Source organism: Ictalurus punctatus, chromosome 26 (assembly GCF_001660625.3).
Source record: "Ictalurus punctatus breed USDA103 chromosome 26, Coco_2.0, whole genome shotgun sequence".
NCBI classification, from domain to species: Eukaryota; Metazoa; Chordata; class Actinopteri; order Siluriformes; family Ictaluridae; genus Ictalurus; species Ictalurus punctatus.
In genome coordinates, this window is record NC_030441.2 from 2,498,190 (window position 1) to 2,642,368 (window position 144,179).

Sequence of the window (144,179 nt, forward strand, 5' to 3'; positions counted from 1 at the left end):
AACAACCCTCTCTCCCCAGTCAGAGTCAACTGAGTGTTGGGATCAGATTGTATCTCATACAAACAAACAAACAAAACACAATAAAGAAATAATGCCATAGTATTTCCCAATTTTTATTAAAAAAGAAAAAAAACAAAAACAACAAGCAAACAAACAAGAAAGGCAGAGCCAGCTGAGTTCTGAGTTTGAAATCATACCAAGTGCAAACAAACAAGCAAACAAACAAACAAACAAACATACATATAATGTTATAGTATGTCCTAATCCTAAAATCATGTCACATAAAAACAAACAAACAAACAAACCGAGAAATAATGCCTAAACTTGGGAGAATATCATCATCAACAACAAGAACAACAACAACAACAACACCCAGCAGAGCCAGGTGATAGTATAATATATAATCAGAGCTCTAAAATTGGAATTGTAACAAACAAACAAACAAACAAACAAACAAACAAACAAACAAACAAACTGATAATGTACTGGCATCTTCTATTTTATATAGAATTTTAAAATGGTATCAGACAATATTCAGAGCTCTAAAGTCACAACTGTATTGTATGTAAAAAACAAACAAACAAGCAAACAAATATACAAACAAACAAAGAAATAAACAATGCCATGTTTTTTCTTAATATATGTTTAAAAAAAACAATCAACCAAACAAGCAGCAGAGTGTGTGGTAGAGCTGGTATCAGAGATCTAACATCAGAACTGTATCACAAACAAACAAACAAACAAACAAACAAACAGTGTTGGGATGTCCTAATTGATCTATTATTTAAAATGGGTATGGGTTACAAATGAGTATCAGATGACAGTCAGAGCTCTAAAATTAGAAACATGTCACATGGAAACAAACAAATCAAAGCCATATTTACTAAAAACAAAACACAACAAAAAAACTAAGCAAAGAATCCAACATCAAAATATCCCAAAACAAAACCCACCACCACCAACAAATATATAAAAACATGAATTAATGAAAGTATGTAGTTTGGGCGTGGTTTATGCTCGTACCGCGGTTTGAACCCGCCCCTTGTGTCCAATCCCGGTAGTGTGTGGGCGGGGTTAAAGCGGTGCTGAGTTCAGTGGAGAGCGATGATGGTGATGATGATGATGGTGGTGGTGGTGATGGTGGTGATGATGATGGTGATGATGATGATGTGATGGTCCGCGCGCGCAGCTCCGCACTCTGGAGAAGAAACGGCGCGGTGTTTTCGGTTGGTCTCTGTGTGTGTGAGGTTTTTTTTTGTTGTTGTTTATTTGTTTGTTTGTCTAAACAGCGAGTTTAGACAGAAGTGAAGAAGCAAAAACAAACAGAAAAGAACGGAGGAAAGAGAAGGAGGGAGAGGCGGAGTGGGAGCGGACTCAACCCGGGATTAGAGGGACCATGTAAGCGGACGGAGAGGATGGATGTCCAGATGGAGCTCGCGCTCTTGCCGCGCTGCTTCCTGCTCCTCGCGCTCTTCTCCCTCCGCGCGAGCGCCGCGCACACAGGTAACACAGGCACACGCGCGCGCCTTTAAGCGCTGTTTTATTTGCACATTTATGAAGTTTGCATGGACTTCCGATTACCGTGAAAGATTCATAGCTGTCTGACAATCCAAATGCAAATCAAACGACTCCATTGAATTAATTATTGATATTTATTTGATTGGTTTGTTATTTGTGACACGAGGCTCGTGCTTTTCACCGCGCGCTCTGCGCTTTTATCAGGCGTCAAAACAGTACGTCAGTGTCTCGTGCTGGTGCGGCACTGTGTTGTAGTAGCGTGTTTAGGACAGTACAGTATCGACTCGGTCCTCTCGGTGTCGGATCGGTACATCCCTGATTACTTCAGGACGCCTCGCGCTGTTTCATTTCCTGCAGAAGTTTTTAACATGTCGCGTGAGCAAAGTGTGCAGGTGTAAAACATTATTTATTTATTTATTTATTTATTTATCTATCTATTTATTTAAATTATTTATGTGATGCAATTCGAGTTTTAGAGCTCTGAATGTCGCTAACATTTTTAAATTAGTTTTTATTTTATTTATTTATTTATTAATTATTTTTTTAAGGAAATAACACAGCTTGTTTGCTGTATTTGTTTGTTTGTTGGTTTGTTTTTGTTTATTTGTTTTCAATATCCAAAACTCAGTAGACTCTATGTCAGTATTTCTTCTTCTTCTTCTTCTTCTTCTTCTTCTTCTTCTTCTTCTTCTTCTTCTTCCTCTTCTTATTTGTTTAAAGAAATACCACAGTTTGTGGTATTTATTTATTTGTTTGTTTGTTTAATTATATAATCATTTATTCATTTATTTCTTGAATGGAATTTCGATCGATGAGCTTTGAGTATTGTGCAATACCTCATACTTGCTCCCTGCCAATATTTATTTATGAATTTATTTATTTAACTTTACAAAGTACATTTTCTTCTGTTTGTTTGTTTGTTTGTTTGTTTGTTCTGATTGTAAAACTCAGAATATCCTCCAGTTTCTGACACTGACAGTTTATTTATTTATTTATTGAATTACCATGCTTTTATTAATTAACTACATAATTAACACATACACTAGCTCTCTGGGGGTGAGCATTGCATGGCTTTTTTTTATAGAGTTGTTTATTTATTTATTTACATTTACATTTATTCACTTAGCAGACGCTTTTATCCAATGCGACTTACAAATGAGAAAGATACAAGCAAAGCGATATCAAGCAGAGAACAATACAAGAAGTGCTACCATACGAGATCTATTAAATGAATTCCAGAAGAAGCAAAGTGCAGAGTAGAGGTGTAAGTGCATTTTTAAATTTTTTTTATTTTTTATTATGAGTTGGTTAGGTGTTCATGGAAGAGGTGGGTCTTTAGCTGTTTTTTGAAGATGGTGAGAGATTCTGCGGTCCGGATTGAGATTGGAAGTGCATTCCACCACTGAGGAACAGTTAGTGTGAAGGTTCTGGAAAGGGATCTTGCGCCACGCTGAGTTGGAACTGCTAAACGTTGGTCGCTAATCGATCACAGATTGCGAGAGGGAACGTAGGCCTTCAGGAGAGAGTTGAGGTAGGGGGCGCTGTTCCTGACAAGGTCTTGTAGGTGAGCATCAAGGCCTTGAACTTGATGCGTGCAGCTACAGGAAGCCAGTGGAGGGAGATGAAGAGGGGTGTGACATGGTTTCTCTTGGACTGGTTGAAGACGAGGCGCGCTGCAGCATTCTGAGTAATCTCAAGGGGTTTGATGGAGCTGGCTGGGAGGCCTGAAAGCAGTGAGTTGCAGTAGTCCAGTTTAGAGATAACAAGAGCCTGGACTAGTATCTGTATAGCCTGTTTGGTGATGTAGGGTCGGATTTTCTTGATGTTGTAAAGGATGAACCTACAGGACCTTGCAGTTGCTGAGATATGGTCTGCAAAAGTCAAGCCATCATCAAGAATCCCAAGGTTCCTGGCCGTCCTGGTTGGCATGAGTGTGAGTGAGCCAAGCTGTACCGTGAGGTTGTGGTTGATTGAGGGACAGGCTGGGATCACGAGAAGCTCAGATTTTGCCAGGTTAAGCTTAAGATGGTTTTCCTTCATCCAGACCGAGATGTCCGAAAGGCAAGCAGAGATGCGTGCAGAGACGGATGGAGAGAGTTGACAGGAGGATCTGATGGATCACAGTGTCGAAAGCAGCAGAGAGATCAAGTAGGATGAGGACAGATGATCTAGAGGTTGCTCTTGCTAGTTGTAAGGCTTCAGTGACAGAAATCAGAGTCTCCTTGGAGTGGTTACTCATGAAGCCAGACTGCTTGGTGTCCAGGAGGTTGTTCTGCGTGAGAAAATTTGAGAGTTGATTAAAAACGGCTCTTTCAAGTGTTTTCGAAAGAAAAGGGAGTAGGGAAACCGGTCTGTAGTTGTCAACTATAGCAAAGTTGAGTGATGTTTTTTTAAGCAGTGGGGTAACCCGGGCTTGCTTAAATGAGGTAGGGTATGTGCCAGTAGAGAGCGATGTGTTAAAGATGTGTGTGAGTGCAGGTAATAGTGTGGGAGAGATGGACTGAAGAAGGTGAGAAGGGATAGGGTCAAGAGGACAGGTTGTGGGATGGCTAGAGAGGGGGAGTTTAGAGACATCAGTCTCTGAGAGGAGAGAGAAGGAAGTCAGTTGGGAGTTACCCGGAGGAGGAGTCAGTCTATGCATGTCTGGGGCTGAGAACAGGTTCCTGATTGATGTAACCTTGTTGGTAAAGAAAGTGGCAAAGTCATCTGCAGTGAGAGAAGTAGGGGAAGGGGGAGGAGGCGGACAGAGTAGAGAGGAAAAGGTTTTGAAAAGAATGCGGGTGTTGGGAGAACTAAGAATCTTCTCTTGGTAGAATGTGTCTTTAGCAATGGAGATGCTATTGGAAAAAGAAGAGAGAAGTGTCTGGTAATTGGTTAGGTCAATTGGGTTGTTTGATTTGTGCCATTTCCTTTCAGATGCTTTTAGTTTGGCCCGGTTGCTACGCAGAGTTTCTGAGAGCCAAAGACTAGAGGGTGATGTGCGAGCAGGTCTGGAGGTTAGGGGGCATATGCTGTCAAGAGAAGATGTTAGAGCGGAACATAGCATGTCGGTTGCGGTGTTTAAGTCAAGTGAGGAAAGGTGGCTTTCGGAGGGAAGTAAGGTAGTGACAACGGTGGAGAAATGTGAGGGGGAAAGGGAGCGAAGATTGCGACGAAAAGAGATAGAGCGAGGAGACAGTGATGGTGGTGAGGGGAGAGAAATAGAGAACTGGATAAAGAAATGGTCAGAGGTGTGGAGAGGAGTAATGAGAAGATTATGTGTGGTGCAATTACGTGTGAGGATGAGGTCGAGCTGTTTACCGGCTTTGTGGGTTGCTGGTGTGATGAACTGCTTGAGGTCGAATGTGGGAAGGGGAGCAAGAAAGTCAGCTGCATGTGGCTTGTCTAGATGAATGTTGAAATCACCAAGGACCAGAAGAGGAGTTCCATCATCTGGGATGGTGGACAGTAGCGTGTCAAATTCATCGATGAACCTCCCCAGTTGACCTGGAGGATGGTAAACAACAAGAAAGTGCATTTTGGCAGGGTCGGTGACTGTAACAGCATGAAATTCAAACAATGTGTATGAGCAAGAGGTAGAAAGGCAAGTAAATTTCCATGTTTTGGAGAGAAGCAAACCTGTACCACCCCCTCGTCTGTTGGGGCGTGAGGTATGGGAGAAGTTGAAGGCCAGGGCAGCGGGTGTGGCAGTTTTCTCAGCATGGATCCAGGTCTCAGTCAGAGCCAGCACGCTGAGATTGGAGTGGGTTGCAAATGCAGAAATGAAATCTGCCTTGTTGACAGCAGATTGGCAGTTCCAAAGTCCGACTAAGAATGAGATAGAACCTGCAGAGGCCGCATTCAGAGAGCGTAGGCTGTCCAAGTTGTGTACGTTTCTGGGAGAATGCCACGGTCTGCGCCTGTGGCAAATAACAGGGATGAACTGATGACACATTTTAGTTTGTGAAAACAGGTAACAGTAAGAGGAATAAAGGGAGAAAAGTATACTTAGCAGCACGTGTGGTGTCTTGTCGGTATCCTTGCTCGGTGGATTCGCACAGGTAGACTCGCAGGTCTTTACACGAGCTCGGTCTTCACACGACAAGGGCTGACGCTTCTGCCTCAGCGTTTCTTAATTAATAAATACCGGTGTGTTTCAGCTGAGCACGCCTCTTTAATTAGCAAAACAAAGAGTAGTCGCGTGAACGAGCGATTACCGACCGAAACCGAAACTGAATACCGGAATTTGTTTTAATCTAGCAACAAGAGTACAGCTCGTAGCAACAAGGAAGCACAGTTACAGCTTCTATCTGACAATGGGTGCTAAAACTAGTTTCAACTAAAAAATCCAGAAAGAAACACTTACCAGTTACTGTTCGCCTGGGTCAATAATCGCTTCTGCTCTGATACGCAGCTTGTCAATTTTATGAAGAAACCGCAAAGTGTGAACTCGCCCATCAGGTATCAGGGAGTATGGGAATCAACTATCAGAGAATCAGGTCAGGGAGTCAGGTATCAGGGAGTCTGGGAATGAGCTATCAGAGAATTAGGTATCAGGGAGTCAGGTATCAGTGAGTCAGGTATCAGAGAATCAGGTATCAGTGAGTCAGGTATCAGAGAATCAGGTATCAGTGAGTCAGGTAGCAGTGAGTCAGGTATCAGAGAGTCAGGTATCAGAGAATCAGGTATCAAGGAGGCAGGTATCAGAGAATCAGGTATCGGAGAGTCAGGTATCAGAGAATCAGGTATCAGTGAGTCAAGTATCAGAGAATCAGGTATCAGAGAATCAGAGAGTTATGAATCAGGGAGTCAGGTATCAGGAAATCAGGCATCAGGGAATGAGGGAGTCAGGTATCAAAGAATTAAGAATTTAAAGAATTTACTCTTTTTATGACCAACTCCTTGCACCTTAGATGAGAACTAAATGCAGATGGCATCTTGATGACTTGACAAGAACTCGCCCGTCGAGAAAATGTCGGAAAACTGAAAGTTTCCATCTTTACTGACACTGGAGACTCCTTCCATAAAATAAGAATGAGCCCATGCGACTTCTATCAGAGCTGCTGTCATAAAAACACCTTCCGACCAATCCAACAGCGCTGCTCAATGGATTGTGTTTCAACATCCCAGTAGACTATTACTAAAACGAGGTATGCGTGTGTTGTATCTCCTCTCTGGTCTCTTCCAGAACATATTCACAGAAGTGCTGGTTTTCTTCTTAGCTTTTGTTGTTGTTGTTGTTGCTCTGGATAGGAATCTCTGATCCCTCCAACCTGTCTTGTGTAAATTGCTGTGAGATTCGCTCTCTTTCATTACACCCGAATGCCAGCTGCCGTAGTCGAGCCGACCCGACCTTCCGAGCGTGTGACCCTCGTGCTGCAGTTCCTCAAGAGTACGAGGAATAAACTCTGCGAAACAGGGATGTCTCCGTGCGCAGACATTTTCACAATACCTACACTATAAAGTTTTGTTTTGTTTTACTATGAGATTGCAGAGATAAATAATAATAATAATTTAAAAAACCAGTTATCTATTTAAAGTCTAAATTAACGTGTTGTATTTATTATGGCTTTCTCAAGTGGTTTCCGTGTAATAACTTATAGTATTCTTCACATTTTTAAATTTATTTTTAATTATTATTTTTTTACTGTTTCTACACACCTGTATTTCAAATGCTGATTTGTTTAATTCCGACCATTGTTTAATTGGGGAAATGACTCCAAAGTTTTGGGGTTTGGCTTTTAGTTTTCAATGCTGGAGTCAGGGACTCTGGTATCAAGGAGTCAGGGAATCAGGGAATCAGTGTATCAGGTAAAAGGGAGTCAGTTATCAGGGAATCAGGTATCAGGGAGTCAGGGAATCATGTGTCAGGGAATCAGGTATCAGAGAATCAGGTATCAGAGAATCGGTATCAGGGAGTCAGGGGATCATGTGTCAGGGAATCAGGGAGTTAGGGAAGCAAATGTCAGAGAATCAGGTATCAGTGACTCAGGTATCAGGGAGTCAGGGAATCAGGTGTCAGTGAATCAGGTATAAGGGAATCAGGTGTCAGAGAATCTGGTGTCAGAGAATCAGGTATCAGGGAGTCAGGGAATCAGCTATCAGAGAATCAGGTATCAGTGAGTCAGAGAATCAGGTATCAGGAATCAGGGAATCAGGTATCAGAGAATCAGGTATCAGGGAGTCAGGGAATCAGCTATCAGAGAATCAGGTATCAGCGAGTCAGGGAATCAGGTTTCAGAGAATCAGGTATCGATGAGTCAGGTATCAGAGAGCCAGAGAGTTAGGAATCAACTACCTGTACCTTAGATGAGAACCAAATGCAGATGGCAACTTGGACTGGACACATTACAACATCATATATATATATATATATATATATATATATATATATATATATATATATATATATATATATATATATATATATACACACACACACACACACATATATACAGTATCTGACAAAAGTGAGTACACCCCTCACATTTTTGTAAATATTTGATTATATCTTTTCATGTGACAACACTGAAGAAATGACACTTTGCTACAATGTAAAGTAGTGAGTGTACAGCTTGTGTAACAGTGTAAATTTGCTGTCCCATCAAAATAACTCAACACACAGCCATTAATGTCTAAACCGCTGGCAACAAAAGTGAGTACACCCCTAAGTGAAAATGTCCAAATTGGGCCCAAAGTGTCAATATTTTGTGTGGCCACCATTATTTTCCAGCACTGCCTTAACCCTCTTGGGCATGGAGTTCACCAGAGCTTCACAGGTTGCCACTGGAGTCCTCTTCCACTCCTCCATGACGACATCACGGAGCTGGTGGATGTTAGAGACCATGTGCTCCTCCACCTTCCGTTTGAGGATGCCCCACAGATGCTCAATAGCGTTTAGTCCATCACCTTCATCCTCAGCTTCTTTAGCAAGGCAGTGGTCGTCTTGGAGGTGTGTTTGGGGTCGTTATCATGCTGAAATACTGCCCTGCGGCCCAGTCTCCGTAGGGAGAGGATCATGCTCTGCTTCAGTATGTCACAGTACATGTTGGCATTCATGGTTCCCTCAATGAACTGTAGCTCCCCAGTGGCGGCAGCACTCATACAGCCCCAGACCATGACACTCCCACCACCATGCTTGACTGTAGGCAAGACACACTTGTCTTTGTACTCCTCACCTGGTTGCCACCACACACGCTTGACACCATCTGAACCAAATAAGTTTATCTTGTTCTCATCAGACCACAGGACATGGTCCCAGTAATCCATGTCCTTAAGTCTGCTTGTCTTCAGCAAACTGTTTGTGGGCTTTCTTGTGCATCATCTTTAGAAGAGGCTTCCTTCTGGGACGACAGCCATGCAGACCAATCTGATGCAGTGTGCGGCGTATGGTCTGAGCACTGACAGGCTGACCGCCCACCCCTTCAACCTCTGCAGCAATGCTGGCAGCACTCATACGTCTGTTTCCCAAAAACCTCTGGATATGACGCTGAGCACATGCACTCAACTTCTTTGGTCGACCATGGCGAGGCCTGTTCTGAGTGGAACCTGTCCTGTTAAACCGCTGCATGGTCTTGGCCACCGTGCTGCAGCTCAGTGTCAGGGTCTTGGCAATCTTCTTATAGCCTAGGCCATCTTTATGTAGAGCAACAATTATTTTTTTCCGATCCTCAGAGAGTTCTTTGCCATGACGTGCCACGTTGAACTTCCAGTGACCAGTATGAGGGAGTGTGAGAGCGATGACACCAAATTTAACACACCTGCTCCCCATTCACACCTGAGACCTTGTAACACTAACAAGTCACATGACACCGGGGAGGGAAAATGGCTAATTGGGCCCAATTTGGACATTTTCACTTAGGGGTGTACTCACTTTTGTTGCCCGTGGTTTAGACATTAATGTCTGTGTGTTGAGTTATTTTGATGGACAGAAAATTTACACTGTTACACAAGCTGTACACTCACTACTTTACATTGTAGCACAGTGTCATTTCTTCAGTGTTGTCACATGAAAAGATATAATCAAATATTTACAAAAATGTGAGGGGTGTACTCACTTTTGTGAGATACTGTATATATATATATATATATATATATATATATATATATATATATATATATATATATATATATATATATATATATGTGTGTGTGTGTGTGTGTGTGTGTGTGTGTATGTATATATATACACACATACGTATATATATATATATATATATATATATATATATATATATATATATATATATATGTGTGTGTGTGTGTGTGTGTGTGTGTGTGTGTGTGTATATATATACACACATACGTATATATATATATATATATATATATATATATATATATATATATATATATATATATATATATATATATATACACACACACACACATATATACAGTACACCACAAAAGTGAGTACACCCCTCACATTTTTGTAAATATTTGATTATATCTTTTCATGCTCTTTAAATGTAGACAAACATGGTTATATGTATATGGTTGTATATACAGTACAGTAGCCTCTGATTGGCCAGTTTATTATATAAACCAGTCGACTAACTGGAAGTTCTGTGTCTGTAGTGAGCAGGGAGCTGAATCCCAAAGCCTTCCTGCTGGAAATATAATGCACTGTTTTTTTTTTTTTGTTTTTTTTTTGCGCTGGCTGGAGGGAGGGTTTGTGTTCTCCTCTACTTGTGATTCCACTCAGAAGACGAATCTCCTGCGGTTTCCTTTTCCGACCGAGCGGGACGACGACATTTCTCCCTGAAGATTCCCTAAAGGAATCAGTACTCCTCTCTCTCTCTCTCTCTCTCTCTCTCTCTCTCTCTCTCTCTCTCTCTCTCTTCCTGTCGACTCCTTCCTTGCGTTCTCTCTCGTCCTCTCTGGTGTTTTTGTAGACACGATTTAGCATTGCGTTATGATTATTTACGGACCTTATTGATCGACTGGTAAGGATTCCTGGTGGTCTCGATAACGCGGTAAACAGTGCGGAATCCCAACAAGCTCTTGCGTTGGATTATTTATATGTTACTATCATTAACACATGGTGGTACTGAAGATATATGTGGACTGCAGCAGATGTTTTTATGATGTGCTGTTCATCCGGTGTGTGATTTGCCAATGATTACCATTTGTCTGTTAAAGATACTGCAAAGCCTGAGGACTTTCCCATGGTGGAAAACCTAAAGTTACAGCTTTACAGGTCTTACCTGAAACTGGAGACTCCTTCCATAAATGTTAACTAAATAAAATAAAATCCTCTTACATTCGATATCAGCTTGTTATAGTCCTCGCATATTAGAACGAGTGCTTTTTAATATAAACCTGCGCAGTAATGTCGTTTCCAATTTATCTGGAAGTTTCTGTGAAAAGAAATGAAGCGCACCAGGGGCTTTATCCACTTACGCCGTCGCTAAGCACTAACGCTCTGCTGTCGGACCTCATTTTCTGTCAGCGCTTTCATTTCCAATAAAACCTCATCGGGGGATGAGATTTTATTGGAAATGAAAGCACTGATGGTTAAATGTGTTCTCAAGACCTTGTGGGTTTTTTTTTCCCTGCCGTTTAATATTGATTTAAAGGCAACACAGCGACGATGTTTTGAACTGGAACAGAGCTGCTAACATTTTTACCAGATTTTTCAAAATGGACATGAGCATATGTGCTGTTTGTGGAAATCTTGTTATGATCCCCCCCAAAAAAGAAAAAACCCTGTCTCTTTTGCTTTTACGTTTAAATTGTATAATTTTTTAATTGTATAACCTTCGATTTTTATGTCAAATCACGCTGTCGAGTTACACCTGAATTTCATAAATATACATTTTCAATCAGGACAAAAGTAACGGCGCCAGAATTAAAGGGAAAAAAAAAACGTTTCTACGGAATCCGACTCACTGCAGTGGCTAAGCTGCATTATTGGAAGATTTACGAGATGCTTGGGAGACGCGCTATCATCCCTTTTTCAGCTCTCTGTGAGGTCTGGCTCTAAATGGAGTTTTGTCGGCGTGACAAAATGTAAATCGAAATGTGCCGTAAATGCGCTCGGTCGCCATGTACGAAACTACCATAAATACTGAGTTTTGTGGGCGTGACTAAACGTAAATCAGCCGCGCGGTGAATGCGCCCGGTCGCCGTTTATCTACATGTGTACTCGCGTTGATGAAACTTTCATAAGAGTTTTGTGAAGCGTCTTTCATGGTTGCAACACGAAAAATTCCATGCACACACCTCGCTTTAATACAAGCTGATATTTTTTTCTTGTTGTAGGGGGCGTGGCCACCATGCACAGTGCTGAATTTATGAGGCTCCATATCTTCGGGACTCCAGGTGTCCAATACGGCATCTTCGAGTCGTGTGTAATGAATAAAATCTCCCTTCAATGGGTTTAAAATGCCACCAAATGCTCAGATGGTGTTATTTGGAGTATCTGGCCCGGTTTATTGGATGCCGACTGGCTGCGCTTATTTTTACATGGCAGTGTTTAAAATTTTTTTTCTGCTATCAGTGCCAGGTCATCTGTTGTTTGATCCCATATGGTACTTTGTCCTAGGGCTTAGGCTAGCTGGGTTTAGCGACTCACAACATGGCTGACCGGGACACCGACTTGGGCTCTGTTTCTACTGCGAAGTAGCATTACTGTGTATTTTTCTTTCGACAGATGGCTGATAAAATAAATAAATAAATAAAAAAGTCGTTAAACCTTTAATTAAGGTTAGCTAGCAATGCCAGCTGTTCACTGCTTTTGGCAAACAAGCTAGCCAATTAGCCCTTTGACTGCGGTAGTATCTAGAAATTTTGTCTAGATCTGAGAGATCCGAGATCAGAAATATCGGGCTTGTTCTGCTCTTCTTATTCTTATTCTCCAGGTCAAAACATATTCCTTCTTCGATATTAAATTATTAATATCACCGACTTGTGTGTGTGTGTGTGTGGGTTGTTTTTTTTTTGTACAGTGTACATACACTTCCTCTGTGCAAGTGCAAAAACGAGTAAAGAATACTTTATGAGATGTGGAGCAGCAGATTGAACAGCCCTCCCAACACACACACACACACACACACACACACACACACACACTCTGGTTGATCCCAACCTTACGAGCTTTACCCATATGAATCAATAGGTTATGGGTTAGATTGGACATTTACCCTTATGTTCTCCGAGGATGACTTTGCTTGCAGTAGGTCAAAAAGTTCAGCCGAGTAGGAAAATGTAAAGAAAACACCGGAGTTCATGTATTATTTACCGCTGTAGGACAGGAGCTGTCAGCAAGACGTTCTTATTTACAGGTAAACAAGTGCAGATATAAGCGCAACATTTTATTGAGAAATTTCAAAAGCTACCCACCAATGTTCGAGTAATGATTTTATGCTGATTATTATTTTTGTTTACTTTGTACCTTGAGAGCATGACAGCCTGGACTATTTGCAAACGGTTCCGTCCTCGCAGAACTTCTCCTTCCGTGAACGATCGATCTGTTCAAGGTCTCTGAGTCCCGAGAGCGGTATTTATGTATGTATTTATTTATTTATTTTTGCATTGAAACTTTCCATAATAGGGAACACCGTGTGCGCAAACCACCTTTGCGTAAGGTTTCCAGAACACCGCGAGAACATCACGTGTGCTGCACGGAAAATCGGGAAAGGTTCTTAAGAATCGTTTAAGAATCGTTTCCACGTTCGTAGAGTGCTTTTAATGCTTACGTTTATTATCCTGAGTTTGTACTACTGTACAGCGCTATCGGATTCTCGATTCTGATTGGTCGGAAGGTGTTTGTACTGCGCACATCACGTGACGTTATCTTGCAGATAAGTTAAATAATTGTCGAAACGGTGCCGTTTTCTGTAACGTTCATGGAAGGAGTCTCCAGTGTAGGCGCTTTGTAACGGTCAGAGGTAAAGCTGTAAATTTCGGGGGTTTTCCCCGCCGCCATGGGGAAGTCTACGCTTTGAGTTTGTGCTTCGTAGCTGCTAGGAGTTGTTTTGTGGATTGTTGGTTATTTGCCGTATAACATCTTGCAATTTTTTCTAAATATTTTCAGGTTTATGCGGCATTATTAACGTAAATTAGGGTTGTCAGGTTTTCATGAAAGAAAAACCATACCGGAATTTTAAATAGATTAAAAAAAAAAAAGTTAATGCTATGTAAATACAACAGGTGGTTGTTTAAAACTCTTTGGTGTGAATTTGCTAAACAAAAGTCGGGGTGAGAGAAAAGCCTCTGAAGCTAATGAAAGGAATCTCGCTCTAATGTCTGTAATTAGGTTAATTACCAAGGAATCACAAGAATTAAGCAGAATTAAGCAATTAGGAGTTTTGTGCTTGTGATTAAGCTTTTTTTTATTATAGTTTTCTTAAACCCATTTGCTTTGTTTGTTAGATCTTGAAAAAAAAAAAATTATGATTTTATTTACCAATTATTTTAGAACGGTACGCACGGTGGCTTAGTTGCAAAGCACGTTCGCCTCACGTTGCCAGGGTCGGGGGTTCGATTCCCGCTGCTGCCCTGTGTGTGCGGAGTTTGCATGTTCTCCCCGTGCTGAGGGGGTTTCCTCCGGGTACTCCGTTTCCCTCCCCCAGTCCAAAGACATGCACGGTAGGCTGATTAGCGTGTCCAAAGTGTCCGTAGTGAATGAACGTGTACGTGATTGTGCCCTGTGATGGATTGGAACCCCGTCCAGGGTGTACGCCGCCTTGTGCCCCATACTCCCTGGGATAGGCTAAAGGTTCCCCACGACCGTGTAGGATAAGCGGTATAGAAAATGGATGGATGGATGGATTATTTTAACAAATAAAAAAAAAATTCCAAAAAATTTTTTCATTATAAATGGACTAGAAGCAGCTGATGTTGTGTTAAAATGTACTTAATTTTTTTTTTCAAAAATTCTAAAATGTAAAGATTTTTTTAAAATATAAAAAATATACATTTTAGTAGCCAGTAAATAAAATATCATTAAACAGGGTTTTTAACCTTCTGTACATATCATTAAACATATCACATCCTTTAAATATGTTTTCCTGCGATCCCAGTAGCGCCCTTGCTCAGGGAAGTCGATAATAAGTCTGCATGTCTTGGTAGGTTCGTTACATTCCCTTATGTTTCTCAGGGAAGCGGTCCATGTGGAATGTTCCGGCGGACCACCGTGTGTGTGTACTGAATGAAAGCGTACAGCTGGTGGCGAAGTTTCATTTATCATTTAAAAATGCAGCGGGGTTTGATGGAGGACCTGGAAGCTGTGCTGCCCTCTCCCCTGTCACACACACAGACATTCAGTTTGATGAATGAGCCACTGTTTGCTTGTTCATAAAACCCCCTTTTGATAGCACCGGCGAGTCAGAGATCCTCTGAATCCTGCAGTCTCGTCTCCAAGTCATGTAAAATCTGTTGGAATCCTAACGAGTCAGGGGGATTGCGCATGAACTACAACTGCTAATCAATTTTTTTATTTTATTTGCAATTGAGAAGACATAGTGGTCTTCGTACAGTTCAGTGTTATGGTAGTTATGGGTCGTTCTTTAACATTTCACCAAGTTTTTGGTGCTCATGGCTAACCCTGCAAGAACTAATCAATAAAATGGCTAAAATTCAATAATAAAAATAGCCTTATCATAGTTGTCGCATTCTACCTCTAACCTTGTCATAGTGTTCGCTTTCTACCCCTAACCTTGTATAGTGTTCGCTTTCTATCCCTAACCTTGTCATAGTGTTCGCTTTCTACCCCTAACCTTGTATAGTGTTCGCTTTCTACCCCTAACCTTGTCATAGTGTGCACTTTCTATCCCTAACCCTGTCATAGTGTTCACTTTCTACCCCTAATCTTGTCATAGTGTTCACTTTCTACTCCGAACCTTGTCATAGTGTTCGCTTTCTACCCCTAATCTTGTCATAGTGTTCGCTTTCTACCCCTAATCTTGTCATAGTGTTCGCTTTCTACCCCTAACCTTGTCATAGTTATCACTTTCTACCCCTAACCTTGTCATAGTTATCACTTTCTACTCCTAACCTTGTCATAGTTATCACTTTCTACCCCAACCTTGTCATAGTTGTCACTTTCTACCCCTAACCTTGTATAGCGTTCGCTTTCTACCCCTAACCTTGTCATAGTGTTCGCTTTCTACCCCTAACCTTGTCATAGTGTTCCCTTTCTACCCCTAACCTTGTCATAGTTGTCGCTTTCTACGCCTAACCCCATAGGTGTCATTTCCTAAATGATTGTTGGTGTCACTTTCTACCTCATCATAGGTGTCACTACCTTTTGTCATAATTTGCCACTTTCTAGCTTGTCATAGGTCTCACTTTCTAAATTATCATTGGTGTCACTTCATAACTTGTCACAGGTGTCGATTTCAAACTTAGCATTAGTATAACTCCTAACTGATCAGAGGTATCACATCAGAATTTGTCACAGATGTCACTTCCTAGTTTGTTCCAGTTTTCACTTCCTAACTTTTCATAGGTGTCAAGTCCTGCTTCGTTGGAGTTGTCACCTGTCATATGTGTTACTTACTAAAATAACATAGGTCTTCCTTGCTTACCCATCATATGTCTGTCCTCTCGTCTGTTATAGGTGTCACTTCCCTACTTGTCATAGGTGAATATTCTTCACTAGTGAGTTCTTACTTCCTTATTTGTCGTAGTGTCGCTTCATCACCTTATCTCCCTGGGATATTGCAGCAAATTTTGCAGCAAAGACTGTCGTCTCTGTAACTTTGACAAATTTATCGATAACACGTCTTTGGCTAAACAAACTCTCTTTTTTCGAGTTCTGCTAGCATCGCAAGTTCGCCTAAAACGTTTTTGAGTCATTTTTGTCTAAATGTGAGGTGAAGTCACATATAGGGGCATATATCATACATATTTAATGACACTGCTTTAGGCTAGAATAAAGCTCTCCAGTGTTTCATACCCTTACAAATAAACATCCGTCATCTGTGCAATCTGTTTAGACCAAGCATGTCAAGTTCAAGTCCTGGACGGCCATAACTATACAAAGATTTGATGTTACCCCTGTTTTAGACACCAAATTCATCCCATGAAGGCCTTGGGAGTTAGCTGATGAGTTGAGTCATGTGTGTTAAATGACCAAGAGGAAGAAAGCTAAATTCTGCCCTGCTGCACCTCTCCACGAATGGATTCCATATAGAGATCGACCGATAATCAATTTTACTGATATTTTTCCTGCTATTTAAGCATTTTTTCATAATTGGATATCGGGCTTTGTAATACCGGATCCACAGATAAATGGTGCCATCTTGTGGGTATTTATTACAGGGACCGCCTGTATTTATTTAACATAACAGCCATCAATACACAAATGAGCTGTGTTACATCTACACTTGATATAACGCTTGAATAATTTTTAAGACTAGAGAACTCATTATAAGTTGCATTTTCAGTTGAAATTGGGGAAACCACTTGAAGCATTTGTTGTGTTGAACAATTTCAACTCTGTTTTATTTGATTTGTTCGTTGCAAACAGCTGAAAGTCTGTAAATTTTGACAACAAACCTGATTTCCAATGGGGGTTGAATAATTTTGATTGCAACTGTATAACATGATCGCATTTTCAGTGTTGTACATGCTCCAGCAATGAATAAACTTCAACACCATAAAAAGATCCTTTTAAAAGTATAAAAAGCCATGCCTGCTAGAATAGATTTTTTTTCCCGATAAAAGATGGCGAATAGAGAACGAGCGTCCACTTTCAACATCACCACCTACTACTCTCACTTCAGAATGAAGAGACTCTCAGTTCTTTTCTTTGCCTCTCATAGCCACTTTTACAAATCCTAGGCCTTCTGTGTTTGCTTGACATTCGTCTTTGATGAATAAATAATAGCGTATGGCCCTTTGCTTTAAGTTTGTATTCACTGCTATATCACTTGCCCAGAAATCGCTCTCTGTGAGCAAATTCTATTTACAGTAGTGAGGTACCGAGAATCATTGTTCATCCAGAATTGTTCATCGTAGACATGCGAGATGCGCGGTGATCCTTGGTGACCCTGAAGACTGGGAGTTTTGGCTTCACCCATAACTGTGTTAACCTCGATTGAATCGCAGGCAGTGGGTGCTTTGTCTGTGTGAATGGACACATTAGCCTTCAGAGGCGTTCGTGACCTCCCGAGGAAATGGCTCAGAGCCGTTTTCCCATCATCTCCTTCTGACCCAATGTCTGAAGGACAGAAATAAAGAAACCATTACACACATATATATCTTGGAGTTGACAAAAAGTGCATTTTTCACAAAATAGAAGCGCTGAACTGAGGAAAACCACCACACTTAAAAAAATGGTTATATTTGTTATATACCGAGTTGAATTTTTTCTCCCATCAAGGATGAATCAGGGTTTGGAGCCTTTCATAACAATTTTGGTAGCCTTACCACGTATTTCATAAGATTCTGCTTAGTTTATTTGTTACAAATTAACAATTTCTTACTGAAACTACTGAAATATGACAGGGTGGGATTGAATGCTTTCAGTGTTATCTCAGAACACAGAATTGGGAACCATCTTATAAACCTTGAGATTCGATTGTGATTGTGCCTTGGGGGGGCAATGGCAATGTTAATGGTAATGGTTATGGCTTGGTGTTTAAGGCTCTGGGTTACTGATCAGAAGTTCAGGGGTTCAAGCCCCAGCACTGCCAAGCTGCCACTGTTGGGCCCTTGAGCAAGGCCCTTAACCCTCTCTACTCCAGGGGGCGCTGTATCATGGTTGACCCTGCGCTCTGACCCCAACTTCCTGACATGCTGGGGTATGTGAAGAAAAGAAATTCACTGTGTGTATTTATAAGTGACCAATAAAGACTCATTATCATTCTGGACAGGAGTGATTTTGTTTATAGGCAGTTAAATGACTTGCAAAGCTCCAGTCCTCCTTGTACCTGCCTGATTGCAGACAGTCTCTGGAGGGAAACAAATACATTGTTCCAGTGATGTTTTTTATTATGACTTGGGCCAACAGCACTATTTTTGAGCCATGTAACTGATTTATTCAACTTAGGGAAACGAAACTTCATTAAATAAGTGGCTAAATACATACGTATGTTCACTGAATGGTTTAACATGGTACATAGTTACCCGAGATGATCACACATCACTTTTTTCAAGTCTGAATTAAGTCTCAATCCCTGGCATGCAAGTCTGAGTCAAGTCTCAAATCCCTCAGCTAAAGTCTGCGTCAAGTCTCAAGTCTGTGAGCTGAAGTCTGAGTCAACTCTGAACTCTCCAATCTGCAAGTCTAAGTCAAATCTCAAGTCTCTGAGCTGAAGTATGAGGCAAGTCTTAAATCCCAGAGCTGAAATCTTGGTCAAGTCTCAAGTCTCTGAGCTGAATGCTGTATCAAGGCTCAAATCCCTGCACTGCAGGTGTGAGTCAAGTCTGAAATCTCCCAGCTGGCATATGGGTCAAGTCTGAAATCTCCGAGCGGAAGTATGGGTCAAGTCTCAAATCTCCGAGCTGAAGTCTGAGTTTTTGAGGTCTAAGTCAAGAATGAATTCGCAAGTCCGAGTCTCGGGGATGCATGTCCAAGTCAAGTCTCAAGTCTCTGAGTCGGCTCAGTTGGAAATTGCCCCTTGAATATTAAACTCTATAATGCCTTTGGCTCTAAATAATAAAAATATGGTTTGGGCACATTATTAGGATGCCCACGGAGACCCTGGGACGGACCTAGACCCAGGAACTCTGTCCCTCGCTGTAATCTTAACCACTCTTAAGCTTTCATACATTTCATACATCCTTTTTTTTTTTTTTTACCTCGTGTGTCTGCGATGGTCCAGATTTGTGTCGAGAAAAGCGGAAGAGTGTTTTGTACTTTGTTACAAAGTTTAAATGTAATATAAACATTCACGGTACTAGCTTTGCTAACTTTGTAGCAGTAGCTGTTGATAATGATGGTGGCTGCTAATGTTTATTTCTCTCAGAGACAGAGGCACTCGTTTCAGTAAAAGGAACCAAAACTTTGCTAATTTAGGTCTTCTTTTAATTACACGCAGACCCATGACAGTGAGCAAAACTAAATCAGTGTACTCTACTACACACGCACATGCAACTGCAGAAGAATGAATTTAAACTCTGACATACATTTCTCGTTTACGCCGTCTCACCGTAATTCCACTGCTACTCCATAGCATCTAATTGCTCAAATTATTGCATAAAGAAAGCACGATTTAGTAAAGACAATACCTTGATTGTGCTTTGTTTTAAAGACAGCGCATTGGCAGAGTGTGTTAATTATTGTTATTCACTCTCTGGGTATTGTTCCAGGCTTTGTAATTAGGGCTAGCATTAGAATATAATCCACCCTTTGAGTACGTTATGCGCATTGATCACAGGATGTTTATGGATACATTGGTTAATTCAGTCGAATCCGTTTTTAGGTGCTATTTGTTTCGAATAAAATCGAACCTTGCTTCTTCTTTTTTCTATAATTATACATAAATATAAATATATACAGTTAATATATATATAGCATGACGGTGTAGCGTGGAGTCTTCTATTTTCTTCTAAAACTACAGTGTCTACAGAGGACCGCGTGTTTTAAACGGGCATTTAGTCGAACATCTTTGCTTTTTGACTTTCATTCCTCAAATGAATACGACTGAAAGGAAAGTATTAAATTTGCGAGAGTCTGTTTCATCCAGTTGAAGAGAAATCTCTAATATAATATAAGCAAGTGTGAGCAATAAGAATTTTTACCTAAATTCTGCCCTAGTAAAATAATCAGAAGGTTTCTCAAAGTAAAGACTTATTATTACCCAGGGAAATTCACTTTCATATTATATATCTTATGTGATATCACGCGTTCAAGAGCCTTTTGAAAGTTTTTCGGTTTTCTACGCTCCTTCTTTTTATGTTCATACCAAGTCTTGTGCGTTTTTTTTTTTTTTGGTTGCGTCTCGCCGCTTTTACTTGCATCATACTTGTGCTTTGGTTAGATTTTAATCTTCCAGCAGTCTCCTTGAGATCCGAACGTGCCACAGAGGACGGTAAGCACATGCAGAAACCTAATTTACATGTTGTTTCACTATTTGTCCTTTTAAACACGCAATTTAGTACTCGTTATCTGGGATTGTGATAAATCAGAGCGCAAATCAACAGCTAACAAATCCGTAGCCGGTGTTAAGAGGACTTAACACCGAACACATAGGATCATAGATGTCGTGAAGTTTTCTGTGAGGAGACGTTTATGTAAAATGTATGAAAGGAGTCTCCAGTGTTAGTGCTTTGTAACTCTACTAGTTTTCCTCCACTTGCACAGCTCAGACGTCGCAGCGTAGTTTGATTGCCAACACCTCGGCAGCCTCCGATTTTATCGTCTGGGGTGAGGCGAACGCTGCCCTCACAACATCCTTTGCGGCAAAACAATTTCTAGTGCCAGTGACAAGTCCATTTGTTTTTTTTTTCGTTTTTTAGCCCTCCCGGACTCGGGAGCAGCAAGGAATTTCATCTCTTCTGCCTTTTCGGGTTGTTCATCTTGGTTTAACGTGATAAACGCGCTCAGCGAAGGCATCCTGTACCTTGTGCTTAAGTCAAACACGTTCAACCTGATGTATATTTGATTGATATTAACATTATGTTATATATTTATCGCTGAAATGAACCTTTTTTAAAAAAAAAAAAACCCAAAACAAATGTAGCTGTCAGGATTCCTCTGGTGTTTGCGTGACACTCTGCAAGCGTCCGGATGTAAATCAAGTCATTATTTTTTTTTGTTCTGAGAAATCAGGAATCTAATCCTTTAGCCTAACTTTTATTAATGCATTTAGAATATATTTTGCACCTGAGCTTGACAGGCAATGTGTACCCCAATAATGTTTCCTTAATATGTGTGTGTGGGTGTGTTCTGCACGATTTATGGGGCCAATAATGGATTCTCGGTGGCATGCGTGTGTGTGTGTGTGTGTGTGTGTGTGTGTGTGTGTGTACTCCCACACAGTCCCACTGTGCTCTTTGCTTTCATCTGTTCATGTGTATGAGTGTCTCTATCTTGCACCTTTATTCCCTATCCGAGTCCCCCTCTCTCTCCCTCTCTCTCTCTCCTTCTCTCTCTCTCCCTCTCTCTCCCTCTCTCTCTCTCCCTCTCTCTCCCTGTCTCTCTCTCTCTCTCCCACTCTCTCTCTCTCTCCCTCTCTCTCTCCCTCTCTCTCCCTCTCTCTCTCTCCCTCTCTCTCTCCCTCTCTCTCCCTCTCTCTCGCTCCCTCTCTCTCCCTCTCTCTCGCTCCCTCTCTCTCTCTCCCTCTCTCTCGCTCCCTCTCTCTCTCCCTCTCTCTCCCTCTCTCTCTCTCTCTCCCTCTCTCTCCCTCTCTCTCACTCCCTCTCTCTCTCCTTCTCTCTCTCTCCCTCTCTCTCTCCCTCTCTCTCCCTCTCTCTCGCTCTCTCTCTCTCTCTCTCTCTCCCTCTCTCTCGCTCCCTCTCTCTCTCCCTCTCTCTCGCTCCCTCTCTCTCTCTCTCTCTCCCTCTCTCTCGCTCCCTCTCTCTCTCGCTCCCTCTCTCTCTCTCTCCCTCTCTCTCGCTCCCTCTCTCTCTCTCTCCCTCTCTCTCTCCCTCTCTCTCTCTCTCTCTTTCTTTCTTTCTTTCACGTCTGTTCCATTTTAAATGATAATCACATAGGGGATTGCCATGCTATTATTATTATTTTTTGCTCTATCAAAAAGTCTGACCATGGTTATTTCATTTTGGACCTCCTCCTATCACACAGTCAGGACTCACTGAGGGGAAAAAAAGGCAGTGGAACACCATGCAAAGCTTTATCGTATTTTTCCATTTGATTGATTCAAAGGTTCATATTTAATGTGCTTGTTTTGAAGCGTTATCGTTATCGCTATAGTAAAAGCTCATTCAAACCAATCCAAATTTTATATATATATATATATATATATATATATATATATATATATATATATATATATATATATATATATATATATATATATTTTTTTTACATTTTTAAAGACATGCTTCACCACACAGAAATCAAGAATTCCTATTCCAAATTTGAAAAAAAAAAGCCACTGCAGTACATTTCAGCATGAACTTTTCATACTTTTCTGCTCACCACAGCTGTAAAGAGTGGTTACCAAGGATTGTTCTGTATATCTGCATAAATATGACCTTAAATCATCATCAGATTTTCTCAAAGTAGATAACGAAACGTATTAATAATCGGGTTCTTTTTGTCTACTTTGAGGACTTGTGTGAAAATCTGACGATCGCCATGACCAAGATCAGTGATCGTTTGTTCCACCCTCATTCTGATGTTTGATGTGAACATACAAACTGAAAAAAGTCAGGAAATTGTCTTCATAAACGCAATTCGAACAAATCCTGCAAATGTACACACTTTCTTATTTAGATGCATGGAAGAACGTTGTTAGAAAAACAACAACAACAACAAAAAAGTATCCAGGCAGAACCACTTCACAGACCTACAACTCAATTCAATTCAACTTTATTTGTAGATTGCTTTTAATGATGAACATTGTCTCAAAGTAGCTTTACAGAAACATATAAACACAGGATACAGATTTTAAATGTGTTAATTTATCCTTATTGAGTGAGGAAAAACTCCCTAAGATGAAATAAGGAAGAAACCTTGAGAGGAACCAGACCCAGACGGGACCCCGTCCTCATCTGGGTAGCAACTATCCATCTTCTCAATGACCAAGTCCTGTATCAGCAAAAAAAAAAAACCCAAAAGAACGTTATGGAACTCATACTCACATAACTCAAATTTTGCACTTTTCTGAAACGCAGCCCCTTTTCAGAAACTGTTCTGCAGTCGTCAAGAGTCCTAAGGCCTACAAATCCTCACCGTCTCTCTGCCCGTGAATCAACGTTCCCATCGGTTCAGAGTTGAAAGGATCTCTTAAGGTGTTCATTGTGGAGTTGTTTTTTTTTTTAGGGTGACCAGTTTCTCCACTGAATCTCATTAAAACCTCGTCATGTTGATTCTACAAACAAGGCCTCGATCCTATCCACGCACCTTTTCCTTCATATTCTTCATACTTCTTGATATATGACACCATATATTTTCTTCACTGTTACACCACAGCGCTCGTGAATTCTCCAGAACCTGCTGATCCGTTTTCTAATTTCTGGCTGCGTGACAAATCACAGGTTTACAGGGACTTGTATGCGTGTCCCAATAAATGGATTTAAAAAATGGGTTAAAAATAATACAGATGTGTTTATTTAACGTTTGTGTCAGCTCTTTATAACGGTTTCCCGATCTCTTCATGACAAACTCTTCAAGTTTACGATTTTGGGTAAGCTGCGTTTGAAATTATTTTTTACATTTTTAACGCCAAGACAATTTTATAGCTGCTGTAACTTAAGTAAGAACAGGAACTAATTTGTTTCACAGACATTTCCAACGCAATGCATCATCCAGATTTCCTGATGATTTAGGGGAGAAGAAAAGCATGTTCTTTTGTGTATATATATATATATATATATATATATATATATATATATATATATATATATATATATATATAAAATATATATATAAAAGCATATATATATATATATATATATATAAAATATAAATATATATATATATAAAAGCATGTTCTTTTGTGTGTGTGTATATATATATATATATATATATATATATATATATATATATATATATATATATATATAGCTTGGCTCAACCACACTCAAGCCAACCAGGATGACCAGGAACCTTGGGGTGATTCTTGATGACGGCTTGACCTTTACAGATCACATCTCAACAACTGCACGGTCCTGTAGGTTCATCCTGTACAACATCAAGAAACTCAGACCCTACGTCACTGAACAGGCTGCACAGATACTAGTCCAGGCTCTTGTTATCTCTAAACTGGACTACTGCAACTCACTGCTTTCAGGCCTCCCAGCCAGCTCCATCAAACCCCTTCAGATGGTTCAGAATGCTGCAGCGCGCCTCGTCTTCAACCAGCCCAAGAGAACCCATGTCACACCCCTCTTCATCTCCTCCACTGGCTTCCTGTAGCCGCCCGCATCAAATTCAAGGCCTTGATGTTCACCTACAAGACCTTGTCTGGAACAGCATCCTCTACCTCAACACTCTCCTGAAGGCTTACGTTCCCTCACGCAATCTGCGATCAATCAACAACCGACACTTGGTAGTACCTACTCATCGTGGCTCAAGATCCCTTTCAAGAACATTCAAAGTAACTGTTCCTCAGTGGTGGAATGAACTTCCGACCTCAAGCCAGACTGCAGAATCTCTCACCATCTTCAAAAAACAGCTAAAGACCCACCTCTTCCGTCAACACCTATCTAACCCATAAAATGAAAAAAAATTATAAAAACTTACTCCGGCACTTACACCTCTACTCTGTGCACTTTGCTTCTTCTAGAACTCAATTAATAGATCTTGTATGGTAACACTACTTGTATTGTTCTCTGCTTGATATATCGCTTTGCTTGTATTTTCTCATTTGTAAGCCACTTTGGATAAAAGCGTCCGCTCAATGAATAAACATAAATGTAATATATATATATATTTTTCTTTATTTTCAATTATATTGTGACTGATGAGGGTACAAAGGTACATTAATTAAAAAATAATAATGTTTATTTAGACTCTATGTTGAAACGTGAAAAAACACAGAGTTTAAGTGGAGATTTTAAAGAGTTACAAGGGGTAAAGCTCACTTCAGTCATGGAAGTTGTGAATGCCTGGACCGTTGGGCTGTCCCATTTTATTACTATAAACATAAATCACAGGATATCTTCTTGGCGTGGCATTTCCTGGGAACACCTTCCACCTCTTTTAGGATAATAAATAGAGAAAATTAGGAGGAAATCAGTGAAGCCAACATTTCTTGACTGATTTCAAGCCTTCTGTCAAGTTTTAACGAAGCACGAAACCGGCGCGAGTCAATAGTGGGAAGTATAATATGAAAATGAGTTTTTATCGATTAACTCTGTGACCAGGCGTTAAAAAATATTGATAGAAGATGGATGGATGCATGGATGGACCTTTACGTACTCCTGTTGTAAAACCTGACCAGAAATTCAAACGTTTTATATGTCATATAAATTTATTAGCTTAATCACATGCTAGCTAGTGGGTTAAAAAAAAAAACATTAAACACTTCAAAGTCAGAACGTTAAAAATCGCTAATCATTTGTGATCTTCAACAGCGATAACAAGCTACTTACATTTGTATCCGGAAGTTGCCTGAGTTTGTCCACCATTTTTAAATTCTTTTTTACGGAACTTAGTGAGCATTGATGCTCCCTGGTTTTTGCGGTGCATTGTGGGATTTTTAAATATTTTTTAAACGGAGCGAATGTTACAGTACTCTGGAAGGATTTTGCGATTGAGACAGAACTTAAAATGGCCGACTCGCTGATCAGTGCCCCGAACTGCTGAACTAGGGAGCTGACTGACACACATCCGTAAACTTTCTCATTACGCTGCTCACTTCCTTAGCCTTGTCAATTATATCTCCTAATGAAATATTATCTGGATGTTCCATATGCCAGGGTTAAAAAATTTCACGCTAAGATAACCGATACTCAAGGAACAATTTCATTACGGTATCTTTGCACATCCTTGTAACTAAAACATATTTTTGAGAATGACTTTTCAGTAAAATCAGTTATGCTGTCAGTATTTATCACGCTCTTATTGCACGCTACAAAAAGTGGCATGGTAGTGCGCAGTCCTGCTGAGCCAAAAATATATATTTCCTTGCTTTAGTTCTGTTTAGCAACGTCAGTGATTATCTATAGTGTATGATAAAGTTCAGAACATGCTTTGTAACATGTTTATAACAGTAATGGATTACACAGTGCTCAGTGCAGTTACCATAACGTTGCTGTAGTGAGGTATATGGCGAGTCCAAAGGGATGGGGTTTGCGAAATTTGAAAAAGTCAATGGATTATAGGGATATTCGCATTAAAAAAAGAAAGTTCTATCACCTTAAACGGTTCAGCCTTATGAGCTTTAAAAGTTCCAAGTAGGACCTTTTAACTATCCAAAGAACCCTTGAGGAACTTTTTGTAGGAGTGTAGGTGTAAAGAAAGAGTATGCATAATAATTTGGGTAATTTGGGTAAAAAAACAAAACAAAACAAAAAAACATAACAAAACAAACAAACAAAAAAAAACAACAACTCTGAGTAGAGTGAAGCTTCAAAGAACTTGTCCAAAATCCCTCTGTGTGAGTTCAAGGACTATAGAGAAACCCAGACACTTACTTCAGATCCTTTCTGAGATGCGAGTGTATGTGTGTGTGTGTGTGTGTGTGTGTATGTGTTGTGTTTATGTCTCCAAGCGAGTGACTAACACTTTTCATGAAGGTCCAACAGTGGGAGAATATTTGATCTCTCTCTCCCAGAATTCTCCCTGCAGCTCGCTTTGATTCCGGTTACCGGTTCTCACAGACAGAGTTGGTCAAGGTGACTATGAAAGGCCGAGTATGTCTATTTTCAGCCCTCGAGCCTTACACTTGTGAACTTTCAGAAGAGATACTGTGTAACTTGTTAAAGCAAAAAAATAAAATAAAATAATAATGCAGCGGAATTGTAGGGAGAAAAAAAAAATCTATTCCACCGGGTTGCATACAAATGAAAAAAAAAGAAGAAACTATAACCGCTCTCCGTAATACGTCTCATGCCCTGACCTTAACTAACCATAGCAGTGCAAACCAGTTTGCTGGGTGTCTGGACATTTTGAAGCTTGATCTGTCTGATCTTTGTCATACAGTATGTCTGATTTCTTCCTTCCCTTATAGAGAAAAGGTCATGTGATTATATGAAAAACATGTGAATGTGCCCTGAAACTGCATGTGACATCGTGCGAACAATACCATGAAAAATGAATCATGTGAGAAAAGCACATCTGAAAAATGTCCACTTATGCCATACACATGAAACCCTGACGTCAAAATGAACGAATCATATGTAAAGAAAAAAAAAAAAGATAAACAAATCACATTATAAAGTGAATTGTAAAAATAAGTTATAAATCAAGGGAAACAATCGAGTGGGAAAAAAAATTATCTTAATATGTAAAAAAACAACAACAACACAAGTAAATATAAATGAATCATTTGTAAAAGAATCATATCTGCGAGTAAATGAATCATATGAACCTAAATGAGTGAAGGAATTGTAAAAATAATGAATCCACGTTGAAGTAAATGAATAACGGGAAACAATCATGTGGATAAAATGAATCATATAATATCACAGGTAAAGATGAATGAATCATTTGTAAAAGAATCACACCTGCAATTAAATGAATCATATGAACCTAAATGAGTCATGTGGGAAAAGTGAAAATCACTTGCTAAAAAAGAATCTTGTAAAAAATAGAGAAAATAAGTGAATCATGTGAACCTAAATTAATCTTATAAAATTCAGATGTTTAAAAAGAATCATTTAATATATATATATATATATATATATATATATATATATATATATATATATATATATATATATATATATATATATATATATATATATATAATCATGTGTATAAAGTGAATCATATCACAAGTAAAGATAAATGAATCATTTGTAAAAGAATCACATCTGCAACAGAATCATTTGAACCATTTGAATCATGTAGAAAAACAATCACATGCACTACAGGTGAAAAATGTATGAAACGTAACGTGTCTAAAAACCACATGTACAAATCTCCCATGTGAAAGTCATATGACTTTTCCTTAAAGGTCTCTCTGATTCGTACCAATGAATCACTCTGAACTGAAGGAACCTGGACAGCTGCTCACCGTGTAGGCGTGTGAGAGGTGTTCAATAGAAAGGCTGTAGAGTGAGGAAGTCATGGCAGACAAAACAGATATCACCAAAGCATATACAAGCAACAAAAAAACATGAATAAAGGAGAAGTTGCACTTGTGACGAGTAAAATTTGAAATATGCTCTTTTTATCATCCTGCTAGGATGATATGAGGGAACAGCCCAGAGAAAGAAGAGATCAAACAAACAATATCGTATGAGAAAAAGGTTTAGGGACAAATTGGAAGAGTGGGTGTTTTGTCATCTGGGATGAAGACGAATCGGCGTGATTTGCTAGCGATATTAAACCCAAACGTCGGAGTAAAAAAAGAAGAATCCTTCGCAGCATCGCTGTCCGTCCTTTTTCTTCCGGCTTTGTCTCTCAATGGGAAGCAAGTATTTTTAATCCCTTTTTCATGAGAAGTCCTTTACCAGCAATTAACCAGCGTGTGCTTATTTTATTAAAATTCATACACGGAAAAAAAAAAAACATTTAATTGCCTGTGTTTTTAACAATCAATCGTGTTGAGAACCCGAGTCGCACCTGGTAAAACATCCGGCAAGAACAATAACTGCTTTAATAGAAAATGAATCCACACCCTTCTGACCAATCAGATTTGAGAATTCCCACAGTTTCTGCTTGGTGGTTTCCCTGTAACACGGACAAGCTGCGTCTTATTAACTTCAAGAGAAAGGGAAAAATGAGGCTGGTGAGGGAACGTGGACAAACTTTCACAAAAGTTTGCTTCACGAAATTAGCTGTAACTACAAACGGATAAAAAGTATGGAAGGGAATGCTTACTTATACACTACAAAACATGCCAATTCTGCCGATTTCCTACAACCCTATTTTCCCATGAATAAAATATAGCAGCATTTCGCTATACAGACAAGATCCTAACAGGACAGTTTTGAACCTGGATGTTGTATTTCTTCCTCTGGGTGCTGAACCTGAGGAATTCCAGAGGCTTATTGTTATCGATTTCTGATAATACATTCCCTTGACGTGACCGTAAATCCACGCATTTGTCACAATAATCATGTCTGTTCGAGAGATCACTTGGGGCTGGTTGTGCCCAGACCTTTATTGATGTCTACTGAGCGACAAGACAGCGGTAATCATAAAAACGAGCTCCTTAAGCACCACCGAAGAGGGCTGAAACCCTGCCGGATGGATGACGATGGAGGGAATATGCCTTGTCCTGCACATATTCGAGAGATTTACACATGGCAAGGCTGCCAGGCAGAGTAGTAAATTCTTTAACGATTAGCTGTTGGGCAAAAGCCTGTCGTAACTGCAGCACGGGCCATCCAGCGCACGGAAAAGTGATTTAGAATGGCAGTTAGTGGTGCTAATTAATTTTACTGCTCACCTTTGCATCAAAGTGTCTCGAGAGTCTACGGGAAAATGTCTCTAAACGTCCTCTCTTGTCCTATCAAGTATCTGTGCACGGATTTAGTTAAGCCTGTAGACTCGGTAACACTTAATTTTAAGGAACACTTGGGACATCCTAGAGTTGTGATGCTTGGAAGTAAACATTACAAAAAAAAAAAAAAAAGGCTGTCCATAGGAAATGCATCAAATAGTATCTCTGTCCCTCACATACCCCCGTAAAAAAACACACACACAGAAAAACCCCTTAAAGTCATAAACTGTTTCGTGACATAACCTCCAACTGAAAAGTCTATAATGGAGAACTAAGACTAATAGGAAGGGAACTTTAAGTGAATAATTCATACGGAATAGTCTGTGTAACAAGGATTGAACACTGAAAAGTCTTATTATTTCCATGTAACAAATCTCCTGTTATGTCTGTAGCAATACAACGCTCAGTGAGCGACCCTTTTCAAGGTTAAATCAACAAACAACAAGACCTCAATCAGCCCCTTTGATGTGTTCCTTACGTTGAAATGTTGTCGTGAGATTAGACATAATAAAGCTTTTACCAGGTGCGTTTGCGTCAACACGCTGGAACCCTCAAAGCACTTAAATATCAATAAGCCTTCACCGACGCACCCAAATATCCCAGGATTTACTGTTCCGCTGAAGGTCGACCCTTAATTTTCACGGCAGTTCTTACATTATTATTTATGAAACCACATCTAGACCATTTGGCAATACGAATACGATGAGTGCTGGGCATGTCGTCCTCACTGTGCAGGTTTAAAACCGTGCGGCATTGATTTCTACCACAGGGCGGATCAAATCGATGTATAAAGTTGCATTTTATTTGTTCAGTAAGAGCTGTATCCTCAGGGTCAGGGTCACGGTCGATCCCAGAATCAGAACCTAAACACTTTCTAACCAGGAGACTGGTTCAGACCGGCAGAAAGGAGAAGGGAACTCAAATAATTATCCGTTACAGCCGTGGTGAGCAGAAAAGCATCTCGGAAGGATCGCATAATTAAGCAGGTTTACAGGTGTTCCTAATGGAGCGATCGGTGAGTGAAGTATTATATGTGTCAGAACAGTCGATTTAAATAAATGATGTATATAACATGAATATGTAGATTATTTTAACAAGAACAATGTCTTGTGTCGTGATTTTAAACACAAGGGATTTCCACCCGAATCCTACCGTTGAGATTTCACCGTACGTTACGATTACAGTACGAGCCAGGGTGAATCGCATCAGCTCAGCTTCCCAATGTTTTAGCGCATTTTATCCCTCGGATTCAATATTTATGAAATAAAAATAAACTCCAAAAAAATTTCGAACTTTTCGTTCCCAGAAATGCTCAGGCCTTGTTCAAAGGGCCGTGAAGACCCTGAGGGTGTTAGCGATGCGGGATACTATTTTTGATTAAGAACATAAAAGAGATCTATCGTTCAAAATTTGCACTGGTGTACGGGCGTACACGTGAATTCTCAGTTACTTTTTCTGGAATATATACAGTCGCCGGCCACTTTATTAGGAACACTTCATGTGGCAGCAGCAGCACAGCGCTTTAATTAATGTTCACGTCACACATCGGAATAAGGAGGGGGAAAAAATACATGATCTCAGTGACTTGGGGTGGAGTATTTTAGAAACTGGTGATCACCTTGGATTTTCACACACACACACACACACACACACACACACACACACACACACACACACACACACACACACACACACGACAGTGTCTATTGTGAGGGGAAACGTCTCGCTGATGTTCAAGCTGACAGGAAAGCTACGATAACTCTTTAAAACCGTGCTGAGCAGAAAAGCATCTCCGGGGGATTGGATAATGTGTTCAGTAGTATTAATACTAGAACTAGAACTCCGAGCAGTTCAGAAAACAGACAACTGTTGAGTCTGTTGTTGTTTTAGAGTGAAATATCACTTTAAGTAAAAGATTTACTAAAAATCTTTCAAATAATCAATTAAAAATGAATGATTTTTCCCTCTGTGAGGAAAAGACTAAAAGGCTGGAAGCGAGTGGAGGGGCGAATGAATAATTTAGGGTTCAGCGAGGCGAGAAGGGGGTGGGGGAAATGGGATAGAGGTGGATAAAAACACATTAAACACATTAAATGAAGACGGAAACAAACTCCAGTTATCAGTCTTATTCAGAGTAAGAGACGAACATTCCCAGCACACACTTATATCTTTACCGTGCTTTATTATAAGCTTGAAGTATCCATTTAATTATATCCATAGCTTTATGAATGATTCTATGGCGCAATCTACAGTAATGTAGCAGCAGTGAAACAGCAAAATAGTGGGGTTGGGAGAGGATGTAGTCCTAAAACTAATTTTCTATCATAGTGTGTGGATTATTTAATCATCAAATATTGTATATATGGCTATGAAGAGATTTCATTAACCACTAACTCTAACCCCCCCCATGAAGTCATGTGAACAAGACGTATACCGAGGTATACACACTTGTACTGTAGCATGTACAAGGCCATTATGTTATACCATAAGCAGATCACACAAATAATGAATGAAATTGGAATTATTCATTACCTTAGTCATTATCTCTGAGCTGTTTTTTGTTTGCCGCACCATTCTCTTCAGAGACTATACATAAAACTCCCAGGATTTGTATTTGCCTTTCCTGAAATACTCAACCCAAGCAACAATACAATACAATCAACAACCGTCTGTCTCATGGTCAGTTTTTTCCTCCCTCATTCTGATGTTTGATATGCACGTTAACCGAATTGTGACCTGTATCAGCTTTACCCTAAATGACCAAGTGTACAGGTGTTCCTAATAAACTGGCCGGCGAGCATATATCCTGTATATTACATGTGTCCTACAGTATTTATTAGCAAACCCTGATTCACTGTACTTATTGCTGCAGATCACAATATTTTAGACTCATCTCTAGGCCTGTGTATTATTCGAATTCCCTATTATTTTTATTTTGGCTGCATTTTTGTCTTCATAATTTCTTGGCACGGTAGAACCGCGCTCTTGACAGAGTTTGGTGCCAGTTCACAGATGAAGTTATTACAGGGAAAGGAGTTAATTAGTGGCGCATGTAATATATGCGTTTGTGTGTGTGTGTGTGTGTGTGTGTGTGTGTGTGTGTGTGTGTGTGTGTGTGTGTGTGTTGAATAATTTTTTTTACCTGAATTGAAAATCATGTACAGTCATGTATAAATGTACAATTTAAGACTTTAAACATATGCTATAGTGCATGTATTGCGTACGATAATAATATAATATTATTATATAAGATAACAATATGCATAAAAGCATGTATAGATCCTTTGAGAAGTGAACAAATCCCGAACTTAATTCATTGTTTCAAATAAAAATTCAGGAATTAAAATTGTTATTATTATTATTATTTTTTTTTACTACCGGGACCTTTTGAAAGTCTTGATTTTTTCCCCGCTTTAGGTTGCCAGCTGGAGTGTAAAACCATTTATGGTAGAACCTGGCAAAGGTTTGATTAGCAAAGTATATTAGCCAAAATGTTCAAGTAAGATTTTAAAGTAACATAAGAAAACTGAAACACGCTGATCAGTGAACACCTCCTACTGCTTGGATTCCGGATGGTCAATATTCCTAGCAACTAATTTCCCTTAAGAGATAATTAAAGATTATTTGGTTCATTTAAAAATAACCCTGTTATAATGCAAAATTTACACACAAGGACTGTTTTGTAAGTGAATACAGTATATAGCGTGAAGCAGAAATAAATATTTGGATTTTGTTATTTAATGTAGTTACAGTGTGTAATGTGTATCCGCTTCATATTTACACTCGCAATGTTTTCTTGTATGGAAGCATTTTCCGGACAAAACGATTTAACTGCGTTTTCTATTTGCGGACGCTTGTAAGTTGTGACAAATCGTGTATCACCGTTAGCAGTTTCGTTTGCACGGACGTACAACGTCTGCCGGATTTCAAATGAAAACGCAAAGTCCGTTTCCCATTTGCATTTCCCAAGTCTTCCGAGTTATGAGCCTGTCATATCGAAATAGCAATATCAGTTCAAACACCGCTCGCTATTTCGCTTCCTCTGCGTCGCGTATGGAGCCTTCCAACATTCAAATGGAATCTCGAATCCTTTTGCACGTGCAGAAACCTGTCGATCGGTGTTGGGGGTCGGGGTATACTATGGGGCGTGTTTGCATTCGGAAGCAATGTTTTTCATGTTTTGGTTTCGAGACGTCTTTTAGAAGCTTTTTGGTGCATGTGGTTCACTTTTGGTCCATTCCTGTTCAATTCCTCAAGTTTTCCCCAGAGCATCCCTCTGATGGACTCATTCATACATTTTCACTTGGATTGACATCAGGAGATACGGCCATGCTAGGCCTTCTTGAGCTATTTCGGCTGTATGTTTGGGGTCGTTGTCATCTTGTCCATCTTCTTCCCAGATTCAATTTCTTGTCCGATGAGATTAAATCTCCCTCTGATATATGCTTGTACACCGCTCCATTCACCAACCATTTTGCACTGCGAACATGACAAGCTGAAATCATTGCCGAAGAGTTCCAAAAGGATTCTGGCTTGTCTCAGTTCTTTTGCATGCAGGTGTCTGTGCTTCTTTATTAGCAGAGGAGTTTTGCGTAAGGTCTAGAAATGGAGATTTTTGCGGTGCGGATCATTGATTGGCGTTCGCTGTTGCTTTCAGGTCGTCCTGCAATTCTTTTCATGTGACTGCTGGCTTCTCTCTTACCTTCCTGATCACTGGTCTGAGAGTGTGTTGTGAAATCTGGCATGGTTCCATGAACTGTCTACCTGTTGACTATCGAGCCAGTTGTACTGACAGGGATGTTTAAGGTCTTTAACCAATGGTAACGTCTTTTTATAATGACATCAGGTGCAATTTTATAGCATTTAGTATATCTAGAACTTGATTTACTTTCAAACTTTGTTTAAACTCGTTTGTTCGTATTTATAAGTACAAAGTCAAAAGACATTATATATATATAAGTTTGAAGCGGATGTATGCACTGAAAGTATATTAAATCCCCAAATCCGGATACTTATTTCCCATCGATGTGCGATTTTTTCGAATCAATTTCTCATTATACCACAGCGCTGTTGAATTCTGGATTCTGATTGGTCAGAAGGTGTTGATTAATGCACTCATTGTCATATGTTATAGTTTTAATAGTGGCAGATTGTACAGGGACTTGTATGGCAGATGCGCCACAAAAAGATTCATTAAAAACTGTGTGTAATCATCAATTTCACCATCAAGTGTTTTATTTCAAAAGCTTCTTTCCAAACACACTGGAACCTCATGCGTTTTTTGCTACATGATAAAACCAAAGATGCAGACGCTCCAGCCATCCACACACCACTAACCAACCTGGGAATAAGAAGAAAAAAAAAACAGGCACTTATGTAAGAATGATGTAAGTCCAGTTTTCAGTCCTGTATCGGAGGATAGTGTCTGAGCTAAAGACTCTTGGTGTAAACAACACATCTCTGACTGTCTGACTGTCAGGCCAGGAGACTCTGCACCGCTCCAGACTTGCTTTTAACCCGAGGGCTCCTCAGGGATGCGAACTCCTGCCATGGCTCTACTCTGTGTACTACCTGCGACTGACTTCACAACCGTGACTCATGTTCCGTCACAAAGTTTGCGGACGACGTGACAGCGGTAGACCTCATTAACAGTGATGATCAGGACACCGACGCAGCATGGTGTGAAGAAAACAGCTTCTCCCTGCTTGGAAACAAAACCAATGAGATGATCTTTGACTACAAATAGATTGAAAATGGAGTACTATTGACCAGATCACTTTTACTAGCCATTTTTGCAAATTTGGACTGGTATTGGAAAAATTTGGCTCCACTAGAAACAAAAGACACATCTAAATCTCAAATATATTCAAATTTGTATGCGCACGACTATGAAACAATAAAACATGAACAAAATTTGAGTTTTAGAATGAACTTAACATTATTAAAAAAACTTTAGCAGATAGTTGATAGCTGTAAGCAGTGATTAAGGGGGCCAAGCATTTTCTGTCCCCACCCATCAGCAGCGCTTGTTCCCAAGGAGCTTATATATCTGTCGCTGATATGTCAAACAGTTGCTGCGATATTCCCTCATTTCCTGTTTTCCGTATCCTGTTCAAGTCGCCAGTGAACTCATGTCATGTGGCCAAACGTTTAGTTTGGTGTCAATATGTAAAAGTGTTGCAGAGAAATGGCCTTCCTTCCTGTTTGGCGTCTTTTTCTGAGCGCATTTGTTTGCGTGTTATGGTTGAACCGTGTTGAATGTCAAAAGTCAAAAATAAGCACTGTAAACAAAGTAAGTATAGTTGAGCATGGTCTGACAATGTATTGGTTCAACTTTCACAAGGATTTGAAGAAGTTTCTAGGAGAAGAAGCAGAAAAGATTTTGTTAAACTTCAGAATGGCCCCGAGATACATAACATACTGAGGCCACGAGACAATATTTTGAGGCTGAGATAACAGATATACAGTTAAATCAAAATTATTCAACCCCCATTGCAAATCAGGTTTATTGTTAAAATTTACAGACTTTCAGACAATGAACACATCAAACAAAAGCAATTGAAATAGTTCAACACAACGAATGCTTCAAGTGGTTTCCCCAAATTCAACTGAAAATGTTATAATTGACATGTAATGATTTCTCCAGTTTCAAAATCAATATTATAATGATTGCAACTGTAGGCCACAAGATAATATTTTGAGGCTATGAAATAATACAGTGAGGCTACAGGACAATATTCTGAGGCTATGAGATAATCTATTGGGCCGATGAGACAATATTTCCGGCTTTGAGATAATATACAGGGGCCACGAGACAATATTTTGAGGTTATGAGATAATATATTGAGGCCAAGAGACAATATTTTGAGGCTATAAGATAATAAACAGAGGCTACAAGACAATATTTTGAGGTTATGAGATAATATATTGAGGCCATGAGACAATATTTTGAGGTTATGAGATAATATATTGAGGCCATGAGACAATATTTTGAGGTTATGAGATAATATATTGAGGCCACGAGACAGTATATTGAGGCTGTAAAATAATATATTGTTGCCCCAAGATACCCAAGTCGTTGCCATGAATTGTGCGACTTCAGCCAACAGTTTAATTTATATTGTCATATGTTATCTAAATACTTCATGGTGAATATTTAACATATCTTTACTTTCTGCAATTTCCATTCATTTTGAAACTGCACAAAAAAAGATCAAAGGAAATCCCACTTTCTCCTATCATACCTTCATATCTAAAAGAAACAAGCACCTTTAATCATATTCTACTCTCTCTTTCTCTTTGTCTTTCTCTCAGGCCTAATGGTCTAATTAGAGATCTGATCTGGCAGCAGGTACATCTTTATGGAAAACGTTTGATCACGGCCATGGGAAGTTTTCCTCCTGCTCAAAATCATTAAGAGGCCAGAGAAAGAGTCTACCCCCAAAAAACTGCTGTGAAATAATAGATCACAAGAAGAGAAGCATGAATGAAAAAGAGTTTGAGTTTGAGGTCAGAATTCAGAAAAGAGCTTGCATGAAAAGTTAAAAACGGTTAGGGGGCGGGATTACAGTAGCATCGATTTGTATGAAATTCATCAAGCAAAATCCGAATTTGTGAAAATTCCTTATGCCCCCTCCAAAGAACCAATTCAGCCAGATATTTCGCAGGTAAAGATATTAAAGTTGACTTGTGGGTTAATCTAGATTTACACTGTAGGGTCCTTGCCCTTATTTTGCACATCGTAAAATAATTATTTGGTGAAATCCGCGTCCTTAAGCATAATGTGATGACAAATTTCCAGCAATGTCTGAAATTTTAGAGTGGGAGCAAATGGTCTGCATATAATGCATATAATGCTTTTTTAAGCTTAGCAGTTCTCCAGAGCACTTTACACTGGTTCTCATTCACAAACACATTCACACACACACTCATACACACACTCATACACACCAGTGGTAGCAGAGCTGCCATGCAAGGTGCTAGCTTGCCATCGGGAGCAACATGGGGTTCAGCGTCCTGCCCAAGGACACCTCGGCCTGTGGAGTCATGTGGGCCGGGAATCGAACCTCCGACCCTACGGTTAGTGGACAACCCGCTCGACCACCTGAACCACAGCCGCCCTGTGTTGCTGCCTCTAGACGGAAAAACTCTCAGGACAGCTACAAATATTATAATTGCAATGGCCAGCCATCCATCCATCCAGCCATCCATCCATACTGCTTATCCTACTTGTGTTGATGAAGGAACATCCAATCCACCACAGAATGGACGAGCTGAGTGACATTTAAGGAATCAGAAAACTTCTCCAAATGTAATCCGGTCATGTCTGGACAAGTCGTCACTTTCCTTTTTTTGAACATAACAATCGAAGGCTCAGAACAGTGCAGTAGCCTTTCTCCTCAGAGAAACAGAGATGCTGAGCACGATCCAGACACGCTCGGTTCTGCACCCAACAGATGGTAGATGTCACAGGAAACAAACAAACCAGCCAACAAACAAACAAACCGGAGGGCTAAATTTAGCGCCGTGTCACGGCGGTTAACGCAGCGAACAAGTGTGTATAACGCCTACACTGACTTAAATCAAACAATGTCGGTGTTGAATAATTTTCTAATAACAGCCAGACAAATCGCAGGTTTATACCGATGTGCTTGTTCTAGTGCATTATTGTTTCTATAGTAACAAGCTTACACGGCAACTCGATTGGCGGACGCGCTACGTAAAACGGATTTGAAAACGTGTGAAATCGTTAACGTAGTAAAGTTTTCTGTAAAGACATTCATGGAAGGAGTCTCCAGTACTAGGTGCAACTGTATGGAACCGATATGAATTTCACAGATCACCCCCCCCAACCCCCCACCGAATATTCTCGGTATTCTCGAATATTCTCGGCTGAGTCAAATGTTAGCTGTCTGAGGAATCCTGATATCAAATTAAAATATTTATGAATGTCCTGTCGTGGTCAGGCACACCACATGGCACACACACACACACCATTTGGAATGATCTAGAAACAGATGGAAAAGGCTGGAGCTGCAGCTTCTTTTTTTCTTTTTTCTTTCATAGATTACACGAACTGACTATACATTTTGGACTGCAGCAAGCAGAGCTGGGCTTTTTGTTGTCCTGTGTCTCCTGCCAGGGCTGGCTGTGTGCTAATTAAAGAGGGATTGAGCGGGACTGGTGCTTTGTCTCGGAGGAATGAGCTAATTATGGATGAGAGCGCTGCGTTGTTGTCGCAGGCTTCAGTCCAGGCCCTTTGTTCCAATTAAGAGACCGTGGCTGGTGGAGCTGAAGTAGGTGACCACACAAGTGGATATCCATCAGTGTGTGATGGACATCCCAGAATCCTAAAGTTTTTTTCTTTTCATCTTTTCTCACTCACCATTTTTCAATGGCGTTCAATCCAACGGACTCAAAGTCCCAGAATGCTATGAAGCGATACGACTCGTCTTGGCATGCTAGCGATCTACGAGATGATAAGCGTGATGGCGGTATTAGTGAGAACGTTTTTCAGCTTCTTTGGAAGACAAGGAGGCGAGAGAGCCGGACTGACTAAAGCAGTAAAGTGCTACTGCATCATGTAGATAAAGTGAAGGCTAAACCCCATAAACCTGATAGTAACATATGATATATAGGTATCCCTTTATGCGGAATTTAAATATGCAAATCAGTTCAGTATGTTTGCATATACACTAATAAATAATAATGAAATCAACGTTAAAATCAAGGTTTTTGGTCAGATTTTTCAATGTTCATGGAAATAAAGATCAACATAGTCATTTTTGCATGACAGTATTCTCTTAAAATATGCATTTAAAAGATGCAAATGAGACAATGCATCATTTATTATAGACTCATTTAAATGTTTAAATATATTTCGTGGAATTAAAGATCAACACACTCTATTTGGGAGTTAACAATGCTGTCATTTTTGCATTACACTATCTAAAAAAAAACCAAGAGATGCAAAATATTCTTTTGGGAAAGTATGCAAATGAGGCAATACATCATTGAATATGGATTAAATATTATAAAATGACTACAAGCATTCAGAAATTTAGGGAAATACGAATTAATAAAGATCAGCATAGCCCAATGTGGATGAACAATAACACAGTGTTCTGTTAAACAATGTTTTAAAATATGCAAATGAGGCAATGCATCACTGAATGTGGATTAATTTAAATATTACATAATCTATTTAAATATTTTTGGGTGGATTAAAAAAAAAAGTTGATTTAGGTTATTTCAGGGGTTTTTTTGGTGATAATTTGCTAAACTATTGTTATTTAAATGAGCAACAACATACAGTGTTAACACTAACACAGAACCAGAACCACATTTTAAAAAAAAATACAGAACCTCCCTTGAACATGCCCAAAAGGAAAATTAAAAGCTGTAGTCATATAAAAAACAAAACCGAGCACAATAGTCAGGGGAAAAGAAACAGAAGTGTAATGGGAAGACCTTTGCAGTTGTCTCTCAGGTGCTGTGTGGTATTTGTCCAGGGTGTTTGAAATGATTAGAAAAGGCCTATTAGGAATTCCGGTCACCCGTCGCACAGATGGACACGGCGGCCCAGAGGCTTACGATACAACAGCATTCACAGAGCAGACAAAAGACGAGAGCGCGACAACATTCAGGAGGAACACAAAGACATTAAATGGAAACACAACGTTATCAGAAGTAACAAAATAAAAACATTTTTTTTAAAAAAATGCTGCATTTATGAAAGACAAGATGAAAGGACAACAACATTCAGGCAGAAGATAAATACATTCAATGTAAACACAACATTATTAGAAACCAATAACAAACAAAACGAACAAACAAAAGATAGAAGGACAACATTCTGGCAGAATGCAAATACATGACATGCAAACACAACGTTGTTAGAAACAAAACAATAACAAACAACAAAAGGACAGCAACATTCAGACAGAAGACAAATATGTTAAATGTAAACACAGCGTTATTAGAAACAAAAAACTATAACAAACAAAACAAACAAACAAACAAAAGACAACAGGACAACAACATTCAGACAGAAGACAAATATGTTAAATGTAAACGCATTGCTATATTAGAAAAAAGACAATAACAAACAAACAAACAAACAAAAGGACAACAGCATTCAGACAGAATTATGTTAAATGTAAACGCATTGCTATATTAGAAAAAAAACAATAACAATTAAAACAAACAAACAAACAAACAAACAAACAAAAGAAAAATGACAACAACATTCAGGTGGAAGACAAATACATTAAACTTAAACGTAACATTATTACAAATAAGAAAACAACAACAACAAAAAAGCCAATAAAAATACTGTATTTGTGGAGCAAACAAAAGATGAAAGGACAACAACATTCAGGTGGAAGGCAAATCCATTAAACGTAAACAATGTGATTAGAAACAAAACAATACAAAATGCTGTATTTGTGAAACGAACAAAAGACAAAACGACAACAACACTGATGCAGAAGACAAATACATTAAACAAATGTTTTTTTGTTTGTTTTTTTAATGTAAGAAATAATTCTGTATTTATTAAACCAAAGAAAGGACGAAAGAACAACAACATTCAGGCAGAAGACGAATACATTAAACCAAAACTCACTATCAGTAATCATCAATGCATTTACAAAATGAACAAAACACAAGAAAATAACAAGATTAACAGACCACATGAACAACACATTAAAGGAAAGCAGAATATAACCAGAAATTATTAAAAAAAAAAATACAATGCATTTGTGACAAAAAAACTGAAAAATTATAGCACTGAAACATTAAGTGACAAGACACTGACATTTCAGGCCAACATTTCTGAAAACTGACCAAAATACCAAAGATCATCTAATCTGTGAAACTGTATAATAAATAAATGAGACAATAATAACACAATAATATACAATAATATATATGTTGTAGAAGTAGGAAACAAACATTATTTTTCACTAAACTACTGACACTGTGCACAGTGCACATGGAAAATTATTAGCATTTTATTTGTATATTTTTGGCTGACTTTCACGTGCTCCAACTCTTGTTTATCCAAACAGACAATTTGGAGCCGTAGGACTGTGTATCAATTTCGCAGTGAGCGAAGAGAAATGACCAGCAGGTGGGTGTGCTCGGATGCCAGCGGGGACCGTGATTGGAATAGGGCAGATACAACGCTCCCCGCTGGCATCCAAGCTGCTCGTGGGTAGTGGAAGACAGTCAGAGCTTCCTATTCTTGACGCGTTGACGAAGATTGACGGCCACGTTGGACAGAGTTCAGTCGCGGCAACAGGCTACAAAAATCCAGAAACGCCTGCCCGTTCCAATCACAACTCTATCTTTGGAAAGTGAGTTTGGATGGAAATGTTTTTGATTGGCACAGACTTGTTTTTTTTTTTTTTTTTTTTTTTCAGTTTGCGTGGGATTCGCGGAAAACAGAGCCACGTCTCAGTTACGCACGAGTTTGTGATGCTGAAATTGAGGTTTTGAGGATAATAATAATAATAATAATAATAATAATAATAATAATAATAATAATAAGGGGCAGTGGTGGCGCAGTGGATAAAGGCTCTGGGCTACTGATCAGGTCAGGAGTGCAAACCCCAGCGCTGCCAAGGTACCACTGTTGGGCCCCTGAGCAAGGCCCTTAACCCTCAATTGCTCAACTGTATAAACAACATAAATGTAAGTCGCTCTGGATAAGGGCGAATACCGTAAATACAACACTTTTATTTAATTTATCGTGAAAGGCAATGTGAGAAAGGTAAGCTATATGTATAGAGTGTATGAACTGAACCTTTTGCCTTTGTTTTACTGCTTCGGCAAATCGTGTATGACAGTGAATTAAAAGCATAACAAAATAGCCTACGTCCCGTACACACACTAGGGTTTGAGGTCTTAATTACGGCGCACGATATAAACCGATAAAATACAAAATAATAGGAATGTGCTGGATCAAGTGCTATTCTGTAATATTAGCTGCTGAATAATAATACGGGTGGAAACTCATAATCAGATTGACTTATCGTGTTAGAAGAAAATCTCAGGAATCTAAATGGGTTGCCTGGATACAAAGTACCTTGGACATTGATGTGACTTTTAGAACTTTGCATACGTGAGATCCTCAAAGTGCTGAAAGTTGATCGTTTACATGAAATTTCTGATACATGAGAAAGAAAAAAAAAACCTCACCTGTTGCTGTCTGTCGTTAAAAAATAGCTGTTTACTCCGTACTGACAGTGCTAGCTGGAGTGTTAACAACTTTTTGTACCGACACACCATCCTTTACACGTGCTAAGAACCCATGTCTAAATAAACTCCCCATGAATAAGTCCCGTTTTAGTGTCCAAGTGAGAAATATAAAGTGGAAAATTAAAGAGGCGTTTGCTGCTGCCAGTTGGCATCGGAAGGCATGAGGAAGATAACGGTGCCAGGTGCCGTTTAGTTGGCAGCATCTCATCTTGGACTTTAACGTGGACTTGGTTTTGTCCTACACTCGATGGTTTCCCGTGTCCTATACAGCATGGTTTCTCTGATACTGCTATCAAAAAAGTCAATTCTGGTGGAAATATGAAAAAAAAACCCCAACATTGACCATTGTATGCAGATAACTCGATTGTGCTGCAGGTTTGTTGGTGTAATTAAATTGGCTTTAATCAACGTCAAAGCTGTCGGAACTGGCAACGCGAGCCCATCGCTTTACGCTTATCCTCTTGTATTTCTTCCTGACATTTCAGCCAGGGATTTCTCAATCCTGTAACAAAGCCATCACTTTCTTTCCAAGCTCCTACAGCGAACCTTGAAGCACCAGATGCCACAGATTGGCTCTGTCAAAGCTGTATTTAAGGATTACAAGGCAAAGATTTTGAAGGATGCACTTATTATGATCAACCTCACAGATGATATATCTATCTATTTATTTATTTATTTATTTATTTTTTAGCTGTACAGATGGGGAAGGTCATTATTAGCGTCGGCTTGGCCAGTTGGCATTCTTGTGAAGGAAGAGCCGTATCTGTTTGACTGCCAGCCCTCACTTGCTGCTTTGGGTTGATTTGTTGTTGCAGTATGGAATAATTTGTTGGGCTCATTTCCCTTAGGGCCAAGTTCTTATGTGCGCTCACTGTGCAGAGCAGAGCTCCAGACACACGGGTCGTAGCATTCATTTCACCTTGAGAGTCATGATCAGGACCGCAGAGACGGAGAGGGAGACAGTGATGCTAATAATGCAGGCGCTAGAATTTCCTTCTGAATTCGACTACTATAATATAAAAGGCATACGCTCTTCTTTCTGGACTGCATTAACATTTTTATAGCTCTGTTGTAGAAATGGTGAGTTTAAAGAAGTATGAAATAGCATTACCGACTTTTTGTTTCGTCTTTTCTTGGACCTCAGCTAGGAACAAGGACTATAAGGCTGCAATATTCCACTATTCATAGAATGTGGGTCCTGGCATTGGGTTCCTTGCTTGCTATCTTTAAAGGAAAACTCCAAAAAGTCAACTCCTGGATGTCATTGAAGATCATTCTTGACATCTAATTTAGGATGATAGATTCAATCTATTTAAGAGTAAAAAAACAAAATACAAACAAGGGTGACGCTAATTCCCCCTTGTCACCCCATTTCTAAAAAGAAAGGATAAGAAAACAAAAAATGGGTACACCCCTGACTGATGCTATTAAAATACGTAACATGCTAGTCATCAAAGCGACATGCTAATTATCATCTTTCAGAGTGAATAGAGAGACCAAACAAAGATATTTGTGTAGTTTTCTGATGTTGCTGATGTCTGGAAATGTGGCTCTGAACACTATAGACCAGGGGTCATGAACTCGTGGAGTGTGATAATTTTGCATATCCGGCAAAGTGAACTATCCAGCCATCCATCCATCCATCCATCCATTTTCTTTACCACGTATCCTACACAGGGTCACAGAGGATCCTGGAGCCTATCCCAGGGGACTCATGATACAAGTGCCAACCTATTGCTGGGCACAATCTCACAGTTACACACTATGGACAATTTGGAAATGCCAATCAGCCTACACAGCATGTCTTTGGACTGGGGGAGGAAACACCCGAAGCATGGGGAGAACATGTAAGATCCATGCACACTGGGAGGAGGCTGGAATCGAACCCGCAACCCTGTAGGTGTGAGGCAAATGTAAGCCACAAATTGCCCCCCAAAGTGAACTAAGTACTTAAATAAATAAAATAAACAAAAAATATTGTATTGTAGATCAATAATAAAAATTGTGTTTTCACTGAATTTTTTCAAAAACATTTCATGTACCCTCTCTGGTCTGATTAATAAACTGACACCATGGCTTCTCTTCTTGTTCTTCTTCTCCAAAATGGACTATAAAGAGCTTGTACACACCTTTCAAACAAGATCTTTTGACCAGATTTACTTTTTTGTCATTCAAACCGTACACCAATCAGAATCTGGTCATTCAGTATTAGGTCTGTATCATCAGTACATATATGTATGTACTATGGTGAAAAATAGCTATATAATGCAGCAAATCTATTTGAAATGGGGGCATGTTAACATGTTAATACGCTTCGGGTTAAATATGATTACTAATTAACTACTTATTAACTACTAATGAACTAAAACTTGGACGGCTGTGGCTCAGGTGGTAGAGCGGGTTGTCCATGTATTGTAGGGCTGGTGGTTTGATTCCCGGCCCACATAACTCCACATGTCCTTGGGCAAGACACTGAACTCTAAGCTGCACCCCAAGTGAGTGAGTGTGTGTGTGTGTGTGTGTGAATGGGTGAATGAGAACCAGTGTAAAGCGCTTTGCAGAACCGCTAAGGTTTAAAAAGAGCTATGTAAGTGCAGACCATTACCAACTACTAATTACTCAGTATGGCTAAGCAGTAAATGATAACTGTTGCCACCGGTCATTTTAGTTGCTTATCCAGATCTTTGTATGCAAGGAATTTTATACAGATGGTGAAATCTTAGCCGAATACCTATAGCGTGTATAGCGTATAGCGATAGTCTAGTAAAGATGTGCTTTAAACTAGCTCTTTTGAGGTTTTTCCACTGTCCCAGCATGCGCCCTGTTCCGCTTGGAGCATGCATGTGCGAATCCAGGAATGATCTCTGTGTTAATCCTGATTTTTGCTGACACATGGGCAGATGGACTGGTGCCTGTCAGCATGCGCCAGTCTCTCCTGCGGAGCTGGTCGCGGTTTGTTCATGGAGCCTGAATCAAGCCAAGTTCACTGCTGATATCTGAGGCACTACCAAGCCATTTTGGAGAATGTTCTTGTCCATGTGGGTGTTATGTGGGAGTCATGTCCATGTGGGATCATTTAATAATAATTGATTAAAGGAGCGCCGCCTTCGAATTCCATTTGGTGTAACGGATGGAGGGGTTTCAACAACTGAGAGTCACTATTTACCTGGATAAAGTTCCTCGTATTCAGAGTCGAGTTACGCAAGTACCGAGGTTTTACCTGCGTGAATTTTCTGGGCTTCCTGTTCTCTGAGGGTTTTTACTAGAACTGCCTTTAAACTCAAGCACTAGCCCCCAAATCAGGGGATACAAAATACAGACTAACAATTTTTTTTCTTGTTTTGCTGTCAATTGTAACATGATGTAAGAGTTTAAAAATAAACACGCTCGTATGCTGATATATAAATTAAAAGATGAATTAAACAAGGCTTCCACACTCATTATTCAGCAGCTTATAGAATAGCACTTGATGCAGCACACCCTTTTATTTTGTTAATTGCGCGCACAACTTAAAGAAGACACTAAATCGAAGTCATCATCAATTGTAACGTATGTGCGCGATGTAGGCGATTTTATTACACTTTGAATTCTCTATTTTGATTAGTCAAATTGCTAAAATGATGTCAATGGTTTCTTTAATTCGAAGCACACCCCTGTAAAGAAAGCACGCCAATGGTTTGAACGCTATGCTTAGGGATGGGTACTCGTCCGCTACACGTGTGCTATGACAGTTGACTTAAGTCAACTGTCATAATCATAGACCGAATTATTCTGTAAAGAAGCACAGTAATGCATTTTTCTTCCTTGCTTTTTTTCACCCCACTTTTTCAGTCTATTATTCTTGTTTGTTCTTTCAGGAGGTGAGGAAGGTATCCCCGACCTTGATCTTGTTTTCTGAGTGTGTTTGTAGGGACAGACTGAAGGCGGTTTGGCTCAGAGGCTCATCATTGCACATTATATGTACTTCAAGTCCCTACAGAGCTACCACACATACACACACACACACACACACACACACACACACACACACACACACACACACACACACACACACACACACACACACACACACACGGGTGTCTGGAAACTGTTCAAAGAAGTAACTATATAGCACTTTTCTTTTAAAGTGTGTGTGTGTGTGTGTGTGTGTGTGTGTGTGTGTGTGTGTGTGCGCTTTCAGGTATTTTATACTTGTCATTGGTTTCACTGTTGCTTTGGGAATGAATGATACTAAACTGTCTTCAATACTACTGCCATTAATTTAAAACCACTAATCCACTGGTGCGCGCACACACACACACACACACACACACACACACACACACACACACACACACACACACACACACAAATAACTAACTAACCCACTCATGCCGATAGAAAATTGTAATTACATTCACAGGTGATAACAGAAATTAACTAATTTTGTTATATTGAGGAATCAATTAGGTAGACGGAAGAATCAACAAGGTAGATACAGGAATCAGTCAGGTAGATGGAAGAATCAATTAGGTAGATTGAATAATCAAGCAGGTAGATAGAGGAATCAGGTAGATAGAAGAATCAATGAGATAGATGGATGTATCAATTAGTTAGATGGAAGAATCAAGAAGGTAGATGGAGAAATCAGTTAGGTAGATGGAAGAATCAACCAGGTAGATGTAGGAATCAATTAGGTAGATAGAAGAATCAACCAGGTAGATGGAGGAATCAGGTAGATAGAAGAATCAACATGGTAGATGGATGAATCAATTAGTTATATGGAAGAATCAACAAGGTAGATGGAGGAATCAGTTAATTAGATTGAAGAATCAACGAGGTAGATGGAGGAATCAATTAGGTAGATGGAAGAATCAACCGGGTAGATGAAGGAATCAGTTAGGCAGATGGAAGAATCAACAAGGTAGATGTAAGAATCAACAAGGTAGATGGAAGAATCAACCAGGTAGATGAAGGAATCAATTATAGTGATGGAGCACTTGATTAGAAAGATGGAAGAAAAGTTTACGTAGATGGTGGAATCAATTAGGCAAATGAAAGAATCAGTTCCGGAGATGGAGAAATCAATTAGGTAGATGAAGGAATTGATTAGGTGTATGGAGAAATTAAGTAGGCACATATTATTATTATTATTATTATTATTGTTATTTCCACCTAAGCCAAAGGGGAAAAAAATGTTTCCTGGTGTTTCCTTATATGCTTATTCAAGACAGGCATAAAACGGTGCTTAAAAATCTCATTTCCCATTTCTATTTATTTTAATATAAATCCATCATTAAATGTGTCTGAGCACAGTTCCCAAAGTGTGCTCAGGTGTCACCGCATGAAACTATACATCGTCTGGCAACACACTCTTGTATAGCTCACACATGGAAAGGAAAAGCTCCAGATCCTTTGGCTTGGTATTTTCTGCTCATGATAATGGAGGACTTGGCCTAATTGAGGCACCATATGCACGTTGAGACAGCTACTCACAAGGCATTGGCAGAGAGAGACGGGCACTATCCACTTGTCAGCAGACATCAGGATTGGATTCATACTGATGACACACAGATTAGACAGTGACAGAAGGAGATAATGGCTTTACTAGATCACTATTGATGTGTATGGAAACCCCACCACGTGCAGGTAAAGATGGAAATTTGTAGGCTGACATGATCTCAGAAATGTGACATGCCAGTGTTTTTGTACAACCATCTATTGTATGAAAATGAATTCTTTTATCTACCTAATTGATTACTCTATCCAGCTAATTGTTTCCTCAATCAACACAATTGATTCTTCCATCCAACTGATATGCCCATCTTCCCAATTGATTCCTTCATTTACCTAAATGATTATTTGAGCTACCAAATTGATTCTTTCCTCTACGGAATTGATTTCCCCATCTAACTAACTGAGTCCTTCATCCACCCCATTGATTCTACCATCCTCCTAATTGATTCCTTGCTCTGCCTGATTGATTCCTTCATCTAACCAAATGATTCCTAATTGATTCTTCCATTGTCCATCTCCCTACTCACCCTTCTACATGATTTTCCTGCTACCTGAGTCATATATCTCCTCCATGTACCAAATTGATGCTTCTGTCTACGTCATTGACTCCTCCACCTAGCCAATTGATTCATCCTTCTACCCGCTCGACTCCTCCATCTCCTCCTTCTAACTGATCAATTCCACCATCAGTCTAATCGATGCTTCTGTCTACCCAATTGATTCCTCCAGCTAGCCAGTTTACTCCTCCATGTAAGTAATTGATTCATCTAATTGATTCTTGCATCTAACACGTTGATTCCTCCACCAACCTAATGGATTCGTACCTTTGCCTAAATGATTCTTCCAGCTATCTAAGTAACTCCCCCATGATGTAATATAAAAATTAAAGACATTATCAAAGTGGGAAAAAAAGGAAATAAATGAAATAGGAATCTGTATTCATAAAATATAAAAGAATATTAACGTCTCAGGACCTATATAAAAACATATATTAGATGTCACCAAAAAGAAGTCATGACTGATGCTCAGGGAGCCTGAAAAGCTGGAACATTCTGTAGAAGAACAAAGGAAAGTACCACAAAAGACTGGAAGGCCCCAAGACAGCATGGTTATTTGATTCATTTTTAAAGAGGACTGACTTTGTTGCATTTGAAACCATTCTCCAGATACGACGGCTCATTGAACTGTCCAGGCACACAAAACACGTCACGTTGAGGCACACTTGGACAAATCCTCCATTACGTCTTTTTTTCCTGGATGTTTAATGGACAGACTGGGCCATGGTTTGGGTCGTTTCTTCATGGTTCTTGATGCTTGCATTGTGTGTCGTGACGGCTCTCCGGGAGCGATAAGCTCAAAGGAATGGAGCATTTGGAGTTCATGAGGCACAAAAATAGTTCTGTTCTCCTGTGTGAACAAGCATAGGGAAATTTCATTCTTTACTCAATCACAGTTCTCACTGGAGTGATTCAGTGTCAACGCACAGCACATCATAATCAGAATATGGCATTTTATGTTGCATGATATGTTATGCTGACATTTACCTTTTGGTTGTAAATGCACAAAAAATAGTAACAATGGAATAGTAATTAAAAAATTACTATTCAAATTTTTTATAGACATCGCTAAACCCAAAGACTTAATTTTTTTACTGATAAAATTAAGAATTTCATTAAAGTATGATGTAAGTGTAGCAGATGAGTGCTCGGTCAGCTTATCCTTCAAACTGTGGGCATTTTTTTTCTTTCCATGAGAGCGCATCGAATGAACAAAACCATTGAACATTAAAACCGCGACGAAAGAGCCTACGTCCTATGTACACGTTCTGATATCTTGTGATTTCATTCACTCAATCAATTGGTGGTGCATGGTATTAAAAAAAAAGAAGAGGAAAATGTGAAATAACAGGATGTGTTGGATCAAGTGCAATTCCAGAAGCTGTTGAATATGCGGAAGGCATTTTGTTCATTGAAGCAATGCGATTAGTACAAACTCTTTGTTTTTATGACAGAACAGGACAAAGAAGAAGAAGAACTACTTATTTTGTCTCTATTTACAAACAGAAAAGGAAAGAAAAAGAAATAAGACGTACCGTTCGCAGTACATGTTTAAAACTATAGAGAATGGTGAAACTGACATGATGCCTTTAATGAATGGGTTTGTAACGACCAATCACAGGCTTGGAGACATAGCATGATCATTTTCAAAGTGTGTTCTCTTCGCAATTACGTCATTTTGGTCATGGGAGCTAGCCGGACATCCTCTTGGCATGAAGTATGCCAGAGTCAAGGAGCCATGCAGTTTGAACATCCTTATTTGAAAAAGATAAGGCATTTAATGCGAGCTAGGCCGTACCTAGCTCAAATTTGTCCCAGTTCGTTTTTCGTATCCATGTTTCCTCCATTAACATTTTAATCTGTCACACCATGTATTGCCTTTTCTAGCTCTGTCAAAGGTCAATCATTTTCTGTTCTTGTGAAAGCCTTTTTCTAATTCCTGCTGACTCTTGACCGGCCGCGCGAACCGCTTTAAAAAACATCTCAACTGGTTACAGTCATTTGACTCTGTAATGAGGAACATTTACATAAATTAACTACCGCAGGTCAGTGGGGATGCAAACTTTTTAGCGTGCTAATAAAGAACGCAGAATTGGACTCAACTGCTACAATATTTAATCTCCGTTGTAAGAAGACACAGTTTATTTTACGCCCAGAAATCAAGGGGGTGCAAACTTTTGCATGTAACAATGCATCAACTGAAAATGAAAGACAAAGGAATGAGAGAACATCCTTTTCTTCTTTTGTGATCCTCAGGAAATTTGTATGATGCAACTTCCTGTTGAAAGTACGACAAAAATGCTGTTTTGTAATTGCTGTAGATTTTGTATTGTTTAGCAATGTTTTTAAGTAAGTAAGTTCTAAAATAAGCTCTCGGAACCCGCCACAGCTTTAAGCCGCACTGGTCCCATATGAGATGAACGACTGTGTCTCTTTTTTTCCTAAACCGCTCGGATCCCAGATGTGGAGATTCAGCTGTGTGCTAGCATGTTTCACTCACCTAGCATCCAGAACTGTAGGAAAATCTAATAATACTTTATGGTATTTCTAAAGAAAATAGAATTATTATTTTTTTAATTAAAGTTTTATTAAAGTTGACTCAATATTAGCTTAAAATATTACTCAATATTTTAAACATTTTTTAGCAACATTTAAAATACAAAACAAAACACTTTACCAACTGTTTCCAATAAGGAAAAGAAAAATGAAACGAATGTTCCACCAAAATCCTTCATTCTTTGTAAAATGTTGCAAAATTGATAGAACAATTTAACAGTTAACAACACAAAAACAGAACTGCACTTATCACGTAACGATATATTATTTATAACAGATAATACAGATATAACAGAAAATTCCTCATAAAAATGAGGTCAAATGGATTTTTGGTTAAAAACCCTCGAAACAAATGTTATTTAACGTTAATTAACGTTAACCGTCATTGACAAGTGAATAAGAACAATACATTTTTTTCCAACAAATAAATGTTTTGATAAATTTGATATTCAACTTGAATTCATTTACATTTTATTACCATTTAGGAACTATTGCCAATTAAATAAGGAAAAGAACATATTCCTATATATAAAAAAGTCTCACGAAAGCCATAAATCTTTGTAAAAGTCTCTGAAATTGATATACATCGTCAGTCAAAAGTTTGTAAGTGGATTTATTTTTCGTTGGTACATTTTATTGCACTTTTTCCCCGCCATTGGTTATTAAATCTGAATTACACGTATGTTTAAATATATTTGTGCACTCTCAGAACATGATATGACATTTGTATGTTTTGTTGTTTGTACTTTTCTCAGTCTGTATCAGTATTTCTTGAAGTTTAACCGAAATATTACCAGAGTGTTCAACAACTTGTGACTGGCGTGAGTGTACAACTGAATACTGTGTTCTCTGACAAGTTCTTTCTTTTATTTCTTCCCCCCTAACCCTAACCCCCTAACCCCCCCCCCCCCCAGATGGTTCTGACACCAATATATTTCATTCAAATGGTAATAAAGAGTCGTGATTAGCCCGAGGTTATTCAGACTTTCATGTTAGATCGGTTCTGAAAGGTTGAAAGGATGAATGAACTCGGGCTAATCACACCGCTTTGATGAGCTGCTATTAGCTGAAATTGCTCATTTATATAAAACGGCGAAGTACATGTTGTAAAACTGTGGACCGGTCCTCGCGGATTTAATTCCGTGATTATACATTCAGAGTCAGGGCCAAAATTATATTCAGAAGTGCAGCGGGCCTTGAACGCACCGTGATATTTAATAGCACGAGCGTGAAGGTCAGTTAACTTCTAGCTACTTTTGGTACTTAACATTCTCTCATCCAAGACGTCCATGATAACTTGTTTTGGTTTTAGCAGACATGTTTTTCTTTGGGAATCGGATAAATGCCACGTGTATCTGCGTATTTGTACTGCATGAATACACATAAATGCGTTAAATCCAGCTGATAAATCTTATCAAATGACTATAATCACAGCACTATTATTTAACAAACATTTTCAACCAACGTGCTGAGTTGTTTCAATATGAAATACTAAACATCGCGAGGCTGTAACTGTGAGAGTAAAAACCTGTCTTTAGCTTGGCCTTTAGCGCTCTCTGGTTGTGCTCTCTTCCTGCGAAAGGTTTTCAGCGAATGGACGATTGGGATTTGACAGCATGCCTCAAACAAATTTAATTTAGCGTTGCGTGTGCTGAATTATGCTAAGCTGATTGTAGCGCTTGTAATGACCTTGTCAAAACTACTACACTGTCAGTAAGGCGTTTGCATATCGCGTTCTTTTCCACGGGTTTCATTGCCACGACTTATTTGATTTATTTTATAAACTGCTAAACAGTTGTGTTTCGGCTGATTAATAATCTGGGAGCACTTAGCCTTGACTTTTATTTTTCTTGAGGTTTTATAACTCAGGAGCCATTTAATACCTCTAAATGAGACAAGAAGCAAGTCTGAGCACATCATTTCAGCGATTCCATCGTGTGGTAAATTATCAGTGGGGAATCGTTTTGGAAAAAGAGATGAAAATGTGTTGAATTTGCCATCAAAAAACATTCTTGTACTCATTGTGTCTCCGTTTTTTAAAAATTTATTATTATTATTATTTTTTATTCACAATGGGAGAAGGTAATATTTTTTTTCTTTCCCCCACTGGGATCCAGATCTTCCCGTATAGGTTCCACATGTATGGAAGATGTAATATGTTGTCCCTGCCTTATGGGGGAGCTGTGTTTTATAAGTGTTTCGCGGTAGTGCCATAATCTTTCCATTTTTAATTAATGGATTAAATAGTGATGCCATGACTTTTCCAGAACTTTGCCTTGGACTTGCTTTGAATAGTTATGCAAACCACTGTAAGTATAATTCGACATTACTGTTATTGTTTATTTAAAAGAAACAGCAGAGTTATGTAGTGGTTCTGCTTTTACAGTGCATGGATTAGCGTATGTTTAAAAAAAATGAATTGTAGTTGATGCAGAAATTTTATTTACATGCTGAATACTACACTTCATTGCAGTTGGCGGGGTTCATTTCCGAGGCCGTCGCATGGGATGGTGTAGTCGATCTGTACCAACAGACTCAGACTCACACACACACACACACACACACACATATACACACACACATATACACACCTCCATAAAAAATACAATGAGTGGCTATATTTGCTAGACCCATCCAAGACAACATTTCCTCTTAAATGTGCGTATTTGTTTTTATTAATACTATTAACGCTAGTCTACTTCTTAGTAAGTAAGTAATCTCTCCATACCTTTCCATATTTTGTACACCCGGCAAAGAAAAAAAAAAAAAAAACGGCAATGAAAGAGCTTAGCGGTGGATTATTTGCTCAATTTAATCCTCCACATGCTTCTTCGACCTCATAATTAGCCATGAACACTGGAATAATTTCGATTTTGTTTTCTTCAAATCCTTGAAAACTTGCTGTGACCTCTGCTGTTAATACGAATATAGTTTGGTTGTTGTGTGATGTTCCATAAATGTCACTGTGTCTTCTTATTTATGTCTCTCTTCCGACCATTGAAGATAATTATTATTGATTTCATGCAATCAGAAGTAGAGGTGCATTTGTATGATTAAAGCCATCGTGGACCCATTTGTTTGCATCAAGGTTGTGGAAGCCATTGATTCATGAAGATGGTTTCTTTCACAAGGCTCAAGAACAAAGACACACACACACACACACACACACACACACACACACACACACACACACACACACACACACACACACACACACACACACACAGCTGAACAAGGTCTTCAATCCAAAACATCCTGGAAACTGTGTATTACGCTGAACTTTTACAGCTGGTATAAAATAGGCTAGTAGGGCTAAGTGTATCCACGTCATATTATAACTGGACTAAGTATGTGGTTTTTTTTCTCTCTCTTTACCAGAGGTATTCTGAGATGACTCCAAGTCTTTGTAGACTTGAAACACTTAAATTGTTTTTAAACTATACCAATTTGTTGTAAAAACCACCACCCTGGCAACCATGACATTAACTGTCCCGCCCTTTCCTTCTTCTATACTGAAAATGTTCATACAGCGTGTATGGGGCAGCAGGATTTCCGCCCCAATTAGCCTCTATTAGTGCTGCTTGCAGTTCCTATTTCTGACCACTAGGAGATCTATATCTAAATCTTCATGATTTTCCAATCAAATGCAATCGAGAAGGTAAATGCCCCTCCCCTAGTAGTACTGTAGCTTGCTATCAGTAAACATTGTTCATCTCTGTGTTTTTGGCTGTGCGCTTTCCTGTACACTATTCCCTTTTTCCAAGCATCAATCGGCTGAGAAAAAATATGGCATTTTGCATGAGGTTGCAGGAATTTTTCGAAGCCATTTTACCAACTTGAGGCTCTTCAATGCTGGAATACTGTATGTCGTGTACTCAGACTCATTGAGAACACGATTCCATCTTTAAACACCGTCAGAGCTTCTCCATCCATCACTAAGACTAAGCAAAAGACTACTGTTAATGTTCTCCACACTTCAACTTCAAGCACTTCAACATGCTGTCACTCTGACTTCCTGTTTCATAGAGAAATATGTCCAAGTTAAATTGTAATTAAAAAGCCAGGCCTTGAACTTTGGGATAATTCATGGATCCATCCTTCCATCCATTTTCTGTACCGCTTATCCTACACTGGGTCATGGGGGATCCCAGGGGACTTGGGGTATGTGATGAGAGACATGGATCATGGATCCAAGTGGTGTAACTGATACTGTATACATAACCTGGTTTGTGTCAACGTTGTTTGGGGTCTGAAGAGAGAATAGCTCTTTTGAAGGAAGTCACGTACCATACTGGTCTCTGTTTCCTCCTTTATTCCCATTATCATGATGCTGATTGTCCATTTTGGACCTTACGAATGTTAGAGTACGATGGCACCTACTCATATTGCATTTTCCTCTCCATTGCTGTGAATAGTGGTTCTTGGTAAGACAAGGCTGTGGTGCAGGCCGATAGACATGACGATGGGATGCAGCAAAGACGGCTGCCAATTGGCGCATGGGAAACTTTATGCTGTATGTAAGTGTGTGGTGTTCAGATAGGATTTGTCTCTCGCTCTCTACATAACAGCGTAAAGTGTGTTGGTGCCGAGATGGAATTGATCTTGACACATGCGCACATATTCACACACTCTCTGGCTTTCTGCTGTAGGCCAACTGATCGAGCAGATGGTTCTGGCCAGCCGGAGGAAGATGTGTGGTGCGTGGAAAGGAGTGTGTTTAATTAAACGTCACGTCAAGCAGAGATGAATTATAGAGATTGTGAAGGCCTCAGGCCAAAATTTTTTTTGAAGAATGTGTTACATGTAAGGAATAATACATAATTTTTCTATAACAGTATGTCCTCAAGTGTTTTATTCCTCTTATACCAAAACATCTATCCATCCATTTTTTGTACCGTTTATCCTACACAGGGGAGCCTAGAGGAAATCCCAAGGAACTCTGGGCACGAGGTGGGGGACACCCTGTATGCGGTGCCAACCCATTGTGCGATTGTGTCCTGCAACCCATTGCAGGACACAATCGCACAAATACAGTATACACATACACCCAGTCATACACAATTTGGAAATGTTAATCAGTCTACAACACATGCCTTTGGAGGAAGCGATTGAAGCATGGGGAGAACATGCAAACTCCGGGCACGCAGCGTGGAGGCAGGAATCCTCCCAACATAAGAGGTGCAAGTCAAATGTGCTAACCACAAAGCCACGAAGAACACAAAGAACAACATATACTTTTATTCCTTTATAGTTACATTTAATGGTGTGGAACGTCCAGCTGTAAACAGTTCTTCCACCACCAATCTTTTTCTCTCGGTTAGAGTTAAAATCAAATGGCTCCAAACAGTGAAGGCAAATGACTGCTCTGAGTCAGCGTCTCGGCGTTGCCTTGTATGGAAATCATTCTACATATTGAACAAAATCTTTCTGTGTTTTGCAGTGTGTGAGGGCACCGATAACAAGCTCAGCACCCTGTCAGATCTGGACCAGCAGTACTATACCCTGCGCAAGTTCTACGAGAACTGTGAGGTGGTGATGGGAAACCTGGAGATCACCAGCATCAAGCGGAACCACAACCTGAACTTTCTCAAGGTGAAGCACACCGACATTAAGCTTTCATTTCTATAGTAACAGCTTCTAACAGAACTTGAGTGGTGGATGCTCCACATAATCTAAGTCTAATAATAAGTGGAATTAAAGACACAAAGTAAAAAGTGTAGATGTTGATATGGTCAGGGTTTCTGTCAGGAAGTAGTCTTCAGTGGCAATTCTTTGTCAGGGTCAAAGGTAAAGCTGTACGTTTTCTGAAACTGGAAATTCTTGGTTTCTCACCAACTTGACAAGTTGCAGGTTTCTTTTTTTGTCGTATTAACTTCAACAGAGGCTGATGAGGGAATGACTGCCAATAGCTTTTTGTCTAAATCATTTGCGAAATATTTAATGAACATGATTAGATCAGACTGAGCTAAGCTTGACCAGTAGGTTGCCCAGTTAATTAATCTTGTCCTCTCTCCCAGTGTTAAAATAATGTCATTTTAAGAAGTTTCTAAAGCGGAGTACTTACAAAGATACAAAGGGGATTCAAATCAAAGAGCAGTAGACGTGGTCGGCCATCTTTAACGGAGCATGACCCACTTTGGTTGTCCTTGAGGATTTCGCCGAGACTGAAACACAGACTGCTGTTTGAGAAGTGTTGTTTATATTCCTGTCATGAGCCCATGAGATGGTCAGAGCTACACAGAGGCACTGATGACAAAACAGGAGCGTGACTCCTGAGTTAAACTGAGTTAAATAGAAACGTAATCCATCCATCCATCCGTTTTCTACACCACTTATCCTACAGGGTCACGGGGAACCTGGAGCCTATCCCAGGGAGCATTGAGCACAAGGCCAATCCATTGCAGGGCACAATCACATATACATTCACACACTATGGACACTTTGGACATACCAATCAGCCTACCATGCATGTCTTTGGACTGGGGGAGGAGAAAAACCCTGACCCTGGAGTTATGTAGCTCTATAAAATCTGTAAACACTACCTTTAAGTAAAGTTTTTCAAGAATAATTTATATTTGTATAAACATTAGACATGGGTGTGGCTTATACAGTGTAATTCCATACAAGCCACATAACTGGAAGAAACCAGTTATTTTAAAACCAGCAGCGGAGTTCAATAGTGCATCTTTTGACCTCCATAATTGTGAAATGTCATGAAAGTCTAGTACGTTTGATTAGAGATTAATCACACAGTACAGTAACTATAAAACGTGTATTTTCTCACTTTACTTTCCAAGTAGCTCGCTGAATTTTTAACCCCTCCAAGACTTTACGCAAACTTCCTTGAACCTTTTTATTTTTAACTTTTTTTTTTTTTGATTTTTTTTTTTTTTGATTTTTGTGAATATACACGCTTTTGATAACGCTGGCTGTTTCAAAATCAAAGTGGCTTTCATCATAAAATACCCTCTAATGTCCCTTCGCTAGTCGCCCCCCCCATTCCACCCCTCCTCCTCGCAGCAAAAAGACGCTCTCATCTTGCTTTACTTAAAGAGTCATTTGAGATTCGTTTTGAATCCAGTCGCAACACGATGAATTTTATAAGAGCCGCTTCTCCGTGCGGCTGTAATTAGCGAGTCTTTATACGAAGCTCACGGTCAGATGTGTAACACGAACGATAAGCTGATTTCTGTGGATACGTAGCAAAAAAAATGTCGATTAGCTTAAGAGCTTCCAGAGATTGACTCGGGTCGAATTAGAGATGTATTCAGCGTGGTGCTTTCGTTTGATTTCTTTGGACTAGCAAAATAAATAACATTTTTAAAAAGCTGTGTAATAATATCGTATTGTTTGATTGTTATAGCGAATGATAAAGAGAAACAGCGGAAATCAGCCACGTGTAATTTGTAAAAATGACCCGAGTGCAAGACTGGTTATATGATTACACCCTCACCTTTTCTCATTAAACCTGAAATAGCAGAAATGCTTTCTTTTTTCTTTTCTTTAAAAAAAAATAAATAAATTCATTTTCTTTTTTTAGAATATTGGTAAATCATGCAGGTAATATCAGAGTGTCCAGAGTGATTCCTCAGCCACATAATTACATAAAATTCTCCATAAGCAACAACAACAACAACAATAATAATAATAATAATAATAATAATAATAATAATAATAATAATAATAAGTAATAGTAACATATCGAATCATGCTTCAGGTTAAATTTTTAGGCTTAAATATTTTAAGGGGTTTAATGGACGTAAAGTTCATATCGAATCACTGCAGAACAAATGGATACCATGTTACAATTTTTTTTTTCATTTTTGTAATACAACGTCTCAGATCTGTTGAGGTTTATGCAACTCATTTGTTCAGGATTGTTATGAACATGAACAGTGCGACCCGTTTTTAAATTTTTTAAAATTTTTTATTGTTATGCAGACAAGCTATATCCAACGAGGTTATTTTCATGCAGAACCCGCTCGAATTTGACACGACCCAACCTCTTACTTGATAATTACAGGAGCTGTAAGGTATAATCTGACTAATTACAGCCTGCGGCGTTCGAATTTCCTCATGCATTGTGCGCCGTGTCAGGGAATTGTAGTCCTTGCCTATTCTCGCTGACAAAAGTTTCGCGTCGGTAGTTATGGCATGGAACTTTTTTGTGTTCAACTTTTCTTTGCGAAAAGTGAGCACATGCATGTAGTTATAACAGCGAATCCTTTTTTTTTTCTTTTCACTTTTGGTTTTCGTGACCGTCAATTTGAAATGAGGTGTAAATGGACACTGTCCGTATATGCAAACGCATATAATTAGGACACGTTATATGAAAATAATCAATGATGTGGCGGTGTTAACACTAATAACTAAAGTGTATTATTACAATTGTAATTTTTCTGGATTAATTAAAGAGCGACACATCATAATTTTTGTCTGTTTCTAGTTACATTTGGTGTTGTGGATGTACATCCGCAAAACAAGTTCCTGTTATCACGTAAATGGCAGCTATCAACAATCATTCCCTGACACTGGAGACTCCTTCCATAAATGTTCACTTGATGTCTCCTGCATTTCCTGTATTCAGTGTTCCTGTTCTGTTTTCGCAGTCGATCCGCGAGGTGACGGGTTACGTCCTGGTGGCTCTGAACCATTTCGACTATCTGCCTCTGGAGAACCTGCGCATCATCCGCGGTGCTAAACTGTACGAAGGCCGTTACGCTCTGGCCATCTTCCTCAACTACAGGAGAGACGGATACTTCGGTCTGCGCCAACTCGGCCTCAACAACCTCACCGGTACTCGTTCCTGTGGTTCCTGTGTTTCTGCCTCTTTACTTTCAACATCGCCAACTTTTTCTACGTTCCTGTGTAATCGTTCGATCAGATTTCATGATAAATGTATATGAATTGTTGTGACTGGTGAATGGGAATGCTGTCCTGTAGTTCATTGGCTAATACAGAATGTACAGTAGGATTATATATATATATATATATATATATATATATATATATATATATAACACCTCATATCTATTTGAGACTGTTATCAAAATGGGCCAAAAGTTGATATAGATGCCTTTGGTTTAATGAAGAACAATTTTTTAAATGTACTTCATCCGTGCAAACCCAATAGTTTCAAATTCAGCTCACATCCTTGCTGGAGAACTATTGCCACATAAATTGGTAGTTCTAATAGAACATTTTAAGCTCTGGAGTACCTGGAGAACTTTAAATATAGTAATGCAGTTTGTATGGATTTGTATGAATTGCCTCCGAATCAGCCATCATTTCCAACTTTCCCAACTTTCATTGGAATTTCTCGCACTCGTTTGAAAATATAGCTATATTGAAGAAATCCACACTAGGGTGCCAACATGGTGGAACACTGTCCACTACTAGGGTCCACTATTAGGGTAGAATCCTTAACTATCCAAAGAACCCTTGAGGAGCCCACCGAGATGTTCTTATTGAGTCAATCTATACAGGTATTTCCAATGGATTAGGTCCAAACTCGAGGCGAGGAGAAAATCCATTGTCACAATCCAAAATGACAAGCTGAAGCTAACAAGCTGAAACACACAAGAAATACGAGAACCAGAAGAAGTTGGAAACTAGGAGCTATAAGGAATACAAAGGAAATACAGAACCTACAGTAGGAAACAAGGTGGAAAAGCTGCTACATGAGATTAGTTACGCTTCCCAAACAAACGGGGGTGTTTACACTCAGTAATTGGTGCTAGCAAGATAAAATGAAATAAAAAACAATGGAATATAGTGGTTGGTCAGAGGTGAACTGTAGCAACAATGAAGAAAACTAGGGGTATAGGAAGTACATATACAGGAGTCTCCTATATCAACCTGCACATTTATAGACGAGTAGGTGAACCTGAGACTTTTTGCCTAAGACCTGCTTGTTTCTGGTGTCCGTGATATTTGTTGTCTTTTGGAAAAAAAAAAAAAGCCTGAAGAGCAGCTTTTGCTGTCAGCATGATCGATGAGCTTGAGCAAATTCCATAAAGTGTGCAATATCCCCATAAACGAGCTGTCAAATGAATGACTGAAAGACAACCATTTATTTCCTCAAAGCACACCGACACATGGGACATTAGGTCCAAAAAGCATATGGGGCTATGCCGGTTCTTCTTCACTGGTTTCTTGAAGGTAAGCTAGGGGAAAATGAATTGGTACATTACCTCCATGCCACCTATAATACGCACTTTAATTTATACTGAAAATAAATGACTTTCTACAAAATAATACGGAATATGAGGTAAGAAGTCTCCTTTTAAATGACGCTATATGACTTCTTTGATTCTGTAGTATTCTGTACTATAACATCCAACTATCCATTTTCTATACCGCTTATCCTACTGGATCACGGGGAACCTGGAGCCTGTCCCAGGGAGCATCAGGAACAAGGCAGGGTACAACCTGTATGGGGTGCCAATCCATCACAGTGTACTGTAACATGAACTCATAATATAAAACAATGGTCAGAACAATCTACATGGCCAGCAGCGTCTAAATCAAACCAGTTATGTTGTTATTATGTTATATGTTACGTTTACGTCAAGTATCATACACCTATGAATTCATATGAAGTATATTCCCATTCATATTTAAATTTTTTTTAGTACATCTGGGTGAGTAGGAACAGGAAATTGTTCAACCATGACTTCCTGTTTCACAGGGGTATAAATATGAAGTAACACAATCCAAATTCCCTTAGTCATTCAAATCAATAGGTAAGACCAAGGAATATAGTTGTGATTTGCAGCAAAAGGTTGTTGAGCTTCACACAATGGGGCGTGGCTATAAGAAAATAGCACAAGCAGTGAAAATGCCCATTTCCACCATCAGGGCAATAATTAAGAAGTTCCACTCAAGTAGAAATGTTATGAATCAATCTGTAAGAGGATGGACTGTGAAAAGGATGGTTCGAGTGGCTCTATCAAATATCAACAGATATTAAATGAAAACCTGACTGCTCTTGCCAGAACGCTTTAAAATGGACCCAGTTGGATCTTCCAGCATGACAATGATCCAAAACATACATCAGAATCAACACAAAAATGGTTTACTGACCACAAAATCAAGGTCCTGCCATGACCATCCCAGTCCCCTGACCCGAACCCCATAGAAAACCTGTGGGGTGAACTGAAGAGGAGAGTCCACCAGCATGGACCTCAAAATGTGAAGGATCTGGAGAGGTTCTGTATGGAGGAACGGTCTCAGATCCCTCGCCATGTATTATCAGCCATTATAGGAGAAGACTCAGAGCTGTTATCTTGGCAAAGGCAGGTTGCACAAAGTATTGACTAAAAAACACCTATATTTAACAGATATTTTTTTGGATGAACCTGTGTTGTTGTTTGCAGTTGTTTAATATCCCTGAGGGTATTTTTGCAAATTTATTTAGACAAAAGATCAAAAGGTTAAACAACAAAGACAATTTTTGACAGCCTTCTTTGCTCATATTTACCAAGGGTGCCAATATTAGTGGAGGACACTGTACATACATATAGTACATACTTCCATCCATCTATCCACCTTTCAAACGATCAATCCCACTGTCCATCCTCCCACCAAGCTTTAATCCTCCTGTCCATCTATCCACACATCATCCATCCTTCCATCGATCGATCGCTTGACTGTTCCATCCATCCATCCATCCATCCATCCATCCATCCATCAATCCGTCCATCATCATGTGCATCCAATCTTCTGATCCCATGGATCCATCAATCTTCTAATCCATCTGTCTACCCATTATCTATCCTCCCATCAATTCGTTGCTTTGAGCGATCCATCCATTTATCCATCGATCTCAGCACAGTGTTTATTACACCCATATATAAAGTAGCTGAAACGATCTTGCCTTTAAGTAAAAAATAAAAGTTTCCTCTTTCTCTCATTTCTGACTCTGTGCTTTAGTGCGAACACATTCATATGCATGGTGTTGAGTTCATTAATTCAGTTTTAAATAATTCAGCCTTGACTTGTACTTAAATGTTAATGAGTCTCCAGCAGCCAAGCCGAAGCGCTGTTCCTGAATTTCCTAATAAGTTGTTGATATGATACAAACAAACCTTTTTGTGCATAAATATTAGTTCCGCTCACTGCCATTACAAGGTGTATGCAAATTCCTCATGTCATGTCCAAAAATTGGTGAATTTTGAGCTCTTCTTCTAACTCTTTATTAGAGACTAAAGTACTATTTGGACATAATCATAGTTCAGTTACTGTACATTATACCATCTTAAGATTAACAAATGTGCTAGAAAAAGAGATAATAATTTCACATCCTATGCTAGCACTGGCTAGTTGTTCCTACGTACCAGTAAGTCATACGTTCGGACAATTACGAGGCCAAATTTTGAAAAAATTGACATTGTTATTCATCATTTGTTGGAATACGTACAGGTACATGTCGCAAAGAAACATCTTCCGAAATTCTGCTAATGACATCTTCACTGTCTAATCTTCTTGCAGAGATGCTGCTGAGTCATAAATTCTCATCCATATATATAATATATGTGTCCTTGCAGAGATCCTGAACGGTGGCGTGTATGTGGATCAGAACAACTTCCTGTGCCACATGGACACCATACACTGGCAGGACATCATGAGGAACCCTCGCGCTGAGCTTCTGGTGGTGCCGTCCAACAACAGCAGCAATTCATGTGAGTGCATTTTGAGCGAGTATGCCTCGTATCTGTATGGAGCCACAACTGGTACGTTATGATTGATTTTCGGATTCATGAGCCCAAAATGTGAAACTTCTTCGAGTCAAGAAAAACGGAGCCGGATCCATTTGTAGCTGTAACAATGCGATCTTTCTTTGGGACAATGTCCTCAACGGTTCCTCATCTACAGAAACAGGATCTACAAATCTGGCTATTTCATGCTAGCAAGCGATAAGATCAGTTTTTTATATGTACATATTCTATGCAAATTAGGTATGGCCGGCTCGAACGATTCCTCGGACCAGTCCTATCGTGCGTGCATTCAGTTCCCTGACTCACAGCTTTTAGTTCCTAGCTGGAATGTATTCACTTTTTACAAAATAAATAAATAAATGGAAGAAAACCATCTTCAGCATATGGTACGAAGAAGAATAGCGCTCGGAAGGAAGTAGCAGAGATCATGGCGAGTGCACAAAGCTAACGCAGAGAACTTGGTATAGAAGGGACGAAAGGTTCCGCTCATTAGTGGAAGGAATGATATCCAGCACTTCCTGTGTAATATTTACAGTTACAGTTTTAATAAGCCATGCGTATACAGTAGGTGTTAAATGGTACTTGACACCGTTTTCACACTAAATTAATTTCAGCGATTTTCTCCGCTAATTACGCTGCCATTTGTATGTAATCGACTGCCTAGTAATTATGAAGCACTTTTAAAGTAGGTCTTTAGTGAAGAGTAATTATTTTGAACAGACTCTGTTTTGTCAGGGGTACACATACACACACACACACACACAGGGCACTGACTGGGGGCTAGAAATGCCTATTAGAAACTATCAGCATGCTTACTTTACACATTATCAAAACAAATTTCTCCGTTTTCTGTAACAGTCAGAGGTAAAGCTGTAATCTTTTGTACGCATTGCGGTTTCCTCAGTGACGTGACTGTAGCATTGACACTGGAGACTCCTTCCACAAACGTTAAAAACACCCCCGTCATGATGTATTCCTTTAATGTTGTTTTTTTCTTCTTCTTCTTTTCTCCACAGGTAGACGCTGCCATCGAAACTGTAACGGACGATGTTGGGGTCCTCATGATGATCAGTGCCAAATCCGTGAGTACTCGTCGAAGTGTTTGCACGTGGAATCTTGTAGATACGTTCTAGAGGAAAGTGGAAGCGATCCCCGAATGCTTAAAAAAAAAATAAATAAACGACTCCATTAATGAATTATCTAGCGTTATTCTTTTCAAGTCAACCAAAACGTGCGCTTTAAAAATAAATCAAAAATCGGATACCTTGAGGATCAATTTTTAAAGTGCACCTATTATGGTTTTTCAAATATTAACTTGCATGTCATGTGTCATGTACGTAGCTGTTTGTGAACGTAAAAACGTCTGCAAAGTTGTAAAAATCAAAGCACACAACCAATGGAGTTATCGACTCCCATAGGAAGGAACCGATTCTGAACGGCTGAAACATAATATGGGTGCTTGGAAGTTATGAAGTGATTCAAAATGAAGCGGATCTAAACGTGTCGTGTTTAACAACAACAACAACAACAACAACAACAACAACAACAACAACAAATTCATCGTTATCTTATAAATGAACTCAAAATAGATGAAATAGATAATATTTAATCAACTTGCTTCTAGCAAGTTGCTTCCAGCAAGTTGTGTTGGAGTGCGATATATAAAATAAATAAATAAATAAATAAATAAATAAATAAACCAAAATGCAAAAAGAAATACAATAGGATGATGTGCTGGATCAAGTGCTATTCTGTAAACTATGAGCGAGGAAGCCATTTTGTCGAAGTCGAAGCAAATTAGATTAGCGATGAGTCATTTTTTCATTTTATGCTCCATTAATTAGTAGTCTCTTGCTTTTATTTTATGTCTTATTGTATTATATTTAAGAGCAAAGGAAAAAAAAAGGAAGTACTTCCAACTTCTTAGTCTGCATTTTCTATCCTTATCACACTTAGAAACAAAATCTGGCAACCTTGGATTCATGAACAGGTCATTTGCATAATTTGGACTTAACTGAAGGCTAAGAACGTTTTTGACAGCCACGCCACGCTCTATCCCAGTGTTTGTTAGTGTTAGCGCCAGAGTAAACTTTTATTTGCTAAAACTCTTGAGTAAGTGCTACATTGAGGGGAAAAATACAAACAGGTTATGTCAGCGACATTCATCATGAACTCCTGTGCAGGATAATAGACAGTGAATGGAGACCGCGGAGCAGAACGCTTGATCGCTAGGCAGCTCTTTTGAAAAATCACGACAGGTTCCATGCGTCCCTTGCTGCCTTCTCCTCCTACATGTTGACTCCTCCTGACTCCTGCAGCTTTTCTAATCAGAGTCTCTGTTCCACTGATAACTCTATTGGAGGTGCAGATCGCAGCGTGGGCGATAATTACAGAGGGACTTGCCAAGTACAGGTTGAGAGAAGGTTCCAGATCCACAAACATATTGATGTGGCTGACACGCTATAGTTAAACAGTTACAGTAATTGCAGGGAATTTCCAGCGTACAGCAAAGAGCGTCAGAACTTTTTTTTTTTTCTTCTTTATGTTCTTCATGGTGGAGCAAATCTAAATGTGTCTGTATACCATATGTGTCGACTTACAAGGTACGTTAGGTACTGTAAGATGAGTCTTCTTACAAGACTAGTTGTCTAACGGTTAGGTGGGCTCGATATTTATTCGAATGATTCCCACCCATGTTCTTGAAGCTCCACCTTCAGTATCTACACTGGCCCGTAGAGTAGAAACACAAACAAGTCAGTTTTCCCAAAAAACCATTTAGTACACTTTCTCTAAGACAATCTTTAATCTGTTGTTGAACCTTTTATCATGTTCTACATATATTGTACGCTAATCAGGAAACAAACAAACAACAACAATTTCACCTTTAATGCCTGAATAACCTCCTCATGGTTGGTATCTGACGTACTGTAGCTTAAGCAAAATGTCACTATAAATGATTTGACAAGAATAGCTGTAGAATATCTGTCTCTGTAATAAACGTATGTGTGTGTGTGTGTGTGTGTGTGTGTGTGTGTGTGTGTCAGTAACGAAGACGGTGTGTGCTGATCAGTGCGACAGTCGCTGTTTCAGTCCCTACGTCAGTGACTGCTGTCACCGCGAGTGCGCTGGAGGCTGTTCCGGACCCAAACACACCGACTGCTTCGTACGTCCTCTTTCTCTTGCTCTATAATACGATGTTGTACAGCAATGATGTTCATACTGAAATAACGCCACCATGCTACAACAGCAGAGCCGTGCCTTAATTTACTAAACCAATGAACAAACAAAGCAAGCGAACAAACATTATTTATTTATTTATTTATTTATTTACCAAATGAACAAACAAGCAAGCAAACAAACATTCTTTCTTTCTTTCTTTCTTTCCTTATTTATTTATTGGCTTGTTTGTTTGTTCTGTCTCTGTAATAAAAATGTTCATAGGCGGTATAGATAGTGTAACCCTAACTAACAAACAAACAAACACATGCATCGATTAATTTATTATTATAATGGTGTTTGTTTAATACAATTTTTCATAGGTCGTGGAAATAAATGGGGGAAAAATAATTTATTTAGTTTAATTTAGTTTAGTAGGTTTTCCTCGACTTTTTATAAATTAATTAATAAATAACATATTTGAGTTAAAAATAAAATAAAATACTTACTAAATATGAGGGGAATATTAGTCGTTTGTTGTTTTTTTTAAAAAAAAAAAACTTTATTGATGGAGTAAATAAATAATGAAACACTTTGTTTTAGAACTCTCTATAGATAGTACAATAACTTGACACGTAAACAAACAAACGAAAACACGTTTTTGAATGTTTGATAAGGAACATCTATATATCTATATATAATACTACAAATGAATTAAAACTATTAAATATGATGCATTTACGTGTTTGTTAATTTAAAGTCTTTACACATAGAATAAAGAAAGAAATATGTATTTTTGGATTAGGAGTTTTAATCAGAGCAGTGTTTGACTATATTGTGCAATAACAAACTTATTTTCCAGGCCTGTACCAACTTTAATGACAGCGGCGCTTGTGTGACGCAGTGTCCCCAACCCTTCATCTACAACTCCACGAGTTTCCAACTGGAGCACAATCCCAATGCCAAATACACGTACGGAGTGTTCTGCGTCAAGAAATGTCCATGTGAGTGTCATTGGTTTTGTCTGTTTATAAACCTGCAGAGCTGTTCATTGTGTTTATAAACCTGTTACAGTGCTGTTCACTGTGTTTATAAACCTGTTATAGTGCTGTTCACTGTGTTTATAAACCTGCAGCGCTGTTCATTGTGTTTATAAACCTGTTATAGTGCTGTTCACTGTGTTTATAAACCTGCAGCGCTGTTCATTGTGTTTATAAACCTGTTATAGTGCTGTTCACTTGTTTATAAACCTGTTATAGCGCTGTTCAATGCGTTTATAAACCTGCAGCACTGTTCATTGTGTTTATAAACCTGCAGCAGTGTTCATTGTGTTTATAAACCTGTTATAGCGCTGTTCATTATGTTTATAAACCTGTTATAGTGCTGTTCATTGTGTTTATAAACCTGCAGCACTGTTCACTGTGTTTATAAACCTGTTATAGTGCTCTTCACTGTGTTTATAAACCTGTTATAGCGCTGTTCATTGTGTTTATAAACCTGTTATAGTGCTGTTCATTGTGTTTATAAACCTGCAGTTCTGTTCACTGTGTTTATAAACTTGCAGCGCTGTTCACTGTGTTTATAAACCTGTTATAGTGCTGTTCACTGTGTTTATAAACCTGCAGCGCTGTTCATCGTGTTTATAAACCTGTTATAGTGCTGTTCACTGTGTTTATAAACCTGCAAGGCTGTTCATTGTGTTTATAAACCTGCAGCGCTGTTCATTGTGTTTATAAACCTGCAGCGCTGTTCATTGTGTTTAGAAACCTGTTATAGTGCTGTTCACTGGGTTTATAAACCTGCAGTGCTGTTCATCGTGTTTATAAACCTGCAGCGCTGTTCACTGTGTTTATAAACCTGCAGTGTTGTTCACTGTGTTTATAAACCTGCAGCGCTGTTCACTGTGTTTATAAACCTGCAGTGTTGTTCACTGTGTTTATAAACCTGCAGCGCTGTTCACTGTGTTTATAAACCTGCAGCGCTGTTCATTGTGTTTATAAACCTGCAGCGCTGTTCACTGTGTTTATAAACCTGCAGCACTGTTCATTGTGTTTATAAACCTGCAGTGCTGTTCACTGTGTTTATAAACCTGCAGCGCTGTTCATTGTGTTTATAAACCTGCAGCGCTGTTCATTGTGTTTATAAACCTGCAGCGCTGTTCATTGTGTTTATAAACCTGTTATAGCGCTGTTCATTGTGTTTATAAACCTGTTATAGCGCTGTTCGTTATGTTTATAAACCTGTTATAGTGCTGTTCACTGTGTTTATAAACCTGCAGCGCTGTTCATTGTGTTTATAAACCTGTTATAGTGCTCTTCACTGTGTTTATAAACCTGTTATAGTGCTGTTCACTGTGTTTATAAACCTGCAGCGCTGTTCATTGTGTTTATAAACCTGCAGCACTGTTCACTGTGTTTATAAATCTGCAGCGCTGTTCACTGTGTTTATAAACCTGCAGAGCTGTTCATTGTGTTTATAAACCTGTTATAGCGCTGTTCGTTATGTTTATAAACCTGTTATAGCGCTGTTCATTGTGTTTATAAACCTGTTATAGCGCTGTTCGTTATGTTTATAAACCTGTTATAGTGCTTTTCACTGTGTTTATAAACCTGCAGCGCTGTTCATTGTGTTTATAAACCTGTTATAGCGCTGTTCATTATGTTTATAAACCTGTTATAGTGCTGTTCACTGTGTTTATAAACCTGCAGCGCTGTTCACTGTGTTTATAAACCTGCAGCGCTGTTCATTGTGTTTATAAACCTGTTATAGCGCTGTTCATTGTGTTTATAAACCTGTTATAGCGCTGTTCATTGTGTTTATAAACCTGTTATAGTGCTGTTCACTGTGTTTATAAACCTGTTATAGCGCTGTTCATTGTGTTTATAAACCTGCAGCGCTGTTCACTGTGTTTATAAACCTGCAGCGCTGTTCATTGTGTTTATAAACCTGCAGCGCTGTTCATTGTGTTTATAAACCTGTTATAGTGCTGTTCACTGTGTTTATAAACCTTCAGCACTGTTCACTGTGTTTATAAACCTGCAGCGCTGCTCATTGTGTTTATAAACCTGCAGCGCTGTTCATTGTGTTTATAAACCTGTTATAGCGCTGTTCATTATGTTTATAAACCTGTTATAGTGCTGTTCACTGTGTTTATAAACCTGCAGCGCTGTTCATTGTGTTTATAAACCTGTTATAGTGCTCTTCACTGTGTTTATAAACCTGTTATAGTGCTGTTCACTGTGTTTATAAACCTGCAGCGCTGTTCATTGTGTTTATAAACCTGCAGCACTGTTCACTGTGTTTATAAATCTGCAGCGCTGTTCACTGTGTTTATAAACCTGCAGAGCTGTTCATTGTGTTTATAAACCTGTTATAGCGCTGTTCGTTATGTTTATAAACCTGTTATAGCGCTGTTCATTGTGTTTATAAACCTGTTATAGCGCTGTTCGTTATGTTTATAAACCTGTTATAGTGCTTTTCACTGTGTTTATAAACCTGCAGCGCTGTTCATTGTGTTTATAAACCTGTTATAGCGCTGTTCATTATGTTTATAAACCTGTTATAGTGCTGTTCACTGTGTTTATAAACCTGCAGCGCTGTTCACTGTGTTTATAAACCTGCAGCGCTGTTCATTGTGTTTATAAACCTGTTATAGCGCTGTTCATTGTGTTTATAAACCTGTTATAGCGCTGTTCATTGTGTTTATAAACCTGTTATAGTGCTGTTCACTGTGTTTATAAACCTGTTATAGCGCTGTTCATTGTGTTTATAAACCTGCAGCGCTGTTCACTGTGTTTATAAACCTGCAGCGCTGTTCATTGTGTTTATAAACCTGCAGCGCTGTTCATTGTGTTTATAAACCTGTTATAGTGCTGTTCACTGTGTTTATAAACCTTCAGCACTGTTCACTGTGTTTATAAACCTGCAGCGCTGCTCATTGTGTTTATAAACCTGCAGCGCTGTTCATTGTGTTTATAAACCTGTTATAGCGCTGTTCATTATGTTTATAAACCTGTTATAGTGCTGTTCACTGTGTTTATAAACCTGCAGCGCTGTTCATTGTGTTTATAAACCTGTTATAGTGCTCTTCACTGTGTTTATAAACCTGTTATAGTGCTGTTCACTGTGTTTATAAACCTGCAGCGCTGTTCACTGTGTTTATAAACCTGCAGCGCTGTTCATTGTGTTTATAAACCTGCAGCACTGTTCACTGTGTTTATAAACCTGCAGCACTGTTCATTGTGTTTAGAAACCTGTTATAGTGCTGTTCACTGTGTTTATAAACCTGCAGCACTGTTCATTGTGTTTATAAACCTGCAGCGCTGTTCACTGTGTTTATAAACCTGCAGCACTGTTCACTGTGTTTATAAACCTGTTATAGTGCTGTTCACTGTGTTTATAAACCTGCAGTGCTGTTCACTGTGTTTATAAACCTGCAGCACTGTTCATTGTGTTTAGAAACCTGTTATAGTGCTGTTCACTGTGTTTATAAACCTGCAGTGCTGTTCACTGTGTTTATAAACCTGCAGTGCTGTTCACTGTGTTTATAAACCTTCAGCACTGTTCACTGTGTTTATAAACCTGCAGAGCTGTTCATTGTGTTTATAAACCTGTTACAGTGCTGTTCACTGTGTTTATAAACCTGTTATAGTGCTGTTCACTGTGTTTATAAACCTGCAGCGCTGTTCATTGTGTTTATAAACCTGTTATAGTGCTGTTCACTGTGTTTATAAACCTGCAGCGCTGTTCATTGTGTTTATAAACCTGTTATAGTGCTGTTCACTTGTTTATAAACCTGTTATAGCGCTGTTCAATGCGTTTATAAACCTGCAGCACTGTTCATTGTGTTTATAAACCTGCAGCAGTGTTCATTGTGTTTATAAACCTGTTATAGCGCTGTTCATTATGTTTATAAACCTGTTATAGTGCTGTTCATTGTGTTTATAAACCTGCAGCACTGTTCACTGTGTTTATAAACCTGTTATAGTGCTCTTCACTGTGTTTATAAACCTGTTATAGCGCTGTTCATTGTGTTTATAAACCTGTTATAGTGCTGTTCATTGTGTTTATAAACCTGCAGTTCTGTTCACTGTGTTTATAAACTTGCAGCGCTGTTCACTGTGTTTATAAACCTGTTATAGTGCTGTTCACTGTGTTTATAAACCTGCAGCGCTGTTCATCGTGTTTATAAACCTGTTATAGTGCTGTTCACTGTGTTTATAAACCTGCAAGGCTGTTCATTGTGTTTATAAACCTGCAGCGCTGTTCATTGTGTTTATAAACCTGCAGCGCTGTTCATTGTGTTTAGAAACCTGTTATAGTGCTGTTCACTGGGTTTATAAACCTGCAGTGCTGTTCATCGTGTTTATAAACCTGCAGCGCTGTTCACTGTGTTTATAAACCTGCAGTGTTGTTCACTGTGTTTATAAACCTGCAGCGCTGTTCACTGTGTTTATAAACCTGCAGTGTTGTTCACTGTGTTTATAAACCTGCAGCGCTGTTCACTGTGTTTATAAACCTGCAGCGCTGTTCATTGTGTTTATAAACCTGCAGCGCTGTTCACTGTGTTTATAAACCTGCAGCACTGTTCATTGTGTTTATAAACCTGCAGTGCTGTTCACTGTGTTTATAAACCTGCAGCGCTGTTCATTGTGTTTATAAACCTGCAGCGCTGTTCATTGTGTTTATAAACCTGCAGCGCTGTTCATTGTGTTTATAAACCTGTTATAGCGCTGTTCATTGTGTTTATAAACCTGTTATAGCGCTGTTCGTTATGTTTATAAACCTGTTATAGTGCTGTTCACTGTGTTTATAAACCTGCAGCGCTGTTCATTGTGTTTATAAACCTGTTATAGTGCTCTTCACTGTGTTTATAAACCTGTTATAGTGCTGTTCACTGTGTTTATAAACCTGCAGCGCTGTTCATTGTGTTTATAAACCTGCAGCACTGTTCACTGTGTTTATAAATCTGCAGCGCTGTTCACTGTGTTTATAAACCTGCAGAGCTGTTCATTGTGTTTATAAACCTGTTATAGCGCTGTTCGTTATGTTTATAAACCTGTTATAGCGCTGTTCATTGTGTTTATAAACCTGTTATAGCGCTGTTCGTTATGTTTATAAACCTGTTATAGTGCTTTTCACTGTGTTTATAAACCTGCAGCGCTGTTCATTGTGTTTATAAACCTGTTATAGCGCTGTTCATTATGTTTATAAACCTGTTATAGTGCTGTTCACTGTGTTTATAAACCTGCAGCGCTGTTCACTGTGTTTATAAACCTGCAGCGCTGTTCATTGTGTTTATAAACCTGTTATAGCGCTGTTCATTGTGTTTATAAACCTGTTATAGCGCTGTTCATTGTGTTTATAAACCTGTTATAGTGCTGTTCACTGTGTTTATAAACCTGTTATAGCGCTGTTCATTGTGTTTATAAACCTGCAGCGCTGTTCACTGTGTTTATAAACCTGCAGCGCTGTTCATTGTGTTTATAAACCTGCAGCGCTGTTCATTGTGTTTATAAACCTGTTATAGTGCTGTTCACTGTGTTTATAAACCTTCAGCACTGTTCACTGTGTTTATAAACCTGCAGCGCTGCTCATTGTGTTTATAAACCTGCAGCGCTGTTCATTGTGTTTATAAACCTGTTATAGCGCTGTTCATTATGTTTATAAACCTGTTATAGTGCTGTTCACTGTGTTTATAAACCTGCAGCGCTGTTCATTGTGTTTATAAACCTGTTATAGTGCTCTTCACTGTGTTTATAAACCTGTTATAGTGCTGTTCACTGTGTTTATAAACCTGCAGCGCTGTTCATTGTGTTTATAAACCTGCAGCACTGTTCACTGTGTTTATAAATCTGCAGCGCTGTTCACTGTGTTTATAAACCTGCAGAGCTGTTCATTGTGTTTATAAACCTGTTATAGCGCTGTTCGTTATGTTTATAAACCTGTTATAGCGCTGTTCATTGTGTTTATAAACCTGTTATAGCGCTGTTCGTTATGTTTATAAACCTGTTATAGTGCTTTTCACTGTGTTTATAAACCTGCAGCGCTGTTCATTGTGTTTATAAACCTGTTATAGCGCTGTTCATTATGTTTATAAACCTGTTATAGTGCTGTTCACTGTGTTTATAAACCTGCAGCGCTGTTCACTGTGTTTATAAACCTGCAGCGCTGTTCATTGTGTTTATAAACCTGTTATAGCGCTGTTCATTGTGTTTATAAACCTGTTATAGCGCTGTTCATTGTGTTTATAAACCTGTTATAGTGCTGTTCACTGTGTTTATAAACCTGTTATAGCGCTGTTCATTGTGTTTATAAACCTGCAGCGCTGTTCACTGTGTTTATAAACCTGCAGCGCTGTTCATTGTGTTTATAAACCTGCAGCGCTGTTCATTGTGTTTATAAACCTGTTATAGTGCTGTTCACTGTGTTTATAAACCTTCAGCACTGTTCACTGTGTTTATAAACCTGCAGCGCTGCTCATTGTGTTTATAAACCTGCAGCGCTGTTCATTGTGTTTATAAACCTGTTATAGCGCTGTTCATTATGTTTATAAACCTGTTATAGTGCTGTTCACTGTGTTTATAAACCTGCAGCGCTGTTCATTGTGTTTATAAACCTGTTATAGTGCTCTTCACTGTGTTTATAAACCTGTTATAGTGCTGTTCACTGTGTTTATAAACCTGCAGCGCTGTTCACTGTGTTTATAAACCTGCAGCGCTGTTCATTGTGTTTATAAACCTGCAGCACTGTTCACTGTGTTTATAAACCTGCAGCACTGTTCATTGTGTTTAGAAACCTGTTATAGTGCTGTTCACTGTGTTTATAAACCTGCAGCACTGTTCATTGTGTTTATAAACCTGCAGCGCTGTTCACTGTGTTTATAAACCTGCAGCACTGTTCACTGTGTTTATAAACCTGTTATAGTGCTGTTCACTGTGTTTATAAACCTGCAGTGCTGTTCACTGTGTTTATAAACCTGCAGCACTGTTCATTGTGTTTAGAAACCTGTTATAGTGCTGTTCACTGTGTTTATAAACCTGCAGTGCTGTTCACTGTGTTTATAAACCTGCAGTGCTGTTCACTGTGTTTATAAACCTTCAGCACTGTTCACTGTGTTTATAAACCTGCAGCGCTGTTCATTGTGTTTATAAACCTGCAGTGCTGTTCATTGTGTTTATAAACCTGTTATAGTGCTGTTGACTGTGTTTATAAACCTGTTATAGTGCTGTTCATTGTGTTTATAAACCTGTTATAGTGCTGTTCACTGTGTTTATAAACCTGCAGTGCTGTTCATTGTGTTTATAAACCTGCAGCGCTGTTCATTGTGTTTATAAACCTGCAGCACTGTTCATTGTGTTTATAAACCTACAGCGCTGTTCACTGTGTTTATAAACCTATTATAGTGCTGTTGACTGTGTTTATAAACCTGCAGTGCTGTTCATTGTGTTTATAAACCTGCAGCGCTGTTCATTGTGTTTATAAACCTGCAGTGCTGTTCATTGTGTTTATAAACCTGTTATAGTGCTGTTCACTGTGTTTATAAACCTGCAGCGCTGTTCATTGTGTTTATAATCCTGCAGCGCTGTTCATTGTGTTTATAAACCTGTTATAGCGCTGTTCACTGTGTTTGTAAATCTGCAGCGCTGTTCACTGTGTTTATAAACCTGCAGCGCTGTTCACTGTGTTTATATACCTGCAGTGCTGTTCATTGTGTTTATAAACCTGTTATAGTGCTGTTCACTGTGTTTATAAACCTGCAGCGCTGTTCACTGTGTTTATAAACCTGTTATAGTGCTGTTCACTGTGTTTATAAATCTGCAGCGCTGTTCACTGTGTTTATAAACCTGTTATAGTGCTGTTCGTGTTTATAAACCTGCAGCGCTGTTCATTGTGTTTATAAATCTGCAGCGCTGTTCACTGTGTTTATAAACCTGTTATAGTGCTGTTCGTGTTTATAAACCTGCAGTGCTGTTCATTGTGTTTATAAACCTGCAACGCTGTTCATTGTGTTTATAAACCTGTTATAGTGCTGTTCACTGTGTTTATAAACCTGCAGCGCTGTTCACTGTGTTTATAAACCTGCAGCGCTGTTCATTGTGTTTATAAACCTGTTATAGCGCTGTTCATTGTGTTTATAAACCTGTTATAGCGCTGTTCATTGTGTTTATAAACCTGTTATAGTGCTGTTCACTGTGTTTATAAACCTGTTATAGCGCTGTTCACTGTGTTTATAAACCTGCAGCGCTGTTCACTGTGTTTATAAACCTGTTATAGCGCTATTCACTGTGTTTATAAACCTGCAGCGCTGTTCACTGTGTTTATAAACCTGCAGCGCTGTTCATTGTGTTTATAAACCTGCAGTGCTGTTCACTGTGTTTATAAACCTGCAGCGCTGTTCATTGTGTTTATAAACCTGCAGCACTGTTCATTGTGTTTATAAACCTGCAGCGCTGTTCATTGTGTTTATAAACCTGTTATAGTGCTGTTCACTGTGTTTATAAACCTGCAGCACTGTTCACTGTGTTTATAAACCTGCAGCGCTGTTCACTGTGTTTATAAACCTGCAGCGCTGTTCACAGTGTTTATAAACCTTCAGCGCTATTCATTGTGTTTATAAACCTGCAACGCGGTTCATTGTGTTTATAAACCTGTTATAGTGCTGTTCACTGTGTTTATAAACCTGCAGCGCTGTTCACTGTGTTTATAAACCTGTTATAGCGCTGTTCACTGTGTTTATAAACCTGCAGCGCTGTTCACTGTGTTTATAAACCTGTTATAGTGCTGTTCGTGTTTATAAACCTGCAGTGCTGTTCATTGTGTTTATAAACCTGCAACGCTGTTCATTGTGTTTATAAACCTGTTATAGTGCTGTTCACTGTGTTTATAAACCTGCAGCGCTGTTCACTGTGTTTATAAACCTGCAGCGCTGTTCATTGTGTTTATAAACCTGTTATAGCGCTGTTCATTGTGTTTATAAACCTGTTATAGCGCTGTTCATTGTGTTTATAAACCTGTTATAGTGCTGTTCACTGTGTTTATAAACCTGTTATAGCGCTGTTCATTGTGTTTATAAACCTGCAGCGCTGTTCACTGTGTTTATAAACCTGTTATAGCGCTATTCACTGTGTTTATAAACCTGCAGCGCTGTTCACTGTGTTTATAAACCTGCAGCGCTGTTCATTGTGTTTATAAACCTGCAGTGCTGTTCACTGTGTTTATAAACCTGCAGCGCTGTTCATTGTGTTTATAAACCTGCAGCACTGTTCATTGTGTTTATAAACCTGCAGCGCTGTTCATTGTGTTTATAAACCTGTTATAGTGCTGTTCACTGTGTTTATAAACCTGCAGCACTGTTCACTGTGTTTATAAACCTGCAGCGCTGTTCACTGTGTTCATAAACCTGCAGCGCTGTTCACTGTGTTTATAAACCTGCAGCGCTGTTCACTGTGTTTATAAACCTGCAGCGCTGTTCATTGTGTTTATAAACCTGTTATAGTGCTGTTCACTGTGTTTATAAACCTGCAGCGCTGTTCATTGTGTTTATAAACCTGCAGAGCTGTTCATTGTGTTTATAAACCTGTTATAGCGCTGTTCGTTATGTTTATAAACCTGCAGCGCTGTTCATTGTGTTTATAAACCTGTTATAGTGCTTTTCACTGTGTTTATAAACCTGCAGCGCTGTTCATTGTGTTTATAAACCTGTTATAGCGCTGTTCATTATGTTTATAAACCTGTTATAGTGCTGTTCACTGTGTTTATAAACCTGCAGCGCTGTCCATTGTGTTTATAAACCTGTTATAGCGCTGTTCATTATGTTTATAAACCTGTTATAGTGCTGTTCATTGTGTTTATAAACCTGCAGTGCTGTTCACTGTGTTTATAAACCTGTTATAGCGCTGTTCACTGTGTTTATAAACCTGCAGCGCTGTTCATTGTGTTTATAAACCTGTTATAGTGCTCTTCACTGTGTTTATAAACCTGCAGTGCTGTTCATTGTGTTTATAAACCTGTTATAGTGCTGTTGACTGTGTTTATAAACCTTCAGCACTGTTCACTGTGTTTATAAACCTGCAGCGCTGTTCATTGTGTTTATAAACCTGCAGCGCTGTTCATTGTGTTTATAAACCTGTTATAGTGCTGTTCACTGTGTTTATAAACCTTCAGCACTGTTCACTGTGTTTATAAACCTGCAGCGCTGCTCATTGTGTTTATAAACCTGCAGCGCTGTTCATTGTGTTTATAAACCTGTTATAGCGCTGTTCATTATGTTTATAAACCTGTTATAGTGCTGTTCACTGTGTTTATAAACCTGCAGCGCTGTTCATTGTGTTTATAAACCTGTTATAGTGCTCTTCACTGTGTTTATAAACCTGTTATAGTGCTGTTCACTGTGTTTATAAACCTGCAGCGCTGTTCACTGTGTTTATAAACCTGCAGCGCTGTTCATTGTGTTTATAAACCTGCAGCACTGTTCACTGTGTTTATAAACCTGCAGCACTGTTCATTGTGTTTAGAAACCTGTTATAGTGCTGTTCACTGTGTTTATAAACCTGCAGCACTGTTCATTGTGTTTATAAACCTGCAGCGCTGTTCACTGTGTTTATAAACCTGCAGCACTGTTCACTGTGTTTATAAACCTGTTATAGTGCTGTTTACTGTGTTTATAAACCTGCAGTGCTGTTCACTGTGTTTATAAACCTGCAGCACTGTTCATTGTGTTTAGAAACCTGTTATAGTGCTGTTCACTGTGTTTATAAACCTGCAGTGCTGTTCACTGTGTTTATAAACCTGCAGTGCTGTTCACTGTGTTTATAAACCTGTTATAGTGCTGTTCACTGTGTTTATAAACCTTCAGCACTGTTCACTGTGTTTATAAACCTGCAGCGCTGTTCATTGTGTTTATAAACCTGCAGTGCTGTTCATTGTGTTTATAAACCTGTTATAGTGCTGTTGACTGTGTTTATAAACCTGTTATAGTGCTGTTCATTGTGTTTATAAACCTGTTATAGTGCTGTTCACTGTGTTTATAAACCTGCAGTGCTGTTCATTGTGTTTATAAACCTGCAGCGCTGTTCATTGTGTTTATAAACCTGCAGCACTGTTCATTGTGTTTATAAACCTACAGCGCTGTTCACTGTGTTTATAAACCTATTATAGTGCTGTTGACTGTGTTTATAAACCTGCAGTGCTGTTCATTGTGTTTATAAACCTGCAGCGCTGTTCATTGTGTTTATAAACCTGCAGTGCTGTTCATTGTGTTTATAAACCTGTTATAGTGCTGTTCACTGTGTTTATAAACCTGCAGCGCTGTTCATTGTGTTTATAATCCTGCAGCGCTGTTCATTGTGTTTATAAACCTGCAGCGCTGTTCATTGTGTTTATAAACCTGCAGCGCTGTTCACTGTGTTTATAAACCTGTTATAGTGCTGTTCACTGTGTTTATAAACCTGCAGCGCTGTTCACTGTGTTTATAAACCTGTTATAGTGCTGTTCGTGTTTATAAACCTGCAGCGCTGTTCATTGTGTTTATAAATCTGCAGCGCTGTTCACTGTGTTTATAAACCTGTTATAGTGCTGTTCGTGTTTATAAACCTGCAGTGCTGTTCATTGTGTTTATAAACCTGCAACGCTGTTCATTGTGTTTATAAACCTGTTATAGTGCTGTTCACTGTGTTTATAAACCTGCAGCGCTGTTCACTGTGTTTATAAACCTGCAGCGCTGTTCATTGTGTTTATAAACCTGTTATAGCGCTGTTCATTGTGTTTATAAACCTGTTATAGCGCTGTTCATTGTGTTTATAAACCTGTTATAGTGCTGTTCACTGTGTTTATAAACCTGTTATAGCGCTGTTCACTGTGTTTATAAACCTGCAGCGCTGTTCACTGTGTTTATAAACCTGTTATAGCGCTATTCACTGTGTTTATAAACCTGCAGCGCTGTTCACTGTGTTTATAAACCTGCAGCGCTGTTCATTGTGTTTATAAACCTGCAGTGCTGTTCACTGTGTTTATAAACCTGCAGCGCTGTTCATTGTGTTTATAAACCTGCAGCACTGTTCATTGTGTTTATAAACCTGCAGCGCTGTTCATTGTGTTTATAAACCTGTTATAGTGCTGTTCACTGTGTTTATAAACCTGCAGCACTGTTCACTGTGTTTATAAACCTGCAGCGCTGTTCACTGTGTTTATAAACCTGCAGCGCTGTTCCCTGTGTTTATAAACCTGCAGCGCTGTTCATTGTGTTTATAAACCTGCAGTGCTGTTCACTGTGTTTATAAACCTGCAGCGCTGTTCATTGTGTTTATAAACCTGTTATAGTGCTGTTCATTGTGTTTATAAACCTGCAGCGCTGTTCATTGTGTTTATAAACCTCTTATAGTGCTGTTCATTGTGTTTATAAACCTGTTATAGCGCTGTTCACTGTGTTTATAAACCTGCAGCGCTGTTCACTGTGTTTATAAACCTGTTATAGCGCTGTTCACTGTGTTTATAAACCTGCAGCGCTGTTCACTGTGTTTATAAACCTGTTATAGCGCTGTTCACAGTGTTTATAAACCTTCAGCGCTATTCATTGTGTTTATAAACCTGCAACGCGGTTCATTGTGTTTATAAACCTGTTATAGTGCTGTTCACTGTGTTTATAAACCTGCAGCGCTGTTCACTGTGTTTATAAACCTGTTATAGCGCTGTTCACTGTGTTTATAAACCTGCAGCGCTGTTCACTGTGTTTATAAACCTGTTATAGTGCTGTTCGTGTTTATAAACCTGCAGTGCTGTTCATTGTGTTTATAAACCTGCAACGCTGTTCATTGTGTTTATAAACCTGTTATAGTGCTGTTCACTGTGTTTATAAACCTGCAGCGCTGTTCACTGTGTTTATAAACCTGCAGCGCTGTTCATTGTGTTTATAAACCTGTTATAGCGCTGTTCATTGTGTTTATAAACCTGTTATAGCGCTGTTCATTGTGTTTATAAACCTGTTATAGTGCTGTTCACTGTGTTTATAAACCTGTTATAGCGCTGTTCATTGTGTTTATAAACCTGCAGCGCTGTTCACTGTGTTTATAAACCTGTTATAGCGCTATTCACTGTGTTTATAAACCTGCAGCGCTGTTCACTGTGTTTATAAACCTGCAGCGCTGTTCATTGTGTTTATAAATCTGCAGTGCTGTTCACTGTGTTTATAAACCTGCAGCGCTGTTCATTGTGTTTATAAACCTGCAGCACTGTTCATTGTGTTTATAAACCTGCAGCGCTGTTCATTGTGTTTATAAACCTGTTATAGTGCTGTTCACTGTGTTTATAAACCTGCAGCACTGTTCACTGTGTTTATAAACCTGCAGCGCTGTTCACTGTGTTCATAAACCTGCAGCGCTGTTCACTGTGTTTATAAACCTGCAGCGCTGTTCACTGTGTTTATAAACCTGCAGCGCTGTTCATTGTGTTTATAAACCTGCAGAGCTGTTCATTGTGTTTATAAACCTGTTATAGCGCTGTTCGTTATGTTTATAAACCTGCAGCGCTGTTCATTGTGTTTATAAACCTGTTATAGTGCTTTTCACTGTGTTTATAAACCTGCAGCGCTGTTCATTGTGTTTATAAACCTGTTATAGCGCTGTTCATTATGTTTATAAACCTGTTATAGTGCTGTTCACTGTGTTTATAAACCTGCAGCGCTGTCCATTGTGTTTATAAACCTGTTATAGCGCTGTTCATTATGTTTATAAACCTGTTATAGTGCTGTTCATTGTGTTTATAAACCTGCAGTGCTGTTCACTGTGTTTATAAACCTGTTATAGCGCTGTTCACTGTGTTTATAAACCTGCAGCGCTGTTCATTGTGTTTATAAACCTGTTATAGTGCTCTTCACTGTGTTTATAAACCTGCAGTGCTGTTCATTGTGTTTATAAACCTGTTATAGTGCTGTTGACTGTGTTTATAAACCTGCAGCACTGTTCATTGTGTTTATAAACCTGCAGCGCTGTTCATTGTGTTTATAAACCTGCAGCGCTGTTCATTGTGTTTATAAACCTGTTATAGTGCTGTTCACTGTGTTTATAAACCTTCAGCACTGTTCACTGTGTTTATAAACCTGCAGCGCTGCTCATTGTGTTTATAAACCTGCAGCGCTGTTCATTGTGTTTATAAACCTGTTATAGCGCTGTTCATTATGTTTATAAACCTGTTATAGTGCTGTTCACTGTGTTTATAAACCTGCAGCGCTGTTCATTGTGTTTATAAACCTGTTATAGTGCTCTTCACTGTGTTTATAAACCTGTTATAGTGCTGTTCACTGTGTTTATAAACCTGCAGCGCTGTTCACTGTGTTTATAAACCTGCAGCGCTGTTCATTGTGTTTATAAACCTGCAGCACTGTTCACTGTGTTTATAAACCTGCAGCACTGTTCATTGTGTTTAGAAACCTGTTATAGTGCTGTTCACTGTGTTTATAAACCTGCAGCACTGTTCATTGTGTTTATAAACCTGCAGCGCTGTTCACTGTGTTTATAAACCTGCAGCACTGTTCACTGTGTTTATAAACCTGTTATAGTGCTGTTCACTGTGTTTATAAACCTGCAGTGCTGTTCACTGTGTTTATAAACCTGCAGCACTGTTCATTGTGTTTAGAAACCTGTTATAGTGCTGTTCACTGTGTTTATAAACCTGCAGTGCTGTTCACTGTGTTTATAAACCTGCAGTGCTGTTCACTGTGTTTATAAACCTGTTATAGTGCTGATCACTGTGTTTATAAACCTTCAGCACTGTTCACTGTGTTTATAAACCTGCAGCGCTGTTCATTGTGTTTATAAACCTGCAGTGCTGTTCATTGTGTTTATAAACCTGTTATAGTGCTGTTGACTGTGTTTATAAACCTGTTATAGTGCTGTTCATTGTGTTTATAAACCTGTTATAGTGCTGTTCACTGTGTTTATAAACCTGCAGTGCTGTTCATTGTGTTTATAAACCTGCAGCGCTGTTCATTGTGTTTATAAACCTGCAGCACTGTTCATTGTGTTTATAAACCTACAGCGCTGTTCACTGTGTTTATAAACCTATTATAGTGCTGTTGACTGTGTTTATAAACCTGCAGTGCTGTTCATTGTGTTTATAAACCTGCAGCGCTGTTCATTGTGTTTATAAACCTGCAGTGCTGTTCATTGTGTTTATAAACCTGTTATAGTGCTGTTCACTGTGTTTATAAACCTGCAGCGCTGTTCATTGTGTTTATAATCCTGCAGCGCTGTTCATTGTGTTTATAAACCTGTTATAGCGCTGTTCACTGTGTTTATAAACCTGCAGCGCTGTTTACTGTGTTTATAAACCTGCAGCGCTGTTCACTGTGTTTATATACCTGCAGTGCTGTTCATTGTGTTTATAAACCTGTTATAGTGCTGTTCATTGTGTTTATAAACCTGCAGTGCTGTTCATTGTGTTTATAAACCTGCAGCGCTGTTCATTGTGTTTATAAACCTGCAGCGCTGTTCACTGTGTTTATAAACCTGTTATAGTGCTGTTCACTGTGTTTATAAACCTGCAGCGCTGTTCACTGTGTTTATAAACCTGTTATAGTGCTGTTCGTGTTTATAAACCTGCAGCGCTGTTCATTGTGTTTATAAATCTGCAGCGCTGTTCACTGTGTTTATAAACCTGTTATAGTGCTGTTCGTGTTTATAAACCTGCAGTGCTGTTCATTGTGTTTATAAACCTGCAACGCTGTTCATTGTGTTTATAAACCTGTTATAGTGCTGTTCACTGTGTTTATAAACCTGCAGCGCTGTTCACTGTGTTTATAAACCTGCAGCGCTGTTCATTGTGTTTATAAACCTGTTATAGCGCTGTTCATTGTGTTTATAAACCTGTTATAGCGCTGTTCATTGTGTTTATAAACCTGTTATAGTGCTGTTCACTGTGTTTATAAACCTGTTATAGCGCTGTTCACTGTGTTTATAAACCTGCAGCGCTGTTCACTGTGTTTATAAACCTGTTATAGCGCTATTCACTGTGTTTATAAACCTGCAGCGCTGTTCACTGTGTTTATAAACCTGCAGCGCTGTTCATTGTGTTTATAAACCTGCAGTGCTGTTCACTGTGTTTATAAACCTGCAGCGCTGTTCATTGTGTTTATAAACCTGCAGCACTGTTCATTGTGTTTATAAACCTGCAGCGCTGTTCATTGTGTTTATAAACCTGTTATAGTGCTGTTCACTGTGTTTATAAACCTGCAGCACTGTTCACTGTGTTTATAAACCTGCAGCGCTGTTCACTGTGTTTATAAACCTGCAGCGCTGTTCACTGTGTTTATAAACCTGCAGCGCTGTTCACTGTGTTTATAAACCTGCAGCGCTGTTCATTGTGTTTATAAACCTGCAGTGCTGTTCACTGTGTTTATAAACCTGCAGCGCTGTTCATTGTGTTTATAAACCTGTTATAGTGCTGTTCATTGTGTTTATAAACCTGCAGCGCTGTTCATTGTGTTTATAAACCTCTTATAGTGCTGTTCATTGTGTTTATAAACCTGTTATAGCGCTGTTCACTGTGTTTATAAACCTGCAGCGCTGTTCACTGTGTTTATAAACCTGTTATAGCGCTGTTCACTGTGTTTATAAACCTGCAGCGCTGTTCACTGTGTTTATAAACCTGTTATAGCGCTGTTCACAGTGTTTATAAACCTTCAGCGCTATTCATTGTGTTTATAAACCTGCAACGCGGTTCATTGTGTTTATAAACCTGTTATAGTGCTGTTCACTGTGTTTATAAACCTGCAGCGCTGTTCACTGTGTTTATAAACCTGTTATAGCGCTGTTCACTGTGTTTATAAACCTGCAGCGCTGTTCACTGTGTTTATAAACCTGTTATAGTGCTGTTCGTGTTTATAAACCTGCAGTGCTGTTCATTGTGTTTATAAACCTGCAACGCTGTTCATTGTGTTTATAAACCTGTTATAGTGCTGTTCACTGTGTTTATAAACCTGCAGCGCTGTTCACTGTGTTTATAAACCTGCAGCGCTGTTCATTGTGTTTATAAACCTGTTATAGCGCTGTTCATTGTGTTTATAAACCTGTTATAGCGCTGTTCATTGTGTTTATAAACCTGTTATAGTGCTGTTCACTGTGTTTATAAACCTGTTATAGCGCTGTTCACTGTGTTTATAAACCTGCAGCGCTGTTCACTGTGTTTATAAACCTGTTATAGCGCTATTCACTGTGTTTATAAACCTGCAGCGCTGTTCACTGTGTTTATAAACCTGCAGCGCTGTTCATTGTGTTTATAAACCTGCAGTGCTGTTCACTGTGTTTATAAACCTGCAGCGCTGTTCATTGTGTTTATAAACCTGCAGCACTGTTCATTGTGTTTATAAACCTGCAGCGCTGTTCATTGTGTTTATAAACCTGTTATAGTGCTGTTCACTGTGTTTATAAACCTGCAGCACTGTTCACTGTGTTTATAAACCTGCAGCGCTGTTCACTGTGTTTATAAACCTGCAGCGCTGTTCACTGTGTTTATAAACCTGCAGCGCTGTTCACTGTGTTTATAAACCTGCAGCGCTGTTCATTGTGTTTATAAACCTGTTATAGTGCTGTTCACTGTGTTTATAAACCTGCAGCGCTGTTCATTGTGTTTATAATCCTGCAGCGCTGTTCATTGTGTTTATAAACCTGTTATAGTGCTGTTCATTGTGTTTATAAACCTGCAGCGCTGTTCATTGTGTTTATAAACCTCTTATAGTGCTGTTCATTGTGTTTATAAACCTGTTATAGCGCTGTTCACTGTGTTTATAAACCTGCAGCGCTGTTCACTGTGTTTATAAACCTGTTATAGCGCTGTTCACTGTGTTTATAAACCTGCAGCGCTGTTCACTGTGTTTATAAACCTGTTATAGCGCTGTTCACAGTGTTTATAAACCTTCAGCGCTATTCATTGTGTTTATAAACCTGCAACGCGGTTCATTGTGTTTATAAACCTGTTATAGTGCTGTTCACTGTGTTTATAAACCTGCAGCGCTGTTCACTGTGTTTATAAACCTGTTATAGCGCTGTTCACTGTGTTTATAAACCTGCAGCGCTGTTCATTGTGTTTATAAACCTGTTATTGCGCTGTTCATTGTGTTTATAAACCTGTTATAGCGCTGTTCATTGTGTTTATAAACCTGTTATAGTGCTGTTCACTGTGTTTATAAACCTGTTATAGTGCTGTTCACTGTGTTTATAAACCTGCAGCGCTGTTCATTGTGTTTATAAACCTGTTATAGTGCTGTTCACTGTGTTTATAAACCTGTTATAGTGCTGTTCACTGTGTTTATAAACCTGCAGCGCTGTTCATTGTGTTTATAAACCTGCAGCACTGTTCACTGTGTTTATAAACAGGCAGCGCTGTTCATTGTGTTTATAAACCTGCAGCGCTGTTCATTGTTTATAAACCTGCAGCGCTGTTCACTATGTTTATAAATCGTGTTACTTCTGTATTTGTTTTTTTAAGTGGTGGATTTATTTCTGTTTATTTATTTATTAGTTTGTAGGTTTCTTTGATTGTCTCTTTATTCATTCGTTTGATTATTTGTGCGTGTATATTCGTCCACTGCGTCTGACTCAGTATGTACACTCCTCTATGTTTATAAACCTGCAGCGCTGTTCATTGTGTTTATAAACCTGCAGCACTGTTCATTGTGTTTATAAACCTGCAGCGCTGTTCATTGTGTTTATAAACCTGTTATAGTGCTGTTCACTGTGTTTATAAACCTGCAGCACTGTTCACTGTGTTTATAAACCTGCAGCGCTGTTCATTGTGTTTATAAACCTGTTATAGTGCTGTTCACTGTGTTTATAAACCTGCAGCACTGTTCATTGTGTTTATAAACCTGCACAGCTGTTCATTGTGTTTATAAACCTGCAGCGCTGTTCACTGTGTTTATAAACCTGCAGCACTGTTCACTGTGTTTATAAACCTGCAGCACTGTTCACTGTGTTTATAAACCTGCAGCGCTGTTCACTGTGTTTATAAACCTGCAGCGCTGTTCATTGTGTTTATAAACCTGCAGCGCTGTTCATTGTGTTTATAAACCTGCAACGCTGTTCACTGTGTTTATAAACCTGCACAGCTGTTCATTGTGTTTATAAACCTGTTATAGCGCTGTTCACTGTGTTTATAAACCTGCAGCACTGTTCACTGTGTTTATAAACCTGTTATTGTGCTGTTCACTGTGTTTATAAACCTGTTATAGTGCTGTTCATTGTTTATAAACCTGCAGCGCTGTTCACTATGTTTATAAATCGTGTTTCTTCTGTATTTGTTTTTTTAAGTGGTGGATTTATTTCTGTTTAATTATTTATTAGTTTGTATGTTTCTTTGATTGTCTCTTTATTCATTCATTTGTTTGATTATTTGTGCGTGTATATGCGTGCACTGCGTCTGACTCAGTATGTACACTCCTCTATGTGTGCTCTATTACTACTGAGTTGTGTAATGGGTTTTAATTCTCCTCCAGATAACTTTGTGGTGGATCACAGCTCCTGTGTTCGAGCCTGTCCGAGTAACAAGATGGAGGTGGAGCAGAACCACGTCAGGATGTGTGTCCCCTGTACTGACATCTGCCCTAAAGGTGCGTAGAATAGAAGAGAAGAGAAATTCACTATGGCGGATATAATGACCGATAACAACTTTGAAGGAAATGCAGTACAATAGGAATAATCCACTTGGTGGTGTGCTGTTACAGGAAAATAATCAGCAGTGGTGTGGCATGATTCTAGTAACAGCATGTCTTATGTCTTGAAGTGTTTTATTCCTCTTATACCACACCAAATTTTTCCATGATTATGGCAATTTATTTATGGCATTTTGGCAGACACCCTTATCCAGAGTGTCTTACATTTATTATTTATCTTACATTTATCTCAGTTGATTGTATTTATTTATTTATTTATTTATTAAAGGACGACACGTCATCTTTTTATCAGTTTATAGCTATGTGTCGCTACTGTTGTCACATAAACTCCTCTGTCCTGAAGGTATCGGGGAAAAATGCTGGTAAAGTTACAGCTTTAGCTCTGACACTGGAGACTCCTTCCGTAAATGTTAAATAAACACTTCCTTACAGAAAACTACGGGAAACACACAACCATCAATTAGTGACCTTTTCTTTGTTGGTTTATTTATTCATTCTTTCATTGATTTATTCATTCATATGTTTATTATTTTATTAATATTAGTAATTGATTTATTTTTGGTTTCTTTTAATTTTTTTAAAATTTCTTTGTTTGTTTGTTTGTTTGGTTGTCCATTTGTTCATTAACTAATGAGATTTGTTCATTTATTACTTGCTTGTTTGGTTTTTAGTTTTTTTTTATTTTTTATTTTTTAAATTTGCTGGTTATTTATTTGTTGTTTGTTTGTTTATGTATTTGTTGCTTTGTTTGCCTGTCCATTTGTTCATATCTAATTAAATTATTTTTATTAGTTTAATTAATTACATTTGTTTGTTCTTTGTTTTTGCCTCTTTCTTTCTTTACTTGGTTGTTTGCTATTTTATTTTATTTTATTTGTTCCTTTATTTATGAGTTTGTTATTTATTGTTTGTCTGTTAATTTATTGATTTGCTGTTTATTCTTTTGTTTGTTTGTTCATTTGTCCGTTGTCCGTTTGTTTGTTTGTTCGTTCACTCATTTATTTGTTGATTCCACACATTTTAAAATCTGTTTCAGTCCGTTCACATGTATGTCCCTGTGTAAGTCATTACTATAGAAACGATAACGATATTGGAGCTGCTGTGACCAATCAGAATCGTGATCAACACGCGATTTTAGTTTTTTTCTCTTTTGACTCTAACGAACTATTTACTCATGATGATCAGTTCGGACGTCTGTTTATTTTGAAGCGTTTTTTTTTTTGTACTTCAGTGTGTGATGGAATAGGGACGGGCGGTTTACACACGGCTCAGACCGTCGACTCCAGCAACATCGACAAGTTCATCAACTGCACCAAAATCAACGGCAACCTGATTTTCCTCATCACTGGTATTAAAGGGTGAGACTTTTTTTTGTCTCCTGTAACCACTTCAAAATATCCACTTTGTCACTTATCTATTTAAAGGTAACGTTTTTAGCCAGTCAGTCATCGTAGTCGCTTATCCTGACCGTAACAAGCCAGGAATTTTATCTAGCTAGACCTTGAATACCACAGAAGAACGTTTCTTAACATGGGTTGTGTTACGTCCTTCTCAGTTGTTTGGATTAATAAAGCACAGAAATGACAAACAAACCAATGTTAGTACATAAACTAGCTAATATTAGCTAGGTTGCTTAAATATGCGTTGGAACGCGGGCTGAATGAAGGAACTCTCTTCATGTCTCATTGGGTGTTGGATGCAGCTAGCCTGCTAACACTAGCTCGCTAGCTAAAGTCTAGAGTAGAAAACAAAACGATAATGCCTGGTTGTTTCTGATGCTTTATTATTATTATATATTTATTATTGTTATTATTATTATTATTATTATTATTATTATTATTATTATTAGTGCTGTTTTTTTTCTGCCCAATCTGCATTGTCTGTGTATTTATTTCGCGTATTAGCATTAACGTCCTTGCTAAAACCCACGACAGAAGATCAAAACACATATATCTGACGAGGTTCAAATTTTTATTTTTGTTGAGATTTTTATAGTTGAGAGATTTTTCATTCCCATTTCCACTCGTATTTTATAACGTCACGAGCGTGTCGTTATGAAGAGATTGGGCGATTTTCAGAAACTTCTTCTGACAATCTCACACGAAATAACATTTGTTTGTTTCTTACGTTTCTTCTCTGCTCGTGGCAGAGACATGTACCATGGTACCGCAGCTCTGGACCCTGAACGCCTGAATGTCTTCCGCACTGTCCGAGAGATCACAGGTGAGTTCAGTGTGAATATAAAGACACATGATATTGTTATATCGTGTTATCTACTGTAACACTTTCATGTAATGTAGAAGATTCAATTCAGATTGGGCAGAAAGAGTCACATGACAAGTTATTCTTGTGTTTTGTTTTGATTAGTCGTTACGTCTTGGTTTTGCTTTTGTGTTTTTAGTTTTACTGTTTTGACTTGTTGTATTCTTGATTTGTTGTGCTTATAGATTTTCTGTTGCAATTTTAGTTTCACTGTAGTGTTGTAGTTTTCGCTGTAGTGTTGTTGGTTTTGCTGTAGTGTTGTAGTTTTCGCTGTAGTGTTGTTGGTTTTGCTGTAGTGTTGTTGTTTTCGCTGTAGTGTTGTTGGTTTTGCTGTAGTGTTGTTGTTTTCGCTATAGTCCTGTTGGTTTTGATGTAGTGTTGTTGTTTTTGCTGTAGTGTTTTTGGTTGCACTGTAGTGTTGTTGTTTTCGCTGTATTGTTGTGTTTTTCTGTAGTGTTGTTGTTTTCACTGTAGTGTTGTTGGTTTTGCTGTAGTGTTGTTGTTTTCGCTATAGTCCTGTTGGTTTTGATGTAGTGTTGTTGTTTTCACTGTAGTGTTGTTGGTTTCACTGTAGTGTTGTTGTTTTTGCTGTAGTGTTGTTGCTTTGGCTGTAGTGTTGTTTTCGCTGTAGTGTTGTTGTTTTCGCTGTAGTCCTGTTGGTTTTGCTGTAGTGTTGTTGTTTTCACTATAGTCCTGTTGGTTTTGATGTAGTGTTGTTGGTTTCGCTGTAGTGTTGTTAGTTTTTCTGTAGTGTTGTTGTTTTCGCTGTAGTGTTGTTGGTTTTTTATGTAGTGTTTTTGTTTTCACTGTAGTGTTGTTGGTTTTTTCTGTAATGTTGTTGTTTTCGCTGTAGTGTTGTTGTTTTGCTGTAGTGTTGTTGTTTTCACTGTAGTGTTGTTGGTTTTGCTGTAGTGTTGTTGTTTTCGCTGTAGTGTTGTTGGTTTCGCTGTAGTGTTGTTGTTTTCGCTGTAGTGTTGTTGGTTTTGCTGTAGTGTTGTTGGTTTTGCTGTAGTGTTGTTGTTTTCGCTATAGTCCTGTTGGTTTTGATGTAGTGTTGTTGTTTTTGCTGTAGTGTTTTTGGTTGCACTGTAGTGTTGTTGTTTTTGCTGTATTGTTGTGTTTTTTCTGTAGTGTTGTTGTTTTCACTGTAGTGTTGTTGGTTTTGCTGTAGTGTTGTTGTTTTCGCTATAGTCCTGTTGGTTTTGATGTAGTGTTGTTGTTTTCACTGTAGTGTTGTTGGTTTCACTGTAGTGTTGTTGTTTTTGCTGTAGTGTTGTTGGTTTTTTCTGTAGTGTTGTTGTTTTTGCTGTAGTGTTGTTGTTTTCACTGTAGTGTTGTTGGTTTTGCTGTAGTGTTGTTGTTTTCACTGAAGTTGTTGTTCTTTTTGCTGTAGTGTTGTTGGTTTCACTGTAGTGTTGTTGTTTTTGCTGTAGTGTTGTTGTTTTTTTCTGTAGTGTTGTTGTTTTCACTGTAGTGTTGTTGGTTTCACTGTAGTGTTGTTGTTTTTGCTGTAGTGTTGTTGGTTTTTTCTGTAGTGTTGTTGTTTTCGCTGTAGTGTTGTTGTTTTCGCTGTAGTGTTGTTGGTTTTGCTGTAGTGTTGTTGTTTTCACTGAAGTTGTTGTTCTTTTTGCTGTAGTGTTGTTGGTTTCACTGTAGTGTTGTTGTTTTTGCTGTAGTGTTGTTGTTTTTTTCTGTAGTGTTGTTGTTTTCGCTGTAGTGTTGTTGGTTTTGCTGTAGTGTTGTTTTCACTGTAGTGTTGTTGGTTTTGCTGTAGTGTTGTTGGTTTTTTCTGTAGTGTTTTTGTTTTCGCTGTAGTGTTGTTGGTTTTGCTGTAGTGTTGTTGTTTTCGCTATAGTCCTGTTGGTTTTGATGTAGTGTTGTTGTTTTCACTGCAGTGTTGTTGTTTTCGCTGTAGTGTTGTTGGTTTTGCTGTAGTGTTGTTGTTTTCACTGTAGTGTTGTTGGTTTTTTCTGTAGTGTTGTTGTTTTCACTGTAGTGTTGTTGGTTTTGCTGTAGTGTTGTTGTTTTCGCTATAGTCCTGTTGGTTTTGATGTAGTGTTGTTGTTTTCACTGTAGTGTTGTTGGTTTCACTGTAGTGTTGTTGTTTTTGCTGTAGTGTTGTTGCTTTGGCTGTAGTGTTGTTTTCGCTGTAGTGTTGTTGTTTTCGCTGTAGTCCTGTTGGTTTTGCTGTAGTGTTGTTGTTTTCACTATAGTCCTGTTGGTTTTGATGTAGTGTTGTTGGTTTCGCTGTAGTGTTGTTAGTTTTTCTGTAGTGTTGTTGTTTTCGCTGTAGTGTTGTTGGTTTTTTATGTAGTGTTTTTGTTTTCACTGTAGTGTTGTTGGTTTTTTCTGTAATGTTGTTGTTTTCGCTGTAGTGTTGTTGTTTTGCTGTAGTGTTGTTGTTTTCACTGTAGTGTTGTTGGTTTTGCTGTAGTGTTGTTGTTTTCGCTGTAGTGTTGTTGGTTTTGCTGTAGTGTTGTTGTTTTCGCTGTAGTGTTGTTGGTTTCGCTGTAGTGTTGTTGGTTTTGCTGTAGTGTTGTTGGTTTTGCTGTAGTGTTGTTGTTTTCGCTATAGTCCTGTTGGTTTTGATGTAGTGTTGTTGTTTTTGCTGTAGTGTTTTTGTCTGCACTGTAGTGTTGTTGTTTTTGCTGTATTGTTGTGTTTTTTCTGTAGTGTTGTTGTTTTCACTGTAGTGTTGTTGGTTTTGCTGTAGTGTTGTTGTTTTCGCTATAGTCCTGTTGGTTTTGATGTAGTGTTGTTGTTTTCACTGTAGTGTTGTTGGTTTCACTGTAGTGTTGTTGTTTTTGCTGTAGTGTTGTTGGTTTTTTCTGTAGTGTTGTTGTTTTTGCTGTAGTGTTGTTGTTTTCACTGTAGTGTTGTTGGTTTTGCTGTAGTGTTGTTGTTTTCACTGAAGTTGTTGTTCTTTTTGCTGTAGTGTTGTTGGTTTCACTGTAGTGTTGTTGTTTTTGCTGTAGTGTTGTTGTTTTTTTCTGTAGTGTTGTTGTTTTCACTGTAGTGTTGTTGGTTTCACTGTAGTGTTGTTGTTTTTGCTGTAGTGTTGTTGGTTTTTTCTGTAGTGTTGTTGTTTTCGCTGTAGTGTTGTTGTTTTCGCTGTAGTGTTGTTGGTTTTGCTGTAGTGTTGTTGTTTTCACTGAAGTTGTTGTTCTTTTTGCTGTAGTGTTGTTGGTTTCACTGTAGTGTTGTTGTTTTTGCTGTAGTGTTGTTGTTTTTTTCTGTAGTGTTGTTGTTTTCGCTGTAGTGTTGTTGGTTTTGCTGTAGTGTTGTTTTCACTGTAGTGTTGTTGGTTTTGCTGTAGTGTTGTTGGTTTTTTCTGTAGTGTTTTTGTTTTCGCTGTAGTGTTGTTGGTTTTGCTGTAGTGTTGTTGTTTTCGCTATAGTCCTGTTGGTTTTGATGTAGTGTTGTTGTTTTCACTGCAGTGTTGTTGTTTTCGCTGTAGTGTTGTTGGTTTTGCTGTAGTGTTGTTGTTTTCACTGTAGTGTTGTTGGTTTTTTCTGTAGTGTTGTTGTTTTTGCTGTAGTGTTGTTGGTTTTGCTGTAGTGTTGTTGTTTTTTTCTGTAGTGTTTTTGTTTTTGCTGTAGTGTTGTTGTTTTTTTCTGTAGTGTTGTTGTTTTTTTCTGTAGTGTTGTTGTTTTTGCTGTAGTGTTGTTGGTTTTGCTGTAGTGTTGTTGTTTTCGCTATAGTCCTGTTGGTTTTGATGTAGTGTTGTTGTTTTCACTGCAGTGTTGTTGTTTTTGCTGTAGTGTTGTTGTTTTCGCTGTAGTGTTTTTGTTTTTTTCTGTAGTGTTTTTGTTTTCGCTGTAGTGTTGTTGGTTTTGCTGTAGTGTTGTTGGTTTTGCTGTAGTGTTGTTGTTTTCGCTATAGTCCTGTTGGTTTTGATGTAGTGTTGTTGTTTTCGCTGTAGTGTTGTTGGTTTCGCTGTAGTGTAGTTGTTCTCACTATAGTGTTTTCGGTTTCGCTGTAGTGTTGTTGGTTTTGCTGTAGTGTTGTTGGTTTTGCTGTAGTGTTGTTGGTTTTGCTGTAGTGTTGTTAGTTTCGCTATAGTCCTGTTGGTTTTGATGTAGTGTTGTTGTTTTTGCTGTAGTGTTGTTGGTTTCACTGTAGCGTTGTTGGTTTTTTCTGTAGTGTTTTTGTTTTCACTGTAGTGTTGTTGGTTTTGCTGTAGTGTTGTTGTTTTTGCTATAGTGTTGTTGTTTTCGCTGTAGTCCTGTTGGTTTTGCTGTAGTGTTGTTGTTTTCACTATAGTCCTGTTGGTTTTGATGTAGTGTTGTTGTTTTCGCTGTAGTGTTGTTGGTTTTGCTGTAGTGTTGTTGTTTTCGATATAGTCCTGTTGGTTTCACTGTAGTGTTGTTGGTTTTGCTGTAGTGTTGTTGTTTTCACTGTAGTGTTGATGGTTTTGCTGTAGTGTTGTTGTTTTCGCTGTAGTGTTGTTGGTTTTGCTGTAGTGTTGTTGTTTTCGCTGTAGTGTTGTTGGTTTCGCTGTAGTGTTGTTGGTTTTGCTGTAGTGTTGTTGTTTTCGCTGTAGTGTTGTTGGTTTTGCTGTAGTGTTGTTGTTTTCGCTGTATTGTTGTTGGTTTTGCTGTAGTGTTGTTGTTTTCGCTATAGTCCTGTTGGTTTTGCTGTAGTGTTGTTGTTTTTGCTGTAGTGTTGTTGGTTTCACTGTAGTGTTGTTGGTTTTGCTGTAGTGTTGTTGTTTTCGCTGTAGTCTACTTGGTTTTGATGTAGTGTTGTTGTTTTCACTGTAGTGTTGTTGGTTTCGCTGTAGTGTTGTTGTTTTCGCTGTAGTGTTGTTGGTTTCGCTGTAGTGTTGTTGTTTTCACTATAGTCCTGTTGGTTTTGATGTAGTGTTGTTGTTTTCGCTGTAGTGTTGTTGGTTTTGCTGTAGTGTTGTTGTTTTCGCTGTAGTGTTGTTGTTTTTTTCTGTAGTGTTGTTGTTTTTGCTGTAGTGTTGTTGGTTTTGCTGTAGTGTTGTTGTTTTCGCTATAATCCTGTTGGTTTTGATGTAGTGTTGTTGTTTTCACTGTAGTGTTGTTGGTTTCACTGAAGTGTTGTTGTTTTCACTGTAGTGTTGTTGGTTTTTTCTGTAGTATTGTTGGTTTTGCTGTAGTGTTGTTGTTTTCGCTTTAGTGTTGTTGGTTTTTCTGTAGTGTTGTTGTTTTCGCTGTAGTGTTGTTGGTTTCACTGTAGTGTTGTTGTTTTCGCTATAGTCCTGTTGGTTTTGATGTAGTGTTGTTGTTTTCGCTGTAGTGTTGTTGGTTTTTTCTGTAGTGTTGTTGGTTTTGCTGTAGTGTTGTTTTCGCTGTAGTGTTGTTGGTTTTGCTGTAGTGTTGTTGTTTTCGCTGTAGTGTTGTTGGTTTTGCTGTAGTGTTGTTGTTTTTGCTATAGTCCTGTTGGTTTTGATGTAGTGTTGTTGTTTTCACTGCAGTGTTGTTGGTTTCACTGTAGTGTTGTTGTTTTCGCTGTAGTGTTGTTGGTTTTTTCAGTAGTGTTGTTGTTTTCGCTGTAGTGTTGTTGGACGGGAGGTTGTTAGGGCAGTTAGCCCCCAGTGCTATGGTAGGGCCTCCCCTAGCCAAGGCTGTCCCAAGTTTTCAGTGTTCTCTGGTTCTCTGGTCACCGAGCTGTCACAGGGCAACGAAAATCTGATGCTTTCCCTCCAATAGAATGTGGAACAGTCGTTATTTCCTGGTCCGCAAAAAATAGAGGAGTATGCGGCCAATTTTAGATCTGTGTCATCTGAACTGTACTCTTCGGACATACAGGTTCAAGATGCTGACGCTCAAACTTATCATGCCACAGATTCAGTTCGAGGACTGATTTGTGATGATAGATCTAAAAAGTTCATATTTCCACATAGAAATATCGCCCAGTCACAGGAAGGTTTGCGTTGGAGGCGACGCATACCAAGATTCAGCTAGACCCAGTAGAGTTCACTGTAGTGTTGTTGGTTTTGCTGTTGTGTTTTTGGTTTTGCTGTTGAATCACTGTTACTTTTTGTTGCGTTGTTGTTTTGCGTTTTTGTGTTTCTGAATTTTCTCTTGTGCTGTTTTGCTTCCGTTAATGTGTGTTGCACTTATGAGCCAAATTAAATATCAGGGAAACAAAAAGAAAACCAACAGCATTTAGAAGCCCTTGGAGAGAAAAAAAAAGAAGCGATAACCGTAATAATTTTTGTGTGACTTAATAGTTGCATGAATTGCGCACTGTTCTGTTCTGTTCCGTACGAGTACGGACCTGCGTTCATTTGAGAGTCAGAATTGTTCTATATAACACCCTGGGTGCTGCCGTGTTGGGTTTTTATAGGTGAGGAGAAGGGATTTCTTTTGGATATGACAGGAAATTGGTGACCAGAGTGCATTAAAGAGAGAGAGAGGGTGAGAACTCTGGCAGCTGAATTTCAGATGTATTGCACGCTGGAGAGTGAGAAAAAGAAAAAAGCGCTCCGCAATAATCGCCAGTTATGAAAGCGTCCTTAAAATGGAGCACAGTATCGCGCAACATTGTTTGATTAAATGTAGCGACATACAAAACAATAAAGTGTGTCTCATATTAAAGCTTTTTGTCACTCCGAACCCCAGACTGTGGCACGCCAAACGACTAATAAACTGAAGCGCTTCCTTCATAATGACAATGCTGGCAGGAAGGAAGAGCAATGAGCCCCCCCCCCCTCCTCTGTTTATTGATCATTTTAACGCTGAAAAATTACAGCCAGTAATATTAAACTCTTCGTAGGCGTCCTTGTATAAAATTGAGGCTCTAAATATCTTCCTCGCACTTTTACTGTAGTATCCAGTATACTATTTTTCTAAATTGTTTATGATGCCATATATATATCTATATCTATATCTATCTATCTATATCTATATATATATATATATATATATATATATATATATATATATATATATATATATAAATATATATATATATATATATACACACTGCCATATACTATATACTGAGTCTCCAAAGTTTCATCGGTTTTCCTGACAGGAAAGTGCGCCGTAGTTTCTCAGCCTGCTTTAAAAAACTTTGAAGAAGTTAAGATTAATGTCAATTGAATATATGAAGTAATAACCAAATATAATTCGAATACATAGATGTTTACTGTATGTGATTTGGATTTGCTTAAATAAACAAAACTGTACACGTTTTAGCTCATTTGTACTTTCCTTTACGATGAAGGCTGGTTTTTCTATACCAGCATCTCTGGAACTCTGGAACTCCTTTTTTTTTTTTTTTTTAGTGTTGTTTATTAACAAAGAAACAAAAAAGAATGTTCTATGAGGAAACGTTTCTTTAACATGCCATTTTTCTCTTATTAACTTATTAAAAACTGAGGAAATGTGAGGGAACGACTGTTTATAGTTAGCGCCACTAACATAATTGATAACAGCCCTGCTGAAAAAACCCCCCCAAAACCCCAATTGAAACTGTTACAGAAAATCGAGTGGTTTCCACTACAAATACCATTAAAACCATTAACAAATGTAGTGGATTTTATGCCATATTCTATAAGGATTTAATGCTTTTGTATTCGTCTCCACTAGACATAAACATGCCACTGATACAACCCAACAGATTACCACTACAGATCCACAATGACCATTATAGTTTCCATTAAAACCAATACAATTCCCATTAGAGTTCGCAGTAATGGTTTCCATTGTTTGTTTGTTTTTTATCAGGGAGAAGCTAGCTTGTCATTTGCATATGTTCCACAAGTTAAAATGCAACTATAATTAGATATATATATTTGTAATGGTTGGTATATTGCTGTGTTGTATGAGGATTAACAGATTTCAGGGATGATATTATAGGAAAATAATCAACTTTCAGGTGGTAAGAGTAACTGCATCATGGGTTATTTTAACATAACGGCATAACCATGCTGCTTGACGTGAATAAATAATGGCCTTTCCCGATCTTCGTAGACGTATGAACTATAGTATTTATATGTTAAATATTTTCCTCCGTAAATATTGACATATCTTTTTCATTTTATTTATTTATTTATTTATTTTTAGAAAGCTTACAGTCAAGGTTGCCAGGTTTTAGCTCAATCCCCACTTCAACTATTCTACTATAAAAGACTCCAAAAAGTCTTGCCATTAACAGTTTTTCTCAGCATTCCTGACAAAGTTACATCCGTTAAAAAAAAATAATACATGCTGATTTGATGTTTGTCTTCCTGTTTCAGGATACTTGAATATCCAGTCATGGCCAGAGAACATGACAGATTTCAGCGTCTTTTCTAACCTTGCTACTATCGGGGGAAGAACGCTCTATAGGTAAGACACTGCTGTACATACTTGTATGTGTGCATAAGTTTGCACCCCACCACGGGATGCTTTGTAAGTTGTCTATAAAAGTAATGTTATAGATACGAAACGCAAGACACAGTCGTTCTAATGTTCACTATGTTATAGTTTCCTCAGTAACGACTTACATAGGGACGGATTTCAAACCACGTGTACTCATGGAAACTGTGAAGTTTTCTGTCAAGGAGACGTTTGTTTATTTAACATTTTATGGAAGGAGACTTCAGTGTCAGCCCTGGCTTATAACAGTAAGCGTGTTCTGTCACACTTTGCTTCGTGGTTTCGCTCTTACATCACAAGCTGCGTTTTATTTATTTATTTATTTGTGTTGCCGATTGACTTCAAGTCAATCAGAGAGAGGGGGAGGGGGGGAAACGCTGATGAGGGAACAAATCATTACGACTGTTTAGAGCTGCCGTAATGTAAGCAAGAACAGGAAGTAGCTAATTTCGTGGACATTCTGCAATATGAAAATGTCGATACTGTACTGTATACATGGAGAAAAACGTAAACGCCAAGCATACGTTAGGACTACAACAGTTCGGGACGTGCTGATATAGGAACAATAAAATAAAATCAAAACTTCAGGGTGGTAGCAGTGACGTTATTTTACTATTTTTAGTGTACACACTAGTGGCTATATTTAGGGATTGGCGTAGAGGACATTTTGTATTAGCACTATATTAGGATCCTTCGCTCAAATAATGACAGGACGATTGAAGGTCATTTGAGTGTCATAGAGACTGAATTGTTGTTGTTTCTAGCCTACAATTTGCACATGTTTATGAAACCCCCTCTATAATTGTGTGTAAATGAGTATAATTACTGTCAGTGACATTAACATTATTTATTTCATTTTAAATTTTTGATAATATTTAAATGTGTAATTCAGAGGTTGTGGTTGTGAATGAAGTACATTTTTTTCCTTTAGTATCGCCACATGAAGGTGTTGCCCAATCTTGAGTTTTTACATCAATGTTCTGTCTGAATTTTTTATTCATTCAACTTTCTATTTATTTAATGTTTATTTTTCCATTTCAGTGTGTAATCAGAAATACATTCATAATTAAGAGAACTTGTGCTCTCCTAATTATAGTGTTTCATGTGTGATTAAGAAAAGAAAAGAAAAATCATTTCACTATATAAGGGCGTTGACATTAGCTTTAAATTTTTTCTCTTTAAATATCCACTGAGTAGAACTTTTCGTTGAAAAGCAGACAGAGTATTAAAAATTCACACACACATTTCACTCACATCTGATACAATGTGGGTTTTTTTTTTGTTCTTTTCCCACAGTGGTATCTCTCTGTTGATCCTGAAGCAGCTCTGGATCACGTCCCTGAGCTTCCAGTCTCTGCAGGAGATCAGCGCCGGGAACGTGTACATCAGCAACAACAGCCAACTGTGTTTCTACCACACACTGAACTGGACGAGGTTTTTCCGCTCCGGCAGTCAGCGAGCGCTGCTGAACAGCAACAAGGAGACGCAGCAGTGCAGTGAGTCGAGCCGAGTTTCAGTTTATACTTTCACCAGAAACAGTAACAATAATGGTGCTTTTTTTTTGTTTTGGTCCATGGTGCTTGGACTCCAGAGTTGCTCCTTTGTATATAAACTCTTGTGTTTAAAGCTGCAAAATTAATCAAATGTATGGCATAATAGTGATACTACTACTACTACTACTATGAATAATAATAATAATAATAATAATAATAATAATAATAATAATAATATTAACATAAGAATGTTCATATGAAGTGATATGTGATTTCTTTTCTCATACATTTTTTTTTTTTTTTTACATGTTTTCACCTATTTGAAGTATATTCCCATTGATATTTTAGATTTTTTTAGTACACCTGGGTGACTAGGAACAGGAAATTGTGACAAAACCATGACTTCCTGTTTCACCGAGGTATAAATATGAGGTAACACATAGGCCAAATTCCCTTAGTCATTCATAACAATGGGTAAGAGCGAGGAATATAGCTGTGATGTGCAGCAAAAGGTTGCTGAGCTTCACACAATGGGAAGTGTCTATAAGAAAATAGCACAAGCATTGAAAACGCCCATTTCCACCATCAGGGCAATAATTAAGAAGTTCCAGTTAACTGGAAATGTTATGAATCGACCTGGAATTGGACGTGTGTCTATATCGTCTCAACGCACTGTGAAGAGGATGGTTCGAGTGGCCAAAAAATCTCCAAGGATCACAGCTGAAGAACTGCAGAAGTTAGTTGCGACTTGGGGTCAGAAAGTCGCCAAAACTACAATCCGAAGTCACCTACATCACCACAAGGTGTTTGGAAGGGTTTTAAGAAAAACGCCTCTACTCTCATCCAAAAACAAACTCGAGCGTCTTCAGTGTGCAGACACGACTGGAACTTCAAATGGGATCGGGTTCTATGGTCAGATGAAACCAAAATAGAGCTTTTTGGTAATAAACACCAGAGGTGGTTTTGGAGCACACAGAGAGGTAGCCATATGGAAAAGTACCTCATGCCCACTGTTAAATATGGAGGTGGATCTTTAATGTTTTGGGCTGTTTTTCTGCCAGAGGTTCTGGACATTTTGTTAGGATACATGGCATCATGGACTCTATCAAATATCAACAGATATTAAATGAAAACTTGACTGCCTCTGCCAGAAAGCTTCAAATGGGCCATGGTTGGATCTTCTAGCAGGACAATGATCCAAAACATACATCAAAATCAACACAAAAACGGTTTACTGTCCACAAAATCAAGGTCCTGCCCTGACCATCCCAGTCCCCTGACCTGAACCCCATAGAAAACCTGTAGGGTGAACGGAAAAGGAGAGTCCACCAGCGTGGACCTCGAAATGTGACGTATCTGGAGAGATTCTGTATGGAGGAACGCTCTCAGATCCCTTTCCATGTATTCACCAACCTCATCAGGCGTTATAGGAGAAGACTCAGAGCTGTTATCTTGGCAAAGTGGGGTAGCAGAAATTATTGACTAAAGGACGACAATAATTGTTGCACACCTATATTTAACATATATATATATATATATATATATATATATATATATATATATATATATATATATATATATATACACACACACACACACACACACACACACACACATATATAACTGGATAAGCCTGTGTTGTGTTTGCAATTGTTTGATTTTAGTGAATTTTTTTAACCAAAAAAAAAATAAATAAAAAAATCCAAGGTTTAAACAATAAAGACAAATTTTCACTGCCTTCTTTGCTCATATTTAGCCAGGGTGCCAATATTAGTGTATGGCGCTATACATGTAATATTATAAGATATATGATACAAGATAGCATATACGAATGGAGCTTGTACTAATGTAATAAGAAAAGACTGGTGATTAAAAAATTCATAATCTATATTTGGGTTCATACTGCACCTGGATTTAAAAAAAAAAAAAAAAAACTTATTATTTTTAGTATATAATATAGCATATTTCATTTTTTATAACGTCATAATACATTTACCTGCAAGTGTCTTACTATAACATTAATGCTTACATGAATGTGCTTTTAAAGCCTAATAACAGAAAGTTAAAGATGAGGGGGGAAAACAATGAACCTCTTAGAATGACTGAGCTGCAACAATGCATTGCTCCACTAGGGGGCTCTGTTGGAACTTACTGAGTTCCAACAGAGCCTGAACTGAGAAATGGACTGGTGATTTACTCTAATGGACTGGTGATCCATCCAGGGTGTATTCCCGCTTCCTACAGAGATAGACTCCGGACCAACCCCCCACCCCATACTGCACCCTGACCGGAATAAATATATTCATAATTCATAATCAGAATAAATACAAGGAATCCTCTCCATCATTTATGATGAGACATGCCATTTGTTCTCCATCCTCCCCAACGCTGTTTGTAACTCTCAGCCATTTTGTTTTCTGAAGGGTTTAATAGTGGGAGGATGTTTCTCATCTTGTGAGAATGCATTTTTCGTTTTTAATAGTAAGTGAGATTAAACAGGAAAAGTTCATAATTTATTATAAGAAACAGTTTGTGGTTTGTTTGTGGATCACCAACAACGTCAATAACACACGATAACTAATGAAAAGGTTTGGAAGATTTAAAAAAAATAAAAATTGTATGCATACAGTACAGTATGGAATAATGTTAGGGCAGCCTTATAGGTTTCATTATTTACAGTAAATGAGAATAAATGCTATGTTTATTTGTTTGTTTATTTGTTTGTTTGTTTGTTAAATATCACTTCTAAAGGTTTTTTTTTGTTTGTTAATTTAGGTGGGTTGTGCTGTTTCTTATCCTGATAGGATAAGTTCTCATTTATTTATTAATTGCTTTGTTTGTTTGTTTGTTTGTTTGTGTGATGTCATATTTATTTATATATTTTTCACTTATATGTGTCTGTGTGGTTTTATCTGCTGCTGTTTGTTTGTTTATTTATATTGTGCCTAAACGCTAAACAAGTGCTTGTGTTTTTTGTTTTGTTTTGTTTGACTTTTTTATTTAGTTTTATCTTAATTTTTTATTTAGGTGGGGAGGGAGGGAGGGTGGCTTTTTCCTTATCTTTTCATTATTTATAGTAAGTGAGATTAAATAGGATATTTAAGTGTATTTGGTTGTTTTATTTAGTTTATATTTCTTATTTGTTTCTTGTCATTTCTCATGCTTTCGTTGTTTATAGTACGTGGGATTAAGCGCGAGATTATGTTGGTTTGTTTACATTGCTCGTAAAATGTTGGACTATTTTGTTTATTCTCTTTTGCGGGGGCATGGGGGTGGGGTCGTAACTTTTCGTTGTTTATTACATTTAAGTGGGATTAAATGGGATATTATTTATTGATTTATTTGTTTTTAAAAAAATCTTTATTGCTTAAAATCTGGACCTGTGTTTGTTTGTTTTGTTTTGTTTAGTTCTATAATTTTTTTTGGTTTGTTTGGCAGGGGTGGGGTGGGTGTTTATAGTAAGCGGTACTAAATGACATAATGACGTTATTTTGCTTTTTAATCTTTCCCAATAACAGTACCATCTTTGTTTTATATAGCCGCTAAATGCTCCAGACTCCAGACTTTATTTATTTATTTATTTATTTATTTAATACATTTTTAAAAGGTATTAATTACGTTAATTAATTATTTAATTTCAGTGTGAAATTTTTAAAAAAACATTTTATTACTCACATTACTGCAGATTTTCCCCTAAACTCAGGACCGGTGTTCCGTTGAGCCACTTATTTTTTAATGTATTTATTTTTAATTTTATTTTTTATTTTTTAAGGTGTTTCTTGTAAAACGGACTCACATTTACATTTAAATTGAAAATGGATAAAAGAAATCGATATTCATTTCTCTTTAAATCTTTTAAACACTCTGATTTAGTAAACATGATTTTGCACAGAACACACACACACACACACACGCACACGCACACACACGGCGCTAAACCCATTGAGACTGAAGATATGCGGCTCACGGTCAGCTGTCAGAGTGACGAGTGTGGGATAAAGACGTTATTGATTCAGCGACAGCGCTGAGTTCAGCAGTGTATTCATGTGTATTAGTGTGTATTCGTATGTGTGTGTGTGTGTGTGTGTGTGTGTGTGGGTAAAACAGATCACAGGAAGTGTGCGCTCATACACAGCTGACAGGGTAATGTGTAGTTTGTCTTATTTAAGAAAGTTGTTGTGTAATTATATTGTCTCTCAGCCCGGGGAACCTCGAGGAACAAAATGGACGGTATTTAATTAGAATTAAATGAACCTTTAATTTTTACATTTTATTTATTTACTTATTTATTTACAGAGCAGCGTGTGCGTCATACGTTGGGGTCCCAGTCCTGACTAGTGTGTGTGTGTGTGTGTGTTTTCCAGTTACAGAGCAGCGTGTGTGTGATAAGCTGTGTTCAGAAGCAGGATGTTGGGGTCCCGGTCCGGACCAGTGTGTGTCCTGTAGATACTACAGTCGAGGGAGGACGTGCGTGAAGTCCTGCAACCTCTACCACGGGTCAGTGTGATTACTAATCCCCGTGTCACCACCCTGGCAGCGGTAGACAGTTTCTGAAGCTCTGCTGGTTACTAGTTTCAGGTCCAGGTCCCAGGTCACTTTAGCGAGCACTGAACACTTTAACATCCTAAACATTAAAAGTCAGCACATTGCTAGACAGAAAGCAAATAAATAAAACAGAAGCTAAGGTTATAAGGAACGAGCACTAGCAGTGGCTTAAATGGCTTAAAAATGTTCTACGGTCGTGCCTGATTTGTGTTACAGAGATGTTCGGGAGTTCATCAACGGGTCAACGTGCGTGGAATGCGACCGGCAGTGTGAGAAAGCCGGAGATAAAACGCTGACGTGCCACGGACCAGTAAGAAAAAAACAACTTCTGCTAACTGCTGCGAGGATAGAAGTTAATATCACTTATTTATGAGGACGAGGCATCGTTTGCCTGCGTAACGAATCTGGGATCAAAGTACTGTTTGTTTTTTTTCTTCAAATTCATCTTCAGAACCACAGCGCTTCAGTAAATAAACTTTTTTAAATTTTTTTTTTTTTTTTAAAAAGCAGCACTGAAACTACTTTTTCCCCCCAGATAGGTTCATGAATAATTACCGGAAAATAATTATAGTCATTTTTTGTTTTTTTGGAGGGTAAATGAGGCAGCAACCATCAATTTCCCTCGCAGTATGAGTTAACGCTTGTCCGTTTATTTGTGTAAAAATCTCTCATTGATGATTTTAAAAGCATGTCAACTCCTGGAAATGAACCGACAACGTGGCATGATGACTTGGAGAACTCCAAGTATCGCTTGTGAAAAAAAAAAGTGTTTCTTTTATTTTGTATTTATTTATTTATGTTGTTATATTATAGGCGACATTACTGTGTGATTGACGTGGTGTTACCTCACTGTTACCTCGATATAGTTGATCATTTTCCTATAGCTGTGTGTCCAGACGTGTTTTATTCCTCTTGCGCCACAGCAATTTTCCGACAATCACGACGTCAAGAATAACACATCGCTTCGTACCCGTTTATAGTTACGTTTAACGTGAACCCGCCGTGTTTCTCTGTCGTTTCTCACTTTAGGGTCCGGATCACTGTATGAAGTGTGTTCATCTTAAAGACGGACCAAACTGTGTGGAGAAATGTCCTAACGGCCTGCAGGGAGCCGACAGCTTCATTTTCAAATACGCCGAAGCCAACAGTGAGTGCCAACCCTGCCACCCCAACTGCACCCAGGGGTAAGTGTTATTACTGTATTCATGGAATAATAGGATTGAATGTGAACTGAGTTTATTATTATTATTATTACTATTATTTCAGGTATTCTTTTTAAACTTTAATAAGTAGTTTTGAGAGAAAGAATTGATTGATTGATTAATTCATTCATTGACTGATTTGATTTGTTGCTTTCTTTTACTTACAGCTGCACTGGATCCCACATCCAGGACTGCGTTGGATTGCTGGACAGGTGCGACACGTCTCAGAGCTGATATTACTGTTAGAACCATTCTGTTTTTACTGATGCATCATGCTAACAGCAGGAATAATTAGTTCTACTTCCTGTCATTCCGGACGTCCGGGCGAGCTTTCCCGTTTGCCCGAGTGCCGTGTGACCGTGTCCTTGACCTTGCATGGTTTTAACACCTTAAATTGATTTATTTCTTTTTCAGTACCCCACTGATTGTAGCTGCAATGATAGTCGGACTGTTTGTGGTTGTCGTCATTGCCCTCGGTTTGGCCATTTTTGTCAGACGCAGCAGAATCAAGAAGAAGAGAGCTCTGCGTCGCTTCCTAGACACCGAGGTTAGAAGAGGAAAGACAATTCTCTAGGTTTTCTTATTGTAATAACTGATCTAGGATCTGCTGTGTGTGCATGTGTGTGTGTTTAGATGTACTATACTATAGTATGTATGTGAGTGTGTTATTGTTATAACTGATCTGGGATCTGTGTGTTGACCAGCTCCTGGAGCCTCTTACAGCCAGTGGAACTGCACTGAATCAGGCTCAGCTGCGCTTACTCAAGGAAACTGAACTCAAGAAGGTTAAAATCCTTGGATCTGGAAACTTTGGGACTGTCTACAAGGTAAATATGCTGCGTGCATATGTTTATACACATTTAGTGTATATTCATGGTCTTTGCATTATGTCGTCAATGCGTTTTTATAATTTTATTATTTAGGGCATCTGGAACCCTGAAGGTGAGAGCGTGAAACTCCCAGTGGCCGTAAAAGTCCTCAGTGAAACTACAGGACCGAAAGCAAACGCCAAGTTTATGGACGTAAGTTTGGATGGATGTAAGGTTTATCAGTTTTTTCGTTGCAGTTCCCATTTGCAGGCAGCAGAGGGCACTAAAAATTACAAAATGCTCATTGAATACATAGGGTTAATTTAGTGCATGTCAGCATGTGTATGTGTATGTGAAAATGCAAATATAAAGTCGTCAGTATCACGTTTAACCACATACAGAGACAGATACTATCAACTGAAGTGAGTGTGAACGGTTCAGGCGCATGATATGCGAGTAGCGCGCACACACACACACACACACACACACACACACACAAACACACAAACACACACCCCTTCTGCCTTCCAGGCTTCATAATGTGTCTGTTTGCCTGTTGTGTACTGCAAACTAGGATACAAACATCGCATAAGCGTTATTCAAAATACCGTAAACTCTTACACGCATAATTTGTTCTTCACAGAATCCAAAACATTCTACACAGAATAGCAATCGATAAATGGATTAATTTATCAAGACCTCGGGTGGTTTTAAAAGAATGCTTTTATTAAAGCCCCGATCCACAGTTCTCCTTCCATCCTTTGTAAGTTACAGTGTTGCTTTTACTTACTCACACCACCATTATTTAGAATTTTACAAGTAAATCGCCCTGTAATGGACTGACATCCTATCCAGGGTTAATTCTCCTACCTTGCGCCCAGTGTTACTGGGATTGATTCTGGTTCTGTCACAACCATGACTAGGATAAGGCGGTTGCTGAAGATGAATGTATAATGAATAACTGCTAGAGAAGTAATCTACCTAAGGTGTTCAGGAAGAACATTAGCAGCAGCATTATTGTTCTGTCCTCCATCTCAACAGATGGTACTATTGATGTCCAGTATGGATCACCCCCATGTGGTGAGATTGCTCGGGGTGTGTATGAGTCCCACCGTGCAGCTAGTGACCCAGCTCATGCCCCATGGCTGCCTGTTGGACTACGTTCACGAGCACGAGGACAAAATCGGCTCTCAGCTGCTGCTTAACTGGTGTATGCAAATTGCCAAGGTAAGAGTGCCCCCATTAGTGCATAGTTTTGATTTGATTTGTTGACGACATGTGGCTGATCCGTTGAAAAACGTCGAATGGGTAAGGTATAATGTCGAGAGTACAAAGTGGCAGAAATAAGGTTCCGTAGGGTTTTGGGGCTTACTCTCCTTGTAATCCAGCATGCCCGATACTGCTTTAACAGGAGCTGAGTGCCTCATCCTATCTTGGTGAGCAAACCCTGGAAAGGTAGTAAAGAATAAGGGAGTGGAAATGAGCTTCCTCCACAGGGTAGCTGGGCTTACACTCTGTGATAGAGTGAGAACCTTAACAATTCACGGGAGTAGGGCTGCTGTGCCTCGGAATCAAGAGGAACCAGTTGAAGTGGTTCAGGATGCCCCTTGGTCAGCTCCCAGTAGAGCTGTATCAGGCACATCAGACTGCCAGGACCAAAGAACAACAGGACCCAGCAGACCTAGGACCTGCTAGAGAGATATAATATTACACAGTTGGCATGGAAATGACTGGGGATCTTCCAGGAGGAAGATCCCCAGTCATTCCCATTCCCATGCCACAGATCCCAATCTGTGACTGAGGATAGAGAAGTCTGGACTGACCTTTTCAGCTTTTTGCCACTGCAACCCCCATTGGGAAAGGCAGAAGGAAAATAGATGACATAAGAGAAAGGGAAGGGATAGTATTATGGTGTAGCTTGTAATATGGTAGTCCGATGGGAAAGTGTGCTCAGGTTTGGATGGTGTGCATCCTCAGCTGGGCAGTAGGCTTGGGGAAATCTGTGACCAGTTGCTGTCTTCATCTGTTTTTCTTGGCCACAGATCTTTTCGATTACTGTCTTTGTGGTTATTGGCCATGGTGCTAATCCTGTCCTTGCTGAGACATCCAGCTGGGACTGATAGCCGCCAGCTGCCAAAACACAGGCAGCTGGTAGACCTGCTTCTCTTGTCATGGCTGCAGTCTTCATCCCATGCCGCCTACCCCGGGGCCCAGTCCTGGAAGCAGATTATTGATCCAAAAACTCAGAATCAGATGTGGTGGGTGGATCTGTGATGCAGGCTGAGCCACACATATTCTTCAAGCATATTCTGTGTGAAGGAGGTGTCTTAAACCAGAACTGGTTAATTTTTTTCAGCTTTCTTGTGCCTTCACTAAATTGACCAGCTTACTTTTGGCAATTGGATATGATGTCTATGAACATTAGTATAATTTAGAATCTATTGCTTTACCAGCACTTCCCAGCTTGGCAGAGATGGTCTATCAGCTTGACTAACTTGGTTTGTATGTTGGCAGCTCATTGCTTGACAGACTAAAATGGATTTTTAAGCATAAGTAGCACTGGTTCTCTGGGTTCAGTAGTACAAACCCCCCAACCCTCAGGGCCAAGCCAAAGGCAGACTGAACATGAAGTCTAAAAAAATAGGCCTTCCATAACTCACCCAGTCAAGCAAGTTCCAAAATTAGAAAGTTAGAAAGTTCATCAGACCCATACTTCATCATGGATGGCTACATGATCACTGATTAGTGTGAACTGCTGTCTGGTGTCGTGGTAAATAATGGAGTTTCACAGCTACCTACTTGATTACTAGGAATTCCCCACTCCAAAGCTGGAATTGAGCACTCTGTTGGTGAATTTAGCAATACTAAACCTGGTCTCACAGACGTGTGTCTGCAGGACAAATGACTGGCTGAAGACTGGATTTGGGACCACTGGCAAGTTCTGTCAGACATTGAATGTCAGCTTTAAGTGAACCTCCTTCATTGACTATTGCCCAGGCCTTAGTACTTGATGGGGCTGGTATCTTGATGGGAACTTGTTTAATGTTGTTTTATATTGGTTCAATTGCAGGGGCATTTGTACTGATCCTCCAAATCTAACAGGTCTGAAGCATAATTATATGAAAGTACAGAGAAAGTTTAACAAGTAGTTATTTTTGTTGGTTCTTTGGAAAAACATCATGATGACCTTAGCACAAAAATGGACCAATTAATATGTGCAAAATTGCTTTAACTATTAACAGGGTATGATGTACTTGGAGGAGAGGAGGTTGGTCCACAGAGACCTGGCTGCTCGTAATATTTTGGTGAAATCTTCAAACCACATCAAGATTACTGACTTTGGGCTTGCTCACCTTCTGGATGCTGATGAGAAGCCTAGTAATGCAGATGGAAACAAGGTCAGACTCAAGAGAAGGAAGTTCTAGCTCACACTTGCACAGACACATTGACTTACCATGTTACTATACTTGTATGATAATGTTTTTCTTCCCTTATGCTGATGTCCATCAAGTGGATGGCACTGGAGTGCATTCAGTATAGAAAATTTACACACCAGAGTGATGTCTGGAGCTATGGTAAGAGAGTAACTTTAAAACTTGAAAAGCACATAACTGGCCTCTCTGTCCATTATTTAAAATACATATAACCAGTTTCCTTCTTTCAGGAGTGACGATATGGGAGCTGATTACATTTGGAGGAAAGCCATATGATGGGATTCCTGCTAGTGAGATCCCTGATATCCTGGAGAAAGGAGAACGTCTGCCTCAACCCCCTATATGTACCATAGACGTCTACATTGTCATGGTTAAATGTGAGTCAGTTCTTATACAGTTCATAGATTGAAAAAAAATACTTAATTATCATTTAAGTTACACACTTTCCCACATTCTGTAATGTTATAGCCTAGAATTGAAGTGGGCCTCAATATGCCCTTATAAGCTTTGCACATTGATATTTTTGCCCATTGCTCAAGTTCTGTCACACTGAATGGAGACTGGATGGTGAACAGCAATTTTCATGTCTTGCCGCAGGTTCTCAATAAGCTTGACATCTGGGTTTTGACTGAAATTCTTGGTTTTGAACCATTCCAGTGTAGCTTTGTCAGGAGACCTAAGTCTTTTGCAGACTAGAACAGCTTTTCATCTACTGTAGGATTTTCCTGTATTTGGCTTTATCTACTTTGCCCTCAACCCTGATAACTTTTCCCAGTCTATGCTAATGAAAAGCATACCCGCAACATGATGCTATCACCACTATGCCTCACAGTGAGGCTACCATCTCAGGATGCTGAGCTATGGCTCTCTTGAGTTCCTTCAGAGTTACCTTTGGCATCTTGCTTACTTCTCTGACTAATGCCATTCTTACCTGGTCATTGACTTTGGTGGACAGCCTGCTCTAGATTGAGCTGATGTTGTAACATGGATTTATTGTCAGTCTGTGGTCAAAGTTTGGGATTTCAAAAAAAAAAAAGAAAAGAAATATATATATATATATATATATATATATATATATATATATATATATATATATATATATATATATATATATATATATCTGTATGTATATATATATATATATATATATATATATATATATATATATATATATATATATATATATATATATATAGCCAAAACCTTATGGATACTTTTTTAGAACTTGTCCTGGACTTGATAACTCCTTAGTATTCATGATGCAGTTTGATTAGATATGTTCTCCGATGACAAACACTGGAGTCTTCCAGAAACAGTTGTATTTATATAGAGAATTACGCACAGGTAGACACAATTCAACTAATTATGTTACTTCTGATTGCAACTGGTTGCACCAAAACTAATTTGGGCATTCACGCAATGGAGGTGAATACTTATGCAATCACAAATGAAGTAATCTTTTTTTTTTTTCAATTTGTAAATAATTTTACAAACTCTATAGATTTTTCCCCATCACTTTTTTCTGCATCACATATAATCCCAGTTAAGTCCATTTCAGTTCCAGGTTGTAACACAACAAAACGTGGAAAAGTGTCTTTTTTTTCTCTCTCTCTCACAGAGGTTATAGACTAGATCTAGGTTTAACTACGTTATGAGAAGGACATCTTAGATAAATAAAAGACTTTAGTTCTAATTAAAGGTTTTTAATGAGGTTTCTAATTATCAGTGCATTTCTGTTACTAACATGACTTGAGTAATTGCTGGTTATTTAGACACGGAAATGAATTGTGGGGAAATAGAGATCAGTGGCGCATGCAAATGAGCTTTCAGAGCGTTCTTATTGTCAACATGCGGTAATTTGAGTTGATTCCTGAGCCGGGATGTCAGAGAAACAGTGACATCTAATCTACAGGCCGATAGGACTTTTTGTCCACAGTGTTGTTATGGCATTCAAATAAACCAGTGCAGCTGCATGTGTCAAAGCTGTCACCGACTCACTTCACTCCTTGGCTTATGTTGTCACGTCATGTAACCACCCCAAGGCTGGATGATCGATGCTGACAGTCGGCCCAGGTTTAAAGAGCTCGCCGCAGAATTCTGCAGGATGGCGAGAGACCCTCAGAGATATCTCGTCATCCAGGTGAGTAAGCTGCAGGAAAATAAGCTGTTTTGTCCTCTTCACTATCTGAGGACACGTTCTGAGACAGATTAATTAGCCATTTATTCATTTATTTATTTATTGTCTCAGGGGGATGACTGCATGAAGCTGCCGAGTCCCAACCACAGTAAATTCTTCCAAAATCTTCTAGAAGAAGACGACTGGGGAGAACTTTTAGATGCTGAGGAATTTTTGGATCTTCACGCATGTCCTTCGAGAACACAAGTGAGCGCTCTAATGCTGAATAGTATCCTAGTACATGTTGAATACTTAATTCTGTTTGGCCAAATGTTGATGAATCTCCTGTAACAGCAACTCGTTCTGGCTGAAATTCAGATCACAGGTTTATAGGCGGTGTTTTATAGGAGTCTCTTGTGCTTTGTAACAGTCAGAAATAAAGCCATAATAAAGTTTTGCTCCACGGGAAATTTTGACAACCAACACTTTGTAAATGTTCCACTACATTACATTTAATGATAAATAGATAAAAATGACAACATATTGTTCGTCAATAATCAAAAAATTTGTTAGCGTTGGTAAATTACTGTAATATAAGAGAATAAAGCATTATCTATTGGAAAGCGAATTCAGAACATTCATCCTGTACCACTTTCTGATACTAGGTACAGAAAGTTTATTTATTTGTTATAAATCATGAATGAGACTAAATAGCAATAAAGCTAAAGCGTGCCATTATAAAGTAAATGTGTCTCAGAGAAACACGTCTCCAAAGGAAAAAAAAAACGTTTCAACAGTCTTTCTTTTTCCACTGAACAGAACCATTTTCGGAATCATGAAGGACCTCGTAGCCCAAAGGAATCAGCAGGGGGACGTTCCCAGGTATCATTCGGCCCAACTGGAACCCAGCAGGCGGCTCTCAGCTCACAGGACGGTGACAAAAAAGTGAAGAAGCAGCCCAGTGCTGGATTTGTGGAGGGCAGCGGCAGCCAGGGCTACAGTGCAGATCCTATGAACTTCCTGCCGGAGAGAACACAGCGGGGGAAAGCTGATGAGGATGGATATGTGGCGCTCAGAAAGGACAACAGCTCATCAGGTAGAAAGAATCTTCTTGTGTTCGAGGCGGACAAATGATGCGTTTATTATCAAGCTCACCAGGCAAGCGGAAGCTCCAGTGTGCTGCCTAGTTCTATGTTTTGTTTGCTTTGAAGCTTAATTGTTGAGGCTAAAAAAAATAGTAGATGGTTATGTAATAACATATATGGTGGTTAGCTAGCTAAATGCAGTTATAAAGACTCAGGGAAACAATTTCCCAGCAAGGGGATGAGCATGTCACCATCCTCTCTTGATACATTTTTTGATGCTGTGTACTTGACATTCACAGAGGTGTTGGCAAATGTTTCGGCTGTCTGCTGGCGTGTTCTCTGCTCACATCACAAGTACAAACATTATTTGAACCTGGGGCATTGTCATGCTGGAACAGGTTTGGGTCTCTTAGTTCCAGTAAAGGGAACTTGTAAGGCTACAGCATTCTAAACAATTGTGTGCTTCCAATTTTGTTTATGGGAAGAACCACGTATGAGTGTGATGGTCAGGTAGCCACAAACGTTTGATGACTAAGAAAATGGATAGCACAGTAAAACCCCGTAAAACAATTATTTGCATATTGTGGAGCCAGTTGTTTGCGGACCACTGTATAAGATAACATGAAGAGGTCAATAGCGTTCAACCCTTAAGAATAAGCAGCCTGTTCTTATTTGATTTAGGGTAGTGATGCTTTGTCTTTTCATCTTCTTAGATCATCGGAACGCTGTTGAAGAGAACCCTTTTGTTACACTAAGAAAAACTTTGGAAATTCAGGCACTGGACAACCCGGCATACCACGGCACATTTGATGGACCGCCTAAGGTTGATGAGAAGTACAATAACGAACCTGTTTATCTCAATACTTTCCACAACAAAGGCAATATAAACAAAGCGATTCTGAAGAAAAATGAAGTTTCTGCGCCATTACAATTCACAACAGCAGCCAGCACGACTATCAGCCACGTACCACTAACTGCACAGGCAAAAGAAGGACGATCCCATTACAACAGCCAAGGAGCACATGTTCATTTCTCAATTCCACCAATACATCATCCTCAAAGTGAACCAATGAGCCACAATGTCCATCATACACATTCTGCCCATGGTTTCCATGTAAATACCAGCAAATCTGTATCCTCAAATCAGACTTGCCTTGTAAACCACCAAGCCCAGCCTGGTCCTGTAGATCCACTCGTGCTTATGGCAAAGCCCGTAGCTGCTGGTAAAAGTGGGCTCTCAGGCCATCCGTTCCACTCAGGCAGCATTACCCAACAAGTTCATCCTGGAATGATCCTGGTTGACAAGAAGTACTGGAAGACCTTTGACAACCCAGAGTACTGGCAACATAGTCTTCCACTCAAATCGTCCCAAGGGAACCTTCATAGCTCCTCCCAGAGCTGCCATTCAAGCCTCTACAGACAAAGTCTCAGCAAGCAGAACGGCTGTGTCCGGTCCAGTGTTACCAAGAACCTAGATTATACTCCAGAGTCTGAAGCCATGAGGCCAGGAACAAGTTTGCCTCCTCCACCATACCGCCAGAGAAACACTGTAGTGTAATATCATAATCATCTATGTTCTCCAGAGCCTGATTCCATGACCAGCAGGCCATTTTTTCCCACACATTTCTGAATGATACTGTTCCTGATTTCTAAACCTTTCCCAGTGTCAGTGGGAATACCAGTTCAGTTAGGTATCATTCCAAGAATACTGCCTTCCTTACAGCCATTCTATATAAGTAAGTGTTTAGCAGTCCTGACTAGGTTAACGATTCTTCATTTGTGATGTTAATTATGACACGGTCCAGCTATGAAAAAGGCAAACATAGACCTTTGAAACCGGACATCCTTTGCCAAGAAAGATACTGTATTATTTTTTTTAAGGTTGCAAACACCATTGGCAAAACTAGCATGTTTAAGAGCAAACCTGGATATTAGCCCAATGTGATAATTTTTCATTTACTCTCTGTGAGAGTGTGTCCAAAGTGCCATATTGACTGATTTATGGATGGTATGTCCCCCCCTGTCCTCCCCCATATTTAATGCTCTTCTTGCATGTTATGCTACATTTGCTGTTACGCTTGTCAAATTCTTTGTGGGTTGCTAGATTTTATTCTGAGCAAACCAGGACATCTTTCAGACATGGAGTGGATGCCTATTGCCCTTGAGGGGGTAAAAAATACAGGCATTGCAGAGCTACTGGAAGACATGGATCAATATGGTTGTGTTTGATAATGTATTAACTTAACATTTTTAAGTCTTCTTTTACACCTCTATAAATACATACACACACGATATTTAATTAGCCTTGGTGTTTTTCTTCTGTCTGTTTTCCTTCTGCTCATATAAGTTGTATCTGCTTTATATATATATATATATATATATATATATATATATATATATATATATATATATATATATATATATATATATATATATAAATACTAAATAAATGTCTTATTTAATGTAAAACCTGTCAGGCTGTTTTGAGTCTCAGGTTACATTATGTGGCATTTACACCATTATAGACACAATCAAGGCGATGTTTGAGACAAAAATATGAGATGTTTCAATTTTAAGGGAAATTACTGTGTGCAAATTTCATGCCACATGCCTTTGTTTTGGTTCTAGTTTTGTCTTTGCCCCCGTGCTATCAATTGTTTTGTTTTTTTTGCCCTAATGTGTTCACCTGTTCTGTATTAAGTCCTCGATTAGCCTATTAGTCTGTTCATACCCTGTTGCCTCTTAGTATGTTTGCCTTGCTATTTGGTGGACTTTGAAGATCCCCTAAGTTTCATCATTCTCTTACACTACATCAATTTATCAAGGATGACAATTTTTATTTATTAAAGAGCAACACATTTTACCCTGTACTTTTTTTTTTAAACCATTTTATTTAGATGTTTAATGTTCTACGAGACAAGCTAGCTATGATATAGCACCTATAAACGCCTATTCCTTCACCAACCTCTCATTTTTCTCTCTTTTGAAATTACTTTTCACACACACAAAGAAACCACAAAGCATAAACTACTGTTTTGAAAACCTCACTATGGCAGAAAATGCTAAATGTTGATGTTAAGCGTTAAATAAAATGTCTCCTCATCACAGAAACTTGTGTGTAACACCATATAAGTTGTTAATTTAGAAACCAGTCAGATTTGAGAATTGAACAGTGCTGTGGTATAAAAGTCAACATGTGATATGTATCTTTTTCCAGTGTTGTGAGCACTGACCTTACTAGCATTAGGTTTTCAAACCATCAACATTCGATACATTGATTAGCTGAATATTTTCCAAAAACTAGCCATTGGATGCTGAAGATATTAACAGGTCGACCAAGATTCATGAAGAAAAAAGGTCCACTGAACTTACTTACTGACTGCTGCAGTGTGTGACATTTTAAGGAGAAAGCCACACAAATCTAGGAGAAAATAAGCAGCATGCATCATTGTCTCTGAGCAATCACTGTTCTCGTCTTAGTGGAACTCCTGCTATTTGCACACTGAGTGGGCCGTAATGAAATCCAGAGAATAAGGCCTGCAGGTCCTTGGCTCTATATCATACAGCGAAATGCCATCGTGTGAACAGGGAAATGGTCCGTGATGCATTTAGAATAGATTATAAGAGACATCATATTGGTGTTTGGGCCTACTTGGAGATGATCAAGTATCCAAAAATATGCTAGCATTCAACAATGGATCCTAGTGCTTAGGGTAAAAATAAAACTTGTTCATATTGTTACTGACATTTTGGTGTTTTTGGTTTTGCCAAAATAAAAAAAAAAAAACATGGCCAATGTCTCGCTTCATACTGTATCTTCACTTCAAAGATTTTATCCAAAGGAAAGGAGGACATCAGAGAATATAGGATTTTAATTCGAGACGATAAACAGAAATTTTTATGGATAACAGGTAAGATATAAGCTTAGCCGAACAGTGCTTGGTCAGCTTATCCTTCAAACTGTAGGCATGTTTACTTTTATTACATACTGTAACTTGTGCCTACAAGTATCAATCAGAGCTTGATATAAAACAATAAAATGCAAAATAATGGAATGCGCTGGATCAAGTGCTATTTTATAAGCTGCTACATATTGAGGGCGGAAGCCGTACTGTTAAGTGAAACCAAATTTCCAGTGCTGAATGTGATAATTATAGCTATTCATACAGCAAAATATTGGCAATATTCTAGACTCCTTATATGTTTACTTCATTGCTATCTTCTCATTCACCTAGCATCGTATTCATCTTTTTTTAATTTTTCATTTCTTTGCTTTGCTATCATATTTCTGTTTTATTTATCTCGATGAACAGACCAGAAAATCAGCTTAAATTTGGTTACAAATTACAGTTACAGAAAATTGCAGCTACTTTATTGTAATTTCTGGTGAACAATTAATTGAGAGCAATAGATATGAAAAAAGGATATCACTAATAAAAAAAACCCAAAAAACCTTCTCCATGTTTTTTTGGACTCCAAGTGTAGATGGTTTCTCAGCAGACAGGAGACTCAGAGGTGGCTTCAGAAATAAACACACTCAACCTGCTACACATTCCAGAGGCTTTGTCAAAGGTTTTCGATAGATACGGCAGGTCTGAAAATCCATTAAAAAAAGAAGTCGTTCAAAGCAGGTTTCTATGGATTCAAGCAGCCATGCACAGATATTTGCAGCCCCCTCCCCACCAAAAAAAAAAATTATAAAAAGACATTCTTCTCTTATCAGGCGGGAATGGGTCTGGACAATTATTATAGTTTTTATAGAGCACAAAAAAACAGAAAAAATATCCTGAAAGGAAATTGTGTGATTCTGAAGGTGAAAGGCTGTCTATCTCAAAATGTCAGGTAAACAGCATGGAAAAAGTGGACAAGTGACATGGGTTCAAATGGTATTGTTTGGAAGTAAAATGGATATCAGTTCAAATCCTTTTTAAAAGTGATTTCTCATTTACTTTTATTACTCGACCGTTGGTAAAAGTGTTTTTTTTTTTTTTTTGCTTTCCTGTGACAAAATAAACAACAGAGGATGCAAATTAGCGAAGTAACTTTTTTTTATCCCCTTAAAACACGTAAATCCCATTTGTGATTGATACAGTATGCCCGTTTCCAAATGCATGGATCGATACATTTCTAGAATGCGCGATCAATTGGTACAAATCTCCCTTCATAAATTGAAGACGCAATTTCATCTTGAAGAGCATGTAGATCATGTAGACTCATCATGTAGACTCATATGTGAGTTGATAGCAAAGACATGTCTTTTTGGGGCTAAGGGCTGTTTACAAAAGCGGCAAAGTGCAGTTTTATAGTACATTCTACATCTGCTTTTTTTTTTACATGCCATTGGTCTGTTACCTGATTGTGACCACCTGTTCCATGTGTTGCCCTTGAATTGTCTATATATGCTCTCTTGTCTTACAGTGCAATAGTTTTGTGTTCCATGTTTCCTCGTTTTGACACTCGCCCCTTTTCCTTTTCCTCATTTCTCAGTTATGAATACTTCTTGATTGATGTTACCAGTCTGTTCTTTGACCTCTGACCTTTGCTATGGACATGAAGGAATCTCACTTGCTTGCTATGGAAAGTTACCAAAACTATTGGTCTTATTTTAAACATTATAATCTTAATACAAGCTCAATAAACCAGCTAAATATAAAATATTTTATTTATTTACTTATTTTTTAAATCGGCGCATGCTTGGCTCACTCAGCAGTGAACTCATGTCACACATCTCAGGCATACAAGGCAATTTAGAAGATGCTGAGAGTGTGTACATTTGAGCGTCTGTTTACACATCACTGTACATTCAGGACAGATAAACCAAACACTATAGATATGTAGACTCTGCGATATTCTGGGGTCAAACTGCTGGAAATGGAGGTCATACGGGCTGAAATCCCAAAGCAAGGAAAACTCATTCGAAGCTGTAATGAGTTCTGACGCTCCCTCTCTGTTTCTCTCTCTCTCTCTCTCGGATAACTGTATCAATAGTTGTAACGTCACATTCTGAAACATGCCGTCTCAGCACTGCTGTCCTCAGGAGCTATGCAAAGGCACGGTGAGGGTAGCATAACGTGATTTTCTACACAACAAAACCCACATCAATATACATCTCTGTCGCTTATTACTTTCCTATAACAGCACAACATGATGTGTTTTATTCCTAACTAAACATTCGTGACCTTATCCGCATTCACAGGATGAAAATGATTTATGATTTCTGTGTGATTTTGCTTCAGTCTCAGCTACATTTCTCGTGTTATTATTTTTCTTTCGTTCCTTTTTTCAGTGTTCCTCAGTGAAAAGAGACGAGATGATGATTTGTGACCTTGGGCCTTCAGGACAGTCACGTCTTAAACTTTATTAGACTTTAGACTTTATTGCAGGAAGCTAAAGTTACACGTCAGCCAATGCTAGCTAATGGAAAATTATTCCATGAAACGTATTCAGATTTACTGAATCTGGCGTTAAGTTTGTCCGGTACCCAGGTACTGATTCTAAGCTTGTTTTTGGGAGGAGCTTAAAATCTGAGGTTTGCCTTTCCCCACCATCACCAAACAGGAAGCCGAACCAATCACGTTACTCAGCATGCAGCTTCCACATCTGATGTGAATCACATCATGGTTCAGCTGAAGCGAGCCCTACACCACCGTTTCCAAGTGGACCAGGGATCAGTGCTCTGGACCACTCGCAGGTTTGAGAACAACTTTCAAACTTCATCAAACGCACCGAACTCTACTGGGAGACTAGTCAGGATCGAGGGGAAGATGAATGCAGCAATGTACAGAGACATCCTTGATGAAAACCAAACTGGGGATACAAAATAATATGGTTAAACGTTGTTTTACTAATGGTTATGGTTATAATAAAGTTAGAATACCATTGTTTTAATGAGGAAAATCATATACACAAGGGCAGACTACAGGATTTTAGCCCTGATTTCCCAGACACTGACTAATTCCATCACTGAGGCGCAGATATTTTGCAGCATGTTTGATTCTAGGTTACAAATCGTGTAGTGTGAATCCCTGTAGCAAGAACAGTGCTGCAAAACATCAAATGAGAGTCTGAGAAGTACTCAAATACATCTGCTGTCATGCGCAGCAGATCCCTGAATCCAGTTGATCATACATGTTATTTGTGGTACTGTGAGGGCAAAATGTAAGCATAAATACAGTGCATCCGGAAAGTATTCACAGCGCTGCACTTTTTCCACATTTTGTTAAGTTACAGCCTTATCCAAAAATGGATTAAATTAATTATTTTCTTCAAAATTCTACAAACAATACTCCATAATGTCAACGTGAAAGAAGTTTGTTTGAAATCTTTACAAATTTATTAAAAATGAAAAAATCAAGTACAGACAATTCTCACGTCTCTCCAATAAACATTTCCACGGCACATCAGTCTCCTACACCTGAATTATTGACATTTCCACACTGTTTTTACAAGAGAAAAATCATGTTCTGTCTGTCACTGCTCGAGGTCTGGACATTGCTTTCAGCAATTCGAGCAAAACAAATACTAAGCTCACAGATTCAGTATTCTGGATGAAGGACGCTGTAAAATATTGATCGTTATTGTGACTTGCAGGCAGACAGCATTTCACTGGACTCTCTTTTAAGAGCCTTGTCTCGGGAATCTCAACTGGCGGCTGTTACCTTTAGTCCTAGCCACGTTGACTCTCACTGCTGTTACATTTACATTTATTACAGATGTGGCTTCTACAAAGGTGTGTTTTTTCATGTTGTTTCACGTGATTTGTCACGTGTGATGACACGGTACCCTCCAGGCCCGCTTCTTAGAATTTAAATTAATTTGTTGTGCTTCATACAATCACCACCAGGTGGTGCATGGAACAGCACACTGTAGCTGAACAACACACAGTACAATTAAAAAAATGGAATGTGTGATCGAATGATTCACATATTAGGTTTTCATCAAAACGTATGATAAACCTAATTTTAAAAAGTTTCTAATTACAAGATTTAAGAATATGTGGTCTAGAATAGTGCAGTTCTCTGAGCTGTACCAGTTCCCCTTCCAGCACGGAAGAGAAGCTTTCTCTCATGTCAGTGCAGTTACAGTATGGATGGGGGATCTTTGATTTGTTCAGTGCTGGGGGGATCTCTATGCTGTTCTAAGGATGGAGGTGGAAGCATGTAGTCTGACTTCTCTGGGGTGAGGGGTTGGTCATTGGAATGGTCTCCTGCTGTGCTCTTTCTTTGATCTTGAGGACATTTTGTTCAAAGAGTCCATGGAACTATCCCTGTTGTTTTGTATAACCTTAATTTAAAAAAATATGTATTTTTGGAAACCATGGACGCCACGTCCTCTAAACTAAAGAGGACTAAAGAGGAGCGGGAATGCCCTGCTTTTTAATCAGTGCTCAGTTCAAAAGCCTGCATCTCTATTGGTATGGGGGTGCATTAATGCCTATGGAATGGGCAGCTTTCACATCTGGAAATGCATCAATACTGAAAAGTATATTCAGGTTTTAGAGCAACATATGCATCCATCCAGATTCCATCTCATCTTTACTTCTGAGAGACTCTGCCTCTCTAAGATAGTCTTTTTTTATTTTATACCCAATCATCTTACTGACCTGTTACTAAATTAAATCTAATAAATTGCAAAATGTTCCTCCAGATGTTTCTTTTTACTAACAACTTACTAACTTTCCAGCCTTTTGTTGCCCCGTCTCAAATATTTTGAGACATGTTGCAGCCGTCAAATTCAAAATTACCTCATTTTTTCCTTAAAACTGTAAATTTCCTCAGTTTGATATGTTTTCTATGTTCTACTGTGAATAACATGCTGTCACCAACCTAGAGACGGTACAGAAGCAGGAGCGGGAGGCGGGTGAACAGAGTAGGATCAGGAAGTTCCGGAAGCGTAGTCGTAGAGTCAGCAAGGGTCAAGCGATCGGGTGAACAATACAAATGGGGATATCCAGAAAGCGTAGTCGAGACAGGAAGCGAGGGTCGAGGATTATAAGAAACAACGAACTAGATAGGCTTGGTAACGCAGCAAACTAAGCTACTGAGCGTATACGTCACACCGCTTCTCGGTGGCTGTCTTCTCTAAGTACTAGTGTGTGATTGGTGCCAGGTGTGTCTGATCAGAACTCCGGGGATGGGGAGCGCATGCGTGCCTGGGAAGTGAGTATTGCATCCTGGGAATTGGAGTTATGATCAGACCGAGCTGTGACAGAACCCCCCCCCAAAGGGCTCACTCCGGGAGCAGAGTTCTTTCTTGGTCTCCCCCGGGGTCGTGGACCTGGGAGATGAGGAGGAGTTGTGTGAAAGTCCTTGGTAAGCTGTGGATCAAGTATATCCTGCCTGGGAACCCAGCACTGTTCCTCAGGTCCATAACCCTCCCACTCAACCAAATACTCCAGCTTTCCCCACCTGTGTCTTGAGCTGAAGATGTTCCTGACGCAGTAAGCCGGTTGTCCATCAATCTCCAGAGGGGTCGGGGGAGTTTCAGCTGGTACTTCAGTGGCTAGAGGACCGTTGACAACAGGTTTGAGATGTGATACGTGGAATGAAGGGGAGATGCGACTGTGTCGTGGCAGTTTCAGACTGTAGGTGACGTCATTGACTTGTTTGAGGATCTTGAATGGTCCCGTGTACCTCGGTGCTAGTTTTTTACAGCCCTGCGCTTGTCTCCAGTCTTTTGTGGACAACCACACCCGATCGCCGGGTTGGTAATCAGGGTGTTCCTTGCGGCGGCGATCTGCTTTGTGTTTGTACATGTCTGAGGCCTCCCTCAGGCGACAGTGGGTGTCCGCCCAGACACGCTCACTATGTTGGAACCAGTGGTCAACGGCCGGAGCTGCGGTGGGCGTTGCGTTCCACGGGAACAGAGGGGGTTGGTAACCGAGCATGCACTGGAAGGGGGTAAGATTGGTAGCCGAATGGCGTAGTGAGTTCTGGGCGTACTCGGCCCATGGCAAGAACTTGCTCCAATCCTCTGGGTTATTGGCACAAAAGGTACAGAGGAATCATCCCAGTTCCTGATTGACTCGTTCGGCTTGCCCATTGGCTTGTGGGTGATAACCGGAGGTGAGATTCACTGTCACTCCCATCTTTGACATGAAGCTGGACCACACTCTGGAGGTAAACTGCGGGCCCCTGTCACTGACAATCTCCTCCGGAATGCCGTAATACCTGAACACATGCTGGAATAGAAGTTCAGCTGTCCTGAATGCAGTGGGGAGAGCGGGTAAGGGAATGAAACGTACGGACTTGGAGAATCGGTCCACTGCGACTAGAATTGTGGTATCTCTTGGGATCTAGGCAGGTCTGTTACGAAATCTACAGATATGTGTGACTATGGGCGTTCGGGGATAGGTAAGGGCTTGAGCCTCCCGGCAGGGAAGGTCCAAGGTACTTTACTCTGTGCGCATGATGAACAGGACTTCACCACCTTGTGTATGTCTCCTATCATATTGGGCCACCAGTATTTCTCTTCCAGGAGATGGTGTGTGCGTTGTGTTCCAGGATGTCCCGTACCGAGTACCGTGTGTGCCCAGATGATGAGTTCTTGGCGGTACTCTTCGGGTACGAAGAGTTTGTTAGGAGGACACTTTACAGGTACTTGGGACTGGGGAATCTGCTCTAGTTCCGCGTCCAGCTCCCACTCTAGCGCACTGATAACACATGAAGGACGAATGATGTACTCCTTCTGCTCGTTGACCCGTTCTGTCTGATCAAGACGAGACAGAGCATCCGCCTTTGTGTTCTTGGATCCGGGTCTGTAGGATAACGTGAATTGAAATCTAGTGAAGAAAAGGGCCCATCGGGCCTGGCGGGGTGTGAGTCGCTTTGCAGTGCGAAGGTACTCCAGGTTCTTATGGTCCGTGAAGATGACAAATGGATGTGTAGCCCCCTCTAACCAGTGTCTCCACTCTTCCAGTGCTAACTTAACTGGCAAGAGTTCCCGATTCCCCACATCGTAGTTTCTCTCGGCTGGGGAAAGCTTTCGCGAGAAGAAGGCCACCGGGTGAAGTTTTGGCTTTTCTCCAAATCCTTGGGACAGAATGGCTCCTACCCCAGTTTCTGATGCGTCCACCTCCACTATAAACGGTCTGGACGGGTCTGGATGTTTGATGAGGGGTGCAGTGGTGAAGGCCTTCTTGAGCTTGTCGAAGGCGGATTGGGCAGTTGAATTCCATGACAGACATTTGGGTCTCCCCTTTAGCAGGGATGTGAGGGGGCTGGCGATGGCACTGAAATTCCTGATAAATCTCCTGTAGAAGTTTGCAAACCCCAGAAACCTCTGTAGTTCCTTGATGGTCGTGGGTGTGGGCCAGCTTACTACCGCCTGGACCTTTTCTTGGTCCATGGAGATTCCCTCGGGGCTGATGACGTAGCCCAGAAACGTGATGGTGGTTTTATGGAATTCACACTTCTCGGCTTTCACATATAGCTGGTGACGGAGCAGTCGCTGTAGCACTCGGCGAACGTGGTGAACATGTTCTTCCCGGGAGTCAGAGTATATCAGTATGTCGTCGATGTAGGCGATCACATGGCGTCCCAGCATGTCACGTAACACATCGTTAATTAAACATTGGAAGACCGAGGGGGCGTTAGAAAGCCCATACGGCATGACCTGATACTCGTAGTGGCCTGAAGTTGTGCTGAACCCAGTCTTCCATTCATCTCCCTCTCGGATCCGGACCAGGTTGTATGCACTGCGCAAGTCCAGTTTCGTGAAGATGGTGGCCGTGTGTAATTGTTCCAGAGTGGCTGGTACTAGAGGGAATGGGTAGCAGTACTTGATGCAACATTGGTTTAGTCCTCGGTAGTCGATGCACGGTCATAAACCTCCTCTCTTCTTCTCCACGAAGAAAAATCCTGCGGATGCTGAAGAAGTGGATGGTCGTATATACCCTTGGTGCAACGCCTCCTGAATGTACTCTTCCATGGATTTTTGCTCAGTGATCGTTAACGGGTAGACCCTTCCTCGTGGTGGTGTTGTGCCTGGGAGCAAATCAATAGCGCAGTCGTACTCACGGTGGGGAGGTAGTCCGCTCGCCTTCTTCCTACTGAATACCTCTATGAGGTCGTGGTAAACGCTGGGGATCTGAACATTATCTGCCTTATTTGGACTTTCAATGGAGGTGGATACTATGGAGATCACCAGGACTTGAAGACAGTGATTAATACAGTGAGCTGACCAGCGCGTGATTTCCCTTTGGTTCCATGAAATTTGGGGATTGTGATGTTCGAGCCAAGGGAGACCGAGAACCACTGGGTACCGAGCCGTCACTATGACATGGAACGTGATCTTCTCCTGATGAAGGGCGTCTGTCGGAGGTTAACAGGTTCGGTGCAGTGGGTGATTATGCCATCTCCTATGGGGGCCCCATCAATGGCTTGGACACGGCGGGGGGAGCAGAGAGGATGAACGGGGATATTATATTGGCGTACGGTCTCTTGGCTAATGAAATTCCCCGCCGCTCCCGAGTCGATCAGTGCTTCTAAAACACAAGAAACCCTTGAGTAACCCACTATAATGGGCAATACAAAGGCAGACTGAACAGAGTGCTGGGTAATGGGTTCGGAACTCACCCCTGCCTGAAGTGGTCTGGAAGCTTTGGCTTTCCCTCGGGTAGAGCCCTGTTTGAGAGGGCATTGTGGCACGAAGTGGCCCTTCTCACCGCAGTAGAAACAACGGTGTTCACGGAGCCGTCGTTCTCGTTCCTGCGTGCTCACCCGAGTCGGTCCCAGCTGCATGGGTTCACTAGAGTGCTCAGGTGTCAGTGCTTCCGCCTCACCGCTTCCGGGGCGGTGGCTACGTAGTAGACGATCCAGGTGGATAGCTACGTTGATGAGTGAGTCGAGGGTCAAAAGGTCATCGCGGCACGCCAGCTCCGTTAAGATGTCAGCATTTAATCCCCGGCGAAACATGGCTTTTAGAGTGGGTTCATTCCATCCACTCCGGGTGGCGACAGTGCGAAATCCGTCACACTCCGTGATCCCTGCGCCATGGACAATAAGTCCTCCCCAGTCTCCCGGCCGTCTGGAGAGTGATCGAATACCGTGTGGAAGCGTGATGTCAGCTGCCCAAACGTGCTGATACGGTTCCCTTCCTGTTCCCATTCCGTGGTAGCCCAGAGGAGAGCTTTCCCGGTTAAAAGTTCCATGAAGTGGATGATCTTCTGACTCTCCGTCATGTCTGGGTACGTGGAAAAAAACAGGGAGCACTGGAGTAAAAAACCCCGGCAGCGTGCGGGATCTCCATCATACTTTTCCAGCGCTGGAGTGTGAGGGAAGCGTGGGGTCGGCACCGTAGCAGGCTGCGCAGCTTGATTTAACCGAGCTACCTGCTCAGTTAGGTAGGCGAGACGTTGATCATGTTCGCTAAGCATCCGGCCATGTCCCTCGATGGCGTTCGGCCAACGATTTCCCGCTGCCTCCATTAATTGGCGAAGTATTCTGTCACCAACCTTGAGACGGTACGGAAGCAGGAGCGGGAGGCGGGTGAACAGAGTAGGATCGGGAAGTTCCGGAAGCGTAGTCGTAAAGTCAGCAAGGGTCAAGCGATCGGGCGAACAAGACAAATGGGGATATCCAGAAAGTGTAGTCGAGACAGGAAGCGAGGGTCGAGGATTATAAGAAACAACGAACTAGATAAGCTTGGTAACGCAGCAAACTAAGCTACTGAGCGTATACTTCGCGTCGCTTCTCGGTGGCTGTCTTCTCTAAGTACTAGTGTGTGATTGGTGCCAGGTGTGTCTGATCAGAACTCCGGGGATGGGGAGCGCATGCGTGCCTGGGAAGTGAGTATTGCATCCTGGGAATTGGAGTTATGATAAGACCGAGCTGTGACACATGCACATTTTTGAGATTTGCAAATCATTGCAATCTGTTTTTATTTACATTTATTTACATTTTAGACAATGTCCCAACTTTTTTTAAAATTGCGGTTGTATATGTTGATGCTGATAGTTGTTGTGTCTTCATGTTTCTTACTTTCTCTCTCTCTCTCTCTCTCTCTCTCTTGGTCTCTCATTATTCCTACTCCATATGTAGCACTTTGCTATTCTGAACCATTAACAGGTCATCTAGGACACGAAAGTCGCTGGATTTGTCGCCATTAGCCCGTATTGCTAATTTAAGTGTGATTGAATTTAGACCCATAAAGACGATTTTTGGCGAACGTAGCTACTCTCGCTTGATCCAAAGTAATTGGGGTCAGTTGGAGGATATTAAACCACAATTACCTTGCGTTATTTCTTCGACAAGAGCGGCCAAAAGTCTCGCGCTCTCACAAGCCTGCCACTGATTCCCCTCATTCCCAATGACCGTCACATCTCTTACCTCAGTGTGGTGTATCGGGGGAGGAAAGGTCAGTGCCAGTGCCAGCTTTTTAAAATAGGCACAGACACTCGAGTCCCCAAGTGAGAGCCAACTCCATTAGACAGTTACAGCGTAATAGACATGAACCCAGACAGCCTCATTATTTCCTCCCTCAACTCAACATCTCTCTGGCTTTGAACGGAGCCTTTTACATCATATCAGCCTGTCAATCATCTCAACGTCTCAACGAGATGTTTAAAAAAAAAAAGAATTTCTTGTGGATTTTATTTTTTTATTGGTTTTATTGTAGTTGGTCGGCTTGTTTCATTTATTCTAATATATTCTAATATTTTATAGAATTATTTAATCTATAAACACATGGACAAACTACTGTAGAGACAGGCAGGAGAGAGAAAGAAAGAGGGAGATTTGAGGATGGGGGGTGGAGAGAGAGAGAGAGAGAGGGTGAGAGTGACAGAAAGCGAGAGATAGGAGGAAGATGGGGAGGGAACGAGTCAGAGAGAGAGGATGAGTGAGAGAGACAGAAAGAGAGAGATAGGAGGAAGATGGGGAGGGAACGAGTCAGAGAGAGAGGATGAGTGAGAGAGAACGAGAGAAATTAAGGAGGGAGAGTGGAAAGAGAGAGACGTGGAGGTAGAGTGGTAAAGAGGGAGATGGATTGAGAGGTGGAGAGAGAGAGAGGGACAGTGAGAGAATGAGAGATGGAGAGAAAGTGAGGGAGACAGAAAAGAGAGATAGGGAGAGAGAGAGAGAGATGGGAAGGGAGGTGGAGAGAGAGAAAGCAGGAGTGAAAAAACAAGGGGGAAAGAGAGAGAGATTGGGAGGAAGTTGGGGAGGAAATTAAATAAAAGGGAGGGAGATGGCGAGAGAGATGGAGAGAGAAGGAGAGAGACAGAGAAAAGAGAAAGAGACAAGAGAGATGGGAAGGGAGGTGGAGAGAGAGAAAGGAGAGAGACAACAAGGGGGAAAGAGAAAGAGAGAGATAGATTGGGATGAACAGGGAGGGAGAAAGAAAGAAATAAAAGGGAGAAAGAAGGAAGGTGCTAGAGAGAGAGAGAGAGAGAGAGCAACAGCACCTCTTCAGTGAAGTGTTTTATTTTGCTCTCCTATAATTTTTCTCAGCAGTTACCTTTTTTAGTTCTGTTGGATGGACGGATGGATAGACGGATGGATGGATGAACGGATGGCTGGATAGAGGAATGGATGGATTACTAACACCCTTGAGCTTTACACTTTTACACTTATGGTCAGAGTTAAGTTTTTACACTTTTAGCACACGTTATTCTCTTCAGTGGAACACAATGTCCTTAGGCTGTTTTAGCCTTTTGAACAAGAGCACTAATCACAGCGATTATTTTACTCAAAGAGATTTAGATTGTGTGTGTGTGTGTGTGTGTGTGTGTGTGTGTGTGTGTGTGTGTGTGTGTGTGTGTGTACATTATCACCTGCAGCATCAGCTATCAGTACAACAAGGAAAAGGATGAAAGGAACCCCTCACGTCTCCTCAGTGTGGTATTTATGGGATGTTAGCAGTGCACAGGAGCGGGAGCTGAGGGTGAAGATGTTATCTTTAAATTGCTCTTGTCTGTGCTGCTGAGTGGAGATCAGCCGCTGAGGATGGATGACTGAAGGCTTCACCTTCAGCTGTTAAACTTACGGACATCCAAAAAGCAGAAAGTTACAGTGAAAATCGGAGAGATTCTCATTTTCGAACTGAGCTGATCTCCTCCCTGATAGATAGACCAGTCTATAAAGAACATGGCCTTTGAGCACCAGTGATGCTGATGTTGAAGTTTCTCCTGATACTGATTCTAACTTCTACTGAAGTTTCCACGGCCCGGTGTTCTTCCTGCACCACTTACTTCTTGTGTGTGGGTGATCGATGGTGCACACTGGTAGAGCTGACTCAAAGTAAACACCAGCACATGACCTCAACTACTGAACTTGATCTTCCAACACAAAAAGTACCTTGTGTTCTATCTTTCCAAGCTCTGGAAAGTTAATTGAGGATGTTGGACTGGGAGAGGAACTTCCTTGTTTCCTTTTTACGACTCTCTAATATACAGTGTATGTCCCATTCAGAAAGCAGCTTGTCCTTTATGGTCCTTTACGGTGCTAGTTCTTAAATTCAGTGACCTTAAAATCCCTAGAAACTCAACTAGATGAGATTGAAACCCATTCTCTAGCACTTAATGAAGAGAACGCTAATAAATGCTAATCAAATCTTCAAGCTGTACATGTATAGAAAGCTGCTCAAGTTTCTATTCTTCTTTTTCTTTGTTTTCCCCCCACTTTTTGCTGATCACAGCTTTTGCACTAATTTGGCGATATGGCCCACTGCTGAGACCCATAGAGATTATGTTCAGAGGGCATTACTTTGTTTGAGACTAATCACACAGTCGTAGGCCTCGACTCACAGCACGAGAGATGAAACAGCAGGACATCCGGGAGGATTTTCTCCTCATATACGCTGTCTGACATCTTGAAGCAATTATATAGCGTCCATGTATTGTCACTGGTTAACACGCACTATTTCCTTCATGCCGTATATAGCATGTGGTCTTTAAAACCTGTGTTTTCCAGTTTTTGTAAATCTCTATAGTTTTGTCTTTCACATTTTTTGCACTGTTTAATAAGTGACCAAAGTACAGGAGATCAATAGGAGTTTGCTAAATGAGGCTGCTTGTACACAAGCCACGAGGTGACTTTGCGTTTTTTGAAGTAAAGTGTGGCCACGAATTAGCATCTATCGAGAGCTCTAGTTAAGTCCCTTGAGATCAATTGCCATGGCCATGAATTCATTCATTAACTTGTGGCAACTACTGGATTTTAAAATGAGTCAGAAAATGAGAGAAACCAATTGGATTATTATTCCACTGTGGCTACACAAAACCTAAACACTGGAGACTGATTGATCATTGATTATACACTATACCATTAGCCCTTGTAACCGTAAGCATATTTTCAAAGCCAGTAGATGGGTACTAATTCCCCAAATCTATGAAACTGCATTCGTGACGAGGTTCAGCTGGAGTAGACGCAACCAGGTCCGATTACTGCAAACCCTGTTCAATCAAATCAACTCTTCAATAAAACTATTTCAACAGCATGAAGATGGTTAAAAGGTCTTAGTCAGAAACACACTATGCCAAAGAAGAAATGATGAAGAAGAAGGTTATTGAAAGACATCAGTCTGGGAAGGGCTACAAAGCTATTTCAAAGGCTCTGGGACTACAAAGGACCACAGTGAGAGCCGTGATCTCCAAATGGAAAAACTGCACAGTAGTGAACCTTCCCAGAAGTGTCCAACCTTCCAAAATTCCTCCAAGAGCACAGCAGCTACTCATCCAGCAAGTGCTTGCATCAATAAAGGTCACTGTTCATGTCTTCACTATCAGAAAGACTCTGAGCAAAAATGGCATCCATGGAAGAGTGGCTAAGTGAAAAACCACTGCTAGTCCAGAAGAACATTGATGTTTCTCAAACCTTTTGGGAGAATTTTTTGTGGATTGATGAGTCGAAAGTGGAACTGTTTGGAAGACAGGGGTCCCATTACATCTGGCGTAAACCAAACACTGAATTCCACTAAAAAAGAACATCATACTTACGGTGAAGCATGGTGGAGGAAGTGAGATGGTGTGGGGATGCTTTACTGCTTCAGGGCCTGGGAAACTTGCAGTAATTGAGGGAAACATGAATTCTGCTCTCTATCAGAAAATCCTAAAGGAGAATATCTAGTCTTCAGTCTGTAAGTTGAAACTCAAGCGCATCTGGATTATGCAGCAAGACAACGATCCAAAGCGTAGGAGTAAGTCCACCTCTGAATGGCTCAAAGAAAGCAAATGAAAGTTTTTGAGTGGACTAATCAAAGTCCTGACTTGAAACAATTGAGATGCTGTGGCAGGACCTTAAACAGGTAGTTCATTCTCAAAAACCCCCCAATGTGGCTGAACTAAAGCAATTCTGCAAAGAAGAGTGGACCAATATTCTCCAGTTATCGGAAACGATTGGCTGCAGTTATTGCTGCTAAAGCTGGCACAACCAGATTTTAAGCTTGAGGGGCAATTAGTTTTTCTGTTGTTTCACAAAAACAGTAGAAATCATGAGTCTCCAAATCAATATTACAGCTGAGCAGGTCATGAAGGCTCGGTGGTTAGCATGTTTGCCTAACACCTCAGACCCTGCGTGCTCTCCCTGTGTTTCTCTGGTCTCCTCCGGGTACTCCGGTTTCATCCCCCAGTCCAAAGACATGCGTTTTAGGCTGATTGGCGTCTCTAAATTGTCTGTGGCCAGTTTGCTTGTGCCCTGTGATGGGTAGGCACCCCATCCAGGCTGTCCCCTGCCTTGTGCCCTAAGTAATCTGGGATAGACTTCAGGCTCTCTGCGACCCTGTGTAGGATAAGTTGTATCGAAAATGGATGGATGGACATTAAAACGGACATAATTCATAGGCTTTTAATAAAAGCGAAATGCTTTGAACATGGCAGTTCAGTCCTAGCATGTTGATAGCATAGCGATTTTCCATCTGCTGCATCTGTCCTTCGGATTCAAAGAGACAGACTATGGCACGTCAGTTGCTGTTCAGTAAAAGAGCTCATTCTGCACTTTAAAGACTTTTCTGTAAAAAACGAAAACAAAACAAATACAGCAATTGGTTACTAGATGATAGTGAGATGTTGATGATTTGCATAAAACAAGACTAATGGCAACATTCTCACCTGCTGTTACTCACTGATGTGAAGGAAAACGTGGCTTTCATTTTAGAACGTGTCAAGCCGTGCTTATAAAAGGAAGGAGGTTGTTTGCTTGGGCTGGAACTTGTTTTAGACAAACTCCACACATTAACATTCACTTCGATCCTGAATAGAGCTTAATTCTGTATTTACGACTTGAGGTCTGAATCCCCATTACATGCGGTTAATTCAACTCTGCGTATGGCCTCAAGGTACCAGCTCACATGCTGGACGACTTCACAGGGGTTCATGAGCTGTTTATAGATTTCACTGACACACACACACACACACACACACACACACACACACACACACACACACACACACACACACACACAGTGTTTAGCATCAGCTCTGCTAGATTGGAGACTGCTGTGAGGAAGAAAAGAAGATTATTCTGCACCATGTAGTGTGTAGTGGACCTGCAGGCAGCCGTGATAAAAGTGTGTGTGTGTGTGTGTGTGTGTGTGAGTATGTGTCAGGGAAATAGAATTTATTTTGTGATACTGACCAAATTATCCTGACCATTGCTCTGGAAACAAAATGTTATATTACATAATAGACCAACACGTTTTAGACCAGCACTTTTTTTTTTTTGTCTTTTCAGGACAGACTCGTTATATTTCCTTTAAATGTCATCAGTATTCACTATATGTATATCCTCATTCACCAGTGAGTCACTATAAATAAAACCAAATGGAACAGCTGGGGGCTTATTACAGTCTCATATAGAATAATTAGGGAATCTAAAACCAGACTTTGTTGTTGTTGCATTTAAATAATATAAATAGCAGAGACTGTTGAATAAACAATGGATGTTTATTCTGTTAATTATATGTTCAGGTGACCAGGAGGAGACATGGTCGCACCACATGACTTTTCTGTTACAGTAACCACACTCGGGACAGAATTTCTAACATCCAGTGAGCGTCAGTTCTACGCCTTGTTGTTGAGAGAGAACAGAACAAATGGCAAGACTGGTTTGAGCGGACAGGAACTCAAATAAAAGCTCTTTAAAACCGTGGTGAGCAGAAAAGCATCTCAGAATGTGAATGATGGATAGACTACAACAGCAGAAGGCCACATCCGGTTCTAAGAACAGGAATCTTAGGCTACACTGGGTTCAATGAAACAGTACATTTGAAGATTGGAAAAAAACGTTGAGTGTGCTGTTTTTGCTTGAGAACGTCATTTGGTCTCTGTATGTTTGCTGGTCATATGCATGATGAATGCTACGTAGCTTGGTAATGAACTGATCAGAAGTAAACAACAAAACAATATTTCCCACTACCTAGAATTTCTTTAACTTCTAGAGAACTAGGTTAGATAGTGTAATCCATGCTAGTCTAACCTGGCATTAGTGGTAAAAAAAAATCCAGGTAAACTTATTATAGGGGTAGTTAATCTTAGTCTTCAGCATATAGAAACATTTTGCTGAGGTAGGACCAGTTGCACTCATCCTCAAGTTCAACATTCAGATGCACACAACTAACTGTATACTACCGAGTAGTTTTATTTACAGCGAACGTTGCACTTCACTTAATGTTGTTTAGAAACTACCAATGTCATTTGGTGCAACCGTTCAATTTTTTTTTTAGCTGTTACTTGAAAATAGCGGCCATGTAGGCTGCGATGGAGGTTTCCGATGACACCAGGAGTCTGGAGTTCCATTGTGAACGGGTCATGGGACCTGCTGGGAAGCAAAACTCTGGAGAAAAGTGTAATAAAGAGATGATTAGAAAGAAACATTACCTCAGGATTCTCTCCTTCTTTCAGGTATTAATGTAGCTTATATAGCTTTGACCTGATTGACTAGATGTTCAAACCTGCACACTAGATATCATAGAGATGTCTAAGGATATATTGGAATATTAGGCATCTAAGAAATAAAGCGTGGAGGTTGTATTTCAGGACATTCCTCTGCTCTCCTTCGTTGCACTTGCTTTGGCTTAATTGCAGCTATTTGTCTCTGTTTCGGGGTAATTTCCTAAGGGATACGATTAAATCAGTTGTCTCTATGCACAGACACAAGTACAGGACGTAGAGTCAGACCCACAGGATTTAGCATTCCTTCTAGCTTGAAGGTCACACCGGCAGATCCGCAGAGAGATGGAGCGACAGAATGAATACAAATACACAGATGCCCCATAATTCCTCTTGCAGGAGGTATCTATTGTACAATGCGCTGTGTGGTTTCTTACAGGAGGCTTATTTGTATCATATACGGTGTTCTATTTTTTTTTTCTTTAATAGATGCCTAAGTCTGATAGCAGTGGACAAATCGTTAGCCCAGTGGACTAGTTGCCCAGTTCCATTAACATGAGAAAGTTATTGACAAACAGCACAGCAGCCAGTTCTCTGTCTCTGCTCTGACAGAGTGATGTATGGGGCTTGCTAAACGATGATACAGTGGTAATCCAGTCAGGTACGAGGTATGATAGCGGGAGGTGTGAGTACTGCTGTTGGAGATCAGTGTCGGTTTGGCAGGAATGGGAAGAGACCTGATGTGATGGAGAGGCTGATTACAGCTTTGGCAGAGACGCTACATACAGATGGCTTGTACACACACACACACACACACACACACACGGGCTCCTTCTTGGTTTTACTTCCTCTCTCTAGTTCTGTCTATCGTTTCTGGACTCCTACTCATTCCTTCGAGCTATTCCAAAGCATTAAAAAACTGACCACATGGCTTCATCACAGATTCGAATAGCAAACCATTTTGGATTTGAAGATAGTTAGGATTAAATCTGCGTATGAGCTGCACTCGAGTGATGTAGCTGAGGTTGAGGAACTGTTTAAGTACGGTAAAACAGCTCTGCAAATCACTGTCATTGTTTTTCCAAACCAATCTAGACCACACCCACTCGTTTCCTGGGTTCTTCATCATTGACACGTGCCATGTTTAAGGATTCGATCTCTCAGCATGAGTGCTTTTACGGCTGACGCACTTCTATGAATAGGTTGTCTACGTGGATAAGCGCGTGCACCGCTTCTAACAAGTTTATTACAAATGAAATCGAAGAGGAGTTGCTGATGAAGCCTTTGAAAGGTCTGTCCTTGTCGGATGCGTGCGAGTGTAGAGGTGAATGATGCGTGATAGACACATTTCCAACACACTGCTCTCTCTCTCTCTCTCTCTCGCTCTATGTCACATAGTAATGCTATAAGATCTTCATTTCCCATTAGTATAATCACACCACTCAGCTGCATTGTACTGCTGTACGGATGAAATATTTCATAGGCAATGCAAATGTGATGGATTTCCCACCCCAAAGCCATTGAGTAAAACACTAGTTGTCATGCTGTTATAGGAAAATAATCAAGCGGAGTTACCCTTACCACTGCTTTTTATATAAAGTGTTTTATTCCTCTTATACCACGGCCATTTTTCAACCAAGTCCCTGTGTGGTAATCCATCACTGTCTCTGTGAAAAGGCACGTGAGCCGACAATGAGCAGCAAGTCGATTTACGAGAACTCTTTAGTTCGATTTATTGATGAATTCTGCTTTTGTTTTTTGTTTTTTTCTCAGTTACCCACAATCCTTTGCTGGACAAGGTAGCTCAGCTGGGTCACGTTGACCTTCTAAAAAATACCCAACAAACCAGAGGACATTGGATGATGTGGCAATTCTTACATTTTTGTGCCTTGTACAGATTAAAACGTGTTTAACAGGAGCTAATAATAATAAAACAAATTGTTACTTTAAATGTAACTATAAATGGATTAAAAAAAAAAACACCCTGTAAGACACGCCGTTAAAGGAAAAATAATCAACACGGGGGTGGTAAGAGTAACTCCGCTTCGTCACACAAATATTATTTTTCCTATACGTTTATTCCTTATGTTCCTTACAAACTCTGACTTTCCCCTTGACAGGCAGCGTTTTTATCTCTCCTCTGTGCCTCCGCCAGATGTGGAGCGTTGGCATAATCAAGGACTCCAGCTGTGCTCTGCCTCGAGTCCATGTGCATTTATTAGTGTTGGAGTTTATGGCGCTGTCCTTGACGCTGAAGTAGCGGTGCTGACACAGACACAAGGATGACTTCTGTATTTATTTATTTATTTACTTACTTGGATTCCATCACATCATTTAATAACGGTGGATATAGATTTGGAGTCTGGTTTAGAGTTTGTGAATCGCTTTTTTCTTTCTTCTCCCTTCCTACCATCTTCTTCTTCAAGCTTCAGTGGGTTAAAAATGTCAGCAAGTACCTAAGAATTCGGTTCTTTCTTTCGTTCTTTCTTTTTTTTTCTCCAGTCTGCTGAAAATGCTAGAGAAAATTTTCAAATCAGTGGTCCATCTTCTATCACCTAAGGTGACTTTCGTACTGTAACTGGTTCTGACGGTTCTCAAGAGTATGGTTGTATGGTTCTTGATGAAATATTGATTTTTTTGTTGTTGTTTACATCCAAATGTAACAATCATAATCAAAATTGTATTGTATTGTGTTATTATGTATATATATAATATATTCAATGTCTGTTCTCAGGTTGAATTGAAAGGCAGCGCTGGGTAAATTGCTGGTCTAGTCTGCCTTCATTAAATCGACATTATTGCGTGATTGGCCCCCTTTAACCTGCCATTGTTACGGAACGAGACTGCAGGTGCAGGTCACAGTCTTTATTACTTAAGCCAGAAACAAATAAACAGATAGTGCGGTCTCTACTGACTATACACACTCTGGTCCCTTAGCTATGACCGCTAGCATGCTACACCTTAGCACATACCGGTATACTTTCTTCACTTGACGAACTAACCAACTATAAAACTGCGCGATGTGCGCAGTCACACGGGGTTGGGGGGGTTAACTAACAAACCTAATTATATCAAAACATGGGCACCTGTGGCAAATCAGAGACATGCTCAAACTTAACTCAGTGTCCAAGCGGGAAGTGAACGAAAACAAAAGAGTCATGTGACCAGTCAGCGGCTGTACCGCAGTGCCCTCTGCTGGCTGTGGCGTAACAGCCATGTAGAGATCAATTGTAACCCCATTTGCATTCTTTTAAGGAAAAGCATTCTCCATTGGTTTTCAGCTTTCGACTTTTACAGTATATCCAGCAGTTATATTTCGTATTGTTATGCACGTTGTTACATAGCCTATTCTGCATGCATACCGAATTATATTCCACACAAAAGAGATTTCACCAAATCCAAAACATGTCTGAGACAGATAAAGTTGTGTCATGGCTCATATTTTAACAGCTTGTGAGGCAGGATAAAGGTTTATCTAAAAATGCTTTGGTTATACTGTTTACCCATATATTAAACTCAGATAAAAGGATTACGCCTCCCAAAAATAAGCAGAGAGAGGAAAATGAATGTATTGCATTATCTAACAAAGGCATCCACATCCATTATAATTGGTCGTGTAGTTCTGAGTCAGTGTTGCCCTAAATCTTGTTCAGTGGCAGTCAGGCCCTGAGAGTGGAGCCATTAGAGCTCGAGCAGAGGTTTTGATAAATGGGATAAATGTGTGCTGACAGTCTCTGTTTCCTCCCTGCATTGGCTGTAGGGCTAGAAATCAGTGGTGCTGCATGTTAATCCACTCTTTTGTGTCTCTCAGGGAAGTGATGGACTCTTCCATGCATATGAATCCCGGCAAAGAGCCATATATCGGTTGGGCAACAACCGATTATTCAAAGTTTTCAGAGAGCCTGTACTCTGCGCTCTTGTGTGAACAGATATGGCACGAGTCACACACACACGAGTCACGAGACACACACCCATGGTCTGGACAGCAACATACAGCACAGGTTAATGGCAAGACTACCAATGGGCTAGTTTAAAAATACTCTGTGACTGCGAAGATCTTGTTTGACAGCAAATAATCCGAATGAAATCGATTACATTTCCACAAACAAAGGCAAAGTGCAAAAGTTGTGGGAAAAGAAAAAGAAAAACTTGTCTCCATTTTCCAACGCCCAAGTTTGTGCGATTTTCATGTTCTTTTAAAAGACTACATAATACACTACATTAGATTTACAGTTGCAATCAAAGTTATTCAACCCCAATTGATTGTCAAAATTTTCAGACTTTCAGCTGTTTGCAATGAACAAATCAAACAAAAGCAATTGAAATAGTTCAACACAACGAATGCTTCAAGTGGTTTCCCCAAATTCAACTGAAAATGCGACTTATAATGACTGCTCCAGTTTCAAAATTATTCACCCCCCTGTATAGAATCCCTCACAACAGCTCAAATATGCAGAACAGGTGTTGTCTCTAGTACACCTGATATGACTAATCAAGGGCTTCATTAGTTGCTCCAGGTGTGCTTGAGCTGGAACAGATGAAATACCTGAACTGGCTAGGGCTAGAAAATGTATGAAATACCTGGACGGGGCAGAAAAGGGAAGCGATCAATGTCTGCAAGCAGATTTTTGAGAAGACAGGTTGTGAAAAACCCTCGACTGACTGCACAAGACCTGCAGCAAGACTTGGTGCAACAGACTCTGAGGTTTCAGTGAGCACAGTAAGGCGCGTACTAAACACAGAAGGTTTCCATGCCAGAACTCCAAGACATTCACCACTACTGACCCAAAAGCACAAGAAAATTGCCTCAAAATCATATAAATAAGCCACAGAAGTTTTGGGATTCTGTTCTGTGGAGTGATGAAACAAAACTGGAACTTTTCAGCACGATGGATCAGTGATATGTGTGGAGGAAGTAGAATTAAGAAAGAACACTCTGTCCACAGTCAAGCATGGTGGTGGCTCGGTGATGCTCTGTGGCTGCTTTGCATCCTCTTTCACTGGAAACCTGCAGTGTATGGAAGGCAACATGGATTCATTGAAGTATCAGGAAATCCTAGGAGAAAACGTCATGCCGTCTGTGAGGAAGCTGAAGCTTGGGCGTCAACAGGACAATGATCCCAAGCATACCTCAAATTCCACCAAAGCTTGGTTGCAGAAGAATTCAGGGCCATCACAGTCACCTGACTTGAACCCCATAGACAATCTCTGGTGGGATTTGAAGAAGGCGGTTGCGGCACGCAAACCAAAGGATATTATTGAACTGGAGGCCATTGCTCATGAGGAACGCTGCAGAAGCTTTGCAGCAGGTCATAACAGCAAAAGGGTGCTCTGCTAAGTCCTAATGATGCTTACCATGAAGGCGTTGAATAATTTTGAAACTGGAGAAGTCATTATAAGTCACATTTTCAGTTGAAGCATTCATTGTGTTAAATTATTTCAATTGCTTTTGTTTGATTTGTTCATTTCAAACAGCTGAAAGTCTGAACATTTTGACAATAAACCTGATTTTCCATGGAGGTTGAATAATTTTGATTGCAAATGTACATTTCACATTACATTTCATACACAACAGTAGCCCTTGTTTAATTACTAATTAATTGTATTCATTTATTTATTTAATGGGCCATATTGTGCCCTGTAATGGGTGGTTAGCACCCTGTCCAAGGTATCCCTCACCTTGTGCCCCTGAGATAGGCTCCAGGCTTCCCGCGACCCTGTGTTAGTTAAGCGATACAGAAAATGTATGGATGGATTAATGGCCAATCAACTTGTAAGATTTTTACAGCATTATAAAGATTGTGTTTTTTCCCCCCTTACCTTGTGTTTTTTGTCCAGTTGCAGTAGCAGATGGTTTATCCAGCCAGACGATGGTCTGTGATGGACATAAAGAGGTGTTTTTAATTAAACATCATGTTTTTTTTTTTTTTGTTTTTTTTTAAACTTTTCCTCAGGAGTCTTTGCCAGGTGTTGCCAAAGCAGGTCAGGCACAATTTCACACTATGCACAACTTTTAGTTTAAAAGTAAGGCTAATGATGCCCCCTATTCACAAAGTAATGATGTTGCTCCTGGGTCCTACTGTCAATGCAGGCTCAAACATATGCTGAAAAACTAAAGCGAGATCTTTAATTATGGCCCAAAGTTTTGGACTGCGCTTTCAGGTTAAATAACATGCTAAATCAGGTATCGTCTGAGCACGTTCAATGTTGGTTTTCTTTTTGTTGCTTTTAGCTGGTTGAGTTTTGAACTTTAAAGCGTCCCCACTAATGAAAAAAACAATAATTGTTTGAGTTCAGTTAAGCTCCAAACATTTGATGAGTGTTTCTCTTTGCGTTTTGGCAACTATAACTATATTACCGTTTAAGCTTAACCTCAAATCCCTAAACCCTACACCTAACCAACCACAACCTCAGCTTCTTCAAGATGAGTCACACCAACATTACCCTTTAGCCTTAACCCCGAATTCTAGGTTTAGAAAGTATCTTATTATTATTGCTGAGATTTAAAGACAAGTATAAAGATTTCAAAAAACTTTTGCAGCTGCTTTGTATGGGATGAATTTGTATTATGCACTGATTGTGCACTTAAGTCCAGTGTGAGCCTATTTATATAACCTCTTATGAGTGTTTAATCAAAACCTAATCATAACTTCATCCACTTTTACTTGCATGGCCGATTATTCCCTGATAAAATCTTAATCAGTGATTGCAAAGACCATATCATAAAGGAATGATATCTGTCTGAAATGTGGAGCCTCTTCATGCAAGAGAATGACTTGAGGAAGAATGAAAAAAATTGTCTTCTTGTCCAGAGTCTCAAGAGCGGAATACAAATTGTTTCTGTGGCATGCCAGTATCATGTTCCATAAGATCAAGGAATACTTCTTATAGTTTATGTTCTGATAGATATAGCCTCATTTAAATCACAAAAAATAAAACCCCATGTATGGTTCTGTTGTTTGTCCCGTCATTCCTTGATGTTTGCTTAGATTATTGTATGGATGTAAGTGAAAATCTACAGTCTGGACTAGAAAGAAAACAGCCCAGGCCTCACTGCTTCATACTATTCTGTGCATTTTTCTTTCCACGGTTGGTGGTGTTGTTGCACCCGTTCCCATAAAAGTCAAACATAATCAGCTTTAAGCCATATCTTAAAAGAAAGGAAAGGCTTAGCCTTTATAGGTGATTTATTCTACTAGGCTGTGAATATTGCATTTATTATTGTGCATTTAGGCATGTTCAGTGAACAAAAACAATGCTGAATGATCTTCAGCATTTCAGGTTTTTTTTCCTTCTCCACAGCCAATGGAGCGTATAAATGTCTTGTGGTAAATAAAGCTCTGGTAGAGGAGAAGTGCTGAGCGCTTAGGTGCGAAGTGTGATGAGTCCATTGCCCTCAAAGTCCCCAAGGAGGAAGCGGCTGCTGCTGGAGCTTTTCGAGGCCTGATGTTGACTGATGTTTTTCTCCATAGCTTTGCTGTGACTTTAATCTCTGTCTTTCCCCTTATGACCATTTGCTAAGGTTTGATGCTTATTTATGTTTACCTCTGACTCTTACCTTCTGTCCACTCATTGATAGAATGGCTTGATTCAGAGCTCCTGAACTTTTAAAAGTGCTATATTTCATAATCTTCATGACAGGTTTATACCCAGGCTGCGTCTGAATGTGATGTATGACTTGTTCTTGTAGGGTGGTTCTCTGACAGAACAAATCAAGGTCAGAGGTGAAACACTCCCGGTCTCAGCTTGCCATAGGCCTCTTTCTCTTTTATCTCCTTCTTTTCCTTCTCTCTGAAGTGATAGTTCTGTTGGTGATCATTCTGACTGGAAGATAGTCCAAGTGTGTAAACAAACATGAAAAATCTGAAGATCAATCTGATCTCTTTTTTCTCCTTTTCGTTCCTGAATTTTCTTTCTTGGTGCTGTGACCCTGATTGCACATTAACACCTCTCGTATGGAATTATTTATGAATCATGAGAAACACTGGATGAGTGTCTTTCCTTGTCTTTTGTGTGCAGAAATATGTACGGCAGCTCTTGATAACCATGTAGAATTGCGATATGTCCAAAAAAATGACATTTATTTTAAAAAAAAAGCTAAAAAAAAAACCCCTCCAAACATTCCATGCTAGCTGAGTGAGAATATAAATACGAATGCGAACATTTATTCTTGGTAGAGATAAAATAAGTATTTATAAACCCCCCCCCCCCCACCCCCAATAGGGGTGGCTCAAACCTGAGCTCAGGTTATAGTTTGTGTTTATTTGCGGGATCTTCCCATGCATGTCCATGTGATTGTCCTCCTGGTTCATATGCTTCCTCCCACCTTCAAATGTTGCCCACATAGCGCCCTGTGATGGTCTAGCATCTTCTATCCACAATGTATTACCTAGTGTTCACACACGGTGTTCCTAGAAAAGATTCCGGATTTAATGTAACCCTGACCAGAGTACAGCGGTTACTAAAGATGAATAAATGTATTGACCTTTAGTTATTATTATTATTATTATTATTATTATTATTACTCCTATATTCTCTCTCATATTCTTTCACCAATGTATATAGTTGGGCTAAATATTAGTAGCTTCTTTCAGTCTGAGTATCTCTTTCAAGTCTAACCTAAATCGATCATGAAGAAAGAGGGAGTTGGAGCTTTATTTCCCAGTTCTACTCTCCGCCTCCTTTTTCTCAGTAGCAGAGACCTGCAGGCACAGAGAGAAAGCATATTTCAGAGAGCATAACCCCTCTCCATCCTGAAGGCTCCTCACTCTTCATCCTCTTCCTGTTATGTTCTCCAGAGAACTGAGAGCCTCCGCTGTCTGTTCTTTGACTCATCCTACCTGCAGGCCACCTGCAAGTCCCATCAGTGTCTGTACAGGCAAAGGGAATGTTCATAAATGGAACTTTTTCTGCTTTATAGTTTAAGTTGTTTTCTCAAAGTACCACAACTTTGACCAAAAACATCACACAAGGCAGGCCCCTCCATCCATCCATTTTCTATTCCGCTTATCCTACACAAAGTCGCAGGGGAGCCTATCACAAGGTAGGCCAGGGTCATTTATTTATTTATTTATTTATTTATTTATTTATTACTAATCAGGTTTAAACGTCAATAGTTTTGTTTTGTTGCAAGTTTTCCTTTGAAGAAAAAGTCGTATCTGACAAACATCACATCATTCATATGTGAAATGTACATGTGTTGTAGAAAGTGTGTTATCGTTTACACTTATGTCCCATTTATTGTACACATCTATTTTCTGTGATTTGAATATTATTAGATTTTTTTTTCATGATTTCTTTTTTCAATTTCACATTGTTTTCCATTCATTTATTTTCACCTGTAGTTTTTTTTCCTCAAAAAGAAGTTTTCATGTTTTTTTTTTTGACACAGTTAATTTATTTTCAGCATGTTGCCTCATTATATTATCCTACATAGTGCTTATTTTAACATGATCAATGGATTTTCACTAGATTTTTTTCACATAATTTATCCTTTCTTTCTTTCTTTCTTTCTTTCTTTCTTTCTTTCTTTCTTTCTTTCTTTCTTTCTTTCTTTCTTTCTTTCTTTCCTTCCTTCCTTTCTTTCTTTCTTTTTTGCCTTTTTCTGCTTTTGTTTTCCTTCCTTCCTTCTTTCCCTCCTTTTATCCATTCTTTTTTTAGTGTCTTTCATTTTCCATTGCTCATTCTTTTCTTTCCTTCTTTTGTTTTTGGTTTATTTCTATTTTTTTGCTTTTTCTTTCTTTCTTTCTTTCTTTCTTTCTTTCTTTCTTTCTTTCTTTCTTTCTTTCTTTCTTTCTTTCTCCATAACTCTTTCTTACTTTCATCCTTCTTTCCTTCCTTGTTTTCTTTTAGGCTTTTTTCTGCTTTTATTTGATCTTCCTTCCTTTTGTTCTTTCCTTCTTTAGTTTCTTTCATTTTCTTTCTGATAGTTTCTTGGTTAATTTCTTTCCTTTTATTTGTTTTTGTTTTTC

The 144,179-nt window shown here is 39.3% G+C and overlaps 1 protein-coding gene across 1 annotated transcript; it reads left to right on the top strand.

The window, feature by feature from the left end:
• Positions 1–1,132: 1,132 nt before the first annotated feature.
• On the top strand, positions 1,133–115,730 carry LOC108258402 (receptor tyrosine-protein kinase erbB-4). The gene is made up of 27 exons (XM_053676131.1): positions 1,133–1,503; positions 57,006–57,157; positions 60,175–60,361; positions 64,114–64,248; positions 65,301–65,366; positions 67,329–67,447; positions 68,303–68,444; positions 87,926–88,039; positions 89,334–89,460; positions 90,252–90,325; positions 98,580–98,670; positions 99,997–100,210; positions 104,569–104,690; positions 104,955–105,048; positions 105,768–105,922; positions 106,108–106,152; positions 106,355–106,487; positions 106,645–106,767; positions 106,864–106,962; positions 107,791–107,976; positions 109,992–110,146; positions 110,248–110,324; positions 110,414–110,560; positions 112,226–112,323; positions 112,432–112,566; positions 113,119–113,395; positions 114,098–115,730. Exons 1-27 carry the CDS (start codon positions 1,416–1,418, stop codon positions 114,940–114,942), a joined length of 4,200 nt encoding a protein of 1,399 aa, XP_053532106.1. The 5' UTR covers positions 1,133–1,415; the 3' UTR covers positions 114,943–115,730.
• Positions 115,731–144,179: the final 28,449 nt, after the last annotated feature.

Coding starts and splice junctions, on each gene's coding strand:
- LOC108258402 (XM_053676131.1), top strand. CDS start 1,416: ATGGATGTCCAGATGGAGCTCGCGCTCTTGCCGCGCTGCTTCCTGCTC. Junction 57,158..60,174: donor ACAACCTGAACTTTCTCAAG/GTGAAGCACACC, acceptor CTGTTTTCGCAG/TCGATCCGCGAGGTGACGGG. Junction 64,249..65,300: donor CAACAACAGCAGCAATTCAT/GTGAGTGCATTT, acceptor TTTTCTCCACAG/GTAGACGCTGCCATCGAAAC.